General features: G+C 32.7%; 9 protein-coding genes and 2 pseudogenes across 10 annotated transcripts; 1 reads left to right on the top strand and 10 right to left on the bottom strand.

Moving 5' to 3' along the window:
- Positions 1-10,211: 10,211 nt before the first annotated feature.
- Positions 10,212-12,018, bottom strand: LOC145569144 (BTB/POZ domain-containing protein At5g41330 pseudogene; annotated as a pseudogene).
- Positions 12,019-12,649: 631 nt separating this feature from the next.
- LOC145566827 (AP2/ERF and B3 domain-containing transcription factor At1g50680-like) lies at positions 12,650-13,747 on the bottom strand. The gene has a single exon (XM_081626121.1). The coding sequence runs from the start codon at positions 13,745-13,747 to the stop codon at positions 12,650-12,652; it is 1,098 nt and encodes a 365-aa protein (XP_081482247.1).
- A 1,760-nt stretch (positions 13,748-15,507) lies between these two features.
- LOC145569145 (uncharacterized) lies at positions 15,508-18,971 on the bottom strand. Its single transcript, XM_081628509.1, has 2 exons — positions 18,518-18,971; positions 15,508-17,100 (listed from the first exon to the last, which is right to left on the bottom strand). The coding sequence occupies exons 1-2, from the start codon at positions 18,623-18,625 to the stop codon at positions 15,883-15,885; spliced, it is 1,326 nt and encodes a 441-aa protein (XP_081484635.1). The 5' UTR covers positions 18,626-18,971; the 3' UTR covers positions 15,508-15,882.
- Positions 18,972-25,263: 6,292 nt separating this feature from the next.
- LOC145567728 (puromycin-sensitive aminopeptidase-like) lies at positions 25,264-32,815 on the bottom strand (annotated as a pseudogene). Its single transcript, XR_014095733.1, has 30 exons — positions 32,492-32,815; positions 32,144-32,224; positions 31,996-32,040; positions 31,746-31,886; positions 31,574-31,649; positions 31,400-31,479; positions 31,116-31,229; positions 30,953-31,027; positions 30,753-30,860; positions 30,438-30,650; positions 30,288-30,349; positions 30,149-30,176; positions 29,950-30,036; positions 29,830-29,855; positions 29,670-29,733; positions 29,496-29,576; positions 28,888-28,957; positions 28,643-28,647; positions 28,338-28,394; positions 28,135-28,244; positions 27,950-28,030; positions 27,661-27,844; positions 27,222-27,370; positions 26,988-27,126; positions 26,727-26,873; positions 26,544-26,625; positions 26,285-26,460; positions 25,900-26,127; positions 25,658-25,729; positions 25,264-25,572 (listed from the first exon to the last, which is right to left on the bottom strand). The product of XR_014095733.1 is annotated as a puromycin-sensitive aminopeptidase-like (transcript).
- A 12,381-nt stretch (positions 32,816-45,196) lies between these two features.
- Positions 45,197-49,465, top strand: LOC145569146 (uncharacterized). The gene is made up of 3 exons (XM_081628510.1): positions 45,197-45,298; positions 45,605-45,743; positions 46,343-49,465. Exon 3 carries the CDS (start codon positions 46,401-46,403, stop codon positions 49,365-49,367), a length of 2,967 nt encoding a protein of 988 aa, XP_081484636.1. The 5' UTR covers positions 45,197-45,298; positions 45,605-45,743; positions 46,343-46,400; the 3' UTR covers positions 49,368-49,465.
- Positions 49,466-50,119: 654 nt separating this feature from the next.
- On the bottom strand, positions 50,120-52,924 carry LOC145566828 (putative disease resistance RPP13-like protein 1). Its single transcript, XM_081626122.1, has 4 exons — positions 52,884-52,924; positions 52,156-52,767; positions 51,942-52,055; positions 50,120-50,243 (listed from the first exon to the last, which is right to left on the bottom strand). The coding sequence occupies exons 1-4, from the start codon at positions 52,922-52,924 to the stop codon at positions 50,120-50,122; spliced, it is 891 nt and encodes a 296-aa protein (XP_081482248.1).
- Positions 52,925-52,968: 44 nt separating this feature from the next.
- On the bottom strand, positions 52,969-57,748 carry LOC145567729 (putative disease resistance protein RGA1). Its single transcript, XM_081627090.1, has 2 exons — positions 57,001-57,748; positions 52,969-53,771 (listed from the first exon to the last, which is right to left on the bottom strand). Exons 1-2 carry the CDS (start codon positions 57,647-57,649, stop codon positions 52,969-52,971), a joined length of 1,452 nt encoding a protein of 483 aa, XP_081483216.1. The 5' UTR covers positions 57,650-57,748.
- An 8,802-nt stretch (positions 57,749-66,550) lies between these two features.
- Positions 66,551-69,620, bottom strand: LOC145567730 (uncharacterized). The gene is made up of 3 exons (XM_081627092.1): positions 69,307-69,620; positions 67,821-67,931; positions 66,551-67,192 (listed from the first exon to the last, which is right to left on the bottom strand). Exons 1-3 carry the CDS (start codon positions 69,421-69,423, stop codon positions 66,893-66,895), a joined length of 528 nt encoding a protein of 175 aa, XP_081483218.1. The 5' UTR covers positions 69,424-69,620; the 3' UTR covers positions 66,551-66,892.
- A 1,791-nt stretch (positions 69,621-71,411) lies between these two features.
- Positions 71,412-81,383, bottom strand: LOC145567731 (ubiquitin-conjugating enzyme E2 5-like). The gene is made up of 6 exons (XM_081627093.1): positions 81,177-81,383; positions 80,985-81,064; positions 80,372-80,486; positions 80,117-80,169; positions 79,871-79,999; positions 71,412-71,810 (listed from the first exon to the last, which is right to left on the bottom strand). Exons 1-6 carry the CDS (start codon positions 81,218-81,220, stop codon positions 71,671-71,673), a joined length of 561 nt encoding a protein of 186 aa, XP_081483219.1. The 5' UTR covers positions 81,221-81,383; the 3' UTR covers positions 71,412-71,670.
- Positions 81,384-86,889: 5,506 nt separating this feature from the next.
- Positions 86,890-97,132, bottom strand: LOC145569148 (AT-rich interactive domain-containing protein 2-like). The gene is made up of 2 exons (XM_081628511.1): positions 95,452-97,132; positions 86,890-88,213 (listed from the first exon to the last, which is right to left on the bottom strand). The coding sequence occupies exons 1-2, from the start codon at positions 96,406-96,408 to the stop codon at positions 87,344-87,346; spliced, it is 1,827 nt and encodes a 608-aa protein (XP_081484637.1). The 5' UTR covers positions 96,409-97,132; the 3' UTR covers positions 86,890-87,343.
- Positions 97,133-99,384: 2,252 nt separating this feature from the next.
- On the bottom strand, positions 99,385-105,481 carry LOC145567732 (putative E3 ubiquitin-protein ligase RHB1A). Its single transcript, XM_081627094.1, has 5 exons — positions 105,334-105,481; positions 102,853-102,989; positions 100,729-101,143; positions 100,207-100,316; positions 99,385-100,112 (listed from the first exon to the last, which is right to left on the bottom strand). The coding sequence occupies exons 2-5, from the start codon at positions 102,922-102,924 to the stop codon at positions 100,080-100,082; spliced, it is 630 nt and encodes a 209-aa protein (XP_081483220.1). The 5' UTR covers positions 102,925-102,989; positions 105,334-105,481; the 3' UTR covers positions 99,385-100,079.
- Positions 105,482-124,124: the final 18,643 nt, after the last annotated feature.

Here is a 124,124-nt window from a genome sequence, read left to right on the forward strand (position 1 = left end):
ATATCTTCAGCTATGTATAAGTGAAAATTTGATGGTTCTAGTTTGTTAAAAAAAATGTATAAGTAAAAATTATAAAAAAAAAATTGATATTTGAAAATTTTATAATATGGAGAATCTAATAAAATCCCTCATACTAACTTATTTCCATTGTATAAATCATAATATGTAGTCAAAGTTATTTTATTTTTACCAGATGAATAGTTAATGATGAATTGAACTTTCAGGAACAGAGGTAGTATATAAAGTTGTCATTAATTTCTCAAAAAATATACGTTACTCTGAAATACAAAATATTAGGTTACAAAAGAAATATTTATCTTTTTATGAAATAAATATATAATCTCATCATCAATATAATTTTAATCAATAATATGTTGTCAGAGTTATATTACAAAAAGAGAAAATTCAAATTATAGATAGATTTGGCTGAGTGTAACTTGAAGTAGTGGAAAGGAAATTAAGAAAAGTAATCCTCTTTCCATTTTTTAAATTAAGTGTTTTAAGTTGATTTCTCCGCTATTTACATACATCACTTAAACCAAATAATACTATTATACGTATTTTAGTATAAGCTTAAACATAGTCATGCGAGTATTTGTTACCGACGTACTATCATTTCATAATATCAATATTAATCGCCTTATCGGTTACGTTACAGAGTACTCCATAGTAGTAATAATTTTTGTTGAATACATTTAAATCACGCACTCCCAGCCAATTGAGCTGAGTTGACTTAAACAAAGAAAACAAAAGGGATAATGTTAAATAATTAAATTATAAACTACTCCTTATATAATCATCCAGGTCAAAGCCAAATTAAAACTCTGCAAAATTGGTAATGCAAATTGCCTGATGAATTGAAGAAACCCTCGAAAATCGAAGAGGAATATAATTGAAGTGTATTGCATGGATATAATTTTGGCGAAAATTGCGATTGCAACACTGTTTGGTTAACACCGTATGTATAATTCATGCAGCGAGAGTAATTGTGTGCTGCACGCCTGCACCTGTTTTTTCTCATTTGCCACATGCCCCCTATGGACATTTTACTTTTTCCCTTGACTTTTTATAAAAAATACTTTCTTTTTTTAGTTGATACCATTTGATTTTTACACTACTCACACAACACGGTTTGACTCACTTTTGTGGTTTATAGATACGATAAAACATATTCATGTGGGATATTATTTGAATCATTTCAATGTATATTTTATTAATATCCACTTTTTATAGTTTTACAATGTTGATAATTAGAGATATTAATCGTTAAAAACATGCGTTGGCAAGCGTGATAATAGAAAGGTGTCAACTAAAAAAAAACAGAGGAAGTAATATTTTACCCACCATTTTATGTACTTGTAATATATTTGTAAGGGTTTGTTCACTTCAGCTTAATTTCAGTTCAGTTCAGTGCAGCTCTTAATTTCCTTCTCTCATAAAATATTCATTTCAACTCTATTCAGTTCAGTTTAGCTCAGCTCAATTCAGTAAATGTGAACAGACCCTAAATCAAATAACCTAGTCGTCTCCTTCTCTCTCCTCTCTTCTCTTCTAGAGTTTATAATATTTTGACCGTTTAGGTCGAAAATAGTATAATTTCTTCAAATATTAGAATATTTCCAACCCTTTAATCTTGTTTTTCTCTAGCGTTGCGTTTTGGATTTCAATAAATCTACACGAGTAGTGTTGATCTTCGTCCGTCTGCCTATGCTAAAGTTGTTAGTATTTCGTGAGGGTTTATTTATCTGTTAGGGCTTATCAAATAAGTAATCATCATTTGCCCTATATATATTATTAGTTTGTTGGTAAATATTTGTTTGGGATCGCAATGATTGTCAAATTCTCAAATACGTTCAAGCGAATAATATACTAGTAATAATTATCCTTACAGTTATAACAAATTGTTGGATCGTCTTTCCGAAAAGACTAAATTTTCAGCGATTTGTGCGAGGGATATACCACTGTACAAGATCTTTTCAACGATCGTAGCTTTGATGAAAGAAACCTTTATTTGATTTAAATTTATGTATTTTGGAATTTAGATTTTATTTGTATATGTCGGATGAATTTTTATTAATAAATTGATTTTATAAGAAAAGAAATGTACTATAGTTATACTCCTTATATTAAATTATCATGGAAAATAAAATTGGCTAGAGCTTTAGTATTAGATGTGCTCTAAAGTCTAAACCTATCATCTTTAATGTAGGCTTTGCACTTAAAATATGTTTATTTTTTGTCTCATTTTCAATTCAAATACGGTTACCAAATCCTTTTTTTTTTTTTCTCTATTTTTAAATAATTTAAGTAAAATAATACTCTGCCCATGTTCATTAAATGGCTCGTTCGGTAAGCACCTGTATGTGAGAATAATGATAATGATTTCATGGTTGTCCTAACTCCTAATCATGTATGCTATGTTGCTTACAAACATGTTTTATAAATCTTCATGTATGTCAATATTATTTTGAAATTTAAAAGTACCTAAAGCATAAAGGTTATTAAGGCAAAGTTACTAAAACACAAATATAATTAGGTCAATTGACGCTGCTGTTTATGTGTAGGTTGGCCTTGTTTGGTCAGCCATTTCATTCCAAGTAAAAAAAATTCATTCAATTCATATTGTGGCATTCAATTCATATTGTGGCGTGATCATGAAACCAAAATGCAGTCATGCATTAATATATAAGAGACAGTCTTTTTGATGTTTCATGATCGATCTATCTTAAGATAATTTTCTAATTTTAACACTTAAAAATTAAAAATGGATAGGAATTGCATATAATTTTTCAGTTTTGAACATTTTATTAATACTCGGCACTATTTATTTTACGGATATTTCGCCAAATGCCCCTGAGTTATTTTTTTATTCACCATATACCCATAAAATTTTTCATATTCACCATATAGTCATGAATTTAACAAACATGTCACCAAATGCCCTAATAATTATGTCATGTACTCATAAATTGCATACATCCGTTAGTCATTAGCGTTAATTATGTCATGTGGCAGAATTTTATTGGTTGGATTTTAAATAAATTAAAGTTTAGAATAATTATTTAATTTATATAAAAAAAAAATCCTAAGTACCTAACCCACCACATCCAGCCCCAACCACCACCTGCGCTGACGACCTAGCCTCAACCACCAACCACCACTCGCGCCGACGACCTAGCCCAGCCACCTCATACCGACGACCCAACCCAGCCACCCTGCACCGGCGACCCAGCCTAGGCGTTTCCCTCAACCTCAAAACCCCTTTTCTCCCTCGAAAACTCGTCCCCTCCCCACCGTCGGCTTCCACATCCACCTCCTCGGGCGCGCTGAACCCAAATCGCCTCTCCCCATGCCATCTCCACCCTCACAACCACCATGTCGAAATCCGAAAGAAAAAAAAACCCCAAAATTCAAAATCTAGGGTTTCGATTTTGGGATTTTACGATTTCGGGGTGGTGTTTTCGGCCAAATTGGGCAGCGGCGACGTGGGGGGGGAGGGAATCTGGGTTGCCGGCGAAGGGATTTCGGGGGTGGTGGCTGGTTTTCGACGTCGGTAGAAAAGCGGGGAAAGGTTTTTACAGTTTAAGTGGTGGTGGTTAATACGGTTTATGGGGTTGAAGAAAGGCTTAGGGGAAGGGGCGGCGCCGGCACAGTGGGGAAGGGGGTCTAAGCACCGGCGGCGAGGAGGCTAGCTGGGTGGCGGTGGTGGGTAAGAGGCTTAGCGCCAGCAGAAGGTGGCTGGAGGTGGTTTTTTTTTATTTGTTTTATTTTGGGGTTATCGAAATAGAGAGGAGGGGGCGGTTTTAGGTTTGGGGAATTGGTGGTTCAAGGGTTCCGGCTGGTGGGATGTCGGATTGTCGGATTAGCGGTGGCGGTGGCATCGGTGCAGGGGTCTAGGCGAAATCTGCGCTGGCATGTACAGGACTACAGGGTGGTGGTCGGGGACTGGGCTGGTGGTTGGTGGGTTTTTTATTTGTTTTATTTTTTTATGATTAATTAAATATTTATTTTAAAATTAAAATAATATAAATGGCAGTCAATCATAAGCTGCCACGTGGCAAATTAAGCCAAACTGTTAGTCATTTGGGTATTTTGTAACAATTTTTGTAAACACAGGGGCATATGGTGAATTTGAAAATTTTTATGGGTATATAGTGAATAAAAAAATAACTCACGAGCATTTGGTGAAATTTTCGTTTATTTTATTATATTGTGTGGATCCAAACCACATTATTAATACTCTACACTATTCATTTTATTGACTACAGATTTTTCGATGGAATTAGGCCCCGTTCACTTCACCTTATTTTTGCTGAATTGAATTATTTTACTGAACTTAAATTATTTTTATTAAATTGAAATTATTTTTGGTGAAATTAAATTATTTTTACTGAATTGAAATTATTTTTACTGAACTGAAATTATTTTTGATGAATTGAAATTATTTTTACTGATTTTCTATTATATTTCTTCTTCATAATTACTGAATTTTACTGAACTGAACTTATTTTTTACTGAACTTAAATTATTTATACTGAAATGAAATTATTTTTACTGAACTGAACTTATTTTTACTGAAATGAAATTTTTTTTTTATTCTGAACTGAAATTATTTTTTACTTAATATTATTTTTTTAAGGTGTAGTGAAAAGGGTCTTACTTAAGTAGTTAAGTATATACCACCCTTCCCCTTCTTTAATCCCTTTCTTTCTCATGATTTGCACTTCGAGCACGAGTGCCAATCATTCATGAAAATGCAAGCTCAACTTGATTTTGATAACATATTTACCAATTTCTAATAATTCTAAAATGAATTTAATTTCTTATTGTCTTTAAATATTAATCCTTGTAATTTTATAATATGTATGTATTGTATTAAACCCACACAATGGTCGATCTAAATTACTAAACCTTGATCACAAAAGCCAAAAGAAATGTATTTCATGAAATCTATTTATTCAATGGATTTGTTATACTATTGCTTATTTGGCGAGACACATAATAATTTGCTTAATGAGAAATGATTATTATTAGTGATCAACCTAGTTTTATTAGGCTGGGGCAATGTTTTAGGCTGAGTTATTATATAAATTTATAATTTTTAATATTAATATATATAATTCACGATTTTTTTTGCTACATTATATGTCCATTATTATTTTTTATATTACGTATAGTATAAGATAATATATAATACTTTATATATGACATGTTTCAATGCTTAACCTTATGATATTAAAATAAACTTGATCGGATTACCTATAGAAAATAAAAAGTGCATCATGTGATATTGCTTAAACATGCTATTTACTACATAATACGGAGTATAATATAGTGAAATCAACAAATTTTTCACATATTGAAAACAAGACAACCTAAGTCGGCAAATTATTTTAAGTTAAATATTTCGGTGCAAAAGTCGGCACTAAAATGTCAATGCCATTTAATTTCCTAGTAATATTACTTATTTATAGTAAAACTTACATATATCGTCTTCGTAACTAGAATAAGTGGGCAATTAAATTAAAACTGCCTAAGTTGGGTGATACTTGGTTGGACCGCCCATGAAAATATATAGTAAACAACTTTATTTCAGTGCATGGCCTTTAATTATACTTTTTGTATAATGATCAATCACCCAAGTCCCTTTGTCTCAACAGTATTTCATTATTACTAGGCAGCTCCTAATTTAATAGTGCATGTTCTTTTTATTTCAACTTATTTTTGACTTTCAAAATCTTCAACTTAGGTTAATAGCCCTTTTTTCTCTCTCCCTTTTCTCCCTTTGATGTGTGAATAATGTTAGTTGTTCCGATTTACGGGTTTTAATCGAGCATGTAGTTTTATACTACGTATTAATCTAGTTTGTTCCTAAGCTGCTTACAACTGTATCATCTCCATTTAGTCATCTGAACTCGCAATCCTGAAAATAACAACTATCGACCTAGTTACATTTAACTATACGACATATACTAATTCACATAAATATATAGCTATTAATACTTTGTCTTTGATCTTTTCTTACACGGTAACATTTGTAGTTCTAGCGTGCCTTCCATATGTGGTACAAACTTTGAAATTAAAACTTACTAAAAACCCCTCTCCAAAACTGACTCTCATGATTCTAATAATCACTTGAATAATGTTATACTCTATATTTACCAAAACAAGACACGACATTAATCACAAAGTAAATATCTTGAAGACATTTTGAGCTATGATCACACATTCATACTCATACTCATACCTAAGAAATGATTCTTCAAAGTCTCACTCACGCAATTTAATGAGCCCCACATAAAAAAGGACATAAACCATAAAAATAAAAATAAAATCAATATTGGTGAAGATGATCATACTAATCATTATCATTCATCATCACAACTTATGGCATGTCTGGGGATATCAATATTAAGGGAATGATATCAATTTTAATCTCACCTCATTTATTTTGTTTGTAATCATTTTTTATTTTTTAAGTGAATAATATCAATAGTTATTGTGATCAACGTATCTTTTATTTATCAATTTTTGGCAATAACAATTCCTTGTCATGGAATATGTCTTTTAATTGATTGGTCGTTTGTTGTGTTTGTAAAATGTATTCAATCATTTCAGAATTCAGATCACATACTGTAATAAATAAATAAATACGGAATATAGTTTTATGTCTTTTTCTAAATTCTTTTACTACGTAATTATTTCTCCCCTTAAATATGTCGATTTAGTATACTCTGTATCAACTTATAAGAAACGGAGATAATACAATAAAGCAAATATAGTAGCTTGGCTACCTAAAAGATAAATAAAGTGATTTATCGATATTGTGGAAGTAGAGGCCGATGGGCCCTAGATGGTAACTCAAATCATACAAATATAGACCCATTGTCAAGTCCAACATAAGAGGCCCATGCTTTGAATACTAAAATTACTTGGATTTTTATCTAAAAGAAAGTACAAAATATTGTCTGCCTAGTTGTAATCAGCCCTATTAATAAGTTTCAAGCTTTAGTGCAACAAATAAAGAGGCTAATTACTAAATGTCCACTTACAATTGTTTCATTTTGACAGCTACTATTTCAATAATATATAATGCATAGACATCAAAGTCCATAATTCCATGTGACATAGGACAAGGCAATACACGAGTATCATCAATACGATATACGTAGTAGGGCATGACATTTTTTTTTTTTTTTTTTTAAGGTAAGATGAAAGATTACTGAACCAATAATTTTTACAGGTTTAGTTAATCTAAGTTCGTAGGTTGACGCTTGAGAGTAGAGGAGAAAGGTAAGGGAATCCCCCTACTCCTAAACATTCTGTAGTTAGTGGGGCTCAAACTTGTGACTTAAAAGTCATAAGGTGAGTTCCCCCCATCAACTCTACCTAGTTTTGCTTGAGCTTGATTGTGCATTATACAATTGGTTTTGTCAAGAGTACACAGTATAACGGTACAACTGTATTTATGTTTCATTTTATGTCTTGATTCAATTTAAAAGATAAATGAGTGAGGTTGTATCGTGTCTATAGTTTAATTGATTCTTAACAAATTATCTTAGCTACAAAGTATATAAATGGCAAAAATTTTGTGATCAAATAGTTTATTACCAAGGATACAAATGTAAATGTGTTTGGTGACCTAATTTAATAGAGTCTCTGATCTACTACCTTCGTTTCTTATAATGTGTAGCAAAGAAATTTTTTATATCACAAATAATACTCCTTGTTGCACGTAATAAGAAACACAGGTAGTATATTCAAATAAGCCATATCGCCTGTTTGGAGTGAAAATTACCCCAAAGCGTGGACCAATCCCCCTAGTGACACGTGGCCCAATCAAAGGGCGACACGTGTCATTATAGGAAGATACTACGTATGCAAACCCCTTTTAAGAGCACCTGAATTAGAGAGAAAAGGGCCTCCTTACATCAGGAGGCCCAAATTCCGAGAAAGCCGCAAAACGGCGCTTCCCAAGGACACATGTCCCTACCTGATTGTGTCGTCAATCAGAAAACGTCATTCTAGGGAACAAAACCCTAAAAAGCTCAGATCCCCACCCCTATAAATACCCCAATCATTTATGATGGGAGGGGTGGATTAAGACGTATCATTTAATAGAGCATAAAACAGTTTCAGCTTCACTCTACTTTCTCTCTCTAGTTTTTCCGATCTCAGGTTACTAACTTAACCGTCGGAGGCGAATATTCCGTCACCGGAATATTCGTGTTTTGCACGTGTCCGAGTCTACTTGTCAGGAGAGCGTGACAAGAGTCCCAAGGGAAAATCACAAAATCACCCGAAACATCACCCATATGTATTTGATTTCTATAAGAAAAGGGAAAAAAAAAATTTAAACATAGACAATATAGATAAATTGATGATACTTCATATATGATTGAACAAGAAGGGATAAAAAATATATAAGGTGATGGGTTGTACGTAGAAAATGAATATCAGTATATAGCACATGCCGCACTAGTTATATTGTCTTCTCGATCACGGCAGCCAAATCAAACGGGCGTAAGACCTTAACCATGATATGAGTAATAAATGCAACCCCAAATCCAACTTCATACAACAACATGTCCATATCAAATTCTTATAATTATTATAAATGGTGGAACTGATAAGCTCATTAAGTTACAAGGGGCCATGGCCATGTCCATGTCCATTATTTGTAATTAACTCATCCAATCGAGATTCGGTTGCGTAATATTATAGGAGATTGCTGCAACTATTTGTTGGATAATATACGACAACACACATTATTTTAGTCACATGAAATTTTTTAAAACTTTTAATGTAATTGAGATGGATTGCACTATTTTCTGTAATTAATAATCTAACGAATGGTTAGACTATTTTTTTCTTTCCAATTTAAATCTTGATAAAGGATCGATGTGAAGCTAACTTGTAAATTATTGTTGTCTATATGTTTTCATCACGGTTAGTAGGCACTAATTGAACACTGAGTAAAGTAATTAAACCCCTTGTCTTTCTTGTCTCTACTCTCTATTGATCCCCATGAATTGATGCTTATATGGGTTGGGAGTCTGATAAACCACATTACATTTCAGTACTCCGTATAACCGTATTTTAACATCAATGTTCACATCTTCAACATTATAGATCAGCCTCTAATTTTTTAATCCTTGCAAACTTATCTTGTTAGGCCTTTTAACACTTTGGGCCTTTATTGCGGAGGGTTAGAATTGTTTGGATCTGAAGTTTTCTTATTTTTCGCAATCCGAAAACTCTGCTTTGATCATAGACAACAGACATCATATTCTCATGCCTCATGGGGTGAGCACGGATCGGATCCAATAAATGTCCGATATCCAATATCCGAATTCGATCCAAAAGGTTTCAATATCCGAAATTTGAAAATTATATCCAATATTATTATATAATAATTTTTGAATTTTGAATTTTTGTAAAGAAAATGTAAAACAATACGGAGTATCCATTATCCGAAATCCAAAATTTTTGGATATTTGAAAATCCAAAAATTGATATCCAAATAAGTATCCCATATTCAAAATTCTATATCTGATCCGAAATTAGTATAGGATCAGATATCCTAAGATATCGTATTGGATGTGGATCAAATTTTCAATCATCTTCCATTGTAAATAAATCCTTGTGCTAAACTTACAAGAGGTAGAACAAATTAAGAAATTCTGTAACTGAGAAACATATTTCCCTTTTTATTTGGAAGTTTCATTGTTAGTCCCTAAATTTTGTACATTAATATTGGTGACCCCAATCAAATTGAAATTCACAACATAGCCCTGAGGTATAGGTACTCCATCCGAATGCCAATAGCTGCTGTCTGGTGTGAATAACTGAATATGTTGAAAGTGGTTCCGTGGCTGATACATAGAACCCTCCTTGGATGGGTCGGTGGCAAATGGTAATACAAGTAAGCTGGGCGAAGTGGTCTAAGCTACTAGCGGAGTCATGGGAGCATATTGTAGCTAAAGCTAAAGGCGGTTACATTGCAAAACAAAACTGTTTACATTCAACCTTCATCAGCATCACCAACATTTTTGCAAACGGTTCAACAAGTATAGCAGCATAACTATTTGAAAACCTGTTAAAGATGCATCTAATTAATCGTTTCTAATCGACTACACTACCACGAACAAGTAACCCCAAACATTTCTCATACATCATCATTGATTCACATAATATCATACAAAAGAACATGATGAAGAATTACCTCTTGCCAATCTATTTCCTTCACTAGAAGTAGAAGAATAACAGAATACAACATGCATTTACAGTTAAACAATAACTACAAAGGGCTAATGTTACATTCCGAGTAAACATGCATTTACAATTAAACAAGAATTACAAAGAGCTAATGTTACATTCAAGTAAAATAATACTAGTATCTAATTTCAAAAATCAAGGACTAGTATAGTAGTATCCAAGTGAAAGGATTACCAAAAGATTGTCATGATCCACAATCACAACCCTTCGGTAGCGCCTTGCCAAACTTCAACAAGCTGCTGATCCTTCCTTGTGACAAACATCTTGTTCCCACCAAATCTCAAATTGGTAATTTTGTCACCTCCCATATCCTTAGCTCTTCCCATCAAAGTCCTCTTATAAACTCTACCACCCAACACATTTTCACCACTTAATGAAGAATCAACCAATACCTCAGACCATAACTCTATATCTCCACCTTTACTAACAAATACATCACTCCCATGACATTCAACTTTACATCCTAATCCCTCTTTTTTCGAATTAATCAACTTCGTTCGATTTCCTAAACAAACCCATTCACTTTCAGAGCCAAGATTTCTTAAATCCAGGAAGAAAACTTCACCAGAATTGATACCAACTTTAAACATACATGGCAAAGAACTCGAAACCGCGACATCAGCAAAGCAATCTACTTTCTCCTTCATTTCCCACACTACATTACCAGACCTAACATCCCACAATTTTATACTACCTACTACACCTGTTGGTCCACTATGAGAACCAGATGCCATTAACAAATTATAACTTGAAACCCAACTTAATTTTGTTGCTGGGATAGTAGAACAATCAAAATCAGCACCATATATCTCATTTCGAGCAATCTCGAAAACAGGCCTAAAATCACCTAAGAGATCATAAACCACAATAGCATTCGAGTTCCTCCGACTCGATTCGAAACTAGTAAACAAGTGCTCATTGGATGAACCAATGGCCTGAACATTTGAACTAGACCTAGTTGAATTCTCCCAATTCAAACACTCCCTCACAAAACCCTTTTCCAGATCAATTATTTGCAACCCAGAAAAATCAGTGGCACCAGCAGCCACTACATCAGGGGCAACTGCCAATAATGAATCGACTGCAACAAATTCAGTCAAAATCGTTGACTTTCTACTCAAAGACCAGTCAAAGGAAGTGATTTTACTACCATGAGCAACATGAACAGAACCAAACGACGTCGTAGAGATAGCAGAAATTGAATCTCTACCATTTAAGGGAAGAAACAACGATTTCTGGAGAATTAATGGGTTGAATTGAGATGGGTTGGAGAGAGAATTGATTAAAATTGGCTCAATTCCATAGAATTGGGATTCGAAAATTAGGTCATGAAAATCGAAATTTTTGGATTTTGAGGGAAGAATACCAGTTCTAAGGAGAGAGAGAAAGATTGAGAACAATTGAGGGTCTCGATCGATAAAGGGTACATCTGAATTTGAAGAAGAAGAAGAAATGGTGGAAAGGAAGGAATTGGGGCCAGCTAGGGTTAGGGTTTTTTGGGTGGTTTGAAAGAGTTCACCACCAACATTTAGGGTTACAATAGTAGATTCAGATTTGGGATTTTGAGATTCAATTGAAGAATTCATTGAGAAGCTTAGGTGGTAGCTTTGGTTGCTTGATTTCCAGTAGAGAAGAGAGCGTAAACTTCAGTTGAAAGTTTGACTTCGGAGAAGACAATGTAGGTTGCAGGCGGTCTAATCACAAAGTTTGATTAAAGTGCATTTTGCGCTTTTCAGTTTATACCCTCTAGTAGAAATAAAAATACAAGTAAGTTAAATTTCTAATCATGGTTAACAATACAATTGCTCAAGTATCCTTACAAATGTTACGATGTTATTTGCATTGTGTTGGTTTAACAGCAATAAAAACAACTTTAGTCTTGGATTGGTACGATTCGTACGAAGAGAGGAAGGCAAAGTGAAGAGAAATGAGAGATGAGTCGGGTTAGGAGGGCAACAAGGGGATATCGAATTGTCAATGGTTTGCGGCGGTTCACGAAAGGGGGTGAAAGATTTACGAGAGGGAGTGCAAGTGATGAAGAGGAAAAAGAAAATGTTACTAGCCATTTTCATTAGCATGAAATTGGGCACATCCAAGTCCCACTAAATTTCACAAATGAAGCAACATTATTGATACAATATACAATTTTCATCTAAGGTTAAGGATAATATTTTGTAATTTGTACTTTTGATCTCATTAGGTTTCCAAATATCTTTTGGAATAATATCTTGTATTAGTATAAATATGATCAATGAAAAATACTCCAACCAAGGGAGTTTCACAACCGAACAATTATCATATATTAAAACCCAATGTAGAGATCGAAATTACAAGATATTAAAACTTAGAAGAAAGGAAATGGATGCAAATATTATTGGTAACTAGCAGGCACAAGTTGAACACCAAATAACTTTAACCCCTTATTTTTCTTGGTCCCAACTGCTTCACCTTGAACCAACGATAACTCGCTTCCATGCAAAATTCCTTTCTCCTTGTCAACTACATTATTATTTTTTGCTACATTTTCATCATTTCCTTTGTTACATTTCACAACATCAATCATCCAAAACTTCTTCACATCATTAGCCTCATTTTCTCTAAACTCACACGTATAAAAAGTAACAATATCTTTAGCTTCTAATTCCTTGACCCTTACAAACTTGTTCCATCCTCTAGTAAACACAAAACTTTGGCTACTCTTCCAATAACAATACCGAAAATTCCAACTCTTCATTGTATTGTCATAGAATAATAACTCCATGTCTCCTCCTTGATCGCCACCCTCTTCTTCACCTTCACATACACCGAATTTCCTTCCATTGTTATCTTTAACGGGAAAATACTTTATAGCGTACCTTTTTGGAATCACAAGCCTATTGAGCTTTCCAACGTCGCTTGGGGTCAATTCCTTCCTAAATAGTTCTTGACAATAGTACCCTTCTTGCTTGTTCATGCTATTATTATTATTATTATTATTATTATTGCTTGTTTGGACATTGCTCACTTGGGAAATGGATGACAAATATTCACTAAATTTAGTTTGGTAAGACCCGTCTTTGATCATGTTTAGCACTTGATCAGTACTATAGTGGGCTTGAAAATTGGGCTCATATATGGTAAGAGCAGTCCATGGGAAGTTTCGATGGGCATCACCGGAGTTCCCGTGTCGTAGCTTGATGGCGGCGCTATCATAGGCAGCAGCGGCTGTCGCCTCGGTTTTGAAGGTGCCCAACCAAATCCTGTGGTGGTTGGCGTAAATTTGTGCTCCCCAATGACCATTTTGTTGATATACAACACCCTTGTATTTAGAAGAACCACCATGTTGCCTGTTGGGCCTATCAACAGTATTGGGCCTATCAACAGTGTTGGGCCTATTAACTGTGTTGGGCCTTTTTGGTTGAGAATTGGAGCTGTTTGAATCTGAGGCTTCTGCTTTAGTCATTGTGCTTGACATCCTCTCTTCTTCCATTAATTGAAATTACTCCTATGTCAATCAACTCATTTAAATTCAATTTAACTATAACAAAAACAATAAATTGTTTACATGTAATTGAAAATTGATTTGTTTCAATTGATTATGAAACCGAAATTTGAATAATTAGCCAGCAAATGATCAGTACACTAGTTGGCTAACCATTAAACCAATATGTATTGAATATAAGGAAGTGTCAAAACTTGACTCGACCGATCCGATCTAAATCCGACTCGAAAAATAGCTAATTCAGATTTCGACTAGCATGGACACGATAATTTAACATGACTTAAGTTTTAATTTAGACCCGACCTCACCGAATCCGACCCGAACATTCAGATTGACACCTTACACACCAACAATCAAGGTAAAAAAAAAAATTACTCCCTCCGCTTTTATAAATTTTACATAGATATGAACTAGAGACTTGGCTAGAATTCATAATAACTCAAGTATTCATAATTGATAGAATAGAGTGATCATTGAGATTAGGCATTGAATAAGCACATGGAATATTATCCATTAAAGATTGAAACTTTATGAATGAATATCATATTGTTGTAAAAACAACGATTAAATTAATATACAGAAATCAATTTAAATTAAATACTTGTATAAGTTTAGAGCATACCTGAACTGAAGTTGTGATTACCAAGTTGCATAAAGAGAAGATGGATTTTGTTGCAAAATGTAAAGAAATTAGGGAGCAAACATCTTGTATGAGTTTTAATACACAATAACCAAACACAGATTTATAAAATAGAAGAGTATCAAAAAATTATTTTGGGAAGAGATTTATTTTGGGGAATTATATATCCTTAAGATATTTCCTCAAAAAAAACATATATATCCTTAAGATATCACAGCAAATCCTTAGTTAATTTAAATAAAAGTAGCCAAAATTTTACTTTCTTAATTTTATGTAATAAAATTGTTAACAAAAATCATGTAATGAAATCCCTGTAATAAAGGTCCCCTGTCAAATTTTGATTCTATTATGGCTCAAAATCACTCCTTTGACAAATTTATGAGATTTCCTTCCGTTTTTGTTTTTTATTTTTTCCTTCTTTTTATTTTTCTAAGATTTAGCACAAAATTAAACCTCTCTAATGTTAAGCAACTTTTGATTTTTAATTGTGTGTAACGAAAGATATCACAATTTAAAAAATTAGAAGATACTCGTATAAAAATAGATGGGAAAGAATCTCTTTTGTTGAATGAGGATTGAGGAGTGATCAACGAACGATTAAGGATCAATAAATACAATTAATCAAATTAGCACAAATAAAAATTGTCACGCCTTTATTAATGGCAAATATATTTGTCTAAAAGAATATATTTGTAATTTATCCACCGTAATCATGTCAAACAGGTCATTAGTCAATCAATCTAATACTTCGGATTTGAACCCTTTTGCAGTTTTGCACAAATAAACTTTTAGCCAAGTCGGGTTCGAAGGACGGGTTACGTGCAATTTTACAATAGTTTTAGTGAGCTCAAGGTTGGGTTCGGGTTTGATTTAGGTCAAACGAATACAGTTTCCGAGTTTCAACTTCGTGTTTAAATCGATGATTCATTGACGAATCTTGGTTGGGTTTATAATCAATCGGATCAGTTATCAACACTTCAACAGGTCCTTCCGTTCGGGTGAAGCATGAAGCAGCATCCACGTGGGTGCCACAGAACAACCAAAACCTTTTTAAGAAGAGAATTGGACCTGAAAAGAGAGAAATTACCAAGAAAGAGAGTTTTTTAAAATCTGTACTAGCATTGCTAACTGCCACTATATGTATTATACATTCCAAAATGCATACAGACAAACAAGGCCTAAAGGACTATGGACTAGAGGGTTAGTTCTTCTGATAGAAGTAAAAATACTATATTATCCATACCCTATTTCTAACAAAACATTGCCCATCCTCCATCCCTTAAGATTCAATCTACTTCAAAAAGGATCAAAAAGGAAATCACAGTAATCCTAATGGATCCATCTATCTGAAGTCAGCATCGAACTACACCCCCCGATAACTTTCGTTAAGGGACCAACAAATTAATGTGTTTCATGTGTTGTGTGTGTGTGTGTGAGTACATTGGAAGCAGGGTTTGGACCACCCAACATACTTACATATCTACTAGCTGACACCCGACTGCATCACCGGAAAAAAGGACCAGTTTTGGCAGGGAGCTTCTTCTTTGCCTATAACCTTTTCATTGGCCCACCAGTTCGAGTTGATACATGGTTTATCTGAATCCAAACCATTTACATGGTCGAAATTGAATTCCTTTATTGAACCGAGAGAGGCAGCACGCTGCTTATGATGCCTCTGTCCCTCCTCGAAATTTGTCTGCCCCTTCTCAGAAGTTCCAGCACTAGTACAGTCATCAACTGAGTTGTTAGTATTGTAATCTCTGTCATCGGCGTGCTGCAGTGCTTTAGGCAACGCTGTGGGCTTCTTTTCCACACACCTCACCACATCTTCGGATGTAAGCTCAAAAGAGACACGATGATCAATGAGATAATCATTGTTTCTGTGTCCATTGGGTATATTTGGAAGTGATGAAAGCACAGAATCTTGTCGATCCAAAAGGATGTTGTCTCGAGACTGAGGCTGGACAGCATCTGGAGTCACAGAGCCCGATGCTTGCTGTGAACCCCATTCACGCATGGGCCCCACTTCAAGGGTTAGCAGCTTCTGAGGGACTCCATATCGTATATCAGGGAAATAGGGGTCAGGAAAGGGTGAGGATGTGCCTGATCCTGAGACAGCAGAACCAGGTGAAATAAGAGGGCCCACAGGGCTTCCAGGATGAAGAAGATAGGATTGAAAATCATAATGTGATGGAGGGAACCTATGACCTGCATCACCATATCGGTGAATGGGATCAAGAAGTTGAGCAAACGGCACCTCAGGAGAGGAAGGAGTTGTCAGATGAACTGACTCGGGAGGCGGAGTGAAAGGGGCCGTGGAAGGTTCGGTAGTGTATGTCGAGAAGACAGGAGGAGTGACTAATTGTGTCTCATGGGCATATGGGCCAATGGCAAAAATAGAACAGGGTCCACTAGGCGGAGAGTACAAATTAGGAGAGTGAGAGTTAAGACCTACAGAGGTTGCAGGAGAATGTAATACTGATTGTGGTTCTGAAGGAAGAAATGATGCAGGAGATGAGGGAGGAGCAACAAAAGGCATTCTGATGGCAGATGGTTGAGTTGAATGTTCAGATGTAGATGCAGCAACTCCATTTCCTTGTGGTGTTGGCTCAGGGACAAGGACAGCATGTCCAAATTTTTTGCTATTCTTTTGGGAACCAAAACACCAATATGTGCTCAAACAGCCACTCCACCTTCGTTTCTGCAAAGTAAGAGAATCATTTGTATTAGACAAACTATCAAAGACCAGAGACCAAACTATCATATGTAACCACAGTCCACATAGTGGCGCAAGTTTAGCAGTCACCACACTATGAGCAAACTGACATACAAAGTAATCTTATTCTTAAACTTCCAATATATTGCATAGGAGGATTCGTGAATAAGCACATCATGTACACATACCTTTTTTTCTTTTTTCTTTTATAAAAAGCATCCTCATCAACCATCAGAAAATTTTACAATGAGCATATTTATGATAAAATTATTACATCAGATTGTCAGTTTTGGGGATAGGTATCACCAGAAAAGATGTAGCTTGCTTAAACAATTTGACAATAATTAGCCTAAGATGTGTATAAGGGTTTTATCTTTATGTGAAAGGAAAGAGCCTTGAAATCTGTTGTAAAACAAATCAACGAGATATGCTTAATATGAATCATTGAATCATACCCTTGGAGGGTCAACTGGTCAAGCAGGCATCACGACATATATCCTTGCAAGTATTACTCAAGTTCAGGGATTGCCACAAATGCACCATATAGTCACAAATGTATATCACATGAGGACATGATCGACAAAATGTCAAATTTCCTGGATACTACTCAGCTACACTTGAAACAAAACAAAACAGATCAGGTGATGAGATACAGAGAAGACTATGAACACATCTGTATCATCCTTATTCAACCTACCTTATACAGACTCCAACAATCAACATTTTGCATATATCAAGTCCTCAATGTCCCGATATGTTCTATAGCCATTTTACTCACCCGTCACCTTACAAATACTCTATACCATCATAATATTATTACCATTCACAACACCAAATCATCAAGGAGTCTCACGATTCATTAAACACTGAAGTTATCGCGTCACTTGCTAATTAGACTAAGTTTCTTTTATTACTACTCCTATGAAACTTGTCTATGATACAAACACATGGTCTCATACTCTCATACTGCCTCCAATTATTTATATCAATCTTTGTTAGGAGCAAAGGCGATTTCGGATTTCGGATTTCAGCTTTGACTATTATACAACAGACTTCTATTTACAAGTTCAGCAACAATCAATCAAATTCAGATCATTTTACAATACAAGTTTCACTCTCTAAACATTTCATAACAATCAAACAGTAACCAACAAAACCTACTTCAAAAACTCACTTATAATTCACATATTCAACATTTTGAATCTCAAATTTTATAAATTTTGAGCATATATAAAAGACCCAGATCTTGAATCTAGCACAAACTTAAATAAACAGCAAAACCCACTTCATTTGATTAAGCAAAATCAAGAAAACTACCATTTCCCCTGCCTTTTTATCTTGATAAATTTCACAAATATTCCAAAAATATAAGTAAATAAATAAATGAAATTGGTGAAATTACCTGAACAGAAGAAGGTGGGACCCGAGACTCAGCAGAAGCGATCGCAGTAGCAGCTGCGCTGACGGTCTCCATAGCACTATTCATCTCCCCATCTCCTCCTCTGTTCATCTCTTTCTCTCTCTAAAAAAAACTAACACTTTCTCTCTCTAGAAAATCACATACACAATCAAATTCAGATTAACCAAGTAAAAAAACAAAAACCCAGAAATATTATGAAATTCTGAAGAGAACCCAGAATCCAAAATCAAAACTTTGATTCAGAAACTAACACAAGAAGCTTAAACAAGTTATTTAGGGTTGATTTTGACTTAGAAAAAAATAAAACAAATAAGAAAACCCCAATTTAAGAACAATAAATCCCAAATCTCTAAAAATCTGAAAATTTCTCTCTCTCAACAAATTTCTCTCTCTAAAACTAAGCTTCTGAATGTCTGCTGCTGAATTCTCTCTTAAATGGCTTTTGGGGTCAAACACGGCAATGACTTGATTATTATTATAATTATTATCAGAAAATCCAAAGCTTTTTAAAGTTTACTTCTAAAAGCTATTTTTACATCTGATTCTGTAATTATTACTACCATCAACTTTGCATTGACAAATATACCCTTAATTTAGAGTCTAATTTTCATGTGTACCATTGCCAAAAGCCAACAAGTGACTTGTGATGGTTTTTAATGAGGAATTTATAAATATAAATATAAATTCGAACATCAGTGCATCTTGTATTTTTATATGTGGCTGATCATATTATATAACCTCTTATAAAAAAAACAAAGTAATTATATAACAAAATAACGCTTATGAGATTAGTCACACTGTCTGAGCGCTACATATAAGAATTTGTGTATAAATATATATAAAATAAATTTAGCAAAAATAAAATGAAAATGAAAACAGAGAGAATTAAATGTAAGGGTATGAGTGTATGACACTTGCACATTAAAAATTACTGCCGTTGTCTATCTCCATTATTAGATGCACGTGATAGATGATAGGCTTATTATTCTACCTTTACTCTTTTCATTTTTATTTTTTTCACATTGTCACATTCCACCGCATATGATAATAATACTATAAATTCCACCATCTTAAAAATATTAAAGCTCATTTATGGTAGATATTGTTGAACCATAATTTATTTGGTATTTAAAACTTTAAGTATGGGCAAAATATTTTTTTTTTCTTTCTACAATGTAATATGAATAAAGTCTACAGGATAGGGTGAGAATTGACCCCATGATCTACTGAAATCAAAAGAAAAACAAAATATAATGATTGATTTCAGGCTAAAATATAATAGGCTGAAATATTTCCCAAATGAAACAGATAAAATGCATGTTTTTTCTTCTATGAGTAACATGGTAAGGTTTCGTGATTTTTTTTTAAAAAAAATGTGCAATTAATTTCAGAGAGTAAGCCCTAAGAAAAAACAGATCAGATGAGAAAAAAAAAAATATATATATATATATATATATATATATATATATATATATATATATATATATATATATATATATATATATATATATATATATATATATATATCTTCTTTTGAAAGAAGAAAAATAGATTTATATGACGCACATATGAAGTAGATCTATAAGTGGATGTAAATTATTCATTACGAGCATAATTTATTTCAAATAAGCCACTGGCCTGGTCACTAGCACATTTATGCGGAAAAGAGGTATCTATTGGTGGTTAAGTATGCGTTACAAATTAGCTGAGAGATGTTTATTATTGGTGGCAAAGAAGCAACCTTCAATTGGCCTACGAGGCTACTATGATGTTATCATCATCTGTCGAAAAAAAAAAACAAGGTGACGCGAGTAAGTTAATGAATTAATCATACGAGAGAAATAAATCATTGAAATTAGTTCTCTCCCATGACCTAAGTGCATTTAACACTAAAGCCCTGTTCACTTTACCTTAGATTAATAATATTAAGTAAAAATAATTTCAGTTCGGTAAAAATAATTTCAGTTCAGTAAGTATAAGTTCAGTTCTGTAAAATTCAGTAACTATAAAGAAGAAATATAATAGAAAATCAGTAAAGAAAAAATAATTTCACTTCAGCAATAATAATTTCGGTTCAGTAAAATTAATTTCAGTTCAACAAAAATAAGGTGAAGTGAACAAGGCGGCCTAATTAAGAAGAATGTATAGATTAATCCATCACGAATGATATTTTGTATATACTTAACGAAACTTCAATGAGGTAGATATATTTGGAATAATAGATCATTTTAAAAAAAATAAAAAATAAATCATGCAATACATAGGAGTTTATATATATATATATATATATATATATATATATATATATATATATATATAGAGAGAGAGAGAGAGAGAGAGAGAGAGAGAGAGAGAGAGAGAGAGAGAGAGAGAGAGAGAGAGAGAGAGAGAGAGAGAGAGAGAGAGAGAGAGAGAGAGAGAGAGAGAGAGAGAGAGAGAGAACCAAGTTATAATGAGAACCAAGGCTAAAATAATAACTAGGAACTAATCTAGGCCCTTAGATCATGTTAATCGGACGACTCACATGCTTCCCGTGTTATTAATGGCATTTTTGTAATATTTTAACTTTATAAAGTAGTTTCCAGTTTCATTTCTCAAAAGTAAATGAAAATTTAGTAAAAGTAAATGAAATCAGTCTTAAAGTAAATGAAATTGTCTCAAAAGTTAAAAAAACTGGAAAAAAGTTTGAAAACAGCTAAATTACGAGAATGCCATTAATGAGAGCGGGTGCAATGTGAGCCGTTAGATGGAGTGCGATCAATGGCTGAGATTATTTCCGTTCCTAGTTCATATTATTCACCTTGGTTCTCACATGATCTCAAAATATATATATATATATATATATATATATATATATATATATATATATATATAAAATTCAGATTATTTCACATTCAATTATGTTCGCTAATATATTAATCACTTTTTTTCTTTATTTGGCCTGGTAAAGACAACTACTCAACTATATACGAAGTATAGAGTATTCTTTACTTTTTAACTTAAGGGCCTGTTCACATTTACTGAATGAGCTGAGCTGAACTGAACTAATTGGAGCTAAAGTGAACTGAATTGAAATTAAGCTGAAGTGAACAGGCCCTTAGACTATCTCTTATTTCACTATTTAACTTATATTAACCATTTCAAACTAAATACTCTCCAAAGGACTAATAACGGCATGTCATATTTACCTCTTTTTCACTTATTTCATGTCTAATAAGTTCAATTAAGTTAAGTTAAGTTCAATTAAATTAAGATAAGTTCAATTAAGTTAAGATAAGTTTAGATAAATTCAGTTCAAGAAAAATAAGTTCCAATAAAAGTAACTTATATTCAAATTATAACAAAAATAAGTTTTAATAAGTTTTGATAAATGAAAATCAGGGAAATATAAACGGAAAAAAAAAAAATCGATTTTACAGGTAAAAGAATTATAATTTAATTTAATTTAATTTGTCACACACTACCCTCACGTTTACGCTATACATCCCAAGCCATGCATCAGTATGCATGCATCTATATATGTTGATAAGATGAATCTTCATCCAAGCAATGCTTTAGTAAGAGTATTATTATTCTTTAATTTATTTTTCTTTGCAAGTTGTAAATAAAAATTTAACAAAGGAAAGAAAAAGAAAGGTACGAGCATTTTTAATTGCATAAATTATACATCATGGTTGATCCATACTGATAGACTATTTCCACTAAGAGTGGGATGCATTATTATACTACTAATTAATCTGTCATAGTTTGAAGATACACACTCATATCATTTTCATGTAGATGCTTGCTTATCCTTCCAAAACTGCTAATAATTAATTAAATTATATACAAGTATTTTTAAAAAAAAAACAAAAACAATTAAATTATATTCGTAGTAGTTTTGAATCTTTCAAATTCAATATCTTGTAAAAGGTTAAAATAATGTGATACCAAACTATTTTATATATTTTGGGAGGATATACATTTAAATTTAATACGAAGTATATATTTATTGCTTTTCTAGACATATTGCAGATTGAAAGTTACTAAAGTGAACATAACAACAAAAATCATTTGAATCATTGTGCATTGGGCTTTTACAATGCATGAAGAAAATAAGTGTATATAGGCGAATTTTATTAAAGGGTAATTGCTGTAATATTTAGGGCTTGTTCTCTTCAGTTTAATTTCAGTTCAGCTCCAATCAGTTCAGTTCAGTTCAGTTCCTAATTTCTTTCATTCTCTCATAAACAATTCATTTCAGCTCTTTTCAATTCAGTTCAGCTCCAATCAGTTTAGTTCAATTCAATTCAGTTCAGTTCAGCTCAATTAGTTCAGTAAATCAAAACAGGCCCTTAAATAATGGATGAAGTACTAGTATCATCTGAAAATTAAAAATAATGTTTAAGGATTTTGTTGTATAGATATTTATATTGCATAATGAGTATATCAAATCTTAAGTTAGCATGTTGAATAGTACTCACTACTCATGGAGTCGTGCATTATTAGTTTCACATCAAATTGATACTTAATAATAATTCAAAGATTCCTTAGTTTTGTGGTTCTTAAACGAACATAGTTGATTAAGAATGAGTCAAACAGCCAAGTAAAAGCATGAAAATACGGAGTAACTAACAAGTTGCATTAGATTCTCTAACAAAGAACATAATCCTTTAATTACAAGTGAAGTATAATTCGAGTAATCGTGTAATTAGTCTTATTTTAAAAGGGTAATTTAGTCCAAACAAAAATGGAACACTAATAAGAGTTTATCCCTAAGTCTAAATAAATGGGGTAGTTAACTAGTTATGTATAGTTGCACTTTTTAATTAGTAGCTAATTAGTGATTGTTTTACCGAGGCAATTATAAAAAGAATTAGAAGAAAAAGAAAAAAAAAAGGTTGGTTTAATCAAGTGTGTGTGTGCACGTGTGGCCATCCACTTCTCGATGGCGTTTGGTGCGACGAGGTGGGTCCCGCCTCTAAAAATAAACGTCACGTTTGCACGGTTGTTCATCTGCTTTCTTTTGTACAGTTGCTGATTCCTAAAAGCATAAATCAGACCTTTTTTTTCTTAGGTTTTTTTTACATGAAGCTTCACTTTTAAACCTTTTTTCTTTAGGGTATGTTTTTAGTTTTTGGATAATCTAATATATATATATAAAGGGGAGTTTTTTCCCGAGTTTTTAGAGCGTCACGTAGGATTTTTATTTTTTAAAAATTATTAGAGCGCCACATAGGATTAATATTTTAAAAAAAACAATAATAGGATTATGCCACATAAGATAAGTTAACGTGTTACGTAGGATTATAAATTATAGTTATATCCAATAAATAATTCAAGTGCCACATAAGCTGATTGACCAATGAGATTTTAAAGTTACATTAATTAAATATGAAATATTATCTTTTGAGATTAGGAATTTTATCTAATATTTTAAAACAAATACGGAGAAAATGATATATTACGTACAACTAATAAAATAACAAATGTAATCACATGAATATGAAAAATATTTTTTTAAAAAAAAATAGATCGACCCGTGCATCGCACAGGCTTCATCTAGTCTAGTTATTGAATAATATGAAGTACTATTATTGTAAACTTTGGATGTTGGATATTTTCACTTTTTGAGGACAAACTATTTGCAAGTATACTTTAAACGGATTTAGGTGAGGGATAAAACTTAGAATTTGTTCTTTTCAACTTATTTTAGAAACTTATATCGTATTATTTATACTTATAATACTTGTCTCATGAGATAAATTAACTAAGAAAATTGCATTTTTGAATAGTATACGATAATTTATTTTTATTTTTTTTTGGAAATAACTCAATTTTCTAATAAAAAATCATTCGACGTCTATAAATGAAATTTAAAATAACAAATGTATAAAATTGAATCAAATTAGGGTCTCATTAAAGCTACGATGGTTGAAAATGTCTTGCATTGTGGAGTATCTCTCGCATACATCGCTGGAATATACAGCTTAGTAAACGATATTATGAATCTAACAAAATCTAGCTTGATCTTGTTTAATTTATTATTATTATTATTATTATTATTATTATTAGTGGCTTAGTGCAATAATGTGGTCAAAATTAAGTTAAATTAGTATATCAAATCAAACTATATTAGACTAGGAAAAATCAAACTGATCAGATTATATATTGATATCAAACCAAAACACCTTATTTTAAGTGAAGAGAACAAGTCCTTAGATCTTTAACTTGTTTAGTACGGAGTGTCGAAGTACAAAATATGATATTATATCATAGGTCGATAGTACGTAGAAATCGTATGGCACAGAAACGATCAAGGTTATATAATTTTGGTAATTTTGCTATGTGTCATTATGAGATTAATGTTGTGCTTAATTGTAGCTAAATAATTTTGACGATTGATGGCATGATTTTAATTTTCATTTTCATCGTCGTCACTCTATTCGGTTATTTGTGAAATCTCTTTTCGACGTATAATCAACACTATTTTGCTAATAATTAGCTACCTCAACATAGCAAAATTACCAAAATTATTAATGCACCTTGTTTGATCACTTCTTAAAACGCGTAGATAACTGTTTGGGTAATTAAATTTCGAGTAATTATGTGTTGGCCATCCGAAAACAGTTGATGAACAAGACTTTTGCCATTTTTACTAGTACATGCCGTATAGCCAAACATATATGAAAGCCATCTACAGCAACTCCTAAATTTCTATATTGGGCTCAACTCGTTAATCTAACTAATTAACTATAAGAGTAAAACCTAATCATTCCAATAGAAAGAAAAGAGTGAAATAAGAGGAGTTATTAAACTAACAACATTTCCAAAATTGGAACTGTAATGAATAAACCCCCAAACTATTTTAATTTTGCGTCCAGTTATTCTTCAGCAAGAAAAAAAATTCTACTAAGACAAAGTAACAAGTCCAATTTTGTAAAAACAGGACATCAAACAGCAGTAGGAGAACAATTTTAAGTAGCCAAACTCTTGGAAGCAATCTCGTAAACATTCTCAGACAGTCCATTAGCAGACATTATCTTCTCCAGCTGCGCCTGTAATTCAAAATGCACCACAGATCAGACCAAGGCGATAAAACACGTACTGCAGAGCAACTTTTGCAAGAAGGCTTGGCTTTACCTTAGCAAGCTTTTGACGAGTCTCATCATAACGCTTCCATCGAGAGAAAGCAGACACCATCCTTGAAGCCACCTGCAATACAAGGAGAAAAAGTTCCAAGTTAGGCTTATGGAGAATGAATCTCTGTAGCAAGTTACTTAGAAATTCTCTTATTTGTTTAGATTTATAAGTGAACCTTGATGGAGTACTTCGTGCTTCACTTAAGAATAAAGGAGAAGAAGAAAAAAATCAAGACATCTGACCTGGGGATTTATCTTATCTAGTTGAACCACCAACTCTCCTAAGAATTGATATCCCGATCCATCTTTTGCATGGAAGTTTACAAGAGAACCACAAAATCCACCTAACAAAGAGTAAACCTTGTTTGGATTGTGAAGGTCAAATGCTGAGTGATTTAGCAGCTTCTTAACATTCTCAACATTGCCAGGAATATCTGATACTGCTTGAAGTGCAAACCATTTGTTGACAACCTTTTCCAATAAGAATATGGGGTAAGAACAAAAGGGGGTCAATAGTCAGCATTTTTGTCACCAATTATATAAAAGTCACACATTCAACATAAGTGAATCTTCCAAATCTGACTGAGACAAAAATAATTGACAACAAAGACATATAACAGGAACTCACCAAATATTCATGCTGCCACTTGTCGTAGAAGTCAGCCAGAACTTCATCATGGTATTTACCAGGATTCTGGGTAATGGCAGCCAGAGCTGCAAATTGATCAGTCATGTTTGTTGCTGCTTTGTATTCATTCAGAGCAAGCTCAGTGCATGCTGGGTCTTCAAGTGATGTAAGATATGCTGCAATACGACCAAATGCCATAATCAGATAACCTATATAGTCATATCTCAAAGCAGAAGAAAAACATAAAGAGCAAGCCTACCAAGAGAAAGGTTCTTTAGTGCTCGTCTGGCCATATTAGTATGGTTAAACTCATATTGTTCAGAGGTCTGGTTTTCTTGGACCTGTAGAATAGTCAAAGGCAGAACAGGTCCATTAAGAGCTTCAATGCAGAAGTCCTCTACTAAAAGAATAGTCAAAAATACATAATGATTGAATGTCATACTGTTCGAAGAAAGTCAGCTTTCAGCTGCAAAGCAAGTTCCTTTCTAATGAAAGTCCGGACTGCATGAACAGCATCGGGATCCGCAACAACCATCATATCCAAGATCTCACCTTCACCAGGGAGAGTCATAGCTTTTGCGATGAATTCCTTTTTAGTGAGGAGAAAAACAGAACCAGCATCAGCACATGTTTCTATTTGTGCAAAAGAGAAAAAAAGAAAAAAAATCTAGACGTCATATTTTACAGTCGTAGGGACTCTTACCTTATCCAAACTTTTGTCGCAGAGAATGCTTTTGAGCCCATTAACAAATTTTGCGTCCAAATGTAAAGGCTTGTTTTGTTGGAAGTCTTCAACTAAGCTAAGCATCAATTTCCTGGCCAGGATCTGTCCAGCCTCCCAACTGTAACATGGAGAGCCAGCAGTGAAACAGAATTCATTATACCTCCAATATTAAGGTCTATAGTTAGTTACAAGCTGCATATGATAGAAACATACCGGTTAAATTCATCTGAATCATGGGCAAGAAGGAAAAAGAGGTCACTGTCAGACAGATCAGATTGGAGACGGATAGGTGCACTGAAGCCCCTTAACAAAGACGGAACTGGCTGCTCAGGTACATCAGAAAACACAAATTCTTCTTCTTTCTGCAAGGCATTCATTGACAAACTTCTAGTAAGTAAGAATTTATGACAATACCTATTCATTGTAACATGATTGCAGCCATTGCATACATCAGTTTACACAAACTAGACAAACAGCAAATTTTAGGTCAAATCTCAGGATTCAATAATGTTAAAAGCTAGGTACAATTCTTCCCAGTCAGAATGGAAGAAAAGCTAGGACTTAGGTTAAAAGGCGTTATTAGAAAACAATCTTTTTTCAATTACAATTGAAAAAAAATTAAAAAAATGCTTTCATAGAAAATCAGTCAGACCTTTGTTACTCGAAGAACAGTTGTGTACACCGGCTTCCCATCAATAGCCAGTGACTCCAGTTTGCCAACATGATAAACAGATGACAGGGGCATGTCTTTGCCATGAGAATCCAACAAACCAGTTGCAACCGGAATGAACATGGGCTCTTTGACTGACTGGCCGGGAGTTGGTGGCACCTCTTGGCTAATAGAAGAAAGCAAAATTAAAAATAGAATCATCAGCAGGGAATCAGTGAGTCAGCGACATAAAAATGGGACATAAGAAAAAAAAAATTATCAGAAATAGTACCTAAATTTTAAAGCAAATGTGCGCTTCTGGGCATCATAAGATGAAGTGACTTTCACAATAGGCGTCCCAGCTTGTGAGTACCTATTGTAATTGTTAAAGTTAAGGTCATAAGTCCTCAGTAACCGCCAAAAATAAGATTAAAATCAAAATCTAAGAAAATTGCTAGTGTTCAGATAGAAATTTACCAAAGCAAGAAATTTGCAAAATCTGCATCATTTGCATCCCTCATGGCAGCGTAAAAATCTTCACAAGTTACGGCTTGTCCATCATGTCTCTTAAAATATAGATCCATACCCTGAAATCGATAATATATAAGGTAAAAAATAACCAAAAGATGGAACTTTGATTTCCAAATATGATTGTTAATCCTCAAAGTAATCATTATTACCTTTCGGAACCCTTGGCTCCCAAGCAAGGTTTTATACATCCTGACTACTTCTGCTCCCTGTCAAACATGGAAAGGGCAAATTCAATTTATATATATGTATATAACCAAACTTACATCTATGAGGATTAAACAAATTTCTTTCAGCTTTGTGCATCACTGTCTCATGAGAGGCTTTTGACAAAATTAACTCGCACCTTTTCATACACCTGCAGTTATAAACCAAGACTAGATGAGACCTCTCAAAATATGTCAGAAATAGAGGAGCTAATGACAACTGAAATTTGTGTAAATATGTCAAGTCCTACCGTTACTGCATTTTCCATCAGATCCCGAATACCAGAGCATATACGAATAGTACCATGGTTAAAAAAAAGTCAGTAAAATAATTAACAAAAAAGAGCAATTGAAGTAACACAAGGAAGAATAATACAACAAGACGCATGAGCTCTTGCCTGTATAGAAGTTGTCCATCTGCAAAGAAGAGAGAAGGCATCAGACATCAAGGCACTCTAATAAGAACCAAGGGAGAAAAAAGTGAAACAATGCCTACCTTAATGTAGGAATGTGGTCGCACAGGATGAGCCATAGGACCTGAATCCTGAGACATGAAAGATATAACACTTTCAGATAGTGTTAATTACATTTATTGTCAAAACAACGAAGTATCTGAAAACTGCAATAGACTGATATTCCTCAGTCTAATAATAGTAAAATAAAGAGAAAGATTGGTTCTTTAATTAGCTAATTAATCTGATTTTTTGGTAAGTTAGTTTATAAAGGAATAAGAAAGATGGAAGCTTTACTATTGATTGGTAATGGTGGAAGGATTACAAAGGATAAATTAATAGCTTAAGGCTATTACTCTCAATAGTGAGTTGAGCTCACAACTCTCCAAAAATGACTTGAGGTCACAACTCTCAACAAGTTTCATCCAATTTTTGCCTACCCATTTCTTTCCCTTACCTCCCTATTTATACTAAGGACTATTAACCCTAATAAACTAATATTACTAGAATACCTATACTACCCCTCCAGGTTAGTCTATTACAAAAACCCAAAAGGAATCAATAATAGAATGGTTGCCAATAGAGGTGTGACTAAAATATTGAAAGCATGCCATCAAACAAGAATCCAAAACAAAGTTGTAAACCAAGTAACCTGAGGATATTGATAGTTTCGAAGCTTTGAGACATCAGCAATCCGCTTTACAGGGCGGCTTCCCATATCAGATGAAAATTCCTAAAAGAGGAAAATTATTTTATGAGACGATCAATAAATAACTTTACTGCTTTCTGGTGAAGAACACTACTTTTGATCCATAAAGGACAGTACCTGATCACGGAAGACAGTTAGTCCTTCCTTCAGGCTGAGCTGGAACCAGTCTCGGCATGTAACTCTGCGGCAGCATGCATGTCAGAGACTAACAAGAGTGCAAGCCCCAGACAAAAATGCAAATTAAATGCATGACTTCTCAATATAAGATTTAGCTTACCTATTTCCAGTCCAATTGTGGAAGTACTGAGACAATAGTGAAGACAAAGCAGCATAAATCAGTGCAAGCTAATACAGAGACTAAGGCAGTAATTACTAATGTAGTCCAGGGGAAGCATACCTCATGACCAATAACACCTAAAATTGCAGCGTAATCTGCATCAGTGGCAGTTTCTGGAGTTGCCAAAACAAGTTTAGAATTGAAAATCTGCCCAACAAAAAAAAAAAAAAAAAAAGACCATAGTGAACCTCAAATCTCATAATTGTTTCAATAACAATGACAATCACTAGACATAAGCTAAAGCCTTCTAGAAACATACATTTAAACTCTTGTTTTCCATGGCTCCCCTGCCAAGACATAAATATATTTTGAGTCAAATATTCCAAAAACAATAATTAGGCCATCTAGGACAGTATATTTTAATAGATCCAATGTTATTCTTCAAGAAATAATCTCACATATTGAAGTCTGGAACAGCAACGATATTAAACAGATCCAAATCATATTCCAAACCAAAAACCTGAAGATAAACAACAAGCGGAAATCTCAGTTCTAAAAAAAAACCGAGAGCATTCAAAAGATGAATTTGTGAGAATTTAAGAACTGACATCCTCATCCCACTTCATGGATTGCTTAAGAGAATACATGGCATGTGCTGTTTTACGCAAGTCCTCAGGGGGAGTCCAGATCCTGAGAGTAACATTACGGCCAGAGCGAGTAACAAATGTGTCATCTCTGCTCTCCAGTGGACCAGCAACCAGGGCAAACAAATATGATGGCTTTTTGAATGGATCCTCCCAAATGGAAAAATGCTTGCCACCCTGTGATAAGAAACTTGTGATTAACATTCCGTTATATGCTAATACAGATATTGAAGCATAGAAATCTAAAGATTACATCAATGCTGGACATCTTTAGCTCACCTCAATGTCCCCTTGACCTACTAGATTTCCATTGGACAATAAGACTGGATACTTGGTTTTATCAGCTTCTATGCGAACTGTATATTTTGCCATAATATCCGGGCGATCCTGGCACCATAACAAAGACATGCACTCAGATTAGATAGACGACTAGCAACCATCCCTTTAAAACATGATATCCAACGAGCAACTAAAAAAACCTGAAAGAAAGTTATTTTGCGGAAACCCTCCGCTTCGCACTGGGTACAGAAATTTCCAGAAGACTTGTACAGACCCTGTAATGAAGAATAGGTAATAAGTGATATGGATGACAAACCATTAATAGCAAAAGGTGCAATTTTCAAAATTAAAAAGCAGTCTCACCTCTAATGATGTGTTGTTTTGAGGGTATATCTCAGTAACAATTTCTAATGTGAATTTACCAGTTGGTGGTGATGAAAGAGTCAGATGGCGTGAATCCACAAGAAAATCTCCCTCCTGAAAAAGAAAATGCACGTAATCTCAAAGCCAGACACTTTGGCCATGACAACTTGGAAATCACAACTCAATGCAAGCATATAAGATATCATAAGAGATCAGAAAATATACATGTATAACAAAGTAAGATAATGAAGTCAAAACTTCAAAAAAAAAAAAATATAACATACATTTAGCTCTTTCCCATCAACCTTGACTGAGATTAGCTTCAAATCCGAACCATCCAAGACTAAAGGAGAAGAGGCGGAAGCTGAAGAAGATGACATAAAAGCCAAACATGAGTGAATCTTTAACTAAGTAACACAGTGAAAAACAGAAGGCAACTAGGTATAAATGTATAATACCATCATCGACAGGGACGACAGCTATTTTTGAGAAGACATGGGTCTTATCTTCATCCAACAAAAATTTCAAATCCACCTGCACCAACATGAACGAGTCAAACAATCAATTAAAACTATAGTGCATTATTAGCCCATATACATCTAGCCTAATGAGGAAAACAGAAGCACATACAGTATCAAAATAGTAAGCAGGCTTCTTGTAATCTTTCAGAAAAATTTCTTTTGGAGCCTCCATGTTCAATTCTTCAGCTTGCTTTGACGATGGTTCAGTTGCAACCGAACAGATAAGCCTTTTATTGACTTCCTGACTCCTCTGAGGCAAGAGTACACAACATCAGAATGTAAAGGACAAAACAGCACATCAGAACAAGAGTGTAAATTCAGATACACCGAAAGTTTTCAATCAAATTCAGATTACTTACATATAGAGAAGGATATGAGAAACTGTAATTCCTTCGCAAGCTCGTCTTAAAACGAAACAAAATCAAATTCAGTAAAGCATTACCACATTGAACATATAATCCAAATCACAAAAGCAACACAATATCAGCCATGTAAAACTAAACAAACCTCTAAACTAAAAAACTGTCTATATCTTGTGAGGCTCCTAACCGGACGATGAACGCTACTGACTCGACACACAGCCTGAAGCTGCATCACCATAAACAGCATAAACCATCAATTGGGTATTCAGTCATAACATTACAGCAATAACCAACAAAAATCATTCATTTTTTTGTTATACTTACAATGCAAAAACCGAAATTTAACCAAACATGCAATCAATTTATCAACTATAATAATACTATCAACTGTATAAATATCATTCTATCCTACCAATTTTGAAGTAAAAATTAATTAGAAAAAAAAATCAAATCAAGACAAATTAAAAGATAAGAAATAGGATGAGATAATCACAGGAGAAGATGAAACCAATCCCAGAAAATTGGTCTTCGTTAAAACAGGACCTTTGCATGGTAATACCAATCGAGCCATTTGACTGAAAAAATTCCACAACTCAACAAAAAAAATTCCAAAATTTCTGGGAAAACTTCAAATTTATGAAATGAATTGCTCGAATTCAAATTCAGATTAGTCTGAATCTAATAGGCTCCTAATTAAACAACGAACTGGGTATTCTACAGATTAAAAAAAATACCCAGATTGGTAAAACCCAGAAAATAGACTCATAAACCCCAGATCAGTGACTGCCAAAGAAAGTTGAGTAGAAATGATAACGTTGTTATATGGGCAAAAACCCTGTTTTTTATTTAAAATTTGATAATTTGGATAATTCGAATTAATGGACTAGAAAATATTATAAAAAAAGAAATTATAAACGAAAATTTTAAAGGTTGATGTGATTGAAACTGGAGTGAACAAAATCGATAGGATTTACCTTTAATCGCTGATGAATTGATGGTAAGAACTCAAGAATTTTGATCGAAACTAATGAGAGAAAGATCTAAGAGAAAATAGAGCTTAGTATTTATAATTATGATAAAGATCGATAATTGATTTTAATTATAATAAAATAATTAGATTAATTAATTAATCAATTAATATTTTCTTTTATCTTTAGATAAAACGACCAATATTATTGGGCGAGCTTTTTAAGGTTTTGCTGTAGGCCTGTAGTTAGCGGTCCTTTTTCTGTTTTTTTTTTTTTTTTGTGTTTTATTTTTTATTTTATTTATCCTTTTTTTTTTTTTTTTTTGAGTGTACAACTAAAAGAAGTATCTCGTTGCCGTATGAATTGGGCTTATTTATGGGTTATTTATTGGGTATTATTTGGCCCATATTTTACTTTGTTGGGCTTGGGTATTAAATAATGAATCTGACCAAAATTTTGGATTTTGAACCTGAAAATCTGAAATTATATATGGATAACTGAACCCGCAAGAAGTGAATCAAATCTAGGGGTGTAAATGAGTCGATATGTTTGTGAACTACTCGCGAATAAGCTCGGTCAAATTTTGGTCAAAACTCGTTTGTTAAGCTAACAAACAAGCTTGAACAAAAATCTTAAGCTCGTCAAATAAATGAACAAAGCTCGAACAACAACATGTTCGACTCGGTAATGTTCATGAACAGCTCGTTTAAGTCAATTTATAAGTTTTTTCACGCCCAATTAAAATTTGAAAAATTTATATATCTTTTATTCATATATATTTGTAAAAAGTACTAATTATTTCATCATGTAAAAACGTGAAAACTTCGTCATTACCTTTTTTTATAGAAAGAATATAAACATTTTATATAAAATAAAATGGATGTGTTAAAATTTGAAAGAAAGTAAGAAACCATTTTTTTAAATAATAAATTAAGGCTCGTTTATTTAATCAACCCGATTTAGACCCGTTCAAGCTCGAACTTAAACTCGAAATGCAAACGAGTACGTTCGTGAACAAAGCTCGAACAAGCCAAATTCTTAACGAGCCCAGCTCCAACAAGATTTTTAAAAGCTCGTTCAAGCTCGAGATAGTTCGAACATGAATAGTCCTTATCAAGCTTAGCTCGAACAGACTAAAACTCGGCTCGACTCGGATCATTTGCAGCCCTAATCAAATCTAAAATACTCAAATAAACTACTTCCTCTAATTTGGCCTTGTCTCGTAAAATAAATACGGAGTAAAATGGAAGAATTGAAAATCTGTGGGAGTTCAAAAGTGAAAGGTTTGTTTAAAAAAATATGGAGAGTTTGTTTTATTGTTTGATTGACTATAAAAAGTAAATGCCTACAAAATGTAAGAGTTAAATTACTAAGCCTCCCTTTCAATAGAAATTGTTATATACACCGGGTGCACCGTTCAACCAACATAAGGTCAATTTTTGCTCTTCATTTGATGATTAAATGAATAGCAATCACCAAAATGAGAACAAAATATTCATTGATGCACCGTGCACCCGGGTATATATAATAATATAACAACCTCCAGTGATTTGGAGGTCATGTGCAAACTGCTAACTACAAAATTGGCCTCTAAAATTTACTCTTTTCGTTTTTTTTTTTTAATGCATCACTTCCCTTTTCTGAGTGTCTTCTTTTAAATGCATCACTTTTATATTTGGTAATTATATACTCTTAATATTTTTTTTTATCACTTTTTTCTCTTACTTTATTTTTTCTCCTAATATAACCAAACGTAAATTATTTGCAAAATTACAATCATTGACACTAACATTGTAAAGTTTTGCAATTATTGACATCAACTTATATCAGTTGTTAAATTGACACTAACTTGCTATATAAATTACAAAATTAACATAAATGACACTAATATAAATTACAAAATTAACATAAATGACACTAAACAACTAATTTTACTAACATTCAACCCTTATACTAAGGTCCCATTCTCTTCACCTTATTTTTACTAAACTGAAATTATTTTTACTGAAACAAAATTATATTTGCTGAACTTAAATTATTTTTATTGAACTTAAATTAATTTTACTGAAATGAAATTATTTTTGCCGAACTGAAATTATTTTTACTGATTTTCTATTATAATTCTTCTTTAAGAAAACTGAATTTTACTAAATTGAACTTATTTTTACTGAACTGAAATTATTTTTACTGAACTGAAATTATTTTTACTTAATATTATTTTTTTAAGGTGAAGAGAACGGGACCTAAGTATGAAATTCCTTTTCAACAATCATTTACTTCAAAAAGATCTTAATGTATTGGAAAGATAAAATTATATAGATGTCATATATAGAGTATTATTGAATGTTTAATGCCTTTAATGTTAAATTTATTCTTTTTTGAACAAGTTTGTGTCAATTTAACAAGTGAAACAAGTTCGTGTCAATATTTGCAACATACTATTAAGTTGGTGTCAATGAATGTAATTTTGCCTAAATTATTATATTATTTTCTCTTTTCCATGGTCCCCACTTAAATAATAAAAAATTATACTCTCTCACATACTTTTTATTTCATGGTCTCTATCTTAATTTTATTATAAAAAATTATCCACCTACTCACAATATTATACGAGTAGTACTTTCCTAAAACTCCACGCATCACCAAGTGATACATATTTAAAAAAAAATAAAAAAAAAAAAGGAAATATAAAGAACCATTTTTCAAAAGTAAACGACATGTGGCGACTTTTTTTTTTAAAATTAATAGAGCCAAAATATTATATGTACTTAGTTGATATTGATATAAATAAAAATAATATTGGTCGTTGATATGTACATGAAATTAAAATCCTGCTTATAGTTTGCTTAAAAAATAGTGGATAGAATTGAATTAAGTGAATCTCACTAAATTGATGACCTTTAGCTAAGAAGAGAGATCATTAAAGTTTTATTTGTTTTGGAAACTTAAAAACAAAAGTCAAAAGACTTATTTTAGGAGATATAGAAGAATGTGAAGAGTTTGGTTTGAAAATGGTAATGACCAGCTTTTACAAGGTAAAGATTTAAAAAATAATACTCCCTCCATTTTATAACGTTAGTCTTATATGAAATTAATCACATAAAATAAGAAAATAATTAATATTTGGAAGAGTAATGCTATACATAGCCCTTAGGGCTACATATAAGTATTAAATTTACTCTTGAAAACTGTATAAAATTAAGAATTCATGATAAAAACACGCGTCAATCAGTATAATTAGTGTGTTTTTGTCCTGATTTCCTAAATTTAAACAATTTTCTAGAGTAAATTTAATCTTATATGTAGTCGTAAGTGCTATGTATAACATTTTCATATCTGGAATCTAACATTAAAGTACAAAATAATTCATATAATTAGTTTACCTTATTTAAGTGTTTAGATTTTTATTTTGGAAAAACATAAGTTATAATGCATGATTCAAGGTAGAGATTTCCTTAATTAGAACCATGTCATCAATCCACAACCAATTCTAAAAAAAAGTAAGTTAAAAATGGAACATATTCAATATGGGTAGATCTTTTTGAAACACCCAAAATAGTATATGAGACTAATATTATGAAACAGATAGAATAATAACAACTTTCTTAATTTTGGGTCCTAATTCTTTAGGACCTTGTTCCAAAGCTCGAAGAAAACCATGTATTAAGATTATCTCCAATGGTGAGACTCAAGTGAGTATTTTTAGGAGAGAGAGAGTATTTTTTACAATATATACCAATAAGTTGGTATCTAAATTTAGTAACTCTAAAAGAAAGTTGCTAAGTTTGGATACTCAACTTTGAGTCTCATTTGACAAAAAGTGTGGGCACCTTGTCAATATTTTAATATATTTTGTAATTTATTTAAGTTTTACTTTTTTTTATTATTTTTTTTTAATCTTACAATATTTGATATTAAAAAAGGAAATGGATTTGGTAAGCCATAATTTGAAAGTGACATTTGTATATTTTAGAGAGTCTCACCATTGGGAAATTAAACTTTACATGAGTTGCTAAATTGAGAAGTGGGTATGGTATCACCATTGGAGGAAAAAAACAATTCATTTTGTATTTCAATACTCAAACTTGAGTCTCACCATTGGAGATGGTCTAAGACAAACCTGATTCCTTTGTAACTCAAAATCCCTATGATTTGCAAATTATTTCTTATGACTTGTGTTGTTGACATGAAAAATACATGAGAACTGAGGCTTCATATACATAATATCGCAAAAAGAGGTAGTGGCTTATATTAACTTTTTATATGTGAATGGGCACAACATGTCACCAGTCACCTTGGGGTTACTCGATTAGGGTCTGTTCACATTTACTAAAATTAGCTGAACTGAACTGATTGAAGATGAACTAAACTAAATTGAACTGATTGGAGCTGAAATGAATATTTTATGAGAGAAGGAAATTAGGAGCTGAACTGAACTGATTAAAGCTGAACCGAACTGATTGGAGCTGAACTGAACTGAAATTAAGCTGAAGTAAACAGACCCTTAATGTTATATGGTTACTTTGTTAGGATTTAAGGGTTATTAGTTAGTAATATAGGGTTACTTTGTTAGTGTTATTGTAGGAATTACTCCCTCTGTTTCATAATGTTTGATACAGTTCCCATTTTCGTCCGTCCCGCAATACTTGACATGTTACCAAATATGAAATGGGACCACTAATAAAAAATATATATATAATTTTTTTTCACATTTTATCTCTCCTCACCTACCCCAATTGTTGTTTTCTTATAATATAAAAATGTAAAAGAAAATCTTTTATACAATAAACAAATGTTTTAAATAGACCTACTTATACTTTTCTTAAACTACATATCCACCTCAACTTCCCAAGTATTATGGGACGGAAGGAGTATTTTTTTTTTAGGAAAATTACTTTGTTATTTGAGAATTACTCAATAACTATAATAAGGATTACTTTTCTATATGATAGGAGTTACTTTTTCAATGTTACAGAGGTTGCTCCATTTTTTACAAGCGATCACACGATATAACCAACTGTATACAGATACAGTGTAATGCTTATCATAACCAAATTTTATTGATTTGTTTTACTCCCTCTGTCCTTTATTTTTTGCCTTATTTGACTTTGCACGGTCTCCAAGATGCGTCTTAGAACGTCTATAACTTTATTTTCATACGTGTAAAAATTATAAAAACATGATATTAATAAAATATAGGAAAAAGATATATGCAGCTCTAAGAGTTGTATATAAGAAGCTAAAAATGGAAAGAAAAGACAATGAATAAACATTTATTACACCGATTTACTCGTGAATTGTCGATAAATTCTCAACTTAATACTAAAAAAGAAAGTATATTTAATGCTTAATACTAAGGGCTGCATATAACATTACCCTAAAATAAATATATAATGAGACGAACCTAACAAAATCTGAAAATCTCACATGACTATATTATCTTTTGTAAATAAACAATAATGTATGGTCAAAGTTTTCTAAGTTTGACCCTAAAAATGGAAATGGAGCAAAAATAAAGGGACGGGGGGAGTACCAATTTTTTTTTTTTTTTTTTTTTATTTTTTTTTTTTTTTTTTTGAAATAAGTACCAAGCTTTTATATGAAGAATTGAAATTTAAAATTGTTTTAAGGTATGAACATATGAATATGAAGGCTAGTTTGGAATTATTTATTTATTTACTTAAATTGTTAGGTTGTAACCCGACATGCATTCAATATCTCATTCAATCCAAAGTAATACCCCTACTCGCTCTCTTAACCCCACCAATGTGTCTGCATCACACATACCTTCGCTTGACTTTAGCCAACTGTCAATTCTTGATTGGATTGTTCCAATGCCGGAGATAGTGACTAGCCACAAAAATTAATAAATAATAATGCACCTAATTAATCTACTCGTAATTCTTTCTCAAGTTTAGCCACAAACTCGATTTTTTATTCTTAAATCTAGGCTTAATTCTTTTTTTTTTTTTTTTTTTTTTTTTTTTTGAAACAGGCTTAATTCAATATTCTAGTGAATGGAAATACATATTTCCATTTTTGTCAACATCTTTAACTTTTTTTAACACACTATTTACAAAAATTTATTTTGACTATTATTTACTCGGTATAATATATATATATATGTATATATATATATATATATATATATATATATATATAAGAAAAAAAAAACTCTTTATAAATCATACATTTATAATTTTTACAAATTTTTGATACATTATTGTATAATAATGCTCAAAGTTTTACCGTTCACCAAAGGCTCAAAGTTTTACCGTTCACCAAAAAAAAAAAAAAACAAAAAAAAACTCAAAGTTCTACATTAACAAATGTGAAAAATGTGAAGTACTAAACTTGTTAAAAGACTAACTCAACCAAATGATTAAGTTAATGGTTGAAGTCTAGGAATATGTTTACCTTTGTGTTACGTTGGCTCTGATACCATGTTAAAAGATCAATTCAACTAAAAGATTAAATTGATGGTTGAAGCCCAGGAATATATTTTATACCCTATAAAAAACAATTAAAAATAAAGTAGTACATTAATAGAAAAGAAAAACTCCATATATCCTTTATTCACGGTATATCATCTCCGATTCTCCATAATGTATAGGGCTGTACAGAGTACCGCACCAAACCGCAATTTTGATGTTTGGTGCGGTTTGCGGTTTGAAAATTGCGGTGCGGTGTTTAAAAATGATCAAACCGCGGTTTGATGCGGTTTCCAAAAATATTGAGACCAAGCCGCACCGCAAACCGCACTTTAATGCGATTTGCGATTTTTATACTATATTTTCAATAAAATTACATAAAAGAACTAAAATATATGAGCTAATCTTTAACTATTAGTTAATTAAAGGTTAATAAAAAGAGTTTAATATTTGAATTATAAACTAATAATTATAAAATAAAATAAAAGTTTTGTTTTAAAAAGAATAATTACAATTTTAATAAAATACGGTTAAACCCGCAAACCGCACCGCACCAAACCGCATTTTGCGGTGCGTTTTTTTTAAAAGTGCGGTTTGGAGCGGTTTGAAAAAATTACAAACCGCACTTTTGCGGTTTTGTGCGGTTTATGATCCAAACCGCACCGCAAACAACCCTAATAGTGTACTACTCTTGCAACTTTATTTGCAACCAGTTACACAGGTTTTGTACTCTTTTATTGGTGATTAATGTATGTCGAGAGTGAAGCCTATAACTTGTAATTAGATCTCGTGTTTAATATTTGTCATCTATTCACATATAAAAATAATGCTTCTAGGATCTTAAAAAGATCGACAAAGGGCCATATGGGTTAAGACTTCCTTGAAAGTTGATAATAATTTCATTATGAATGTGTTTATCCCATTAATCACTTCATATTAGCCCTATTTTAGCAAAACATTATGATATAAATTGAGGGAGAAAATGTGTACATAACAACCACCAAACACAATACATACAAGAAAACCATGTTTTGTTTGAAAATAAAGGGTGAGCAATCATCGTATAAAATATGCATACGCCATATTCGTTCTAACATGCCTACATGTTTTCAGGGCTTCTTTTTTGTAATTTGCAGGGGTTGTTGATAAATTTTTGCAAGCTGTTACTTTCATAGCCTTTATACAACCTCGTGAAATAGCTTATGACTTTCTTTTATTCCTAATAGAAAAAAGATCAAAGAGTATGCACTAATTGATTATAATAATAGATTTATAATAATGTTATTAGATACTAGTATACCACTAATTATGTTTTGTTTCCTTTGACCGTTCTCTTGAAAACATTCAACAACTTATATGTTCTATTATTGGATTGACAAACTTTATATAATGGGGTATTTTGTTCAATGTATGTTAAATGATTGCTCTTTAACTTCATTTTCATAAATAAACAAATTTTAAGGGATGATAGGAGTATTGCGGACAAGTATAGTTAGCCATTTTCATCAATTATTTGCATCGATTGAATTGTTTTTGATAATATACAGATCAGAGTCAATTGTTTGCATATATATATTGATGGTGTTTGGTAAGCTCAAATACTAACTATTATTGGTAATGTACATCAAATAGGTTAAAGTACATAAGTACGTTACTTAAATTAAAGTACTCATTTTCAATTAAAAGTATGAAATATAAAGGAGATTTAGCAATGAAAATATTTAATTAGCTAAAATCAAATAGAAATATAATATATTTTTTTCAAAAAAAAAAAAAAAAAAAGAGAAATACAGAGTACAATATATATATATATATATATATATATATATATATATATATATATATATATATATATATATAAAATCATGAAAAGAGACTATCAATTAAATTAGCTGACATTCATAATAGTATTATGTATAAAGTGTAACAACATGATAGTCATGATACTAATGTGATAGAAATGGGCCTATTAAGGTTCAAAATAAGGGCACGCTTATAATTAAGAGGTGTGGGAAGAAGCGAAAAAAAAAAGACTAGCTAGCATTCGATGTATATTGTAGTGGCATAGATTTCACATGCATGCATGTGCGAGGAGGCACCAACAAAACTAGATTTTGGACCGTTGTTTGATACTTGGGGATAAAATATCAAATCCAAGTGTCATATTAAGTCAATACCAAACAGTGTATTTGCATACTTCATTCGTATATTGGTATGTACTCGTACATATATAATTATGGAATGTGTGATGCAATCCCATACCATCAATGATTTTAGACGGGTGTATCATATGTGAGTTGATGAATTCCCAATTGATTTATTATTATTAATTTTTGTGTTTATAAAGATACACTAGCAATTAATTTTGTCAATATATATAACATGTAATATAAAGTACAAAAGTATACGAGTACATCAATTTATGATAAGACTAGCTAGTTGGCATTATTATGCTTGATAATAAAGCATATATGTTTGATTTTTAGCATGCAAGGGACTCTTTTGCTAGCAATAATGCAAACATTTTGATTACTTAGCACAATAGCACGAATGCACTTATTCTTATAATTGACCATCAAAAAAAAGGTAAGCAAATTTCCTCTAATGATACATGTAAGTCCAACCACTTAATTACGCACAATCATTTTCATAATTAATGAATGGATAATGCATCAATGATCAACATTGTATGTACATTGTACACTTTAGGTATGTTATTTCTTACCTAAGTTGTTATATTTCTATTGAAAAGGTAAGATACATCCATGCTTATACCCCTAAAGAGAAGATGCGCTTTCGAATTAGAACTTTTGATCTCACAAATCATCCTGTTTCGAGTTAACAAGTAAGGGAATCCAGAAATCTCACCTTCAAATTGCCTCTAGTGGTCTATGGGTATAGGAGATTAATCCCACAACCTTATAATTGTAAGATGACAATTTTTATCACTACTAGACAAAGAATTTATGTGTTATACTACTAGCAATTTATGCATTAAACGGGGCCAAAAACTAGTTCCAAGTTGTATACAAGTATAATTTATCCTTTTTGTTGGCTAAGTCAAACTCATACGTACAAGTGTAGATCATACATACCATAATATTTGCACTAGATCAACTTTAAATAAATTTTGTACAAGAGAGTACTAGTCCCCACTCTCCACTGGATGAGAGGTAGGCAGCTTCATAGACAGAGGGACTAAAAATGTGAAAGCAAGAAACTGGAAACCGCAAAGCAGCTGTACGTTTTGAGATCTTACTGCCATTTTTAAATTTAGGCAGACCCACCAAACTTTACCATATTTTAACAGGCCTTCCTTTACTTGCACTCATATTTTCATACCAGATTATCTACTAATAACATGGTTCATAATGTGGTTATGATGATAAGATGATGATTAATACTGATTTAGACTTTTAGTGCCAATTTCTAATAAGAAAGTAAAAGAAGGGTGACCATTTTATTTTACAATTATAGTCACACAAAATACTTATATATCAAACATAGAAATTTTCCATTAATATCATATACATAATCACATACTTTGTGTATGATATATCACCTATATTTTTATAATAAATTTGTCATTTCTGACAAGCACTAATGATAAGAAATGTGGAGTATTATAGGGTAAAAAAGAAGGACCTCTGTATGGTTTAATTGATTTAGATAAATTCTACAACAATTAGGGATGGCAATTCGGGTCAACAAGTCGGGGTTGGGTTTCTCTCAGTAATTTCAGGCCGGGTTTAGGTCGGGTTAGGGATCGTCATCCCTAATAACAACGTGCCAAGAGAGGTACTATAATGGACAATGTTTTTAAAAAAGTATTCCACAAAGGTACGTGGACCTGACTAAGAATATGTATTGGGATGTGTCAACAAATGTGAGGACATATGGTGGGTTGACAAAAGATTTTTCTATTACGGTTGGATTGCATCAAGGGTCTAGCCCTTTTCTTGTTTCAACGGTTCTAGATCAAATGAAGTAACCATGACAATTCAAGAAGAGGTCCAATGGTGTATATTGTTTGCTGATGATACCATTTTGGCGGATAAGACTAAATTAAAGATGAAGTTAATACAAATTGGAGCAATGAAGGCAAAGGTTGAAATCTAGAGGGTTTAAGCTAAGTTGGAGTAAGACTAAACATTTGGTATGTCACTTTGGTACACAAAGAGGGACAAGCGTTGGTGTAGTGAGTTTGGATGGAAAGGATTTGACCATGAGTGAGTGTTTTAAAAATCTTAGGTAGGTCGTCGATCATCCATAAAAATGGTGATATTATTGATCAAGACGTGACCTTCAAGATTAATTAAGTTGGAGTGGCTTAAAATCTTAAATGGAGAGTGGCCACGGGAGTGTTATGTGAACGAAGAATTTTTTTACAGTTTAAGAGGAAATTCTATAAGACTAGCTTTGTTATGGTACAGATGTTGGTCTGAGTTTTTATGAAGAAACATATTAAAAAATTGGAGGTTATGAAAAGGCACATGTTATTTTATGATTGATGTGTGGGAAAACGCTAAGATATCGAATCATAACAAAGTTATTTGCAAGTAAGTGGATGTTGTAGGCATTGCAAGCAAACTAAGGGAAAATCGCATGCGTTGATTCGAGCATGTATGACAAAGACCTTAAGGTGCAGCAGTACAAAGAGTAGAATGGTGGGATCATGGAGAGCTTAAACGAGGTAGAGGGAGACAAGAAATGACTTGGTTAGAAATAGTTAAGAAGTATACGAAGCAAATGGATTTCATGAAAATGAGATACTCCCTCCGTTTTTTTTAATACATCACTTTGATTTATGCACTATTTACTTACCATGATTGACTTAATTTTTTTATCTTTATTAAATAATATATATATATATATATATATATATATATATATATATATATATATATATATATATATATATATATATATATATATATATATATATATATATATTAGTCCTAATGTCTAGTTTTAAAATATAATTTTATTACTCCCTCCGTCCCTAAATTAAAAGCCTCTTTCTCTTTATTATTTGAGTAATAAATGCTAGAAAGAGGCTTTGTATAAGGGACGAAGGGAGTATAATTCTCCAACTTAGTCTTAATGTCTAGTTTCAAAATATAATTTTATTATAATAATATAATTTTATTACGAGTATAATTTTGAGGAATAGACAGCTAAAGATATTAATGGTCAAAGTTGCGTCTCGGCAAATGTACCGGTCAAACTGATGCAATTAAAAAAAAATGGAGGGAGTATTTGATTGTAAGGAGGGGAGGAGGAGGATTTTTGTGGATAAGTTTTCGTAATACTCCAATTTCTTGTGGTTTATGTAGCCGACCCACTTAATTGATTAAAATTTAGATTGATTGTGACTAATGAAGTAATGATCCATCTCAAACTTTGTACAAAAATTACTCATATGTCATGATTAACATTTCATAACACATTAACACTAGTACATTACAGTGTAACAAACTCGATTAACACATCACAAACTACCTAAACATTTGAGTACTACTTAAAATAAAACACTTAAAGATTTAAAAAAATAAAATTTAATCAATGTTTTTAATACTCTGCCAAAAATACCTTTGCAGCTATATATCTCGAGTCAGATCGGCAATTGGCCCCATACCCTGCTTAAACGGTTTGTGTCTCGTCCTGTCAACCAATTTTCAATTCTTTCAGACCAACAAAATAACAACAAAAATGAAAAACCAAAAATTTAATTTGCAAAATAAAATAAAATTTAAAATAAGTGAGTAAAACTTTTTGGTCCTTTTAGAGAGAGAAAGAGGGAAAGCTATTTCTTGAGAGAAGAATTTAGGAAAAAAAAAATTTTAAAATAAAGGTTTCAACTTTGAAGTTGTAAAACCTCTGAACATTTTGGCAAAAAGGGTAAGTCATTTTTAATCAATGAATCAACCCCATCTCTATCAAATTTATAATTTTCAAAACTTTATTATATATACACATTTCATTATTTTCATTCTTATACTATGGTATTTGCCGTTTTATTGCAAATGGGTCTCTTTCAAATCTGTCTTTTTTGTTTATCCGTCTTCTAATTTCCTTAATCATTACTAAATAGGAACCCCATCAATCAATTTTCTCATAACTCTTCATAGATTCACGGGGTTTTGCTAATTTTACAGATTGTTATTATGATTTGATTAAATGCCCATTTTTTTTTTAATTTTTCAGGGTTGCTTCATTTTAGTTGATAGTGCTACTTATACACTGAAGTTGTGATTGAAGTTTCTGGGTTTTTAGCTGCTAAATTTGGCTGCAATGAGCAAGAAAATGCCAAATCTTTGAGGCAATGTTTCGGGTTTTGAACACAGTAAGTTTTTTCTCAGATCTGATATTTGAATTTTGTAATGTTGATATTGGTTTATTTCTAGTCTATATCTGTAATTGTACTCTTAATTGTTAATTTATTTTTCAGTTCTATAATTTTTTTTTGGATCTGCTGTGTCTTAGTTACCAGTATTAGTGAAAAATATGCACCTTATTATTATTATTTTTATTTTTTTTTTAATAATGGGGTTGTGTTATATTTCAGTATATGTGACTTAGTCTTATCATAAGCTGAATTATTCGGGTATGAAAAATGAAATGCATATAAATTAATGTTAAAATGTAGTCAAAACTCAAAAGGTGCCAATATATGCTAATCCACTTGGGGACATAGTTAAGTATTAGGTGATGATATCATTTCATAATGGTGCCCCACTTAGTTCATACTCCCTTATATGTAACCAATTAAAAATTTTTCTCATTTGTGTTTGCAAAGTAGTTTGTGAAATATGACCAAAAGTCTTAGTCTTTGAAAAGGTTGAGGGTTTCATCTGTTCACATTTTACTTGGACTTGAGTTTTTTTTCCCATAGTGTTGAATTTGGGAATTGTCTGAGACTCGAGTTCTTGTTTCAAATGTCAGGAAATCGGTTTACTTGTACATATATGGCACAGGAAATCTTCCGAGAGGGAAATAGTTGATGAGTATGGATCTCCGAGAAGAGTCCTCTAAATTGGAGTCTTTAGCAGGAACTACATCAAGAAGGCTTTCATCTGCATCTTCTGTATTTTACTCAGCAAATCCATCACCATTCTTTTCACCAAGTTCGCCAAAGTCTCTGTTTTCAGAGTCTAATCGCACTGACGTAAACCTTGAAGATGTCAACAGTTCGAGTAAAGCAAATCCAGGCCCTGAGCCAGAGATGAATGTTAGTCTTCCCCAACTGGACATTCCAGGTTCAGAATTGGCAGATGATCTGCAGTTGCTTGAGCGTGTTTCTTCCTCAATTGGAATATCCAATGAAACGGCCTCCACTCATAGCCAAGGTCGATGGATTGAATACTCAAGACCTCGAGGGAGGCGTAAGAAAGTGGTGAGACATTTTGGAGTGCCCTACTCTTCAAATGCAGATTCTCTGTCTGCCAGCCGAGTAAAAAACTGTGATATTTATATAGGCTTGTATGGAAGAAAACCTCCACTTTTGAGATTTGTTAATTGGTTACGTGCTGAGCTGGAAGTTCAAGGGGTCAGTTGCTTTGCTTGTGATAGGGCTCGGTGTAGGAACCCAAGGAAGCAGAGAATTGTTGAGCGAGCAATGGATGTTTGCAGCTTTGGAGTGGTGATCATAACAAAGAAGTCATTTAAAAATCCGTATACTATTGAGGAGCTGAGATTTTTCTCTAGTAAGAAGAACCTTGTTCCAGTTTTCTTTGACGTTGCTCCTAGTGACTGCCTTGTTAGGGATATTATTGAGAGAAGGGGAGAACTCTGGGAGAAAGCTGGGGGTGAATTATGGAATTTATATGGTGGGCTGGAGAAGGAATGGAAAGAAGCAATATATAGTCTTTCTCGCATTGATGAGTGGAAATTGGAGGCACATGATGGTAATTGGAGAGAATGCATATTGAGGGCTGTTACATTGCTAGCACTGAGGTTGGGAAGGAGAAGTGTGGTAGAGAGATTGAGCCGATGGAAGGAGAAGGTAGAGAAAGAAGAGTTCCCATTTCCTCGAAATGAGAACTTCACTGGTAGGAAAAAGGAGTTATCCGAGCTAGAGTTTATGCTTTTCGGAGATGTTACTGGAGATTCAGAAAGAGATTATTTTGAGATCAAGACTAAGCCCAAGAGGAGAAATGTGACAATTAGTTGGAGTAGGAGTAATTCAATGGAGAGGCAGAGAGAAGGTAGTAAGAAAAAAGGTAAAGATCCTGTTACGTGGAAAGAATCAGAGAAAGAGATTGAGATGCAAAGTGCTAGTTTCCCTCAACAGCAGCCTCCTAATATACCAAAACCAAAGATTGGCAAAAAATATGCTAGACGAAAAAGATCTATGAAAATAGTATATGGAAAAGGTATAGCAGTTGTGGCAGGGGAATCTGGAATAGGCAAGACAGAGCTCCTTCTTGAGTTTGCATACAAGTACCATCAAAGATATAAGATGGTCTTGTGGATAGGAGGGGAAAGTAGGTATATTAGGCAAAACTATCTAAACCTCTGGCCCTTTATAGAAGTTGATGTAGGAATTGAAACTTGTGCTGAAAAGAGTAGAATAAGAAGCTTTGAAGAGCAAGAAGAGGCTGCTATGTTCAGAGTACGCAGAGAACTGATGAGAAATTTGCCGTACTTGGTGATTATTGACAATTTGGAGAATGAGAAAGATTGGTGGGACCACCGGCTCATAATGGATCTTCTTCCTAGGTTTGGTGGTGAAACCCATTTCCTTATATCCACACGCCTTCCTCGTGTAATGAACCTTGAGCCTATGAAACTCTCCTACTTGTCCGGGGTGGAGGCTCTTTCTTTGATGCAGGGAAGTACGACAGATTATCCACTCACTGAAATTGATGCTCTTCGGGTCATTGAGGAGAAACTTGGAAGGATAACCTTAGGCCTTGCTGTTGTTGGAGCAATTCTCTCTGAGCTTCCTATTAACCCCACTAGGCTTTTGGATACTATCAACAGGATGCCTTTGAGGGACTTCTCATGGAATGGTAAGGAAGGTAATACACTGAGGAAAAATACCTTCCTTCTGCAATTGTTTGAGGTTTGCTTCTCAATATTCGACCATGCAGATGGACCTAGAAGTTTGGCAACAAGGATGGTTCAGGCAAGTGGGTGGTTTGCACCAGCTCCGGTTCCCGTATCTTTGCTCGCTGCAGCCGCTCACAAAATACCAGAAAAGCACAAAGGAACTAGGTTATGGAAAAAAATCTTGCATTCCCTACCTTGTGGGTTTACTTCCTACACCAAGAGATCTGAAGCAGAAGCTGCCTCTATGTTGTTGAGGTTCAATATTGCAAGGAGTAGTACCAAGCAGGAATATATTTATTTAAGTGAAATTGTCAAGCTTTATGCCCGTAGAAGAGGGGTTACTGGTGTTGCTCACGCAATGGTGCAAGCTGTTATTGGCCGGGCATCTGTTGTTCATCATCCTGAACATTTATGGGCGGCATGTTTTTTGATATTTGGGTTTGGAAATGATCCTATAGTTGTGGAACTCAAGATCCCTGATTTGCTCGTCCTTGTAAAAAAAGTGGTTTTACCGCTTGCTATCAGAGCATTTATTACATTCTCACGGTGCAATGCAGCTCTTGAGCTCCTTCGTTTGTGCACGAATGCACTTGAAACGGCTGATCAGGCATTTGTGACTCCAGTTGATAAATGGCTGGACAGGTCCCTTTGTTGGAAGCCGGTCCACACTAATGCGCAGTTAAATCCCTCCCTATGGCAGGAAATGGCATTAGCGAGAGCCACTGTATTAGAGACGAGGGCCAAGCTTATGCTGAGAGGAGGGCAGTTTGACATTGCAGATGATCTTATTAGGAAGGCCATTTTTATTCGGACATCTATCTCTGGTGAAAATCATCCTGGTACCCTATCTGCCAAGGAAACCCTGGCCAAAATCACCAGGCTTCTAGCAAATGTTCAAGCACATACCTCATCATAGTTTTCCATTCTTTTTTGTAAGCAGAAATTTACATTAGGAGTATACATAGTGTTTCCAATAATGTCATGTTAAACATCTCAGGGAATTTATTTATACCATTTTATACTCGTTGAGATGCCATTCTACAGTTCCATTATACGTTCTCTGTTACTTCTATGTTATCACTCTGTCCATTTGTGAAACACAAAGGAATTCTCATGTTTCCAGTTGGCACAGGAATGCAGTCATTTAGAAGTTATTCATGTGAGATTGCAACGAAATGTTATTATGATTTACTCTAAGATTGCTTCTTAGCTTAAGCTTTCATTTCCAGAGGCCTGATGCATGAATAATGAAAATATCTGTTGAAATCTTTTGACATGGAAGATAACTGATTCATTAACTCGAACTATACTGAATGTCTGCAAGCATCTTTATTTATTTTTAGTTTTTACTTTTACCCTAATTTGCTGTATATCATTCAGTGATGCATCCCAGAGTTTCTGTATGTCACTGATGAAGCTTGAACTCTAACATAAATCGCATATTAAGTTTCACAGCAGAGAAAATGTTTATACTCATGCTCTTATATATCAGGTTTAGAAAAGGTATGCCATATTGTCAGGCTAATGTCATGTACATTAGTTTCTAATTTTCAGGCTAATTTGATGTACATTAGTTTCGTTCAAAGAAAGCCAATTACCTTTTGTTTTTGACAACAAAGAAAGCCAATTGCCATTAAAAGAGGAAATGTGATAGAACAATAAAAAAACCTAATGCTTCTGTTTCTTTGAAGATGCAGGAAAGCTTGTGATATTTTGGTGCACAAAACTGTGGCCAACTGACCCGATCCATCTCATCGCATTTGAAGATAACAACTCTTTCAAAGTGTTGTAGCTGAAGAATGCTCAATACAGTAATACATAGCATAAATGACTGCATTATTAAGTCACTTCCTGATTCTAATAATCATTGTGGTAGGATTATTGTTGCTGCTTTTAGAGTAAGAGGTATCTGTTAATGATGTCTTCAATGCATACAGTTCTTAAGTTGTCAGATCTGTTGCGTGAGATTCATTAAGCAATGTTATTGTGATTCCCCACAAAGTTGCTTCGCAGCTTTTAATTTCCAGAGGCATCAGTAACAAGAATGTCTGATGAGATGGCATGTCATGGAAACTAAGGAGCTCACAGCATAATCAACTTGAAGTCTTAAGCTGGTTCAAATTGACGAGCATTTATTATCTTTTAATTTTCCTTTATTTCTATTTTTCCCTTTTTAACAACTTTTATTTACCTCTATTTTGTTTCAGTGATGCATCCTTGAGTTCCCATATACTACACTACGAAGAATATGAAATTGTAAAGCTAACTCAGAGCTTCACAGCAAAGAAGTGTTTATGCTCTTGCCCTTTTTGCCAGGTTAAAAAAGGTATGCCATTTTTTTATGCATATGTCATGTAGTATGAATTCTGGTAAAAGAAAGAAAGTCATGTAGCATTGAAATAGCAAATTTGATAATGATCAAAGAAACTTCTTCCTTTATTTCTTTCAAGATTGATGCAGGAAAGGGCCCAAGGGCACAAAATACAGCAAGTCTTGTGATACGTGGGTGTAGGTGTGGAGTGTTTCTTGATCACTAAATAGCTTATGTGACGAGCCATCTCATGACACAAACAACTTCACTACCTAGAAATATCCTGGTTCTAGCTGCTGCTGTTTGAGAAGTAGTGGTATCAAACAATGACACCGTCAGCAAGGTAAACAACTTCTGTTATCATGCAGCCTCTGTCAGTTATTGTGTATTCTTTCCTGTGCTTTGTTTTCAGTAATTGATTTCAAGTCTTTGATACTCCGTTTCTCTTAAAAGGCAACCTAGCAACTCTGCCTTCTAAACCTTTTCAAAAATGCTTAACGCAAATAAAACTTGAAAAAGTGTAAAAGACATGTTAAATAAGAGAGTACGAAATGAACCCGAGCAACCCAAATAAGGAGGAAGAGAGTTTGGTCTATTCTCTAGCATATAAGGTGCTATTTTCTCCTATTTCTCCGTTGTAGAACAATTTGCATGTGAGCTACAATAATGAGGTTTCAACAAAACAATAGGGAATGAAGGTTGCATATGTATTGCGTCCGTTAAAAGTTTAATTCACTTTCTACTTAAGTATATTATAGAAAATTTGACTCACTTTTATATTAATATATTTTTGGCAAACTCATTTTGTTATACCCTACACTACTTGCACCTTTTCAATCATTCTTTCTTAAATCATCCATTTATAATTAAAAGAAATTGTTCTATTTTGTATTCAAACATTATATAATCAAATGAATATCATCTTCAACCTTGAAGAAAATAAGAAATTTAAAAGATAGGTATGATTTGTCGAATGATAAATTTTCAACACTTGATAGAAAGAAGCAATTAAATGTTACAAATACAGGATCTGATATTTTACATGAAAAATAATTCATAAAATGCAAGGATTTCCAAATTCATTCGGTGTCAACTTGAATGTGGTAAATCTTGTGACGCTCTGTCCAATCGATCTCGATGGCTTGCTTCAGCAGGGGGCATTTTTCAATTTTCAAGTACCTTAATTTGGTGAGTCGCTTCATGGCATCCGCTGCCGCTAGTTCCTTCAACCTCTTGCACTTATGAAGGCCCAATTTCTTGAGAGATGAAAGGTTTCCGATCCAATCCGGAAGACTTTCCAGATTCTCAAATTTAACAATTTGCAGTACTTGCAGCGTCTTAAAGTGTTGAAGTTGTTCTGGAAGACTAATATCCGCATCTCGCTTTGTCCAACCATACAACAGCATCTTCGATTTGAAGATTCTTCAGACAAGTGAGACTGCTTTCATTATCAAGTATGTGGAACACCGGGAGACCAGAAGTGTTGTTTGTAACAGTTAGCTTTGTAAGAGAGGGGAAGTTAGTTGGAGTTGTCGTCAATTCAGGGCAGTCTTCCATAACTAATTCTTCCAGGGAAGGAAAGAAAGTCCTTGATGACCTCACCCCAGAGCACGGTTCACCCCATTCTCTTAAACTAAAAAGCCCAGATAGTCGAAGTACTTTCAGGCTTGGAAAATATACGACCCCAAAGTTGGAACTACTACTTGTATCCTCAGTTAATACCTCATCAACATTACAATAGAACTCCGCACCTATGTGCTCCAACCTATCCATATTCTCGATCTCAAGCCTTTCAAGAGAAGGCAGGTTCCCCAATGTTGGCAATTTTTGGCACCTCTTACAATTGATAAGCTTGATTATCTTTATCAGGCTGTAGACTGCATCCATTCTCGTAATCAAAGACGGAAATTTCTCTCCACCATACCCTTTAATTTTCAGAAGTCTAAGATTGCAGTTTGGCTTCAACCCATCTAACACCTCCTCATGCTTTACCCAGTCATCTTCACTATTCCAGGATAGCCACAATTTCTCAAGTCTTGATTTCTCTGATATACGTGCAGTTTCAGCATCTTGTTTGCTCTTGATTACTTCAAGGCCGTAGATTTCTAATAAGCCACTCACGTCAGGCAAATATCCCAATTCAGAGATCTGGAATCCTCCATCTCTTACCCACAGAAGTGGAAGTTCTTGCAAACACCTTAGCTGCTCAATCATCCATCAATTCTCTACTATCAAATTGTTGGATTAGCCCAAGAGCCATCCAATTACATCTCAGCCATTGTTTTGGTACTCTAAGGTCCTTTGGAAGCACAGCACAAAAGGAAAAGCACTTTTTCAAAAACGGAGATGGCAGATGATTGTAGCTGAGCTTCAACGATGGTAATATTCCAGTCTCATCATCCTGTGGTAAATCCCATAATTCACTTCGTTCAATATTCTCCCACTCGAATGAATGTTGCTTAGTTTGCAATATTCCTCCAATGGTCTTTATTGCCAGGGGATTTCCCTTACATTTCCGAACAATCTTTTCACCAGAGGTCTTCAACATAGATATGTTCTCCAGAGACTTATTTGCAAAGGCAACTTGTTTAAACAAAGACCAACTATCATCTTCTGAGAGCTCTGTTAATTCATAAGATGAAGACGCGTGCATTGTCTGTGCAACAACTTTATCTCTAGTTGTAACCAGTATCATGCTTTCCTTAGAACCGCCAATACTTTCCAGTGAACTTTTCATTGCATTCCAAAGACCTTGATGGGTATTCCAAACATCGTCAAGCACTAGTAAGTATCTCTGTCCTTCTAGCTTTTCCTTGAGTTTTCTTACTGCTACTTCGCCGCTCCAGCTGGCATTCTCTTTACCGTTCATGTCAACGTACTCCAGTATTTTCAATAACATCTTCACAATGTTAAAATCTTCTGATACAACAATCCAAATTCTTTGGCCAAATGTATCCGTCACTCGCTTGTCTTCAAAAATGTTTTTAGCTAGGCTTGTTTTTCCAATGCCTGTGTCGTACATAGGTACCGGATACTTTAAATGCCTACTATAAACATGTTAAGTTGCTAATTATCCAAAAGTAATTACTATGTTACAGTGCTTACCCAATCAAATTGTTTTAAAAATGAGATGTCTTAAGCTCATCTTAATTGTTTTTCACTACCTTATAAAAAGTTTAACAAAACTCTTATGAATTGCATGGATATTATATCCCTAAAAATGTTCATTTACATATTTGCTCCCATTTGATTTCAAATACCTTAAAATTGTCTCTTGAATTCCCTAAATTGATTTAAAAAGTTATGTTTATTTCAATATTTAAAATCATCTATTACTATCTCCATTTCTTTTTGTTTTAATATTTTCTTTAAAGTAGCTCAACTAAAGTTTTGGACATTTCACAACTACATAACTTTCGACACATTTATCACCTATATACAAATAGTTTTAATAAAAATTATGCAAACAGGCATAGGGTATAAAGGTGATCGGTAATGATTTTTCTCAAAGAGCTAGTCATACTGCGTGCATCGCACGCGTTGGAATCCCTAGTTGTTTAAAAAGTATGAGATTTGTGAGAAGATAAATACTCATATTGAGTGTGAGTGGGGTAATTAATGTTTCCATTTAGTTAAGCCAAAAAAAAACATTTAAAGAGCGTTGCATTAACTAAACAATTGGTGGTTTGTACACCCGGGTGTAGCATGCGCATGATACACTTAGATTAAAGCGGAAAGAACATAGTATATAATTATAAATAACATCATGAATTTATAAAAAAAACATATCACTTAAATATAAAGAACACATTATTTTATGAGAAACAACTTTTAAAAAGGTAAAAGATATTTATTAATTGAGTTTTACCAATAATTTAATGTCAAATCATTTCAAAATATTCAGATATGAAAAATTTCTATATCTAAAATTATTTTCACACAAATATAATTCAAAATTTCATTCTTAAATTTCAAAAATTCAAAATTCAAAATATAAGAACATACTTCCTCCATTTTTATTTACTTGACTAACATTTCTAAAATAGAAATGTCGTATTACTTGACTCATACTATATGTGGTAAGGTTTTGGTGGATAAATTCTCTAAATTACCCTCAAAAAGTGCACATGGAGGCAACTTTTGAGAGTAATTAGGTAAGTCATGTGCAACAAGGGCCACAAAACTACTATTTCTCTCTCCTTTCCTTAAATATTGTGCTCAATACTATAAGTCAAGTAAATAGAAACGGAGGAAATATTATATAAGTAAGAAGAACATAATTTGTATTATATACCCAAAGAACATGATTAATTTATAAACCTTAAAGAACATTATTTGTAATTTACAGAACATATAGTTTAGACTCAACAAAACATACTTCAACCTGATTAATGTTCTTTTATCATTGCAATTATAAAATGATAAAAGAACATCATCTTCAATCTTAGAAAATAACACCAAAATAGAAAAATAGATTAAAAAAAAAGGAAAAAAAAGAAAAAAAAAACCAAAAATATCTTTTCTTTCAACAACGAATTTGTCAATTACAACTTTCAATTAAATGATTCGTCGAAACAATAAAATCAACTCCGTAATAATATTAAATCACTTCAAAATTTAAAATTTATCATTTCCGTCTCTGTAAACTCAATTTCTCTCTCTTAATAAAAAAAAGGAAATTTTGCAATAAACCACCTTTTATAACCAATTTTTTAAACCACCTTATAAAATTTATTTTGCAAAGACACGCCTTAATCAATTTTTTTTTTTTGCAACACCACACCTTTGGCCGAAAAAGAGGGTTTGACCCTTTTTTTCCGGCGTAGACCCGATCACGTGTGAGGCACGTGACCTCTTAAAACCATTCTCCAATAAAGCCATCCGCCAAGTTGCCCAACGCCCACCCACCCTAGCCACCGAAACCGCCTTACCCACCCCACCACCACTAGATCTTGACATTCACCTCTTACCCACCCTACCATAACCACCAAAAACTCACATCGACGCTATCCCAACCTCTTAAACCACCGTCTTCAACCTTAGCTACCTCATAAACAACCACTAGTCAAACTACCTCCATCAACAAAAACAACCGACAACCTCAACAACACCATCGCCATAAACCTCAACACCAACAACAAAAACACCCGACATCCACGCATAATAAATATATATATAAAAAACCAATAACCTTAAAATATGAACAAGAATTGACAAAAAAATATGAGCAAGAATTCTCCCCTTATTTGCAAATTCCAATTCAATTGCACAACCTCACAGCTTCACCAGATTGATTTTTTGGGGAAAGAATCAGTTTTCTGGTTACCCATTCAAGGTTTTGCTTCAAAAGATTAAGGAAGAGAAAGAGTAGGAATTAAGGGGCAATTCGTGGGGTAAGGGTCTGTTCACATTTACTTAATTTCAGTTCAGTTCAGTTCAGCTCCAATCAGTTCAGTTCAGCATTTCTCTCTCTCATAAAATATTCATTTCAGCTCAGTTCAGTTTAGTTCAGCTCCAACCAGTTCAGTTCAGTTCAGCTCCAATTAGTTCAGTTCAGTAAATTTGAACAGGCCCTAAGCTTGATTAATCATTTGTGGGAATTAAATAACAAATTTTGTCACTTGGCTTAATTTCGCTGGAAAGAATGGAGCTCGTTGCCTTCAATGGAGATTTATTCAAAGAAGAAAGAATAACATAGGAGAGAGAGTGTAAATGGAGGGGAAAAGGGGAAAAATGAAAAAGGGTGGTTTTGAGTGAGCACATGACTCACACATGGTGGAGTCAACGTCGGAATAAAGGGTCAAACCCTTTTTTCTGGCCAAAGGTGTGACATTGTAAAAAAATAAAAAAAATGATTAAGGTGTGCCTTTGCAAAAAAAAAAAAAAAAAAATGATTAAGGTGTGTCTTTGCAAAAAAAAAATAAAATTTATAAAGTGGTTTCTTGTAAAAAATTGGTTATAAAAGGTGCTTTATTGCAAAATTTCCCAAAAAAATGTAAAATTTTGTTTATCAAAAGTAATATGGAATGTCTATTAAAAAAAAAAAGTAATGTGATATGTAAATAATAAATCAATTTCATAAATCAAGGAATACAAATAACAAATCAATCTCTTAACTCAAGGAGAGAATCATTGTTTTTTTGTTTTTGTTTTTTTTTTTTTTTTTTTTTTTTTTTGGCATGGTATACTCAGGTGTACGATGAAATTTTCAAAATAAAATCCAAAAATAGAATGATACCTCCAAAACCGATGATAGCCACAACAGAAAGGCAGTTATTGGTGGTGACATAGTCAGTATCCAAGGAAGGGTTGCACAATTTGTCTACCAAAGAATCAACATCAGTATCTCTGCCAACGAACCTGGACATATCTACGTTCTGTCGAAGCTGTTGCAGGCGATCACCTGCAGCCGCGCCTTCATTTATGATAAAGTTTCTTGCAGCTGGGTCTAGAGCCTGGAGCTGGACAATGGTTTGAGCCTCTTTCAAGGCTTCATCAATGTTGGTATTGATCCTACCAATCCACTTGCCAATCTTACGCCGAAATAAGACCTGTTTCAAAGGCCAAAAGACCCGTTTCCTTTGTGACCTTTTTTTCATGACAACATCATGCTGCTTCTCATAAGCCACCACATCCAACATATTCTCCGCATCATATAGAATGTTGACGACATTTCTCATCCACAGTTCTACTGGGTCTCTACTACTATTATTAGCAGCAGTCTTGTTGAGCACATAGCTTGAGATTATATCGATCTTGCGCTGGAGCTCGTTGAGTTCTTTTCGGAAGCCCCTCATCAGTTTGATCTCCCCCTTCAACCGACTCACCATAACCTCAATCATGGGTTTCATAGCCTCAACCAAAAGCGGAGCTATAGATTCAGCCATTTTTTTTTTATTTTTTTTTTTTTTTTGAAGGAAAGGAATTATTTTACCCTCAGGGTATGATGTATGATTAGATGAACACTCCTAATTGTTCAATTGGTGAGAAAATGTCCATACCCACTCAGTATAAATAAATGTCCAAACAACGTCCATCATGTCTGAATGCCATCATTTTCCATGTGGGATTAAGAATGGCAATCCAGTCCGGATCCGACCATATTCCGCTCCGATCCGAATCCGAGAAAAAAATAATCCGAGTTCGACTCTGTTAAAATAATTCGACTCCGAGTCTTAGGAGGGTTAGAGTCGGATCCTACAAAAAATCCGCCTCCGACAAATGTCCGACTCTGACGGATTATCCGACTCCGACTCCGACTCCAATAGATAGTGGATTTTTGTGTGGGTCATGGTGGCATTGGGTGTGGGTTGTAAGGCCCAAATAGCCCAATTTCTCAAAGTATAATTGAATAACGAAAAAAAAACTCGGAGTTGGGTCGGATCGGAGTCGGAGGTCGGATATTGGAGTCGGAGTCGAAATCGAATGTCGGAGTCGGAGTCAGATTTAGCCTCCGACTTCCTGTCGGGTTGTAGTCGGATTTAGCATAATCCGCTCCAAATCCGACCCGTTGCCATCCCTATATGGGATGTTCCCCATGACACAATAATGTCCATAATTGTACAACGTTGTAGACTTTTCAACACTCCCCCGCAATTATGAAGTTATACCCTCATATTAACATGTATAGTACTACTCTGTATAGGAAAACGGGTTAAAACGCATTTATTTATATTGTTAATTTAGAGAAACAACGAATCTAATGAGAAGTAAAAGTTTTTTTTTTTGCTTGTTAAACAAGTAAAAATATGATACTATTGATGTGATTATTTAAGGTCGGAGATAATATATTACTGTATAGGATGATATCTGGGCATGACCGATATCTTGCGAAAGCACATGACCAGATCACAAGAAGATGCTGATATGTTACAGAAAGAGGACATGTCGGCCTGCCGCAATTTAACACGTGGCAACAGAAGCTCAACACTTGGCACAAAAGGCTCTGTATGGATGAGAGCCACCTGTCAAGGTAAACTATTATAAATAGTTGGTAAGACCTCATTAATGAGGGCATTAATTACTCTCTCTCTCTCATCTCTCTCTACTTTCTCTCTCTTACTTACCTTCTTTTCTCAAACACTTTCTGACTTTATCATCGGAGTGGTTATCCCCGGATCACCCCGGGGTTAGCTAACTTCTTCTCATTGTGTAGGTTCTCAGCTTGCCGATAGGGGTATCAGAATCTCAGGTCCGAGTTCCTGGAGGAGTCGGGATCAGACAGAAACAATTACTGTAATATATTCTTGTTTACTTATGAATAACAACATAGTCATAAAAGTTTATTTTTAGGAAAACTATAACAAAAGTGCATACCCGGCCATACTATTGCATAAAATTACATTAATTACAAATAGAAGGACATAAACATTAAATAATAATCACAACATTGTGATAAAGATTAAAGAGTACGTACATCATAAAGCCTTATAATATACAGAACAAAAAAAATAAAAATAAAGCCTTAGAATATTAGGATTAAAAAAATAAAAAAATACTGCTATATATTTTACATCATTTCTTCGTATATGATAATAACACATTACTACGTATAAAAAAATACAAGAAAGATATGTTTCCATGATAAACATTTTTTTTTTTCCTTTCACAGAGATAAGTTGGGATGACCTCTGATAATACATGAAGACATGTACTTCATTGTATATTCCCTCAAAAAAAAAAAAATGTACTTCATTGTATATACTCCGTAGTTTATTACCTTATACCTTGTCCAAATAAAGTTCATTAACGTCATTTTCCAAGTGGGATGTTTCCCACTTACCCCAAGACTATTATTTCCATACTTTGTAGACTTTTCAACACTCCAATTTAGAAGTTATACTACGTGTAACGGTGTAAGTAGCACTGTCAAAACGGTTTGACAGTTTGGTTTCAGTTCGGTTTGAAATCGGTTCGGTCTTCAATCGGATCGGTTTGAAATCGGTTTAATTGTCTCACGGGTCAGTTTTGGTTCGATTTAAATAGTTATCGGTTCGATTCGGTTTCGGTTTATTCTTAAGCGGTTTTAATTCGGTTCGGGTTGTAAACAGTCCGGGTAGTAAACGATTCGGTGCAGACGGGTTGCGGTTTGTTAATGGTGCGGTGTAAACGGTTTTTATCCCGGTTCAAACAGTTTCGGGTTGGAAACGGTTTCGGGTTAGAAATAGTTCGGTTCTTTTTTGGTTCAGTTTATAACTGGTTCAGTTCTTTTTCGATTCAGTTTTTAACTGGTTCGGTTCTTTTTCGGTTCAGTTTATAACTGATTCGGTTCTTCGATGGTTTAACCACTTTAACGTTATTCATATCGGTTCCATTTCAAGTTTACTAAATTACGGTTCGGGTCGGTTTTCGGTTTCAAAAAATAAATTGTTTATCGAGTTGTTTGGATTCGGGCAGTTAAATGGTTTTGGTTTGAAATTTGATAGTACTTGCTAACCTTTTGTGTTCAAAAGTTTTATATAAAGTCGCGAATCATTTCATATTTACTATTTAGACATCATATTCTAAACAAATTCTCATTGATTTTATAAATACATATTATGTTCTGTTTCAAGTTTAGTCATACTGATCTTACTAGTTTATTACGAAGTAGATTATAAGAGTTAGTGTATTAATGTATTATTGTGTTTACAATTAGGTTATTATATGCTTCTTATTTAATAATTTATATCCATGACTAGAGGCAGTAGTGTTGCTAATAGTTTGAGGCAGGGCCTGAGCCTGCTTGTTTTGCTCTTGTTTGTAAACACTGATTATCCTTAATGAAGGATTTGTCTTGCTATTTTAAAAAAAATATTCTAAGATTTCTAATATTTAATCCATTTAATTATATTCCCGTCAAAAAAAAAAAATCCATTTAATTATATAAAAAAGTTTGTAAACGGTTCGATTTAAAAGCGGTTTGGTTCATAAACGGTTCGGTTTATAACCAGTTCGGTTTACAAACAGTTTGGTTTTTAAATGGTTCGGTGCAAACGGGTAGCAGTTTGCTAACGGTTCGGTGTAAGCGGTTTTTTTGCCAGTTTAAATGGTTTCGGGTTGGAACCGGTTTCGGGTTAGATACGGTTCGGTTCTTTTTCGGTTCGGTTTTCTTTCAGTTTGGTTTATATTTGGTTCGGTTTGTTAACGGGTTCGGTTCTTATACGGTTTAACATTATTCGGGTCGATTCGGTTTCGGGTTTACTAAAATACAGTTCGGGTCGGTTTTCGGTTTCAAAAAAATCGGTTTTTAATCGGTTCGGTTCTCATTTGGGTCGGTCGGTTTCGGGCAGTTAAACGGTTTCGGTTTGAAATTTGACAGCACTAGGTGTAAGTGTAATTGGGGTAAAGCAACGTTACATTGATATTACATCGATATTGCATTGGAGCTTGCTGAGATCTTCTTAAAGCCTCGAGTCAAGGCCCTTGACCATAGGTGGAGGTACAGATTCTGCCCTTTTTTGTGATGGAATGATGCTTCCTGGCATCACCGGTGCAGCTCAATGAATAATTGAATGTTCATACTAGTACTAGTAGTACGAAGTACCGTTCCTTAATGTTTTTTACGTTTTCACTTGGAGTGTTCCTTTTTATTCTTTACATTTAGTATCTTTTCTATTTTAGTCATAAATTTTGGACAAAAGTATCCTTGTTTTACAATTTTAATACTCAAAAGTCCTCACTTTTCCATGTGATATTGTATTATTTTAATAGTTTTTCAACACTTATTATTACTTTTTCTCTCCTCTCTCCTCTAAATTTTTCACCCCACATATTAACATTGTATTTTTCAATAAGATTGTACTTTCAATCATTAAATATTTCAACATACTTCTACTTTACAAAATTTCTTAATAACAGTGCATAATTCCAAACGTAAAAAACATAATGGAACAGAAAGAAAACAATATAAAGATAAGTCCCTACAATTTGTGCCTCGACACCTCGTCCGAATAACGTCCACAAATGTCATTTTCCAAGTGGGATGCTTCAGCCCAACACACTACAATTCTATATTTCATTGCGCGTGCTTAAATAGTACTCTCTCTACTATAGTTGAACTTTGTGAACTTTTCAACACCCCACCTTTTTCAGTTTTCACTTGGGTAAGTCTCTAAGAAAGAAGACAAAATGACAAAGTGGGTTTATTTCCCTTACGACTTAAAGGGTATATTTCCTTCTTGTTAAATTGCAAAGTAATTACAATAAAATTGAAAAGTAATTCTATTCAAACCAAAAAAAAAAAAAAAAAACAAAGTACTTGCAATATTTATTTAACCAAGGATTAGTGTAATTGGTGAGGTATTTACCTCAAAACTTTGAAGTTACAACATTCACAAGGTTGAATTCTTTTAAATATCTGGCCCATCTATCTATCTATAACTATATACTAAAGGCAAATTAGGAATGACATGTGTCATCTCCGGATAAAATATTTTCCCGCCTTTTTTTTTGTCTTTCTTTTTTTGATTTTTCTTTTGGTCAAACCTCAATAACAATAAGATATTCTTTTCATATTTAAGGTACTATATAATAGAATATTATTTTTAGCTAATGACTATATATAATCATTCTTTTTTTTTTTTTCTCCAACTTTATTACTTTTGCCAATGAAGTCTATTTCAATTAGAGAAGAAAATATTTTGCTAACATATATAAATGTATATTCTTTACTTTTCTACTCTTCCTATTAATAATACCGTGTGTCAAAATTTTGTGCAAAAATAATTTCAACTAAGAAATTTACAGGACATTAATGTAATATATGAACAATCTTAACTAATCATTTAAAAAAAAAATATAATTTGTGGTGAATACAATTTTTCCTTCCCTACTTCAACATAATAATGTTAATAATAACCTATAAAAAATTAATTAAACAAAATTTATTATATTAATAAAAATTTACATATACTACTCATATATTATGTAAAAATCCCTAACAACTCAATAACTCTAAATTAAAAGGAAAAACATTATTAATTATCACGAAATAAATATATAATCAAATAATTTTGCATAAACATTAAACATTGTGTCGAACAAAGTATGTTAACAAAATTGGGACGAAGGGTATATCTATGTATGTGTGTATGTAATTATGTATCATTTGGGTACTAGTATAACGTTTTCATTTTTTATACGGGGTAGTATAAAACCTCACAGTCCATAAATTTATTTCATTTCAATATTTGTTAAGTGTTTTGCATCAATAATCTTGACATCTTTGACATGAGTATATATTAAAATTATAGCTATTTTTTTTCCTTTAGAAATATACTTGGCAATTCTTTTTTTAGTACATATATAATTCACAATAAAATTTAGTAAAACCGTGCATGGCACGGGACTTAAACTAGTACTAGACTACTTAAGAAAATACCAAGACAAACTTAACAAAGTCAAACATGGGATTTTTTTTCATATATTTGTCAAAGATTATTCATATTTAAAGTTTTTCAATCTTCAATTTTATTTTATTTTTAATAGTATTTTCTATCATCAATTTAATTCTTAATATAACAAATAAATAAAAAAACGAAGACGGCTGTTTCTAGACCATTATAATAAGAAATTTACATCATAACCGTTACTTGAAGTAGCTATTTCTAGACCTGTAAACCGTCACTTGAATTATTGGTTTTCAACTGAAAACTACTACTTAAGGGCTTGTTTGACATTATTTTTGGTTTTTAATTTCCTTTTTTTTGAAAACCAAAAACAGGAAACAAGAAAAAAGTTTTTCCACTTTTCTGTCAGTTTTCAAAATTATCATGATTTTAATAAGTTTAAATAATTTACAGGACATTAATGTAATATATGAACAATCTTAACTAATCATTTAAAAAAAAATATAATTTGTGGTGAATACAATTTTTCCTTCCCTACTTCAACATAATAATGTTAATAATAACCTATAAAAAATTAATTAAACAAAATTTATTATATTAATAAAAATTTACATATACTACTCATATATTATGTAAAAATCCCTAACAACTCAATAACTCTAAATTAAAAGGAAAAACATTATTAATTATCACGAAATAAATATATAATCAAATAATTTTGCATAAACATTAAACATTGTGTCGAACAAAGTATGTTAACAAAATTGGGACGAAGGGTATATCTATGTATGTGTGTATGTAATTATGTATCATTTGGGTACTAGTATAACGTTTTCATTTTTTATACGGGGTAGTATAAAACCTCACAGTCCATAAATTTATTTCATTTCAATATTTGTTAAGTGTTTTGCATCAATAATCTTGACATCTTTGACATGAGTATATATTAAAATTATAGCTATTTTTTTTCCTTTAGAAATATACTTGGCAATTCTTTTTTTAGTACATATATAATTCACAATAAAATTTAGTAAAACCGTGCATGGCACGGGACTTAAACTAGTACTAGACTACTTAAGAAAATACCAAGACAAACTTAACAAAGTCAAACATGGGATTTTTTTTCATATATTTGTCAAAGATTATTCATATTTAAAGTTTTTCAATCTTCAATTTTATTTTATTTTTAATAGTATTTTCTATCATCAATTTAATTCTTAATATAACAAATAAATAAAAAAACGAAGACGGCTGTTTCTAGACCATTATAATAAGAAATTTACATCATAACCGTTACTTGAAGTAGCTATTTCTAGACCTGTAAACCGTCACTTGAATTATTGGTTTTCAACTGAAAACTACTACTTAAGGGCTTGTTTGACATTATTTTTGGTTTTTAATTTCCTTTTTTTTGAAAACCAAAAACAGGAAACAAGAAAAAAGTTTTTCCACTTTTCTGTCAATTTTCAAAATTATCATGATTTTAATAAGTTTAAATAATTTTTGATTCATTATGGGACATATATGACATACTTTTAAAAAACAAAAAACCAAAAAACAGAAAACCACAGTAATACCTAACGAACCCTAAAATAGAGGTTTTAAGGTCTAAAAAGCCTCTGAACCGGTACGTGAAAAAAACTCCTAATGTGCGTATGTGAAACAATAAACTCGGAATATAAAATAAAATAAAAATTCGTATTGAAACTTGGATGAGTTAATAGCATTGTTGAGGGGAAGGGCTTGCAAAAGGTTTGACACATAGTTTTAAATAACGCATAGAATGAAGACCAAAATATGAATTTTATAATATAAACTTATAAAGTATAGTTTGGTGGGGCTATATTTAGTTGGTGCAAGTTGAAAAAAAACATCATCACAATATTGAAAGTGAGGTTAGTGTGAGGAAAATATAGAATAACATTGACCCTTTACCAAATATGAAAGAGCTGCAATTAATTAGAAAAGGTGAAAAGAAAAGTGTTGCAATTCATCCGAATTGAAGGAGTGAAAATATATGTTAATAGTAATTTAACAACATTTTACATGATAACATTTGATTATTTTACATGCTTCTGCAGCTCCACCCATAACTAAGTACATGCTTTTCTTCCATTCAAAAAAAAAAGGAACATGCTTTTCTTCCTGCATTTCCTTTCCATTATCATTCAGAAATCTAGGCTTGTTGGGTTTCATGGGCTTTAGGGTATCACACTATCACGAACTCTTAGTTACAAACTTACAATCTGGTACCATATATAGTAGCCCGATTATTGCCAGATTAGAGAAATTTGAAAAAAAAAAAAAAAAATAGTAATAAAATAAGAAAAATTTATTATTATTAATCCCAACTTTGAGTCATTTACTTTCATTAATCTCAAATATCGATTATTCCTGAATAATCCCAACTTTGGGGGCATTTTCTTTCATCGGGCCCAAACCGATCAACAACAGTTAATGACCTGTTATACTAGGTTATTGGACACGTGTCAACACGTGATTTGTCTAAAAAATTAAAAAAAAAAAGTTTTTTTTAAAAAAAAAATTAAATTAAAAAAAAACCACCACCACCACCACCACCCCCACCCTCCTCCCCTTTCCCTCGCCGGAACTCACCACCGAAACCGTCGACCGGCGTTCCCACTCCCTCCTCCATCCCGTAAAATGCCCCCATGTCCCCCTGTCAGAAACAATTGGAACCACCCCTCCCCTTCGTAGCCCAGCCCGCCAGCCTCCCTACCGGATTATCCCTCCAAACCCAAGCAACCCCTTGCTCCACCGCACAGCACCCTTCCTTCGCCAACCCACAAACCGCACATCCAGCTCCATGCATTCCTACCTCGCAACCCAACCCAACCAATAGCTCCACACCCAACCCACGCAACAGCAACCCAACCAACAATTACTCCACATTCGGCACAAGAGAAGGGGAATCCGGCGAAAATTGAACTCTCAACCCAAACCCTCTCCCCTTCTCATGGCCCTCGAACACGTCCCTGCCGATCCGCGCTCAAGGCGGCGTCGCCCATATGTTAGTGGTTACCGGAACCCCTTTTGTTTGTACTGTGGTTGCCGGGATCTGGGTGAGGCATGTAGTGAGAAGGGAGATGGTGGTTTATCGGTGGGAGTTGGGGAGGAAGGGAGGTGGGGCTGCGGTGGGATGGAGGTGGTCACGTGGCTGGGTTTGTTAGTTTTTTTTTTTTTTTTTTTTTTTTTTTTTTTTTTTTTAATTTCTTCTTTATATGATTTTTTTTTTAAAAAAAAAAATTGTGACTTGTGGCCTTTAAGAAAAAAAATAAAAAAGTTACCTTTTCATCAGGTCACCGGTTATTTGACCTGATGAAAGAAAATGACCCCCAAAGTTGGGACTATTTAGAAATAATCAATAGTTAGGATTAATGAAAGTAAATGGCCCAAAGTTGGGATTAATAATAACAAATTTTCCTAAAAATAATCATATGTACCACTGAATAGAACTTGCTTCAATTAAAAGTTGTGAATTACACAGTTGTTACAAATTTACAATAGCTTGAGCTTCAGCAACTGAAGTCATTGGAGCATAAATCTGCTAACCATCAGCATATGTTTAAAAACGACAAAAGTAAGCTCTCATTTCATGAATCAATCAAAATTTCTGCTTCTAATTATCATTCAACAAAAAACTGAATTTCAGATTTTCAGTATTTCAATATTTATCTTGGAACTCTATTCCTGTCCCTCGTAATACAGATGACAAGCATATCATTTCATAATTATTCATCGCATAGCATGTTTTGTCAAAATCTCTTATAATTATTTAATCTAACCTTGTTTAGAGAGAGGAAGATTTTGTTCTTTTTGTGACTTCTTCATTTCAGCGGCCACCTCTGCCTCAGCTTTTTCAAGCAGAGCCTGTTTGAACATGGCACTCATTGTTTCCATATTTGTTTGGTTAGCACTGTTTACATCTCCAGCTGCCTGTGTTTCAGCTTTCTCAATCAGAGCTTGTTTATACATGGAACCCATCATTTCCATCTTTGCTTTCTCTTTCTCCATCTGCATATCCATAAGAACTCCCACTTCCTTGTCAATTGGCTTGAAATACTCATTAATATCACCTTCCTGCACATAAAAGTTAATGAAGTTTTTAAAAGCCTTGAATTCATTGAAAGGTCAAACCCGACTGAAAAGTGCAAAATAAACACCCATAGTAAAGGGGTACACATACATGATTCCCTTGTAGTCAAGTTAAGCACAAGTTCCAAATTTATGATGTCATGCTGGCAACATAAATATTATATAAACTGCTTGCATTAAGAACCAAGATTAATAGTCACATTGTCCAAACCCCACTATAGTTAGGGATTCACAATGATTCGAATAAGATAGCCTATATAACAGTTTTTTTTTTTTGGCCATCATGTCTCCAAATGGGGTAAATGCTTAAACATAAGCACATACGGAGTACTTTGTATAATTGAGACCTTTTTTTCTGGATATCTCAAGAAAATAAATGTGAGTGTTGATTCCAAAGAAATTTGGAATCCAGACAAAGGTACTCTGTAGTATTTTCATCTCAACACTGCACAACTTGCAAGATGCAAATTTCAGTACTTAAAAGAGAGAGACATGTAAAACATAACTTCATACTGTCAACAAGACAGCAACATAATTACATGCAACAAGTAAGAGATCCCTCACAGTCCAATCATAAGAGTTACTTGCATAATTAACCAGTAAACAAACTCACCATCTCTTCCAACCTCTTATTTACATTTTGCATTTCTTCCACCATTTTTCGAATTTCAGACAGCATAATTTGTTCAGGGATCTTTCTTGAGGCCTCTTTTTTTTCTTGTGCCTGAATAGAGAACACACATGGAAGAAAATGTTAATTTCACTAATCAATAAATCATCTCTCCTGACATATTCCTTAAAATCAATCAATCAGGTATAACATCCATATCATCCTTACTGATGTAACCAGTCATCTCCAAATGAAAAGAAACAATTATCATAGCATTTGATTGGTGAGAAAAACAGCCTTGGGTTCTAACTTAAAGCAATATTAATTCGCAACTGCAGCAGTACAGCAGAAAGGCTGGGTAGGAAAACAGGCTAAGAGTTAATGGTCTTCATTCAAACATGGGAGTTGTGACATTACAATCTTCTCTAAGTATCAGCCCCATCATCTATTCTATGTAAAGCTAAACTGAAAACCTCACACTGTGAAAGAATGTAAACACTCCTTCCCTACACCCCAACGGCCCAACCCCGTGGCTCCATTACCCACATGGTCTTCTATGTGTATCTATGGTCCTACGCAGTCATCTATATCATATGCCATGGATGGCTTCTTTTACTCTCACACACAGCCGATGTGACGCATCATCATATCTCAACACTTCCTTTCTTCACCCTCATCACTTGATTTTTCTAGGAAGTAAAAAAATTTCCTTAGGATAGTTCAAATTTCAAATTCATACTCATAAAAGCATGATAACATCAAAATCTTAGCTTATGCTCCCTTGATAAACGCATTCAAGGTACCCTTTCACTCAACCTCACATCAAGCATGCAAAATCAGTACATGTAACGCCAAAAGCGTGTAAGCATTAGGCAACTAACTTCAGGGAAGAGGAAAACACTCACCAAACTACACAACCAAATGTATACATTTCAAAGCAGACTAATTCCGTACATGATTACACCAGCAAATATTATCTACAGATTAACACATAATGTTTTAATTCAAGACTCTAAAAGAAGAACCGATCATAAAGACAATTCGACTAATTCCAACAAATTAGAGCTGAGGTAGAGTATGCCTAGCACTCTAAACCTCCCGACATTCGGCCGGTTGACAAATAATTACAGCATAATTGTTGTTCTTAAAGGAACAGCTTTGAACCTGGCAAATTAGTATCCCACAATCCTCACCCTCCCCCCAACAAAACCATCTTACACAATACATTTATCCGGGCAAAACAAAGAATTTCCCAAATACCTCACAAAGAACCCAAAATAGAGTAACATAAATCTCCATTAATTGTCTAATTTAGGTATTAAGCTCCTGAATTTCACATTACAATACCCAATTAAACTCTTTCATAAAAAATGCGAAACAAAAATACCCTAATATAGAATCATACTAATGTCAACAAAAACCCCTAAATTAGAATCAAAAATTGAAATTGACATAGAAAATTTTAAGGAGGAAAAAGAGAGAGAAGTACAGATCGAAGACGCTGCTCAAGCTGCAATCTGTAAGATCGAATGCGACGCTCTTCATAACCAGAAAGAACCCTAACATAGAACATTGCTTTCTTCCCAAATTCCAGTAGCCTCTTCATCACACTCTTTCACTTCTTACAAAGTTAAGCTTAATTTGATCTGTTTTTGTATCAGTTAGTTCTAAATTAGGGTTTCGGATTGATCGGAAGCGGTGGAAAAATCGTTGGGATGAAATCGGCGCCGCCGTTGGTGGTGGCGGGATGAGGAGACCGGGGAAGGATGTGGATGTGCGAAATGAGTATGCGAGTTCGAGAAATGCTATGCTCGTAGTTGATTGTTAGTTTGGATAATTTGTTAACTTTATAGGGGCATAAGTGTAAATTTCGACATTTGTGGGTATGCTGTCCATCATTCTCAATTTCTAATTTATAGGGAAACAAAAATAAAAATAAAAAATTTGAACTAATTAGGTATCAATAATCAATAATAACATAATACTAAAACAGACACCAGGAATGACACGTGCCATTTTCTAATGTTGTTATTTTCCCTCCAAAACCATTCTATCTCTTCTCTTTCCAAAAATATTTTAAAAAATATTTATATAATATGATTTGTAATTGGTTTTATTATATCTTCTATATATATACACAATTAACTAAAATTTTATTCTTAATATATTATAATTCGTATCTTTTCTTGTCAAAATCTTTTAAAAGTATATTTGTATAATATGATTTCTTATTTGGTCTTTTTTTTTTTTTTTTTTTTTTTTTTTTTGTTAATTATGCTTTTTATTTAACGAGATGCATTTTATATTGTGTTGGGAAAAATAAACTGATGTAACTATTTTCTTTTCCCCCAAAATTACAAGATTGCTTTGAGTATCAGCTAAACTCCCTTTCCTCTATTTAATTTCATCTTATCATATCACATCCTATGTTGTTTGTTTTTCTTTTCGACTTCCTACAAACGTTGTTATTATTTTTGTACGTATTGATTTTAAAACTATTCTAATACTATACAGCTTTAATTTTCGCAAAATTAATATTTTTGGTTAAATCCATGCATTGCACGGGCACTAACCTAGTATTTGTATAATTGAGTGTGTTAAGTGTCATTTTAAAAGATAAACTAGTATGTGGCGCGAGCGTTATCTCGATTGTTATTGTTTTTCTTACCTCATATGTATTTATTTTATAATCTTGTGAAAAATAAATAAATTATATAAACTCTAATTTAATTAATATAGGAAAGGAATATATAATGTTAATTATGTGAAATTTAAAATATTAATCAAAGTTGGTTGAGATGGTAAATGTATGACCCTTCTATTTTAGAGGTAACGGGTTTGATTCTCGCTCAAAGCATAATTACATGGCGCATATACTTTGGATAGTGACGTGTATTATGATAAAATCTTTGGAATTCCGAAAAAGAAAATTCCTCCATTCACCAATATAAATAAACATAAAATATTTTTAACATTGCTCAAAATTTAATCTTGGATGTCATGCCAGTATGCCACTATACTAGCCAACTCGAGGATTGTTTTATTAACATTTAAAGTATTCAAGTGCACTTTATTGGGATAGTTATACCATTTGTATACAATGCATTTCTAAGCGAGACATCAATCTTGAGTCGAGAGTGAGAGATAGCTCAAGTGATTAGAGCTCCATTTCCAGTTCCAAGAGATTTTAGAATCGATTCTAATCGCCTGCCATTGTGGCTCTCTAAGCAAAAAAAAAAAAAATAAAAAAATAAAAAAATAAAAAAAAAAATAAAATAAAATCAATCTTGAGCCTATAATCCTATATCATGTGTAGTCTTACTGACTATATTATTTGAAACCAACTTACACTTCCCTTTCCTCCATATTTTGCAGGTTCTGTCAGCCAAGCAGGAAGGCACCAACCATAAGCGCAAAGTTAACAGATTCTCAGGAAATTGCAACTTCTAAGAAATTTAGTTTCCTCGGAAGTGTAGAATACAATGCGAAACACGAGAGTTGGAGGAATGTAAAACATCCCTAGAACTGCAACTGTTAACCAAACAATCACTAAAACATTAGACAATAGCCCTTGTCAGACCAAAGAAAGGTGTCATTATATTCCCCTTTTAGAGGGGAAAATCCAGAAATTGCTTAATCAATGTCATGAATGAATATATAACATCCGATGATTCATAAAACGTCTGAGTAAACTAATATACAGAAGGTCAATAAGAGCTAGAAGAAACAGAAGGGAAGTGTTCAGATATATTTTCCATGAAACCAACCCTTCTTAGAAGCACTTCCCAATTTTCTTTTTTTTTTTAGATTAAATAAATGTACAAGCAGGCATTGTTAAACTGAGCGTGTTGCTTCAAGGGTCAGCTTTGCCAGCCACCTCATCATCACCATCACTGGAAGCATAACCATCCTCACTCAGCTCCTCCTCACTGGATTTATCATCCTCCTGTGCTGCACCAATATCCTCGGGCTTGGCATATTTCTCACAGTATTCTGGAAAATGAACCAGAAATAATTTTGTTCATGAAAGAGTGAAGCAGGCATCAATAAGAATATAATATGTGTAATCCAACTTTACAATTTTTTTTATACAAATACATACTTCGTATTTTGAAATATGAAGTTCAATGACCAATACATCTGAAAAAGTACTAAGTCCAACTATTAAGCTGCGCAGCTGGACAATTGCAAACTATTAATCCAATCAAACAGATTCAAGGACCATCTCAAATGCTCACACTAACTTTTGGCAATTAAACTCCCTGAAGTGTGGACTGTCTCTTGCAGCCCAAACCCACAGGGGTGAAGCATTAAACTCATAAACACACAACCCACCCCCACTCAACCTCCCCCCAAACCAATGAGAGACCGCCATGAAAACTAAACCTGGGACGAGGCTGCAGAGTGCCTCCCACACAGGTACACAACCCCCACCCCAAATCAATGAGAGGCCACCATGAAAATTAACCTGGGACAAGGCTGCAGGAGGCAGAGTGCCTCCCACTGATGCGCAACTCCATTCTCATGAGAGACTAACAATAACTTCAAAAATGTGATGGACTGGTTTTCTGAGAATCTAAGATGAGAGCAGTATAGCAAAATTGTACAAATAAGCTTTGCAAAAGACAGTGTGCAAGCATTCATTCAACAGGCTTGGGTGCTTGACAAAAATTAAAAGTGATAGAAAAGAGTAAAATAAAATCAGCCATTTCACAGAAAGGCAGAGCTGTGCCAATGTGAAATTCACCTAACCACACCATGTCAAAATGGAAAGACTGATAATTCTTACAATTCAGTGATCCACAAGCCTTGCTCAAGCTGAGTCAAGAACACTAGATGGTGATACAGGAGACAATACAGCTGTCGAAAATGTAAAAGGGAAGAAGAGCACAAGCTCGAGAGAAAAAATGTCAGAGAGAGAGAGACAGAGAGAAAACGAAAGAATCTTTCATCTTTCTCTTGGGATAGACTTGTCTTTCTATAAGGTTACATCAAAAGCTTCGACACAATCATGTAAGCAAAACAAATAGATCTTCTCCACATCTACAACACACTCAACTCCGCTGCCTTCAAACCGCAAAGAACCTTCTAACACCCCCTCCTGCACACACACACACACACACACACAAGAAAACCCCCAGGCCGCAAGCACACTTACCCCTATAAACACAGATTTTGGAAATGTATAAGTTCGAAGCAGACATCAGAAACAGACTGTAACCCAACTGGTAGCAAAAGAACAATCTGACTGGGACATAAAAAAGGAAAAAACAGGGAATTCTGGAGCGTAGATGTGCCTTGGGAACCTAACTTTCAGTAGATCTTTTCTACTGCCTCCCCCCGCTTCCCACAAAACCAATGATTTCAAAATTGACAGTGGTATTACAGCTTGCAGACAACATACTCTTCAAAAACTTCTCATTTTCCAACACTATCACTGGTCTCATCCAAAGTCAATGTAGTCTTCTCCGAAAACATACTACTAATATCTAAACTGTATTTACTGAGAGGGAAACCAACAAAACGAAGGCCCTTTTTATCCTCCTTGAACTGCTCCTCTAAGTGTTCAATGAGGCTCTCTTTAGATGTAATTCATGCTTTCTAGGTCTTTTAAGTTTTATAGGCCTCAGGAGTCAGGAGAGATTATTATGTTAATGCCAATCCAGTGTTCAAGGAGAATATTGTAAAACCAAAAAGTTCTTTAGAGGGCAAGTGATTAATAAAATCCAAGCTCTCTACCCATTCTTGTCTCTTGCTTTATCTTGTAAGTTGTTGTAGGCCGTTATAAATAGTGTCGCCACATGTTTCCAGCAGCCCAAAACAAATGATTAAAAAAAAAAACCTTAAATGGAAAAATCTCATCGTCAAATCCGTATGTGCTCATCACCTTAGCTACTCGGCCGTCACAAGCCCCAGTTGACCCTCTAACTCCGCTCTATTTGACAATAGCCCAATAAGCAAGAAACAAACTCGTCTCCCGCTTGTGCTGCTACGTGCTCATAAGGTCCTTCCACTCTCGACTAGCCTTAATGTCACCAATAGAGAAGAGTGCCACATGGCAGACGTAAAATACTCAAAACACTCAAACCATGACACCACGCCAACTTAAGAACGTAGGTGATCCCACAATTACCATCATCTTCCAATCCTTGTTCAAAGAAATCCTTCTCTAAAAGAAACGTATCATTATTTACTTATATATATATATATATATATATATATATATCTTCATCCATATCACCTTCAACTTCTTCTCATCAAACATATGCTAAAATACCTCTAAGCCTCAAGGGAATGGATTACCTACGGTTCTTTAATTATGGACTTTAATATCTTCCCAACAACTTCATCTAGCTCCCCGTCTTCTTAACAAAAACCATAGTCAACCCTATATGTGTAAGAGAAATTTTGAGCACCCTCAAACTTTACATCAAAGTGTTCAAACAGTTGAACTATCAACTAGGATCTAGTAACTATCTGAAGACAATAGTAATATTCAATATCTCACAATTACAATAAATCTTCATACCACCAAAGGTTAGGAACTACATCAAAGTCCATAAGTAGATTGAAGAATGAATTCCCATCTATTGACTATAAGGGCCTGTTCAGCTCAGCTGCTCAGTCAACCAGAACAGGCCCTAACAAATTTTTACAAAAATAATTACCATATAAAATAATCAAAGGAAACCTCCCATTCAAATCTATTTAGAACATGAATTCTTATTGGCCGTGTAATCTTTTTTCTTTACTAAAGAAAAAACATGCACCCATAATACATCATAAACCCCCAACTACTTTTTTTTTTTTATTTTTTTTTTTTATTTTTTTTTTTATATTGAATACGAACAACTACCAATTCCTTTTGAAGAACACTAAATAATCGAAATCTAAGCCCTTATGTGTGGCTTTCTCCTCAATTAAGGGGAAATTATTCAGAACAAAATTCACAACTTTCTTTCATATGGGGCATCAAACTTTAATACAACCTTTTACATCCTACAATGACGCTTTCCCCAACGATTTCGCATCCTTAGACAAAAGAGTGTTCATTTCATAATTGGTCATTATGCATAGAAACCTCCCACTTTCTTGCCTTTGTCACTTCTTAAACTCCTTGTCCGCTTGAATTTCCCCTACAATTTTCTTTAGATGATTGAAGAATAACCCTAAATAATAATCCAGATGCAATAACCTACTTCAACTTGAATAAAGACCACACAAATCTCCCCAAAACACATCTACAACCAAGAATTAAACCCAATAATTAATAAATCTTCAAAGTAGTACACTTTCCCCACGCACATGATACAATTAAAGCATCTATTACTCCAAGGTCGCAACAAGTATTAAAGAGCATATTTGGAAATAGACAAAAAAGCCATAACCAAGTGGAATTTTTTAAAAATCTTAAAAAGTGACAAAGATATATATTTTGGGATGAAAAGAAATCACAGCCAGACTTCAAGTAATGAAAAATTTACACAACCCAAAATAACTACACAATATTATTCACGCAAGCTTAGCAAATAAACCAGGACATGTCATGTAACCCATCACTAAACTCTTACAGCTATCCATCAAGGATTACACACTCCGTAACACATTTAAGAACATGGATGTGTTAGCACCATCACAAATTCACAATGCTCATGCCTTCTCAATCAAATTTGAGATATCTTCCCATGATTCTTCATAGACCCTTCTTAGCTGTAAGAAAGTACAAAAACCAAAATAAGTCTGATATCTTATAAGTGAAACTATTCAATGATCCCCCAATGTGTTCCTTTTTATGCAAAACAGTGGATATCGATGATCTATTTTGTCATAATTCAAAGTACCGATGGACCTTACCCATTAACTTCTCATAGCTTCAGTGCTTCATGTAGCAATTGTCTCCTCACAATATTTCCTAGCTAAATTGTTAGCTAACCACTAAGGTACTGTTTGCTACATGGTAGTTAAGACCATTGGCAACATACAGCAAGTATGTGGTCAATAGTATGTCCTAAATCTTCCACAAGGGTTAGGAAGTAAAAGTTCCTTAACATCAAATCCAACGAGTTCTCGCAGAAATAATACAAATCTTCACTTTCACGAAATAGCATACTTACTCTCATTTGTAAAAAAGAACTACATTAAAGACTACAACTTCCTAGCATCTTATTCAGTAATTTACCACAAAAATCCAAAAGGAAAAGAGGAATGAGGAGTGAAGTGCAAGTGTATCAATAAAAGAATTGCCATAAACATGTTGTTATTAAGATTTGGCTAGATTTTCGTCCCAGGGAACACGTATGGTGACCATAAAGTTGTGAAGCAAAAGCAACAAGATAGCTTCAATAATACTAAAGCCACAACAATGCTATGGACAAGACAAAGGTGAACTGAAGGTTTTGATGCATCTTTTGGCCAGCGCAACCAGACCGCATGGATGATGGCCTTGAAGGAGATGGCACGAAATCATTATGGTAGCTTCAACGTCAAGGACAAGAAAATGGTGAACAGAAGATTTTTCCACAAATATGTCAAGCTGCATGGAAGGTGGCCATAAAAGAGATGACAGAAACACTTCAAGGTAGCTTCATTAATACCACTAAAAAAGACAAGGCAATGGTGATTAAAAGTGTTCATAATGAGCCAAGAAATCTTAACATTTGCTGATGATGACAGGGTAGAAAAAACTGAACTGGTCAAAAGGACAGGAGATGCATACCTCAGCTACCCAAGAAAAAATATTTCTTGGTCAAATTTTCAACCAAAAAGGGCAAGAAATGAGAAGGTTCGCTCAGTCCTAATCATCTACAGGGTAACTATAAGTAAACCCTAAACCCAAAAAGGAAAGCACTCTCACAAGTTGTTTCCATCTCAAAAGGACGATGGCTATTGTCGAAAACTCGAAATTATGTGTTTAAAGCCATTATAATTCTTAATCAGTATATTAAAGATTATGAAATGTTAATGACTCTTCAGCTATCCAATTCTCAAAACTGCAGGAATCTATCTATAATGAGGTTAAGCTCCTGGCAAAAATAAAGAAAGACCATTATAAGGGCACAGGCTTTATGTCTTTTGCATTTCTGACCTAGCTTCTGCTGACTCATACCTCGCAATTAAGTAATTAGGACCACTACAGAGCAATAGAGCATCAGTTTTGCTGCCTGATAACAAAGTTATTCACCTGCAGTGTAATGCTCCTAATCTCAAAATTCAGAACCGCTGTAGTACTTATGTGCAACACAAATTAATGTCAAATTCACTATTGAACGATCAAAAAACTAAACCACATATTGCTTCTTGCCTGCGACTAAATGTCATTATGGCCCAAAAGGAAACCGATGGTAAATGTTCCATGTAACATTCACAATCTTTACGAAAGACTATGAAAGCGTCCGCTAAAAGAAATCTCACCAGAGAATTTCTAACAAGATGCCCTGCCTAGCTGAGCTAGCGACTGTGCTTACGCTCCATATTTTAATATGTAGATAACATCTTGTCAAGATGGAAGTTCAAGGATCCAATTTCAGTACTCTCCCATGCTTCAGATAAAAGTACTAAGGTTACTAAAAGATTATCAACAGAAATCAAACTTCGATACCCAGTAAAGACAACCAGTACCAGAGCTTGTCATTCTCGACAGCCACACCCTATCTTAAGCTTTAGCATCTTGAAAGCCAAAAAAATAACAATGATGAACCGGGTAACTATTCCTTGCTCACAATCCCTTTCCTTCAATGCTCAACACAAAAAAGCAGCACAAATGCTATCTTCGAAATCAAGACTTTTACTCCAACTTTAGTTAGATGAACAACCAATGTGTATACCAGCAATTTCTAAAATCTGCAATCAAAAGCAAAGCAGATAGTTGGGAAGTCATTACATATAACACCCCCATGTCCACTACTTTTCTGATCTAAATGGACAGATTTAATGTCATGGTAAAGGAAGGGTTTTAAGAACGAGGAAGTAAAGCCACCAACAGAAGTGAAACAGTGCAGCAAAGATGAGACAGAAAACCTCCCCAAGGTAGTTTTATGACTTTATCCCTTCATCGACATGAGAATATGAGGACTATTATTTTAGATAAGTGAAAATATAGATACAATATTAAGATCCGAGAAATGAAATAAATTAAGATACAGAGTATTAAAAAATAAATTAAAAAAGGTCTTTTGAATATTTATTCACAAAGAATAAAGGCTTGGATAATCGACACCACCCTGCAGCAAGACAACCCTCAAAGTAGCAGTGTGCTTTATTGGCATATTAATACCAGTGAATTTATAATCTTAATTAATGAAAACCATATGTTAAGAAATTAGGTTTAAGAACTAATACTATATCAACAAGTTTGAAACCAGTGAAAATGTCCAAAATAATTACCATCTTGAGGTTTTCTTTAAAAAGGGAAGCATTATAATCAGCAAAATAAGAATTGTAAATATCAGTGATGACGTCCAAATACATTGTCATCCTGAGGTTATTTTTAGAAATTACAGAATCATGATCAGCAAAAAATCAAAAGTATCAAACAACTTTGTATTCACGCTTTTTTCCCAATTATCGTCCTCAAAGCATTATCATTAAAGGTAACATGCATATTAAATTTAAGAAGAACAACGCAAAGACACATTTCTGTTGCATCTTTATCCAGGTGATGGATGGGATTCAAGGATTGCAAATTTCTCCTAGTGATACCAAATCCAATATCTTTGGTTATGAACATGGTAGTCAAGAGCTGGGAAACAGAAAGAACTGTCAAAGTATGATAGTGAAATGGTGGAGCTTTGAAGGTAGCAATGTCACTCAATCCATACCAAGGTGATGGCAAGAATTTTTTAGAAAAAAGAAGATTAGGCCAATTGGAAGCGGGAAAGGATTGCAGAGAGGTTTAAGTTTGAGTAATTTTGGGGTTTTAATAAGAAGAATTTGATGACTTGGAAGGAGACATGGTGATGAAATGTGGTCCAACACAAAGAAAAAAACAAAAGGAAGAAAATAAATTTCTAGTTAGTAGAAAAAGGAGGAAGAATTGAACAAACAAGGAAGTTAAAGGATTCAGTTCAAAGTTTAAACCATGGCATATGAGAACTTGCATGTTGCAGCAAAGATTGAACAAAAAAAGGAGAGAACATATTCAAATAGGCCAGAGTCAAGTAGCAGAAAACCAAAAACTTTTGATTAAGTGAAGCGCATCAAGGGCAAATCCACCAAGATGAAGCTAGGAAATGTTTAGGGAGAAACTCCTTGACTAGCAAATTTGTACAGTGAAATGTCTAATGAAAATATATAGGGATCCTACACATGGTGACTTTGACCTCCAAAACACGTATGACCAAGTGCTAAGAGACAAAGGAGGTACATTTAACATATATATACCATCTATCAGATATAAGTATAAAGGTAATAAGATTAGTGTGAAAGTTGTCTGATGAGAACATAAGGTTACATCATAGATCATCTTGGAATGTTTTCCTATTTTATAATAGTTACGAATGAGCTTGTTTGGAAGAAGAGAAAAAAAAAAGGGGGGGATTTAGAGTCATAGTGTATGATACTCACATATTGCGTATATTGGTGATAAAAGTGAAGTCAAACGGCAAGTTAGAGCTTTGAAGGGATACTTTGGACTTAAAGAGTGTCAAATTGAGTTGGACTAGGGCTAGCCACATGGGACATAGACTCTAAATAAATGAAAAAAGGGAAAGCCTAATCCTGAGAAATTAGGATTGGAAAGGATATCATACCAGAGAAGGATTATTGCAAATATCTTAAAATTGTCCTTTTAAGTAACAATCTTTTTACCGGTTTACACTAAGTAGGAGAAACATACATATATTTGGACCTCCCCTGCCTTGGGCAATAGTTGTTGGCAGAACTTCATTAAGTATAAAGTAATCTAGACAATCAGGGGGGAAAATAACTAAGATTGAAATATTTGAAAAGGAAGGTTTGCAAATAGGTTCAGAAAAAAAAATGTACAGCTCAACTGCCTCATAATGCCACGCAAGAAAGGCAATGAAATGAAGCTTTAAAAAAGCCTTAAGCATTACCTTTCACCCTCAGCTCGTAAGCAGCTTTATCACGCATCATCAAGGCTGCAGCTTCCCCATTCAAGGGATCTGATGGGTTAGGATACAGCAGAAGTTGAGGTAAAAACACTTCAAAAACATTTACTAAATCTGCAACAAATTCAATATGCGTTATGTCAGCTTCAAAGATAACAACTGTCCAACTATAAAAGCAAAGTACTCAACCCATTTAAACCGTGAAACAAAAAGATGCATTTATATTCATACCAAACATAGGACTCCATGTCTGATTGATAACATCCAAACAAACCGACCCCGACCTGACAATTAGATGCAAGAGAATGTCAGTGCCAATGAGGCATTCTTAATCATATAGAGTGAACCTTTCAAAAAAGACATAACAAAACTTCCATAGCAGATTAGCAGCCACTTCGACACGGGTACTTGTAGTAAAATGAAAAGTCGGAGTAACATAACTCTCAACATACATATTACATATGCATCAGTATTCAGTAGACTTACATTTCATCAACATTGGGGTGATATATCTTGTTGATAAAACCAATGGATGGAGACTTGTATGGATAGGCATCAGGAAGCTCCACCCTTATCTTCCAAGCACCTCCCTGATAAGGACCTACCAGATATGAACAATGTTTTACAATCTAATAATTTCATTTCTAGCAGATTTTGAGAGACATAAAAATCCAGTAAAGTGAACACATAAAAATCCAGTAAAGTGAACACATAAAAACACAAATAAAGCTAAAGTATATATAGATCAAAAATTTATGATATATAGCAGCAGATTTCGCAGTCAAAAAAACAATTGATCATAATTATAATTAAAAATAGTTGGGATTAATTTAGATTAAGATCTTCCTACACAGAATCAAACAAAGTTCATTCAAACATTGAAGATTAAAAGTACAAACTAGATGAACTGAAGTTACTGGCAACTTTTTTTTGCTAATTTTACCAAAACTCATAACCCAGAAATCAAAACACAAAAATAACCACAACCCAGAAAAATAATTACACAAATTTGATAAATTCAACTACAAACATGATAAAATTAAACAATAACATACAATCATTTTCTAAAAATAAAATCAGAGGAGTTTAGATGATATACTGTCAGTGGGTCCATGAAATTCAACATAAAATTCTTGCATGCCATCATTGATCATCTCCACCTTATAGTCACTCATCATCCTAGTTCATAAAAATTGAACAATATTAAAAACAAACCCAAATTTTAATCCAAATTCATGATTAAAAAATTATAGAAAATCAATCAAAAAATAAATTAATTCTGGGTAATTACAGTTTCATCAAGTCCATCTCACGGCGCTTGCTAGGAGAAGACATTTTTTTTATAAATTTTTCTTTTTGTTTGTTTATTTTCCTAGGAAGAAGGGTTTTTGATGTGAGGCAAGAACAAAATTATGAAAAGAAAGAGAGAGGAGAGAGAAAGAGAAAATGGGTAGGGATGTGTGAGTTTCGGTCACAAAAGCAAGTTAGTTCGGACATTCAACAGAGTAATGGTGATATTTATATATATGGGCCAATTTTATTCTTTTTTCCCTCTTTTTTCACAAGTATTTACTACGGAAAAAAAAAATAGTTTAATCACAGAGTTTTATTTATGGCTGATTACACTAAATAGTCGTAGTTACTTAGACAAGGGTTATTTGGTCAATTAGGGGTTACTCATTTAAGGAGTCAAGGGTAACTCTATTAAGGATTACTCATGCAGTGTTTTGGTGTGTGTCAGCCGGTCACACTATAAACGCACTGTAATTTAATTTACATTATGTATTTTCTGTACTTGGAAAACAACATTGGAAAGTCGAGGATTTTTACATATAAGTAAGGGTATATTCTATTCACATCAGAAGAAGAAGATAAAAATTTTAGACACTGGGATTAACGAGGTTTAAACCGGTTTAAATATAAAGTTAGGGGGATATAGGTTTAATCAAGTTTAATACTTATGGTTAAGTTCAAAAAAAAAAAAAAATAGAATGTATCGGTCATATTTGATTTAATTTTGATATACACAACCTTTTTAGGTAAGTACCTTGTAAAGCTACTGCTATGCAATGTATTATGTAGCTGGTATGTAGCTCGATCTAAATCTTCATATATAATTATTTGAAAAGGACTTAGCATGTATAGAATTCTATGATAAAATAATCAATTGATGTTTTAAATTTTAGCTTCTTATAATTAATCATTTGATATTAGGTTACATAATATTTTGTTCTTCCATTGATAAATTTAATTCTTTATGAAAGCACTATTCATACTTTTTTCAGGTTTATTTAACAAATGTTCATATTATATAGTAGGGGGAAAAGAAGGGATTCATTGCCTAATTGGCATAGAAATTATTTGGAGTTACAGAGATACAACCATGAATTATAGGTTAAAATATTTTATACACACTCGAGTCATCCAAGAGTATCCTCTACTCATTTATTATTGTATATACAACCGGGTGTGTATATATAAAAGGATTCAATGATAGGTGAATGCATGCGTGGATCTATTAGTGATGATATTGGAAGATTTATTGTGAAAATGAATCAACATTTCTACCTTTTCATATCATATTGGATAAATTCTTCTTAAAATCAATAAATATATTATGATCGACTGACCCAATCAATGTCAACAATGTAATTCTATCTTCTAGGATTTGAAAGGAAAAGTAGTAGATTGACAATAATAATAATTGAATGTTGTATAGTTGTCATTTGAAATATGACTATTGATTACCATAGTATTTTACTAATAAAATACTATATAGTCAGTTCATTTTTTCACAGTATAATATGGACACAATTAGTCTTTTAATAGCTACAATGCAAACATAATTTTTGAATAGTGTAATAAAACATATAAAATATCGAGAAATTATAAAATAAATATTTAAATTGCATAAATGAAACTAAAAATTGGATAAATAAAAAAAATGTTGATACAATTTTATATCAAAAATAAAGAAATATACTTTTTTATGTGAAGAAAAATTCAATCATGAATTGAATAATTATTAAAACATTATGGTAGTCAAATTTTAATCAACCACTACACTATAACATTTCATTTACTATAAATGTCACATTCGAATTACTTCGTCCGTTAAAAAATTAATTGCAACAAATGGATATTTATTGTGAAATATGAAATATTCCTTTGTTGCAAACAATGTTTAACGGAGGAAGTAGATGTGGTATAATGAATCTCTACCATTTAAAAATTTTATGCTTCTAATTCTACATATCTTTCATTATTACATTATCGTGAATTTATACGGGCTATTTTACCGAATGATGGTGGGGTGGTGCTTTTGCAACTCCAATATTGGTATATGGCTCGTGGAATAAACATACACTGCACATCGATAGGGATTGGGGTGGTGCCTAAAAACTATTGAATTTGGTATTCAAGGTATGTTAGTTAGGGGGAGCGGCGGCCCACGATTTGGCTCAATTGGCCTTACACGCGGAGATGCATACATGTCTTAAAAGCCTTCAGTGGGGAGCAAATTAAAGTGTTTATTGCATGTTGTTATAATTTACATTGCACAGATTATTGAAAATAGGATTTATTTATTTATTTTTTATTTATTATTATCATATATATTTAAATTATTTTTATTATCGTATGTTCTTTGAGTTTGATCGGTGTGTTCTTTAGGTATGAACTATATGTTCTTTACATTATAACTTATGTTCTTTTAACATATGTGATTTTGAATTTTAAATTTTGAAATTTGATTTGAAAATGAAATCTTGAAATATTTTTAGTTGAAAATAATTTTTGAGAGTGAAAACTAAAATTATTATGGAAAGTTGAATTTTAAAGAGAGAAAAAACTATTTTTGGAGAATTGATATATGTGGTAAAAAAAACATTATGTTAATGTGTAATTTTTCATGAAATTTTAATAAAGTTTTTATCACGTTCTTTTTGTAATGTCTTTATATTCTTTCGAAATGCATGTTCTTTGTCAAACACAAACATGTTCTTTGGCAAACACTTATATGTTCTTTTTCAAACATCTATATATTCTTTCCACCTTTTTCTTTATAACTAGGTGCACTATGTGCATGGTGCACCCTGGTGCACAAATCAGACATTAACAGATTATGTTTCTTTGGTTAAGATGCTCGAGGATGAATTGTCACACATGTTAGTTTTATACAGACGGTACTACGGTAGATCATAACACTATTAATATGAATTATCTCATGTACTTTTTAAAAGGTAGGGATAATAATAAAAAGAAATCCATCCTTTAAGCCAAAGATATCATATTAGTGTTTTTTTTTTTTTTTGGAGGAAGGTATCATATTGGTTAATCTTGTTGGAATAAAGGAAGAAAATAGAATGTTGACCTTGGCAGCGAGTGCCCGATCGGGCGAGATCCGCCCGACCGGGCGCGAGAGTAAAGATGATTTTCATCGTTTGTTCGCCCTATCGGGCACGAGAGTAAAGATAATTTTCATCGTTTGTTCGCCCTGCCGGGCGCGCCACCGGGCGGAGCTCCTAGGTGATCGTTGGAAGTTCCAACACTTTCTCTTCCCTTTCTTTTGTAACTTTCTCTTAACTCCCAATTAATGAGAGGTTTAAGGGGTTGTTAATATGCTTTTATTTCTAATTAAGAGCTTGGTCCCTTTGGATTCTTCAATTCTTGATTATCCCCTCCATTATATATTTTATGGTTGAAAAATCAGAATATACTTGAACATAACCTTCAAACACAATCTTAAACACATACTCTATATTGGGCATAAGTTACTTGACTCCAACCTTCCACCTAAAAGTGCCTTTGAGTGGAAGTGGTGTGTTAACCTTATGGAACATGCCGGCGAATATAATTGTGCACCTCGGTTACGCCGGAATTTCATTTTCAAATCAGTGAATTTGCTTCATGACACACCGTATTCTTTCCATTGTCATAAGATCAATTTTTTGATCTTATTATTTTAATTTCATTGTAACCTTGAAAATATCTCTTTATTTTACAACAAATTCCCCTCACAAGTCACAATTCATAGGAAGTTTGCATGGCTAAGATTGTTGTGGACTTGTGGATAACTACTAGCGCAGCACCAACAAAAACTAAAAGAAATATTAATGCAATGTACCTTACATTATTATGCTTGCAACTTATTATAAACCACATGCTTACCTCTAATCTTCGGTTTAATTATTTTGTCTAATATGGAAGGAACATATTAACAATATTCAAACAACAATTTGTGACCTTGGAACTTGTAACACAAGTATGTACGATTACTTATTAAAAACTCATTAATTAGTAATTTACGAATTAAATTAGTGCTAAAATTATTGTTGTGTTCATGGTAAAGATTCCGCGTGGATGAAATAACACTATCTTCCAAGATTTTATACATTTGTTAATAGTATTTCTTTGCCACACTTCTCCTCAATAGTTGGAATAATTCAATACTCCGTATATTATTTCTAAATCTAGGCATATATAAATAATATGGGTCATTATCACCTACTAATATTTTTAAGGTATGATTGGAAATGGCCTAATTCGCCTAATAAGGGTCAATATACCACAATCAAAACGATGAAAGTTACTAAATAACTTGAACTAATTAGCTAAAATAATCTTGTTTTTAGGTGGGAACTTGCGTCCAAAAAATATATTAGGTGAAAAATAATGATGATCGGTCAATATGATCGAGCCAAGAGGGCAAAAATAGAAAAAAAAAAATATTGTTATTGATTATGAGACTTAATGTAAACAAACTTGTGGGGGAAATATTAAATTATCAGCTTTTTTTTATACAAAAATATTAAATTGTTAACTAATTTTTTTTATTAAATTTCATATATAATACACATATCTTCATACCTTGTCTATTATACATTTGAGTGTATATACATTCAAGAAAGTGTGTCAAATAGTTACACCATAACTAACCGTTTATTTAGATAGCAAAGTGTAAGCTAGGGAAAGGGAAGGGAGAGAAGAAGGAAGGGGATAGAGAAGATAAGGTTACTTTTTTTCTTCAAATCTTTTCAACATTTGAAAGGATTTGATTTATTAAAGAAGGGGGAGAAATAAACCATTCCATTTCTTTTTCCATCTCTTTTACCATAGGGTAGATAGGATGGATCCCTTCTTTTCTTTTCTCCTCCTTTCCTCTAATTCTCTCAATCCAAATAAAGTGTAAATGTCAAACGAGTGGTATATCTTATACTCCAAACACGCATATGTACACTAATGAAATCTCTAAAAGATGATACCTAAATGATAATATGAAAATTTTCAAATTAGGTGCATAGAAGACAAATAATAGCTAAATTAGTGATAAGACTTTTACCAACAAATTGACACAAACGAGGACACTAATGCATTGATTTCCACTCCCCCCCTCATTCATTCCTTTCTTATCCTCTCCCACCGTTATTCCGTTAATAGTCTTTGATAACATACCAATTACCAATTGCCAATTTGTAAAGAATATAAGATCCTCCTTACTAAATGCTAATTGAGACCTATTTATATTCTATCCTTTTCTCTATTCAAGATGTCAATTTTGTCACACTCAATGTCGGCCAACTTGGTCACTTTTATTTCAACACGTTCATTGCAAATTTGTAACATGGCTAGCTATATTGCTTGCACTTGCTCTTTGGCTACCCATTAATCATCATGCAACTCTATATGCAAGTACACAAATGTCTTTAGGATGGATGTACCAATGTCGGTTTCAGGACGGCTGGTTATATGTTGTGTTTAACCCATAACTAGTAGAGATATTGTTTCCTAAAGGCCTATACCTTTCATAATCAACCTTATTGGCTCATTGCGATAATAACATTACAGTTCCCTAATATCATTTTTTGAGTATCATGTAAAAGACTTCTTATGCCGTTAATTTTTCTTAATCTACTATGTTAGGTGTTTACGCTCTTTCTTGTATATATTTACTTCCACGGTTCCACCCGGTATCTATCTAGATGATCGCATCATCATTGTAAACGTTAGGGCAATTCAAGCATCTACAAATTATAAGCTTTGCGAAAATTCTATAACCTAGCATTTCCAAACATCCGATTAAAAAAAAAATATATGTACCACCCAACTCCAAAATCATGTAATGCTTGACTAGGTTCTACTGTATCATCTATTCAACTAAAAAAAAAAAAAAAAAAATTTATCAAAACTGAGAAGCTTTGTGGTCAGTTAAACAGCTTTACAAACTGACCGCGCTTGCAAGACTGGTAAATGAGGGTCTGTATCTGTGAGTCTGACTAGCACAAATTTTGGCTAATAACATACCATACTTACCTTCCCATATCTCCAAATTCATGTACTCGGCTGAGCACAGCCGCACAGGACACGACAACAATGAAGCCAGTCAAATCCAGTGAAAACAGACGGCTGCAACATTAGAAAATAGCCACATTATGCTCTCACAGCAGGAATTTTGGAAGACTAATCCAATTCAATGACCTGCTTATTTTGGAAGCATTTCAGGGGCTCTGATCCTAAGACCTTCACTGCCTTGTTCCCAAATGCTTCACTAACGGAACCAAATTCAGTTTCGTCATCATCACTGTCAATTTCTTTTGGAGTCACTCGATTCTGATAACTCCTGCGTTTGATAAGAAAGACATTAAAATAGTAGCTAACTAAGTCCATTCTTGATTTCCTACGGAAAAATGATTTTCCCAAGAATGGATTGTTCGATCTGATGATTTGCTTAAACCTCTTTTCTTCTTCGGCTGACCAAGAAAGAGAAACCTCCTCACCCATACGGTCAAACTTCCAATGGTAGAAAGCCAAGCCCAGCTCACGCCTTAATTTCATCTTGTTTTCTGCAATGTGAAATCTGTAGCATTCTACCGAACCAGGAAAGAAGCAGTTGCATGACTCTAGTCTTCCCTTCCCCACAAGTTTGATTCCACCACTAGAATTCACTTCTTGCATTTCCGGAGTCCAGATTTGAGTGCCTAGCCATTTCGAATCACTCTCAAAAGTAATACCAGTCCAAATAGGAACCTCAGCTTGAAATTGCGGCCCAACTAAGACATACTTCTCGACAGGGTAATCCTCAAAAGTAGGAATGACAACTCTTTTTGTTTCTGAAATGTTGGCAATTTCAAGTTCTTGTTTCTGTAATCCGGTCTCGAGTTGATACTCTGAAGGATTATCGAACTTACACTTTTCAACTGAGAATGACTTGCAACATTGACAAGGAGGAGTATTTGTTAAAGACAGAAGCCTTTTGCTGCATCTGAGGCCTTCAGCAGAATCAGTGATACTATCGTCTTCATACATGGAGGGATGGATCTTATGTTTCTTCTGCATTTATTGAAACATTCAGAATTGATTATATTGGCTTAAGAGAGCCAAGGCAAGTAACGATTCACCACCATCATTGAAGAATATTAAATGTACAGCCCAAAATTACGCAGATCAACACGTGATTTTGTCATACATCTATAGTATTATTAAATCTCATGGGACAATATGCTAACGTATCACCCTTCTTTCAAAATAATTTGGTGCCACATGTGCGTATGTGTCATCACCCTCCTCTCACCTTGAATTGTAGTACTCCGTAATATTTAGTCTCTTTGCAAAACTTTTCTCATTGGTGATACTTTAATTAACTATAATAAAGTTTGTTTGATGTACTTGAAAAACTCTTCACATGTATAACCTCCCAACATAAATTTAATCAAGAAAATTAAACAATAATTTACAATCTAATTTGATTTAACGAATATAAATGGCAGGATTTATTAACCATAAATTCACACCTTTTATTTATTTATTTATTTATTTATTTTTGGTCATTAGTATATAGTTATACATTTGATATATCTTATATATATCTATGCAAGATAATATAATTATTGTACTTTCATTCACTTATTAATATTGTTCAACGTTAAACTTTTTAAATTAATTTAGATCAAACTTATATTTTTATGATGACCTGGGCATCCGGCCAATAACTAGTTTTTAAATTAATATTCCCCGTGTATTTTTTCAACGCATCACGCTACTTTTGGGGTTGTTTTTTTTTTAAATGCATCACTTTTCGTTATTTTTCTTCATCTACTGCATCTCAATAATAGAATACATCAAATTGAACTTTTTAACTACAATGCTCATTATTACTCCCTCCGATCCTAATGATCTTTACTTTTCATTGTGCACGTTTTCTAATGCAATACTTTGATTATAAATTTCTTTAGTTGTATATTAGTAAAAAAAAAGTAGATATATATAACAATTGAAAATTAACAAACTACTAATTGAAATAAATCAAATAATACCCAACATGACTATATATAAGAGTAATTTGGAAGTTTCTTCAAACTGATAAATAGTGTCAAGATTTACCTTAGGAAGAATAAAATGAAATGTTGTATTTTTTAATCTTACAAAATACAAAATATATTGTATTATACAAAGTACCTATTTGGATTTAAAAGAAAATACGAAAACAAAAGGTGAGTAAAACTTAAGAAAAAGAAGAAAAGATTAACCTATAATCTCTTATTTTTACAACTCTAATTCCCCAACAAACCCTACTTAAACAATATTGCTCAAATCAACTGAACTTCCCATTACTTTATGTAGATAGAAGTGGTTCACTTAAGAAAACAAATACAAAGGGAGAAACAATAACAAGTTAAAAAGCTATGGTCTAATCTTGTACTTATTACTATTCAAAAAAAAAAAAAAAAAAAAAAACTTGTACTTATTATTTATGAAATAAGCATATATTTGCCTAAATCGAACATGACCCTAGTTGTTACTTTTGTTACTAGACTAGACCTTGTTATTGGCGGGTTGGGTTAGGTCAATGCAGGTCGAATCAGGGTCGGTGCGGGTCGGATCAAAGGGGGTCACATTTAATAGGGCCAAATCGATCACTAGTTATAGCGGATCGATAATGACCTTAGTACAAATGAATACAAAAATATGAATGTAATTTTTCTTAACATTATCCATTTTTTTTTTTTTTTTATGTATTAAATTGGAAAAACATTTTAGCCCTCTATTGACCCTATCTAATGAGGACCTTGTAAGATTAGCCCTGACCCTATTATCATTAGGCCACCCTATCCAATAACCATGTCTACTTGTTACCGCTAATAAGTTTCATATAATACCACCTTTAACTTTTTGTTTTTTGTGTTTTCGTATTTGTTTTTTAAAATCTCTATTATTTAAGTGAAGGAGGAAAGAAGAGTCCAAAATACCTTTTTTACTTCAATTAATTATTTATTTATAAATAATTGAAAATAGATTTAGATATTAAAAAAAGATTAAAAAATAAATAAATGAATAAAAGTATAATAATTAATAGACCTTCACAAAATAAATAAAGATTCAACAATGGACAATTAATTGACTTACTTAGAACAAGAATCTAGACAATTATAAAAATACAATGTTAATGAGGTCGTTCATTGGTCTTGAATTGACCAGAACAAAGACCAGAAATTCAAAATATAAGAACCGAAAACCGAATTGGTTTTGCTTAGACAGACCAAGACTAGACCCAAACGAGGTGTTTTAGACAGGTTTAAGAACTTTTTCTATATTTTTAAATATTTTTATGATGTTATATAAAAAAAAAAAAAATATAAGGAAAATAACTGATTAATGCCTATTTTGAACATTTAACATAAAAATAACTCGGAGTCCCCTCTAAGTTTTCTCCTTGGGAGGGTTTTTTGATTCCCTCTAGGATTTCCCCTTGGGAGGATTTTTCTAACCTCCATTGCTAGATTTTTTCTACTTTTTTTTAAGGTTTTCCTTCACTCTTTTCCTTTTTTCTCTTTCTCTTTCATCTCTTTTCTTTTGATTTCAATTGTAAATTTTTGTAAGGGTTTCCACCAGTGTTTTTACCGGTGGTAAGCCCCAAAAAACTTTTTAATTGCTTTCAATAAATGAATTTCATCTTTATGATGATGTTTATTCAATTAGGGTTATTTTCTTTGTTTGTTCGTGTGCTAAAGTTTGATCATTTAGGGTTTCATCGTTTTCGAAAGTATTCAGAAGGCCATATGAGTTTTTTCACTCAAACAACTACCCATACATGGATCTCAAGCCGAATTAGTGCTAACTCACAGATTGTATTGCTTTAGATGAAGTTTTTTATTAAAGCAATCGTTGATCGAATCTGCGATGTAACTAGTTCTAAGGTAATTTGTACTTGTGTTGGAATTTTAGATTTCCTAGGAATTGTTTGTAAGTGTCGTTTAGCTATCTTTCATTAATGAAATCTTTTTTCTTCTCATAAAAAAAAAATAAAAAATAAAAAATAAAATAACTCATAATATAATGTTATTTCAAGCATATTGAAGGTAAAAATTAAACATTATAGAAGATTTATTCATAATGTTAAACAAATAAATTGGTCTATGCAAGACTGGTTTTAAGGGGTTTTGGACCAGATCAAACCAAAAACCGAGTTAAATTTCTCAACCCAAAGATCGGATCGGTTCTCTTCGATCCAATCCAATTTTTAACCCATTTTTTAACACCCTTCAATGTTATCAAACTAGAATAGACAATCAAATTTTAAAAATAATTTGATTACATAACCCATTTTTATTTCATATGAATATTGTATTTTTTTTTAAAAAAAATCTTTATAAGATCAAACTTGTTAACATTAGCCGCCCCTTTTTTTTCTTTTCTCTCTCCTCTCTCTTCTAGGATTTTTAGTTTTCTTGGCCATTTAGGCCGGAAATAGTATAATTTCTTCGGATAGTCCTTTTTCTTTAATTTAATTTAGTTTTTTGTTTCATTTTACATTTTGGTTTGTTTGCTTTGTTTTGTTCTCTCCATCTGTAAAAGTCTGCCCAAATTTTTTGGGTTTTTTTCCAATTTTTTGGGATTTTGATTATTATCCATGGATGGGAATTTTATTTTTAGGATTCTTATAATAATTGGGAAGGTGATTTGGATTCTTATGGGTCTGGAATTTGTCATCAACTTGTCAATCAAAACACAGCGCAGATTGCGGAGGTTTTTCTCTAAATCCGTGGTTTACATATCTTTATTATTGTAAATGTCGTATGCCTATTATTTAATGATATTATTACTTCCCATTCAAGTAAAAAAATAAATAAATAAATAAAAAATAAAATAAAATAAAATTGTTAACATAGAATTTGAACAAGCATTGCATATTTGCATGCATGAACACTAATTCCCATTATTAAAAGTCATTTTAGATGTTGATCGGCACTAAGGTTTAAAATTATTGTGTAAGTGGGGTTTGTCGGGGAATTAAAAATCATAGAATAGAGATAGTGACGTAATAGTTTATTAAAAAGTAAGAGCAAAGAATGTGAAAAGAGAGGGATATTAAAAATAAGAAAACAATTTTTATAAAAAAAGGAAGTGGTGCACAACAACCGTAAATAGAAAGTAATGCACCTAAAAAGAAAAGGGGTAGTATTCAGTCTAAAATTTCCAATTTTAATATTTTACCATCCTATCATCCCTTTGTACTATCTAATACAATAATTAAGAAAGTTATTTCAATATATTAACATTATTTTTCAATTTAAAAGAAATAATCCATGACATATGGGATACCAAAGAGTTTAGTATCTAACATTGGACCACCAAGTCTCATATTGAAACCTAAATCCCTTAAAATGGATGGCTTGTTTAGGAGAGATTATAACAAACGGCAAATAAGCTATAATCCTAAAGATCCTTTGAGAGCCTAAAAGGCTAGAACAAGATAACTTAAGAGGACTCATATTGGACCTCCAAGCCTTCTAGAGAAAAGGAAAAGTGGGCATACTTTAACAACTTATAGCAAATAAAGATCAAAGGCCTCTGATACTTTATAATAGCACCAAATTCCAAGTAAACAGCTAAATGCAGGCTGCAGCCAGAAAATGACCATAACAAGCTCTATATGTCACTTCTTAAGTCTGCTAATGAAACAATAAGAAGTCACATCTTGACATCTTGTGTCCTTGATAGAGTCCCTGAAGGATAAAAGGGTGAAAGAAACGTTGCCACAAGAGAAACCTAGAGTAAAAATGCACTATCTACCTCAATAACGCTTTCCTTCTCAATTCCCTTTAAATGTCATACATTCTTCTTTTACATTGTGACTACTAAATCCATTCCTTCATATCTAATGCCTCCTATCCATCTTACAGATATTGTTAAAGCCTCTTAAACATTATATATCTGTTATTTCTTACAGATGCTCAATAATGTTTATCCTTTTCTACAGTAAAGTATGAACAGCACAATGTTTATCCTTTTCTACAGTAAAGTATGAACAGCACATCTCAACCCAGATGGATTTCATTTCAATATTCCTACCCTCAATGCCCTCTTACTTCCATTTCTGTATCTGCTTCAGTCAATGCTCCCACATATATGGATTTTTTTTTTCTAACAATTAGTTTAATTATCCTCCACCAAGAAAGGTAGTCCAGTATATCCCACAAATCATCATTACCCAAACTGCGAGAATTGAATTTCCACTTTCAATTCCGTACAGAGTATTCAAATTTTCTAAAGCTCATCTGAACAAATTAAAGATCTTCTACCCTCTCTTTGCCTGTTTCATGCAAATCATCCAAGACACTGCAATCTAAAATAGCAATCACCTTGCAAAAAGTCTTGGAATTCAGAAATGACTCTTCATTGAATTTAGTAATTGATGATAATTGGATATTAACTATCTGCTTCTTTAGCATACTCATTGACAGCATCACAGCGTCAAGAGGAGGGGATAAAGCAGCCTATATCTCCAAAACCTTGATCCAACAAAAGTAATAAGATATGCCCCTGGCTCAGAGCCTCATCATAAGTTATAACACCAAGTAGCCCTTTCTTTTCTCATCCCATTCAGCAAATTGTTCATAGAGTATGTTTTATGTATTTAAATCTATGCACCTAGGAAAAAAAAAACAAAAATTCTACATCATTTAGCACCTAAGCACATTAGCGATAGTGATACAAACAAACAAATAAACAGCGAACTACTTGCAAAAAAGTTCAGTCAAAACTCGTTATTCAAGTAAATAAACAAGCTCAGACGTATTTTTTTAAATCATTACAAATAAGCCAAGCACGAACAACATCATGTTCAACTCATTAATATGCGTCAATAACTTGCTTAAGTTTGTTTGTAAGCTTGTTCATGTTCCGTGAAACTAAGTTTATAGCTTGTTCTAGCTGGAAAAAATATCTTACATTTTAAAATTGCTTCAATATTTATGCATATCTTTTAAAAATAAAAATTTTCGTTACACATGAAAATTTGGCAAATTTTTTGTATATAGAAACATTGAAATACATGTGGTTATTAGACATTCCAAAATAAATTTTTAAAGGTACTTAAGGCTGATTGATTTAAACAAACTTAAATTAAACTTGTTTATGCTCAAGCTCAAACTTAAATGCAAAGGAGCATGTTCATGAACAAAGATTGAACAAACCAAACTATAAAAAGTCGAGCTTAAGCTAGAATTCCAAATCTCATTCAATCTCGACTAAGCTCGAAAACTAATAATCTTCATCAAGTTTAGCTCGAACAAACTAGAAATCAGCTCAACTTGACTCATATCTAGTTGTACCCTGCATGCTATATGCCTATATAATCAATCCCTTCCAGTATCACCCTTCGTGGTGCCAAAAAATTCCTATAAAATCATTCGCTGAGATAGAGACATTTCAAGAAAGAGACCAATGACATAGTAATCATGTCAAAATTCTACCTGTTTGACTGCTTTCTCAAGATTCTCTTTTAAAGCCTCCCAAAAAATTTCACAAAAAATTGATTAAGCATCATTTCAACTTTGATCAAATAAAAAATAATTTAGATACAAATTACACAATGCTATTAATAAAGTGATATAGTTGTCTCTTCCCTCTTCAGTAACTCATTCAAACTTACTCTAATTATAATCCCTTTGATCTTTCCATTATGATATGAGTACATGATTAATCAGATGCGTGATGTTAAACCATTCAAGTGAGAAAGCATCAACCAACTTCAGTGACTACCTGATATGATACTAAATATTCTGCCTCTTTGAAGAAACTCTCAAAGCTTTCTACATTTCAATTCCATAAATGTATGATATCATTAGAAACTACTCATACTAGAACTATTATTACACATGGAAACCATTTCTCATCTTTTCATGTTGATGAGATCAACTATCTTAAAAGTCCGCTTATCAAAACTCAAAAGTGGCAGTTTATGTCTCAAAAGAACAAACTAGATGGAAATTGGACATATATTCAAACACATAAGTCCAATATTCTGTTAACATCAATACCTATCGAGTATACACCTAAGTTTCTTGATCATTGACTCATTGTATATCAGTGTATCACCCATCCATTATAGGTGGGTATCATTATCTTCAACATAATCTTTGTACATTAATTCTTTTGATAATCTAAAAGTTATATTAAATGCATCAATCAAAACTATGACATAGATAGATCTAGCTTCAACAAACTTTTTAATCATATAATTTGACCATCTAAAAAATTAAATTAAATGGAGAAGGGGCTAGTTATACCTGATGAAAACGAGATTGCTGATCATTTGAATCAGTATATCTTTTTTGCAGTCTTGCTTCCCGTACCATAAGTGCTATTGAGCAGAAATCCTTGTGACTACTTTCCTTCCATCTCGAGCTTCCTGATAAAACTCCTATGGATGGATGACAAGGGTTTCTTGCAACTTTGATCATCCAGCTCAGCATTCCTCCAAACATGTCACGTTTCCTCTTGCGAAAAGTACTATCTTCATCAACAGCACCTTCCTTCGTTTTTCCAATAAACTCCTTACTATTACATAATCCATCCCCAACATCAACAGCAAGCTTAACCACAACGTTATGCACTTCGGTTCCCTCTTCAGCATTTGGCAAATCCAAAGTTTCCTTCACAGTGACTTTAACATTCTTGCAAACCTTATCATATCCAATGCCATTATTATCCATAGTAAACTCATTCTCATCTGTTGAAAAATTCCTTAACCTTTTCTCCAATTCTAGTGACAATAACCCTAAACTACCTCCACACTCATAACTCCCATTTGCTGAAACCTTTTCTCTAGTAATTCTATTCAACCATTGGTCCAATTCATCCAAATACTTGTAATAAATCAACTTAAGGGATCCACACATTGTACATTCAAATCCAAACTTTTCAGCAATTAAGCCCCACAAATTATCCTCCGAAACTGAATGATAACCGCCTCTATCTCTCACTAAACAGAACAGCTTGAATAAATCCACAGTTCGACCGTCCCCCAACAATGCCGGAATCGGCCTACTCCCATTGGCATACACACCCCTTGACAAAACCATTAAGACTTGATCAAACAAACCGCGCAAATTGTCATCACAATCACCCCATTTCACATCATCATCACTTTTAGATAACAAACACCCATTAATTAGCTCACTACTCTCACTATTCTCAGTGCAATTCACCTCAACCCGGTGATCGGAAATCGACCATTCGGCCATGAATTTCCCCTCTTTTCCTTATCTCAATCCTCCCAAATCAATTAAGCCTATACCAAATGCTGAAATGAGAATTGAACAGAGCAAAAAGATTTGATCTTTACTACAAAAACTCCATCAAAATCACTCTGTTTCTCTAATTTTAGGTTCAATGACTGATAACAGAGCAAACCCACAACATTTTTAATCAAATTAATTGAAATGGGCATCAAAGATTATAGCTTTTTAAGTCAATTGATTACCTCAATATGTTCTTCGGACATGCAAACAAACACCCATTTCTTCTGTTCCCAGTTGAGTCCACCTGAACTAAATTGAGCGCTGGAAATATTAAAAATTAAAATAAAATAAAATAAAATAAAATAAGAAAGTGTATGAGAAAAATGAAAAGAATAGGAAGGTGGGCGTCTGAATTTTAGGAAGCTAAGATTAGAACAAATGGGGGTTTTGAAAATGTATGAAAGACATCATCAAGAAATTAGCTGGAAATGAAATTTTAATTAAAGGGGGAAAATAGAATAATTAAGGAGAAAAATGAATATATAGAATTTGTAGTTTGTTTTGGGTCAATATGAATATAGATGATGGTGCGAATTAAGGGTTCAAAGGGAATTTTTTAGGAGAGACAAGATGGGCTTGAAAGAAACCCTAAATAATTTTGATTTTCGAACTTTGAGAAAATTTGGTTTTGTGTTTTATAAAGACAAAGAGAGATGGAGTATAAGATATTTTTTTTAGGATCGTGGATTATTATATGGAATTATGTTTTTGACTATGAGGGTTTGGTGGAATGAATGAAATAACAAAAATTATCAACATTAATTTTAAGATTGGATCAATTTTATAAATGCTTTAAGATTTGATAAACTCGTAATAATACGGATTAAGCAAATCTCTTGTATAAAATAGATCAGATTGGGTGATATAAAAACAATACGGAGTACAACGGTTTTAGGAGGCTACCCTACTTTATTACATTAATAGAAAGAATAAATCAATTGACAAAATTGTAAATAAATCTACAAAATATCTTATTAACCTACCATTTTTGGGCCTGTATTTAATGAAAACACGTTGATTTAGGGCCTGTTCACATTTACTTAATTTTAGTTCAGTTCAGTTCAGCTCCTAATTTCTCTCTCTCATAAAATATTCATTTCATTTCAGTTCAGCTCCAATCAGTTCAGTTCAGTTCAGCACAGTTCAGTAAATGTGAACATGCCCTTACTTACGGTTTTGTGATTTAACTTGCAATTTTCGTTTTATCAAGGTGATAAATTTGTAGCACATATATTAGTTGCCTCAAGCCTCGTAAATATCACCCCTTTACAACGCTAAATTATGTATGATCTGACATGAGAAATATTATTCGTATAAGTTAAAGTTATGGAGATTATTATGCTATTTAGGATGATATTGGTCAGTAGATTAGACTAAACCTAATGTATGTGATTTTTAAAGGCTATCGAATTTAAGTCACTTATGTTGAAGTTAACCCCAAGTTATTGTCGACGTGCTTGAAAGGATGTGATTTGAGAATATTTTTCATAATACGGGGTGTTTAGTTGATAAATGTTTGGGACATCAAAAAATAAAGAATTGACTAGTCTGAGCCTCTAATGGGGTGTTTGCTTGAGAGGGAGTTGGAATAAGAGTTCGATACCAAGTGGCTAAATTAAAAGGGGGAAAAAAACTTAATAGAAAATCAATTTCAAAATGTAATCGTCAATTTACTATTTTCTAGCAACGATATAATCATGTAGATGAAATTTAATTTAATCTTAAGTTTTAAATTTCACCCTCTAAGACTCTAACCATCTTAAGTAGTTGACTACGCCCATAGAATTTGTACTTGAAGCTCTTATATTTCGTTCTTTTGATATTGTAGCATGTTCAAGAATTACATAAAATACAATTTTTTTTTTTTGAGGGAACATAAAATACAATTTAAACCTTACAAAATTATAACTCCAATAATTATTCTAATGTGTAAAGTATAGGCCAAGATTTTTTAAAAAGAAAAAAAAGGTGAATAAGTATAAATGTATAAATTTATCCAATATCATGCCTTATTGGTGATTTCTATTTTACATAAAACTAACGATGCCAAGCATAAAACTAATGATGTTAAACATATTGGCCTAATTATCGAATTGATGGAGCATACTATGATTTTTATTTTTATTTTTTTTAATGAAGGCTAGAAAAAGAGAAAACATTAGAAGACCCTCCTCCGAAGAATTTATTTAAAACAAGTCAAATTACAAAATCATACGAGTAATAATGAGAAGGCATCGTAATGATACTTATGACATTGATGAGAATGCCACCAGCCATTATTATTTTTAGGTCAATTATTATCATCAATGAATAAGGACTTTATTTTAATGCCACATAGCATAACAGAAAACAAATATTCATTACTATATCGTCTATATCTATCAATCACAATAATTCCCATAAATAAATTTGATGAATTATAAATTTGGATTTGAATTAGTTATTCACATCTCTTATATGCGAGTTGATCCGTTAGTTAATTGTCATAGGCCTCACAGCTAACAATTGTCACCTTACACACACACACACACACACACACACCCCCCAACCCAAAAAAAAAAAAAAAAAAAAAAAATATATAATATAAATAGACGTCAACTCTCCTACATTGTAGGTAGTCTTTATCAGTTCATAACAAATTGATTCATTGATCGGAATTTATGTAATTTCAAAGAAGAAGATGACAGATCTTAGAAGCAAACCAAAACCAACTTAATTACATCGAGTTCTACCTTTTGAACATACTACTCATAATTGATACAATTTCATATGATATTTGTTGGCTATGAAATTGAATTAATATGGGAAAATTTAGAAAAGAAAACGTGACAAATATAACATTTGTTGACAAATATGACAATACATCAGGCACTATTGTTGCCGAATGTTGATCTCCCAAAGTAGGCATAGATTCTGTAGTACTCCATAAATAACCAAGAATCCAATCCAATCAAAATAAGAAATATATTCACATTATGCACGCAAATTCAGCAAAATCAATCAAAAGAAGCACACGGCAGAAAAAGCCAATCTTCAGGTTATAAAAAAAAAATTAAAAATCCTAAAACTCTGTTCAATGGACCTATACACGTGTGTAAAAAATGACATAGAAAACCAACATAACGGGAACACAAAGAACCTGCTTATTCCCGCCAGTATTTCCAGTATAAAAGTAGCATACAGTACAATGCAATCGGTAATGCCGAAGTCAATCCCCCAACTGCATTGTACTGCATGCTACCGAAATGTTAAACCTTTTCCTACTACCATGTTTTGTCACTGAAATGATCGAAGCTCCAACAATTCACGAATCAAATAGCAAGGCCTACACCGAGGAGCTATTATGGAAAACTAACCTAGAAGACCCACCAACTCCCCCAACACTCTTTTTGTTTTTGTTTTTTCTTTCCCTTTTTACCTTCTCTGTTTATGAATTCTACTAGTTTGACAAACGCCTAGAGATATGATCATCACTCTCATGACATTGAATTGTCTAATTACAATCACTCATGTCAGGTGGAAGCTAACTTGCAATTGCAACACAAAACAGATAATTCTACCGACAAGACCTCGACAACAAGAAAGAAAGTTGAACACTTGAGCTTGCAGCAAGGCTATATATTAAAATCTTCATCAAACACCGTTTCCTGCATCACAAGTAAGAGAATTGTAAGACGAAATAGGAACTGAAGGTAGATCAATCTAGTCTATTATTAATCTGAAGGGTATGCAGTAATAGACCTTATCACACACTGGGCAAGTTTCACTTCTTTCCATCCATTCGAGAATGCAGCAAAGATGAAAATGATGCTCGCATTTAGTAAGCATCTTTGGATTCTCTTCTGTGTACTCTGCAAATAAAACCAGCAACAGGAATGTTGGTGACATTTAAACAAAACCTGATACATTAACAAGATCAGAGATAGCACAAGCTTAAAACGCTACATATAGAAAGAAATGAAAGTCAACACTCAACAAAAAGGCTGATATCATCATTTGTCGACTTTAAATTTTTAATACTCCCAACATTCTACGTATAATGAGCTTCACACTCCATTATGATATGTCTCCCAACTGATTTCACACTTCCCCTCAGCATTACAGACTTACAGTAGTTTAGATATTACATTTCCCTCCCCCTCCCTCTTTCTTTCAACCTTTCGTTCTTCACGTAACAATTACTCTTAACTCAGCTTCCAGCCCATATATAAAATCCATTACAAGAAAGGAAGTAAAAATGAAAGAGCTACATGCAATTGTTACCTTCAAGGCATATAGGACAATCTTCTTCTTCTATGACTGTAAGATTCTGTTCAATCGGCTTCTTAAGATCATCTTCAGAATCCTCAGATAAGGTAAGTTCCATGACAGATTTTGTTTTCTCGTCTATTTCTTTCTTCCCTTGATTTTCTGAAGAATCAGCATTGTTCTGTCCTTCCTCAGAACCAGAATTTGCTATTTCACTAGTTGTGTCAGTCTTGGTAAGATGATTCTCTCTATTATGTGGTGTTCGAGGACGTCCTAAATCAACATCATAAAGAATAGGAGCAGGAGGTGGAGTATATGTATCTGGACTTGATGTGTCTAAATTGGTATCAACCAGCAGGCCTCCTGCCAGTCCGGGAGGTATTCCACGGTTAGCTGACAAGGGCTCACGCTCCTCAGACGTCCTGGGGCACTGAAGAAAATTGAAATTGTTGAAATAAAATTTCAAAGGTTACTACATTATATTGATATAGGTAAAGATTAAGCAACCTGCACATATTGCTCCAGACGTCAAAATTGCAATGGTATTTGAGCATTTTAATGACTCCGAAAGAGAAAATCTGACATGACCAAGATAACAGATAGGAATTTTGAACTAGGAATGATGAACTTTAAACCAATATATATTCTTCAGGAACCTCTAAAGTGTAATTTGTAGAGGTGGTGAGAGAGATTGTCTATATTCAATATATCAGGGACATCGAGTAATTGTTCCTATTTTTATTATCAATACAAAAGTACTAGGCCATGGACTTGACTGTAGCTGGGCTTGTCAAATAATTACATACACTAGCAATAAATTAACATCATAAATAAACATTTTCTTATGAGAACAAGCTAAAATTGCAGATATACCATCTTACTTTCTTCTTTCCAAAGCAAATAAGTATATCACCTAGAGCAACAGAAGGTCACCATGCTCAAAACATTCAACATCATCGATCCAGGTAAAGATAGTACATATGGCTGGATGGGGGCATATTAGAAGAACTTAAGACAGTTTGGGACTCATCTGACAGCAAGAATACCCCATAAATTTAGTAACAAATCATAGTTACAAAAGGCTTCCACTGTAACTATCAAACCCAAAATATACTCTCTATCCTAGGCCACATTATCCTCCACATCGAAACACGAGAGTGTTAGTCACCATGGGTATTTTGATATTCTCATTTCAACAGGAGTTGCTTGCAAAAATTTCACCGTATTCAAGAATTTTTCTAAATTATTTGGATTTGTATTTTTTTCTTAAAAAGAATGTACAAAAATACAGGACAAGGGCATGACAACTACAGAGTACAGAGACTACTAATCAGGCCTAAGTCACAGAGTTCACAGTTTAACCACGATAGTGACCAACAAAGCACAAACTTAAAATGTAGCACCTGTTTACCCCCTTCCCAAAAAAAATAGAAAAATAACTGCACAAGACGGTGCCCTCTCAATCATCAGCTGGACAGCTGGTGCTAATTCATACATCAGAGGTTCGTTTAATCACCAGTTTGCTGAGTCACCAACTTCGTAACAAACTAATAATTGGATGTTTTATGGAACCTGAATGTGATTCTCCCAGAGTTTCAATAATCTTCTATAAACTTGTGAGTTCACATGTCACACAATTCCACCCAAAAAGAAAGTTGACTCTGAATCTTAAACACAAACTATATTGCACAATGCCAGCAAAATTTTAACCTAGTTACTTTGCACAAATTAAAGGAGCTGTTAAAGTGCACTGTGTATATTTAAAACAAATTAACAAATACAAAATTATGTTACAATGAACTAGCTAGTACTAGCAGAATTACTGTCTACAATAAGTACTTCAACAGTCACAACCTATGACATCTCCATCTTATTAAACTACAGCATAGCTTATAATACTCTAACCAAAAGATGACAACATTGTTAAAGTTATGCTGATGCATCAGGCTTGGAATTGCATTATTAGCTCATTCTGATTTCCCCCCTAGACGATGACAAAACTAGATAGGAGACCTATAATTATGAATTGAAACTGCCAGTTTTATTTTATTTTTTTTTTTTAAAAAAAAAAAAAAAAAAAAAAAAAGCAATGGTCCAATAATTTTATAGGGGAGTTGTATTCAGAATGAAATTTCTTACATAATAATAAGTCGGGGTCCTAACTGGTTCAGATCTTCTAGACGAAAAGCAGCAACAGCAACAACCTCCCATTCTCTCACTTATACTTTATTATCCACTTAAAATTATATACACCTGGAGCATCTCTAGTTGTCTCCCTGCACAAAAGAATACATTTCACACACAAATGTAAATAATGCATTAAGAGAAGAATAATAGCAGCATCCCAGAGCAATTTCCGCCACAGGCTAGATCCAAAGAGGTTAAGATGTATATAATCTTACTCCCACACTACATTGTGTGAGGAAAAGCAGAAGGGGGCAGCACATAAACAAATTAAGCATCATCAAGACTCAGCAGCAGAAGACATTCATCGTAGTATGCACATCCAAAAAGATCAGATCTATAAACCCTACAAATTTTAAAATCCATGATATAAAGTGCAGAACAGATGCCAGGTTACTTTGACATTTTAAGGCTATGTAGCTACTCAATAATCAAAATTTTTATTTTTTCATTATGTATAAATATATTCAGATTTGACAGAAAATCATTAAAAACATTCAAAAAAAAATACAATCCTACGTTATACCTCATCCACATTCCTTCAAACAAGCACTCTAAATCTTCATTAATCCTTTTATTATATGAGGATTTGACTTTTATTTTTGTTGGCTAAAATGTAATGTATAATCTATTATGCCTGCTGTCTAAGTCTCTAAGAATTAATTAGCTACAACATGTAGCTGAAGAGTTGCTTGACAACTTGACAAGATAATGCTAATGTCACGTGAACAGAAACGATTCCATAAAGAGAAATGATTCCGCTGGAAGAATCTCATATTAAATGTTGGTGGTTTCAATGGTTCCCCTCCATATTCTATCTGAAAATTAGAGGAAGAATAATTTGAGGAATCTGAAACCCATAATCATATTGATCATTGTAGGACCAACCAGAACTTACCGTGTTTTTGAAAGCCTGCCTATAGATTTATGAATCAAGGCTACGGGCTGCTAAGAGCTCCATTACCAAAGTGATTCACACAACGACATACTGGTATGCCATGTACAGCGCTAAGTGTAAGAGCCAATGAGCCAGAGGAGAACCAATACACAGTCAAAAGATCACACTAGCACCCCATCATGGAGATGAGGTATGTCATTACCCGTCAAACATGCAAATTCCTTAAGCAAGCAATAACTTCCATTTCACAAGTATTTTCTCAAATTAATACTTCTTAACGATCGACACTACTACTAACTTGTTTGACAATTATCCATTTAATAGATCAGGACACAAGTTCACTTTTATCATCAAACACGGTCAACTTTAATCATCTTTTCTACTTTCACTTTCTTATTATATCTCTTAAGTATTTTTAAATTTTTATTTTTTTGAAAGGAACCCTGGGTACTAAATAATGCTAAACTTATTCACATAGAACTCAAAAACTAACTACACCATCAAAGTCAAACATTAATTTTGAAACAGTTATTAACTTAAATTACTTCGTGCATTTCACCTAAGTACCCATATTTGATACTTATTCGTTTAACAATACTCAATACTAAAACATGGGTTTGCCTCATAGAGACTCCATTTAAGAGTAAAGCCATGCAAACTTTTCAGGAAATGGCCTTCGCTGACACTTGGACACATACTCGTGTCCAACACTTCTAACCAAGAGTTAGTAACATAACTAGTGCCAATGCTGTCACTGCTTAATTCATTTCTTTGCCGTATCCAAGTCGTTTTAATAGTTTACAAGTTACAAACAACAACCAAATCAACAACTAATAATTAAATTGACTGTGAGTGTGTCCTCATTCCTCTACCTTAATATATTGCCAGGACAACAAGGGTTTGTCAATCGTCATTGCAAGCCTTTTCCGAAACTAAAAACAACATTTGAACACTGTGAATGATAACTTATAAGTTCATGATACAATTGAACTTTCGAAGTCAGAAAACCAAACGTGAAAAACTCGTAGCAATACTGAAGAATCCCTAAATTATAGTTTCAGTAGATTAATTTAAAGACGCTATAATTCAATCACACAATTGTACCAATTACTCAAACTTTAGCTTATTAATTTCAATCATTGAGCAAAGAACAAAGATCATACACAACAAACTGATACATCAGAAAAAACAGAAAATTAAATTAATAACAATAATAACAGCCAAAAAAAAAAAGATTAGACTAGTCAATCATCATCTGAAAAATTCGGACAAATTTAGAAATTTCTTGCTAAAAAACAATCAAGTCAGCAAAACCTTATCTCCTCAAACCAAAATTACATCAAAATCATCAACAAAATTCCGCTAATCAAATCAGATAAACAAAAAACAAAATCAAAACCTAAAAACAAAAAAAAAAACAGGTATAAATCAAACCAAAAATCTGCTACAACCTGCAAATTCAATCAAGAAACACGCTAATAAAAAAAAAAATCAAGAAATTAAACATAAAAATCAAGAAAAAGTAGTAATTAAAATACCTGATAAATTGAAAAATCGTCGGATAAGTGTAGTAGAGGAGATAGAAAGCGAGTGAAAATATCGGCGGTATCGTTAGAGCTGACGCTTTAGCTTTGCTTCCCTCTCTTGTATGTTTGTTACTGAGAGGAGAGAGAGAGAGAAATTAGAATTTTGTTCAGCGATAAATATAAAATTGCGTCAATATTGGAGGAGTAGATGTGTCAGTTTAGAAACTACGTGGAATTTTATTTTTTTTTTTTAATAAAAAAAAAATTTGATTATTTTTGACATAGCACTTTCAATGGGGTTGGAATGGACACTTGTACTCCGTATAAATGTATTCACGCAATTTTGACTACTCCGTATTTTATTTTTCAAGTATTTAGGTTACTTTGATTTTTATTTTCAACTTTTTGCATTTACTGGGGTACCTAGTAAGAGTTGAGGTCAAATACAGTCCCTAATTTAACGTATTTGTTGCATTTTAGTCACTCGACTATTGAGTGAGGCAAATTAGTCCCTCAACCACGGTCCCTAAATTAACGTATTTGTAACATTTTAATCTCTCAGCTATTGAATGAGGCAAATTAGTCCCTCAACCACCAAAGAGTACTATTTACAGCCAAATAGTCTATGGACCTTGCCTAGTTTAAGGACCGCATTTGATCTTAACTCTAACTCATGTCCAAGGTAGCTTTTTTTTAGTTATTGGCAACATCTATCTATCTATCTATATATCTATACTTAGTATTTAAAAACTCTAACCATGATACACACATGTCTTCATCGTATGTTCACTTCTCTAATCCAATGTGCCAAGTGTTCACTATTCCAATTCAATGTGCCAAGTGTTCACTATTCTAATCAAATGTGCCACATGTTCAATATTCTCTTTTCAATTCATATATTTATTTATATATTCATATTAGTATTAAAAGGAATTTGTAGTTAAGAATTAAATATTTAAAATAAATAATAATAATACTACATTTTTAAAAAAAAACCAATAATAATAATAATAATAATAATACATAATACATAAAATATTAATATCAATATTTTTTTTGACAGAATATTAATATTAATTAAAACTTATATATTACATTATAATAATATTACATAATATTATAAAAAATATTAATTGGATAATTATAACAAGAAATTGTAGGATATATTTTTTTTTATTAGAAGAAGGAATTTGTAAGATCTTTAGTCGATATCATATGCAAGCAATATTTTAAGCATTAGTATTATAAATAAAATTTAAATTACATACGAAGTAAATAATAATACAAATAAATTTGTTAGACACATAATCATCTTGCCGCACTAAAGCTTTGACCTTCCACCTGTTCAATTTACAATCATTTTCCTTTTTTTTTTTTTACACATAATCATCTTCTACCTTTATTACCTTTTTTATTACACATTAATTTCTAATATGGAGTATATGCAAACCCACAACTCTTCCTCTTCATAATCCCCTAGCTGCTCATCAATGTTCATCGGCAAATTAAACCCACAACTCTTCTTCTTCATCTCCCCTCTTCATTTCCCACAAATTAAATTTCTTAATTTATGTTTTCGGTTACAAATTTCGCCCATAATTATAATAATGATAATGATTTTTGGGTATTTATTCACTCATCTCTCAATGCAATATTAACTCTATATAACATAGTACCTCCATCATCAAATTCATATGCAGATTCACATTCACATTTGGTGAGTGATTATTATCTTGTGCTTTTCTTTTTTTATAATATTTTTTATTAATTTTTCTTATAATTGTAGAATTTATATTGAAACCCCGATTAACAAAATTGGGAAATTGTTGTAGGCTTTTGTAGAGAGCTTGATGCAAATTGAAGATGGTAGCTTGAGGTAAAGCTCTTTGGCTAATTATTTTAATATTTGGTATAAGCTTTAACATTTTTGGGAAATGAAGTTGTGTGTGAATTTTAAATCAGTTTTGTTTGGGATTGTTTAAATCAATCCAAAGTTTGTACAAATACCATTGAACTGAGATTGTTTGTTGCATAAGCTCATTATACCTCAATTTCACACTAGCTTGGTATTTGAATGTTTGAAACATCTTAGGTGTTGTCCATGTTAGCTCCGTTTCCTTGCCAAAAAACAAGCCACTGCAGTAGCGCAGACCCCTTTTGCTAATTATAATTACAATTATCTCTGGATGGATCTAATATGATTATATTATTTTAAAATTTGAAAATAGGCCCCAAATTGGTAGTGTGTCTGGTTGTACAAAACTACAAAGTCATGCATAAATCTTGAATTTTGGCGAGCTAACTAACAAATAATTGAGTGATTAATCAACTGTGGTTGTAGTCTCATAATATTTGATTGATAGTGAGTCAAAGATAAAGTTTTTTAATAGTAGTAAAAAAAAAAAAACCTTACTCATATTTATATTATTTCACAGGAATGACGACACAATCCCAGAAATAGGCCGGAGAATTCAAGACAAAAATACTACATAACGCAAAATGCACAACATGAAAATGGATTCCAAAAAGAACATACAAATGTGGATGCGACACGATGAAGAATGACATCTCATACCCCATATATCCTATGTAAACATAGTTACTTTATTAGACATATATTAAATTATATTTTGCAAATATATCTTCCAAAAGACCATGCATATTCTCTTTTAGAAATACATTTTAATGTCATATTTGATATTAAATGTAAATTAAAAAAAGTCAAAGAGGCACATAAGATAACAAAAAATAACCACGTGTCGGTTGTCTCCATAATAATTAAATCATACATGCACCAAAAGAAAAACTCTAATAACAAGCCCGTACATTGTACGGGCCCAAAGACTAGTTATACTAAAATACAAGCGCCTCAATGTGAGACTGACAAATGTCTCTTTTATGATTCACTGTCTTTTTTTATTTTTTTTTTTTATCTTTTATTAAACATTTATATTTCCATATAAAAAAAAATATATTCTAAATATCTTTTTCTAAATATGTAACACCCCATTCTTAAATACGGGGTGTTACAAAATAACTTCCTAAACTATTTTAGTAAAGTCTAGAAACATTAAATCTCAATTAAAAAGAAAGTGTTAGGATTACATTTTGGGAAATTGCCTTTTACAATAGCATACTATCATAGAGTGATATTCCTTCCCAATAAAATTTAAAAAAAAAAAATGAGTGATATTTCTTTGCTCATAATGTAATCAGTTACTATAATAGATTGTCGTGATAATGGTCATAGCATCTATTATATTAAAGTATAGCAATATTATTGCGACATAATGAGCAAAGGAAAGAATCATACAAGTATTTCGGATTACATGATACTTATTGATATGAGCATAATGGTCAGAGCATTTGATCTATTATTATTTTATTTTATTTTTTTTTGAAACCATCTTATCTATTATATAGAAAAGTCTAGAAATATTATTTCTCAAATAAAAAAATAAATAAGTCTAGTAATATAATGGTAGCATGATACGGTAAAAATAAAATATTCTAAATATTAAAATCAAATTATAATATTCAAATAATAAAATAAGATACAATATTTTTTGTATTATCATCTATATAAATTATAGCCATGGTCATAGACTCATAGTCATATAAGTCTTTACATTTTTTATTTCAATGTCATATTATATATCTATATTACCTAAAGGTTAATATATTGTTCTTCAATATAACACTCACTATGATATTTGACCTGCCCCTCTTAAAGAATCATGGTGGATAAATTAAATTAACTTAGATATATACAATCTGTAATACCCTGTATTTTTATATGTATTTTATTTAAAATAAGTATTTTGTGGGGTATTTATGTAATACCTCGTATTTTTATATATATTTTAATTAAAATAAGTATTTTGAAAAGTATTTTATTAAATTGAATTATTTTATTTAAGGTATTTTAATTATTTATTTTAAATAAGTTTGGAAATATTTATAAAAGGAAAGTTTATTTAATTAATTATTTTAATTAAGTTGGAATTTAATTTAAGGAAAGTTTTATTTTAGTCAAATTTTATTAGGGAGGGGATTAGGAAAATTTAAAAGAGGAAAGTTTAAGGAGAAGGGTTTTTAGAAAAGGGATATAAATATTCAACATATGAGGCAAATCAAACTTTGCCGAAAGTGGAGAAAACCCAAGGTAAACTTCTCTCCCCTTTCTCTTTATTTTTCTTTCTTTTTCTTTCTCTTTTTCCCCTTCCCCTTTTCGGCTCCCCCTCACCGCCGACCGACCACCACCAGAAGCGGTGGCCGCCAGCCGCCAGCAGCCAACAGCGCCAGCAGCAGCCGGGTGGCTGTCGGCTGCCTCTTCTTTCGAAAAAAAAATTAAACTTTGTTTTAAAAATCAATTTAATCCTATATCTAATTATTAATTATGAGTTTTGTGATTTGATTTTTGATGTTTGATTATGAGTATTATGTTAATTAATTTTCAGATTATATTTTTAATTAAAAAAGCCCAAATTTTTGAAACCCTAGGTTCTTGATTTATAAATTATTGAAGGATTATGATATATAATGGTGTAAATCTTTGATTAAAGTGTTTTAAGGCTAAATTACAGCAAGTTTTCATTAAATTATAGTGCTGGAATTTTTGGTAGTGCATTGAAAATCAAGTTTCTTTAAGGAATTTCAATTACCCATTAATTGGGATAGATTAAAGTATGATGTTTTAAATATAATTTCAGCTTATTTTAATTAAATTATGAGGGATTTTATAATAGTATATATTGCTGGAAATTTGTATAGAGAGGATTTTAATACTCTTCTATGATTTTAAATTGTAGGAGATTTCGAAGTGAGTGATTTCTATTAATTGTGGCGATATTAAGATCGTATTCAAGGTACGTTCGCGTACTTAGGGCCTGTTCTCATACGTTGAATTTCAGTTCAGTTCAGTTCAATTTAGTTTATTTTCAGTTCAGTTCAATTTATGTCTAATGATATTGCTAATGATAAAAGCCAAATTTCATTCTTTTAAGCTCTTATTACAACGACAATAATAATAATAATAATAATAATAATAATAATAATAATAATAAATTAATCTTTAATAATAATAATAATAACAATAATAATCTTTAATAATAATAATAATAATAATAATAATCAATAAATAATAATAATAATAATAATAATAATAATAATAATAATAATAATAATAATATTGATACAATTCATTGTTCAAATGGTTATATTTTTTGATACACATTTCTACAGTTACACTCATTGATAAAATGAGAGTACTACACAACTTAACTAATTTTCATAATCGGTTAGTTCTTCGTCTTCTTCTTGTCCACCAAGCTGCTCCATTACCTCAGTATTCCTCTGAACTGACTCCCATATCTGATCAGTTATTTGTTGTCGTACAATATCCATAGCTGCTTTTCTGTTAGGATCGTACATAGTATGATCTTCTCTTCGCTCCATGACTTCAACTTGGTACGGGAATGGAATCCCTAGTTCATGCAAACAAATAAAATTGTGTAGAGTACAACAAGCAACGATTATTTGCAACTGATAACGTAATTCCATTTGCGGCATCGATTTAGGTTGTAGAACCTTCCACCTACTTTTCAGAATCACAAAAATCCGCTCAATTACATTTCGACAAGACGAGTGTAGGTAATTGAAATGCTCAAACATTCCTTGTGGAGGACCTATTCTCTTGAAATCAGGCAAATGATACCTCAAATCACGTCCTGTATGTGGACTCAAGTACCCGAGTGTATTAGGATACGCTGAATCGACTACATAGTATTTTCTTGTGCAATAATCATAATGTTAGTTTACGAAACTAATGAACATAGCTTTCATGAAAATGTCATTTAGTTTGTACCAGGCGGTGGATGAGGGAATCCCATTCTTGCATCTCCTAAAATTCGCTTCCAAACGGTGCTATCATGTGCACTGCCTTCGTAGCCTACGTTGATGTGAGTAAACAACATGTTATGTGAACACACTGCCATCACATTCCATGATTTGTCCCCTTTTCGATCACTGTAGGCCTTGCCCACAGCATCGGCAACAACCGCATGTATGAGGGTACCATCAATGGCACCAACACAATCCTAAGAACAAAAGTTAACATGGTCATTACATGGACACTAATCATCTTGAAAATTTAATGTGAATGAGTACCTTAAAGAAAGGCCAGTATTTGTTGTTGTTCTGAATTTCAGGAGGTGTTTCATTCAAACTTTGATAAGGTCGAATTATTTGAATTGACAATGTCTGCAATGCCTCTAAAACTTTGTGGAAATGCCTCGAAATAGTACATACCCCATGTTGAAATCTTTCAGCAGTATCACGAACGGAAGTAGGTTTGGCAAGCATGTACAAACCTATCCCAAGTTGCTCTTCAATGTGTTTATGTTTACCAGTACCAACTGTCAACAATTGGTGTGCTCTGAGGACATTAGCAAGACTTATAAATATTTCTCTACTTAGCCGAAGTTGTTCTTTACACAAATTATGATGGCCTGTGAGCATCCTATGAATCCATTGACTCCCCGTTTCCCCACCAACATGCATAGGTATCCGTTCAACTTGGGACGTCAATCTTCGTAGCTCATACAATGCTATACGTGTCAAACTTTCTTGCACCAACTAATCATCCATTCTACATAACCAACAAAACATTTAACGCAAATTACTGTAGACGAACTTTAAATAAAAAGGATAAACAAAAGTTGATACATAATAGTCACAAAAGTTGATACAAACACACATAAAAGAAATAATTTAAATGAAATCATCCGATCATATTACAACAACATATGTTGTAACTAAAATCCACAATGAAAATCTGATCACAAACATAAAAGCCGGCAGAAAGTCACACAATTCCAACCTAACATACTAGTTGTCATACATCAAGACATCTTCAGATATCAATGAACTGAAAGAGGTGTTTGGCTTATATGCAGTATCTGGAAGCCTACAATGCTTCCTGATAAAGTGAAGTCTCCCTTCATCAGAACGCAAAGCGGTGAAAAGATCAATGGCACCGGGAGTTTTGCGAAAGGTATCAAGAATATCTACAGCAAAGGCTTCCCCATACTGTGTTAAAATCCCCATGGAGTCCAAGATACCGAGAACTTCATCAAAAGCATTTTTGGGTTTAGAAGATTGACTCAAAGAGGGTCGCCTCAGTACATCAAGACACGCATCAATATCCTCTTCCTTAGACTTTTTACCAAATATTCTAGAGGGCTGGCTGTCAATGCTTTTACGTTTTTTTAGTCACTTCGGGCAACACAAGGCTGGATAGCAATGTTGCAGGTTTCATGTTCCTGAACATCATCAGAGTCACCTGATCCTTCATCTTCAACTTCAACAGCATCTTCCTTTTGTTTCAACCCAAGTGAAGTAGGTGTAAAACTTAAATCACCAGTTGGATAACCTCCTTGCAAAATCTTATTCCATTCTTGCTCATTCTTGAATGGAGTCCTAAGAAGGGATCTTCCGTTGGCTTTATATTTCTGAAAAAGGATTCCGTTTGAAAGAGATGCATTAGTTGAAATAGAAAAAATATGTCTACATTACAGAAATTAAAAAGGGAAGAATACTCAACAAGTGCCTTAGAAAAGGCTAGCCATTTATCTGATTGAAGATCAACTTGAGGGCAATTATTCGGCCCCCATCCAAGACCAGTCCATCTCTTCAGTTCTTTCCAAGCTTTGTGTTTTTCTTTCATACTCGTGAACCAATTCTTAACAGAAATGGCTGAAAATGTCTTTCATGTTCGAGTGTTTAAAATATTTGCAATATTATCCCAATCAACTTTCCCACCAGATGGGGAAACATGTTCCGGCAGGATTCCCAAAAGTACGGTTACAATTTCCGGAATGAATGATGCTCGTTTTGTACTCATTGCAAACAAGATATGGCTAAACATCAACCAAAGTAACAAAATAAACATTACACCACAAACCATGCCTCACAACTCCAAAGATTGTAAAATACTGACTATCAAATTGAAATAGCAGCGGAAAAAGAAGAATAAAAGATAGAGAAGAAGATAGGTGTTTGTTAGGGTGGATCGAAATTAGGCTGATACCATGAAAGAATTCAATCTGTTGCATTCTCATTAGAAGCGTAGGAATATATACATCATACAAGTCAAATGTCAGCCTATAATTAAGGCTACAACTAAGCTAAGGATATACATCAGAATATTTACTTAACTTTTTTTGAGATATGCACAATAACCAAATATATGATATTATCATACTCCGTATCATATATTCTAACAAAAAAAAAAAAGCTTTAATTCATTTATTTCACTACCCAATTAGCAATTAATTCATCAACACAACAAATTCAATTTGCAATTTGCAATTAATTCATCAACATAACAAATCCAATTGGGAATCAACATAACAAATTCAATTTAAAAAAAAAAAATAACTACACTGCCCGCAGTTCAAAAACTAGGCAATTAGAAATTAATTCAGCAACATGCATAATCTTCAACATAGCTACTTTGGTCATATACACAACAAGTAATAATCTTCAACATAGCTACTTTGGGGTTTTAATCAAAAAAAATAAAATAAAAACTTCACAAAAGGCAGAGGAATGAAACGAACCTTAGCTTGGACACCTTCAGGTAGTAGAACAGCCACCGATAACACTAAACAACCGCCTTGGCACCGCCGATCTGGTGGACTACGGGAGAAAGGAGAAAGGGACGGACGATGTTTTGGAGAAGGAGAAAGCTTGTTTGGGGTTTTTTTTTCTTTGTTTGGGGTTAGATACATGTATTAATTAGAATAATAATGAGAGTGGTATACAGTTAGGGGGTTTGGCTGTGTTTAGTTTCGTTCCAGCTTTTACTTTTTTTTTCAATTTTTTTTTTTTTTTTTTTTTAATTGTGTTAGTTTTTTACAAAGTGTTTTGTGTTCTTTTGTCATAATAATATTTTATTTTTTTAATTAAATAGTATATGTTTTTAAAATGTTTTGGGGTTTCATGTTTTTAATATATTTTCCATAAATATTATAATTATATAGTATATTTTTCTTAAATATTTTAATATGTATATTTGTATATACACATATGTATAATAATAAATAATCAAAGATCACTAATCCGTAGTTAAAAATCACTAATTAATAAGTTCAGTTCAGTTCAGTTTATTTTTAGTTCAGTTCAGTTTATTTCCAGTTCAGTTCAATTCAGTTCAGCTGAGTTCAGCGTATGAGAACATGCCCTTAGCATAATTTTATTGATGTAGTAGCATGCTAAATGTGTTTAATTGATTACAAGTAGTATCATGCTAGATTTGGAATGGAAATTATGACTTGGATGTTATTGGTAATTGGATTATGAAGCATGATTTATTTGTGATGGATTATTGGATGGAAAATTATAGTTTGGAATATTGTTTATGAACCACATATTTATTGGTGGCATGTTAGAGAGCATGTTTAATTAAACTAAATGTTTAATTTAGTTTAGGATATTGAAAAGGAATTTTATTATGGTTCATATAATTTTTATTGATGCTTTAAGCATGAGGAAGGAGCTATATAAGTGTCTATGTACACGAGGAGTAAATTATATTTTGGTGCCTTAGTGCACTTAAGGTGTTTTTAACACCGAGGGATAGGATTTGTGGCGCTTTATGCGTTTAAGGTGTCATTGGCACCGAGGTAGAATTAAAAAAGGTTCAACATTAAATATTATGTGGTCACTAATTATTCAAGAATTAAATTGGTATATTTGATCGTTTGAATAATTATTGTTGATTGAATGATTATGGTTGAGAGTCATCACCAAGTTTAATAATATGTAAATAACGTAAAGTGAAAGAGATTACGCACCAAAACTCTTGGAACGTATATACCTTGAGTATGAACATATGGGGGGAGTTATGGGGTTTTATATTTAACCATAACTTTTACTGGAGTACAGGACGCTGTACATTCCTTTTATTATTATTATGCGCAGGAATTCCGCCACTTACGAGTGGTTTTTGATGCTGGCACGGTTAGCTCCCGTGTTAGTAACCTCAATTTATTTGGGGGAGGTTAGGGGGAAACCCGTTCGATGCATAGTCAACATTAAATATATTATGTAGTGTCAAGTGAGAACTTTTATTGATTGTTGTATGCTTGAAAAACAGGTGCAACGAGGTAAGTTGAGTGTTGATAGGGAATTGTATGCTAGTGTGTTAATTACGCTTATGTACTCAGCTTTGCTGATTGTGTGTTTTGTGTGTTTGTTGGCCTTGTCTTTATCTTGGCCCTATGATGACCCATTTTTAATGTAGAGTAGTTGTAATACCTCGTATTTTTATACGTATTTTATTTAAAATAAGTATTTTGAGAAGTATTTAATTAAATTGAAATGTTTTATTTAAAGTATTTTAATTATTTATTTTAATAAGTTTGGAAATATTTTATTAATTAAGTTGGGGTTTAATTTAGGAAAGTTTTATTTTAAGTAAAGTTTTATTAGGGAAGGGATTAAGAAAGATTAAAAAAAAGAAAGTTTAGGGAGAAGGGTTTCCAGAGAAGGGGTTTAAATATTCAACACTTGAGGCAAATTAAACGTTGCCCAGAGTGGAGAAAACCCAAGGTAAACTTCTCTCATCTTTCTCTTTATTTTTCTTTCTTTTTCTTTCTCTTTTTCCCCTTCCCCTTTTTCGGCTCCCCCTTACCGCCGGCCACCACCGGTGGGCTGCTGGCACCAGCCACCAGCAGCACCAGTCGACGGTTGACGGCAGCCGGCAGTGGTGGCCGGCCAGCCACCTTTTTCGAACAAAAAAAAATTAAAACTTTATTTTTAAAAACCAATTTAATCCTAGATCTAATTGTTAATTATGAGTTTTGGGATTTGATTTTTGATGTTTGATTATTAGTATTATGTTAATTAATTTTCAAATTATGTTTTTAATTAAAAAGCCCCAATTTTTTAAACCCTAGGTTCTTGATTTATAAATTATTGAAGAATTATGATATATAATGGTATAAACCTTTGATTAAAGTGTTTTAAGGCTAAATTACAACAAGTTTTCATTAAAATATAGTGTTGGAATTTTTGGTAGAGCATTAAAAATCAAGTTTCTTTAAGGAATTTTAATTACCCATTAATTGGGATTAAAGTATGATGTTTTAAATATAATTTCAGCTTATTTTAATTAAATTATGAGGGGTTTTATAATAGTATATATTGCTGGAAATTTGTGTAGAGAGGATTTTAATACTCTTCTATGATTTTAAATTGTAGGAGACTTTGAAGTGAGTGATTTTTATAAATTGTGGCGATATTAAGATCGTATTCAAGGTACGTTCGCGTACTTAGCATAATTTTATTGATGTAGTAGCATGCTAAATGTGTTTAATTGATTACAAGTAGTATCATGCTAGATTAGGAATGGAAATTATGACTTGAATGTTATTGGTAAATTGTATTATGAAGCATGATTTATTTGTGATGGATTATTAGTTGGAAAATTATAGTTTGGAATATTGTTTATGAACCACTTATTTATTTGTGGCATGTTAGAGAGCATGTTTAACTAAACTAAATGTTTAATTTGGTTTAAGATATTGAAAAGGAATTTTATTATGGTTCATATAATTTTTATTGATGCTTTAAGCATGAGGAAGGAGCTATATAAGTGTCTATGTACACGAGGAGTAAATTATATTTTGGTGCCTTAGTGCACTTAAGGTGTTTTTAACACCGAGGGATAGGATTTGTGGCGCTTTATGCGTTTAAGGTGTCATTGGCACCGAGGTAGAATTAAAAAGGGTTCAACAATAAATATTATGTGGTCACTAATTATTCAAGAATTAAATTGGTATATTTGATCGTTTGAATAATTATTGTTGATTGAATGATTATGGTTGAGAGTCATCACCAAGTTTAATAATATGTAAATAACGTATAGTGAAAGAGATTACGCACCAAAACTCTTGGAACGTATATACCTTGAGTATGAACATATGGGGGGAGTTATGGGGTTTTATATTTAACCATAACTTCTACTGGAGTACAGGATGTTGTACATTCCTTTTATTATTATTATGCGCAGGAATTCCGCCACTTACGAGTGATTTTTGATGCTGGCACGGTTAGCTCCCGTGTCAGTAACCTCAATTTATTTGGGGGAGGTTAGGGGGAAACCCGTTCGATGCGTAGTCAACATTAATATTCCTATTTAAAGTTTTAAACATGGCAAAACAGGTATTTTAAAAGAAAGGAATTTCTAGGGTGTTATAATTTAAATAATTTGAAATGAATTATTTATGATATTTTAATTATTTATTTTAAACAAGTTTGGAAATATTTTTATAAAAGGAATGTTTTATTTAATTAATTATTTTATTAAGTTGGAATTTAATTTAGGAAAGTTTTATTTTAGTAAAGTTTGTTTAGGAAAGGGATTAGGAAAGAGTAAAAAGAGAAAGTTTAGGTAAGAAAGGGTTTCTAGAGAAAGGGGTATAAATATTCAATACTTGGGAAAATTAAACTTTGTCCAGAGTGGAGAAAACCCAATGTAAACTTTCTCTCCCTTCTCCTTTATTTTTCTCTCTTTTTTCTTTCTTTCTTTTTCCTCTTCCCCTTTTTCGAATCACCACCGCCGGCCACCACCACCAGTGGGCTGCCAGCCACCATCCAGCACTAGCCGGTAGCGGCGGCGACCACTAGCAGGCTGGCAGCAGCTAGCAATGGCGCCACCTGCTGTCTGGCCACCCTTGTTCTCGAAAAAAAAAATTAATCTTTTGTTTTTATTTTTGTTTAAACCTTATATCTAATTATAAATTAAGGGTTTTGTGTTAATTTTATGATGATTGATATTATGAAACCCCAATTTAATTTTCAGATTTTAATTCTAATTAAAAAGTCCCAATTTTAAAACCCTAGATTCATAAATAATTAATTATTGAAGGATTATGATTTAGGGTGGTTTAAACCTTTAATTTAAGTGCTTTAAAGCATAATTACAGCAAGTTTTTATTAATACATATTGCTGGAATTTTTGGTATTATGCTAAAAATCAAGTTTCTGTAAGAAATTTTAATTAACCATTAATTGGGATTAAAGTATGATGTTTTAAATAAAATTTCAGCTTGTTTTAATTAAATTATGAGTGGTTTAATAAGAGTATATATTGCTAGAAATTTGTATAGAGTGGATTTTAATGATCTATTATGACTTTAATTTGTAGGAGACTTTGAAGTGAGTGATTTCTATTAGTCGTGGCGATATTAAGATCGTGTTCAAGGTACGTTCGCGTACTTAGCATATTTTTGATGATGTAGTAGCATGCTAGATATGATTAATTGATTCCAAGTAGTATCATGCTAGATTATTGTTGGAAATTTTGGTTTGGTTGTTATTGGTGATTGAATTATGAAGCATGGTTTATCTGTGATGGATTATTGATTTGGAAATAATCACTTGGCATGTTGAATATGAACCACACTTTTATTTATGGCATGATAGAAAGCATGTTTAATTAAACTAAATGTTTAATTTGGTTTGGAATATTAAAAGGGAATTTTATATTGGTCATATAATTTTTATTGATACTATAAGCATGGGAAAGGAGCTATGTAAGTGTCTATGTACACGAAGAATAAATTGTATGTTGGTGCCTTAGTGCACTTAAGGTGTTTTTAACACCGAGGGATAGGATTTTTGGCGCATTAAGCGTTTAAGGTGTATTTGACACCGAGGTAGATTTAAAAAGGATTCAACATTAAATATTATGTAGTCACTAATTATTCAAGAATTAAATTAGAATGTTTAATTGTTTGAATAATTATTATGATTGTATGATTATGGTTTGAGAGTCATCACCAAGTTTAATAATATGTAAATAACGTAAAGTGAAAGAGATTACGCATCAAAACTCTTGGAACATATATACCTTGAGTATGAACATATGGGGGAGTTATGGGGTTTTATATTTAACCATAACTTCTACTGGAGTACAGGACGCTGTACATTCCTTTTATTATTATTATGCGCAGGAATTCCGCCACTTACGAGTGGTTCTTTTATACTGGCACGGTTAGCTCCCGTGTTAGTACCCATTTATTGGAGAAGGTTAGGGGGGAAACCCGCTCGATGCGTAATCAAAACTAAATAAATTATTTAGTTACTTAGTTGAGAAGTTTTGTTGTATGTTGTGTGCTTGAAAACAGGTGCAACAAGGTAAGTTGTGTGTTGATAGGTAAAAGCATGTTAGTGTGTTTAACTACGCTTATGTACTCAGCTTTGCTGATTGTGTATTTGTGTGTCTTTGATAGTTGCCTTAGCCGTTTTCACGGTGGCGGTAATGTCTTAGATTTTCCTATTTAAAGTTTTAAACAGGAAAAAACAGGTATTTTAAGAGAAAGGAATTTCTAGGGTGTTACACAATCCGAATAAAGATATATACATATTAAAGTGAAATAAATTAAATTAACTTAGATTAAAAAAAATATATCTAATGTAACTTTTTTTTCCTAAATTAAGCAATACTTTCGTAACAATAGTTATGCCAAAAATTTATGCATATATAATAATTAAAGATTCCGTATAATTTTAAAATATTTTTTTATTAACATAGATTTCTAATGAAATTTATATGAAGATTGAATATTCTCATTTCTATAACCATAAATTTTCATATTTTTGTACTAATGCAATGCTAATATTCAAAATTTAAATAATTACCGTATAAGAATATATGTCTATAAAAATATATATTACATACATGATTGGGTAGTTGATGAAATTTGTCTTTTATTCTTAAAAATCTTAATAAATATCTTTTATTCGTATAAAAGTTATCCAATATCCGTATATATCTATATATTTGTGTTGTATATTCTATCAGTTGTTGCTTGGTTGTATGGATATTATGTAATTGTTTTTGACACAATGTTTTGCTTAAAAAAATGTATATAGTTGTGAGTCATATATATAAGGTTATTATTGTGTATAAAGATTTGGTGAATACGATGGGTAAAGCAAATATTAGATTGTATAGCTACTGAAGTGAATGGTATTGTAATAAAATTTTAGTTTTTATCTACGGGACATAGGAAATGATTTACTTCTCTTATATAATTATGTGCTGTATAATTCATTTATTTTTCAATGAAAATTTTAACATTATAAGAAAATAAAAGGGAATAAAATAAATCAAATACCAAAGACATAATTAATTTGTTAGTAAAACAGAGCCCTTTATTACTAAATTGAAAATTATGTTAGTTTTTTTTTTCCTACGGAATTAATAATGTTTTTTTTCAAAAAAATAATAAGTTGATTTATAAACCGTGCATCGCACGGGCACTAAGCTAGTATGTAAACAAATTTTTAGGGTCAATTAACATTAATAAGGGAAAAGAGTAAAAAAATATTTTAAATGGATAATTGTTTAAATACTACCTATAAAAGTCAAATCATTAACTCACATAATGAAAAACTTAGAGGCATTTAAAGGTTAAAAGGTATGGATACTTTTTAAGGTATTTGATTGAATAAGTCTATTGTGCACCCTGACTCATCTAGAATAACTGGATCACTCTGTTAAAATTTTTTTACTAAATGTTCAAAAGTATAAGCGTGGTGCAGTGTTCGGATTTTTTTTGACTAAATGTTCAAAATTTGCAATTGTTCCGATTTTTTTACTAAATGTTCAAAAGTATATGTGTGGTACATTACAATGTTCAAATATTTTTACTAAATGTTCAATTTTTGCGATGTTCGGATTTTCTACTAAATGATCAAAATTTGCAACTGTTCAGATCTTTTTACTAAATGTTCAAAAGTATAGGCATGTTCAAAAGTGTGTGTGTGTGTGTGTGTGTGTATATATATATATATATATATATATATATATATATATATATATATATATATATATATATATATATATATATATATATATGTTCTTTGAAAAATATTCTATATCTCAGACCAAAATATAGTTTTTTTTTTATTATTTTTTTTAAGTATTATATTTTTGTTATTAAATTCAATAAAACTACACTCTTTAAAGGTAGCAAGTACTTTTATAGTGGGATTAGTGGGTTTGAATGTAGTAAGTGCCTCTATGGTGGGTTTTATTCTAGTTTTTGTTTCTGTTTTTTGAGTTCAGCATGGTACATTAGTATAAGTTATTTCATGGATAAAGATTTGTGCGACATTGAAAAAGAGGCTAATCTTTTGATTACACTCAGGTGAACCATACAAAAATTCTCTTCATGGCTACAATAGATTGATATACTCCCTTGTCGAAGAAGATTGTAAATCATAACGACATGATCATATGAAAGATGATATGAAAAATATACAATTTGCAATAACGATTGTAACTCTGCTAAAAGGATGTTTTTATTTAAATCAATGTCATGTATTTATTAGATTTAAATCTCTTCGTAAATGCCATATGATTTTTATTCATAAATTTTATTATTTTTTTTAAATGCCATTAAAGTTTAAAACCATCATCATGCATATTGTATACTTGCAATCAATCTGCGCTTTAAGCAATTTGGAGAAGTAGAATAATCATGTACAAAAAAAATTAGGGGTATTATGGTCATTTCATCTAATAAATGAGGGATAACTTTGTCATTTTATCTAGAGAAAATACAGGTCTATAACCTTGATAAACAAAAATTGTTTATCAAGGGGTATATATGTAAATTATATCTAACTTTTGGTTAAATGTTATTTTCTCTTTCCTCCTTCAACCTTTTGGTATTTATTTTATTTTCTCTCTCCTCTTTCAACCTTCAATTTCAATGGTGGAAATCTGAAACCCTAAGTCCCAAACCCAGAAACCACTTCTTCCTCCACGGCACCACCACCTATGTCAGTTCAAAATGCTGCCGTGAATGAAAGGCTTTTCCCTAAGGGGTTGATATGGCCCTAATTTACACTCTATTCTAGTAGGGTATCTTTTTGTTTCACGCGAAACGACCATTGTTGTTGAAGAAGAGGAGGACTACGGGAAGAAGAGGAAGGCTTTTGTGGGTTTGATCGGCGGAAGGCGGACAGATGGTGGTGGTTGTGATGGGTTTCGAATGGTGGTCGATGTAATAGTGGTGGACCAGATGGTGGCTATGGTGGTGCTGCCGATGGAAGATTTGAGAAAAGGTAGGAGGAAGAAGATGAATAGTAACAAACGGTGAGTTAACTCTAAAAACTCTGTCCAACTTGTCATAGTGGCCCATAAACAGTAAAAATATATTTCTTTTAATAAAAAACAAAATTTTCAATGCAACTTATTTACGAAAATGTCATTTGATAAACATAATTTGTTTATCAAGCTTATAAATTGGGGCTTGCTCTTTTATCTATTAAGTAAGGGTAGTTTGTCATTAAATATTCATAAAGCCCATAGTCTAAGGGTCTGTTCACTTCAGTTTAATTTCAGTTCAATTTAGTTTAATTCAGCTCCAATCAATTCAGTTTCAACTCCTAATTTCCTTCTCTCATAAAATATTCACTATTCAGTTCAGTTCAGTTCAACTCAATTCAGTTCCAATCAGTTCAGTTCAGCTCAATTCAGTAAAGGCACATCATCGTTGTAGATTATAAGTTTATATAAACTCTTTTAGTGTACAATTGGGTCATGTCTCATGACCCTCTATTATACTTTTATAAAGACTAGCCTTGACCAAGAAGTTCTTTAAATTTAAAGCTGTTAGTAGTGTTAATTAGGAAAAATATGTAAATAAATATTTTTAGAGGTATAAATGTCCACATGCTATTTTTAAGATTTTTTATTATTTTTTTTTAAACTTTTTATGTGGGCAAATATGTGAATAATATGTAAATAAATATTTTAGGAACATAATCGTCTCAACACTATTCGTAAAGTGTGGTCATACTTTTAAAAGGGGTAAATACGTAAATAAACATTTTTAGAGGCATAATAGTCTCAACACTATTCATAAGAATTTACTTGTACTTTTAAAATGAGAAGAATAGGAATACTTCGTATCTATAACTGAATAATACTTCATACTATGTATGATTTTAATTCAGTTTTAAAATATAGTCTATACTTTCACAAAAACTCATAAATATTCTTAGACCATCATTATGCATTAATTTATGAGGTAAAGTTATTAGGTACACAATTTTGAACCCTTAAATTTGAAGCCACACTTTTTTTTTTTTTTTGTATGTGACTATTAGTACCCTACAACAATTTTTCAAATAAAATACTCATCATTATCCAACAATTCGATATTTTAAATTTCATAGTATGTAACTATTCTATATTTCTATCACATAGGGGAATTAAAGCTATTGTTCATAGAAGTTGTCCAACGTTACAATCTAGTACTCCCTCCGTTTCACTTTCTTAGTCGCCTTTGAAATCAATCACTTAAAATAAGAAAAAGAGGAATACTAATAATTTGGAATTTGATTGCAACTTTGTAATTAATGTTGTCTTTTCTTGTTTTATTTATAGGAATTGGCTATAATTAAATCACCTATTTTGATTAGAAGATTTGCCATGTCAGCAATCTACTAGCACATATATTAACCAGTCAGAATTATTTTACTCTTTAAACACTCAATTAGATTAATTATTCACATATTATAAAATTATTTACCCTATAATAATGTTAGGAATTATTCTATATGGGTATATTATTTTGGATCGCCCAAAATAGTATATGGGACTAATAAAGTGAAACGGAGGGAGTACTATTTTATAAGGTACCGTTTCCGTTAGTTTTTGTTCTCATTTATAATCTTGACGCTTACAGCAAGAGAAATATTCTAAATTCTTATCAAAA

The sequence above is a fragment of the Chenopodium album genome, chromosome 11, assembly GCF_948465745.1.
Source record: "Chenopodium album chromosome 11, dcCheAlbu1.1, whole genome shotgun sequence".
Classification (NCBI taxonomy): Eukaryota; Viridiplantae; Streptophyta; class Magnoliopsida; order Caryophyllales; family Amaranthaceae; genus Chenopodium; species Chenopodium album.

Coding starts and splice junctions, on each gene's coding strand:
- LOC145567729 (XM_081627090.1), bottom strand. CDS start 57,649: ATGGCTGAATCTATAGCTCCGCTTTTGGTTGAGGCTATGAAACCCATG. Junction 53,772..57,000: donor GGCTATCATCGGTTTTGGAG/GTATCATTCTAT, acceptor TGTACGACACAG/GCATTGGAAAAACAAGCCTA.
- LOC145567730 (XM_081627092.1), bottom strand. CDS start 69,423: ATGAAGAGGCTACTGGAATTTGGGAAGAAAGCAATGTTCTATGTTAGG. Junction 67,932..69,306: donor TTGAGCAGCGTCTTCGATCT/GTACTTCTCTCT, acceptor TTCTCTATTCAG/GCACAAGAAAAAAAAGAGGC. Junction 67,193..67,820: donor ATAAGAGGTTGGAAGAGATG/GTGAGTTTGTTT, acceptor TTTTATGTGCAG/GAAGGTGATATTAATGAGTA.
- LOC145566827 (XM_081626121.1), bottom strand. CDS start 13,747: ATGGAAGAAGAGAGGATGTCAAGCACAATGACTAAAGCAGAAGCCTCA.
- LOC145567732 (XM_081627094.1), bottom strand. CDS start 102,924: ATGGGAGGTTGTTGCTGTTGCTGCTTTTCGTCTAGAAGATCTGAACCA. Junction 100,317..100,728: donor TTGTCCTATATGCCTTGAAG/GTAACAATTGCA, acceptor TTTTATTTGCAG/AGTACACAGAAGAGAATCCA. Junction 100,113..100,206: donor CTTGCCCAGTGTGTGATAAG/GTCTATTACTGC, acceptor CTTGTGATGCAG/GAAACGGTGTTTGATGAAGA.
- LOC145569145 (XM_081628509.1), bottom strand. CDS start 18,625: ATGAACAGAGGAGGAGATGGGGAGATGAATAGTGCTATGGAGACCGTC. Junction 17,101..18,517: donor TCCCACCTTCTTCTGTTCAG/GTAATTTCACCA, acceptor CTTACTTTGCAG/AAACGAAGGTGGAGTGGCTG.
- LOC145566828 (XM_081626122.1), bottom strand. CDS start 52,924: ATGGAGGATTCCAGATCTCTGAATTGGGATATTTGCCTGAC. Junction 52,768..52,883: donor AATTGGGATATTTGCCTGAC/GTGAGTGGCTTA, acceptor ATCCTGGAATAG/TGAAGATGACTGGGTAAAGC. Junction 52,056..52,155: donor ATCGAAGATGCTGTTGTATG/GTTGGACAAAGC, acceptor GAATCTGGAAAG/TCTTCCGGATTGGATCGGAA.
- LOC145569146 (XM_081628510.1), top strand. CDS start 46,401: ATGAGTATGGATCTCCGAGAAGAGTCCTCTAAATTGGAGTCTTTAGCA.
- LOC145567731 (XM_081627093.1), bottom strand. CDS start 81,220: ATGTCTTCTCCTAGCAAGCGCCGTGAGATGGACTTGATGAAACT. Junction 81,065..81,176: donor GAGATGGACTTGATGAAACT/GTAATTACCCAG, acceptor TTTATGAACTAG/GATGATGAGTGACTATAAGG. Junction 80,170..80,371: donor CACCCCAATGTTGATGAAAT/GTAAGTCTACTG, acceptor TCTAATTGTCAG/GTCGGGGTCGGTTTGTTTGG.
- LOC145569148 (XM_081628511.1), bottom strand. CDS start 96,408: ATGGCCGAATGGTCGATTTCCGATCACCGGGTTGAGGTGAATTGCACT. Junction 88,214..95,451: donor AGCAATCTCGTTTTCATCAG/GTATAACTAGCC, acceptor CAATAAATGCAG/AAGAAACATAAGATCCATCC.